This window comes from Pseudonaja textilis, chromosome 4 (assembly GCF_049901715.1).
Source record: "Pseudonaja textilis isolate UNSWEBS1 chromosome 4, rPseTex1.2, whole genome shotgun sequence".
Taxonomy (NCBI): Eukaryota; Metazoa; Chordata; class Lepidosauria; order Squamata; family Elapidae; genus Pseudonaja; species Pseudonaja textilis.
Window position 1 is genome coordinate 70,594,692 of NC_141993.1, and position 144,179 is coordinate 70,738,870.

The 144,179-nt window shown below is 36.6% G+C and overlaps 3 protein-coding genes across 3 annotated transcripts in view; 2 read left to right on the forward strand and 1 right to left on the reverse strand.

The window, feature by feature from the left end:
* Positions 1 to 2,377: 2,377 nt before the first annotated feature.
* VEPH1 (ventricular zone expressed PH domain containing 1) lies at positions 2,378 to 114,657 on the reverse strand. Its single transcript, XM_026705860.2, has 12 exons — positions 114,434 to 114,657; positions 101,044 to 101,259; positions 97,732 to 97,906; positions 80,685 to 80,851; positions 74,752 to 74,961; positions 60,390 to 60,610; positions 49,301 to 49,695; positions 27,664 to 27,803; positions 24,572 to 24,706; positions 17,647 to 17,764; positions 7,487 to 7,623; positions 2,378 to 3,507 (listed from the first exon to the last, which is right to left on the reverse strand). The coding sequence occupies exons 1-12, from the start codon at positions 114,569 to 114,571 to the stop codon at positions 3,271 to 3,273; spliced, it is 2,289 nt and encodes a 762-aa protein (XP_026561645.2). The 5' UTR covers positions 114,572 to 114,657; the 3' UTR covers positions 2,378 to 3,270.
* On the forward strand, positions 86,744 to 95,880 carry PTX3 (pentraxin 3). Its single transcript, XM_026705862.2, has 3 exons — positions 86,744 to 87,069; positions 87,385 to 87,912; positions 92,552 to 95,880. Exons 1-3 carry the CDS (start codon positions 86,937 to 86,939, stop codon positions 93,169 to 93,171), a joined length of 1,281 nt encoding a protein of 426 aa, XP_026561647.1. The 5' UTR covers positions 86,744 to 86,936; the 3' UTR covers positions 93,172 to 95,880.
* Positions 114,658 to 133,322: 18,665 nt separating the features above from the next.
* SLC66A1L (solute carrier family 66 member 1 like) overlaps positions 133,323 to 144,179 on the forward strand; it is a 15,508-nt gene continuing 4,651 nt past the window's right edge. Inside the window, exons 1-7 of the mRNA XM_026705686.2 lie at positions 133,323 to 133,472; positions 134,992 to 135,092; positions 138,814 to 139,139; positions 140,397 to 140,526; positions 140,725 to 140,815; positions 143,077 to 143,201; positions 143,699 to 143,794. Of these exons, the coding sequence (XP_026561471.1) occupies positions 138,958 to 139,139; positions 140,397 to 140,526; positions 140,725 to 140,815; positions 143,077 to 143,201; positions 143,699 to 143,794 (624 nt within the window). The 5' untranslated portion in view covers positions 133,323 to 133,472; positions 134,992 to 135,092; positions 138,814 to 138,957. The remainder of the gene's footprint in view (positions 133,473 to 134,991; positions 135,093 to 138,813; positions 139,140 to 140,396; positions 140,527 to 140,724; positions 140,816 to 143,076; positions 143,202 to 143,698; positions 143,795 to 144,179) is intronic.

The following is a 144,179-nucleotide window of genomic DNA, read 5'->3' on the forward strand; positions in this document are numbered from 1 at the left end:
TTGCTGCCCGGCTTCGAGTTCGAGGTCGCGCTGCATCTCCATAGTTAGTGTCGGCTTGCTTCATGCTATGGCTCGGAGGGTTTGGAGTGGGCAGTGGTGAGGTTGCAGGTATTCGTCTGTTAATGAGGCGGGTTTCCAAATGGCTGGGAGGCGGGAGGTGTCATCTCGTTTGTTCATGCTGTGTGGGCGTTTTTCTATTTCTATGGCTTCTCTGATTATTCTGCTGTTGAAGTGTTCGGTTTTGGCAATAGTTCTGGTATTTTTAAAGTTAATTTTATGTCCTGTGGCTTTGAGGTGTTGGACCAGGAAGAGGTCGTTTCTTCTTTTTGATTGAGTTCTTATGTTCTTCAATGCGTGCACTAATTCTTCTGTTAGTCTGTCCAATGTATGTGGCAGGGCAGGCAGTGCAGGGATTTCGTATACTCCTTGGTTTTCTAATTCGACTCTGTCTTTGGGGTTTCTTAGGATGGTGGATATTTTTCTGTTTGTGCAGAATGTTGTTTTAATATTGTGTTTTTGGAGGATCTTGCTGATTCTGTCTGTAGTGCCTTTTATATATGGGAGGAGGGCTTTGCCGTTTTCTTGTTCTCTGTCTTGGATTTTGGTTGGGGTTTCTTTTTGGATTAGGTGGGTAATCTTGTGTTTTTGGAATCCATTGGCTGTAAAATACGTTGGTGAGGGTGTGTAGTTCGGCTTTTTGGTGTTGTTCATCGGCTAAGCATTTTGTTCTGGAGATGAGTGTTTTGGCTACGGACTTGATCTGTGCTGGGTGGTGGTGTGAGAGTGCATGTAGATAGCGGTTTGTATGTGTTTTCTTTTGGTAGATGGTGTGTCCTAGGGAGCCATTGGATCTTTTGTATACCAAGACATCTAGGAAGGAAGTTGATTGTTGGTTTCTGTTTCCATAGTGAATTGTATCTTGGGGTGTAGGCTGTTGAGGTGTGTGAGGAACTTGTTTAGTTTTCTTTCTACCAAAAGAAAACACATACAAACCGCTATCTACATGCACTCTCACACCACCACCCAGCACAGATCAAGTCCGTAGCCAAAACACTCATCTCCAGAACAAAATGCTTAGCCGATGAACAACACCAAAAAGCCGAACTACACACCTCACCAACGTACTTACAGCCAATGGATTCCAAAAACACAAGATTACCCACCTAATCCAAAAAGAAACCCCAACCAAAATCCAAGACAGAGAACAAGAAAACGGCAAAGCCCTCCTCCCATATATAAAAGGCACTACAGACAGAATCAGCAAGATCCTCCAAAAACACAATATTAAAACAACATTCTGCACAAACAGAAAAATATCCACCATCCTAAGAAACCCCAAAGACAGAGTCGAATTAGAAAACCAAGGAGTATACGAAATCCCTGCACTGCCTGCCCTGCCACATACATTGGACAGACTAACAGAAGAATTAGTGCACGCATTGAAGAACATAAGAACTCAATCAAAAAGAAGAAACGACCTCTTCCTGGTCCAACACCTCAAAGCCACAGGACATAAAATTAACTTTAAAAATACCAGAACTATTGCCAAAACCGAACACTTCAACAGCAGAATAATCAGAGAAGCCATAGAAATAGAAAAACGCCCACACAGCATGAACAAACGAGATGACACCTCCCGCCTCCCAGCCATTTGGAAACCCGCCCTCATTAACAGACGAATACCTGCAACCTCACCACTGCCCACTCCAAACCCTCCGAGCCATACATGAAGCAAGCCGACACCAACTATGGAGATGCAGCGCGACCTCGAACTCGAAGCCGGGCAGCAAGAAATCCAGCCAATCAGAACACGGCCAACCCCAACCAATCAAAACACAGCCAGGCCCCCACCAATGAGAAGACACCCCACCCAATCAGAACACAGCCAAGCCCCCACCCATTCAAATCCCACCCCACTGACAGTTAGAAAGAAAAAAGCAGCTGCAACCTCACATCACTCTGAAAAGCAAGAGCCAAAGACAGAGGCCTGATGATGATGAATGAGACTTCATCGAAACGTTGCCTAGACACTTTGAATCTTACGCGGGAGAAAACCCGAACAAACAAAGATCCACATACAAATACCCGCGAGAACCTCAGAAAACAAATATATATATATATATATATATATATATATCTTAAGGAGGTTGATAATGAGCATTTATATAACACAATATGATCAGAACATGCTTGGTTGAAATGTTTCTCTAGACTGTGAAAAGTTTCTACAGATAAGGCCATCAATACTTTTTCTTCGACTGTTATCAGCTGATTTCTTTATCTAAATGCCACAGGAACTAGCTGCAGACATAACATTTCTGAGGTCATGCAGACTAACAAAGACCTGAATTCATAATTCATAAAGTCAAAGCTGATAAGATTTGTACCTATGTTTAATGAACATGAGGCTGTACATTCATTACTAATGGCAGCAATTTTTTCAACTCCTCTCTTCCTCCAGAAATGGTTGATTTGCAACTAGACAACTAGAATATAGCACATGGGAGCAGATTCAAGAAATCCTATGCTTCAGTTGTCATGTATGAATTACACTGATTTGAATGGATTCATATTTCTGTTAAGTGGCAGGTGGAATAACAAAAAGTATAAAATAGTCAAGTTTGATTTCTTTCATAATCTCAAACAAATATCTTTTTCTCTGTTGCACATGTACTCATGACTAGCATTAAATCACTGAACCTACAAGCTGAAAACTGTAGCCTATTATCTCAGAGTGGGGAAATTCTTTCAAACTTTGTCCCATCCAATGGTGGCCAGCCAACTGACTTGGTTTAGGGTTCAGTGAAAGTACTTTGCAATGGCAGGTTTAGATACTCAAAAAATGGGAGTTAGTCAGGACAAAATAGAACTGCTGTCATACCTGGAATTCATGTATGTGACTCCAAAGAAATGTGGTATAGGCATGCACTAAAAGTACAGCCAAGATGAATTGAAAGCAAATTGCTAATCAGTTCCTAAGTTGCTTCTCAATAACTGCAATTATTTAAATACTTATGTACACATCCTCCTTCTCTTCAACAGGGCCCAGCCCCTGAACAGGCATTTCTGGTTTTGATGGTCTCAGCTCTATGAACACACAGAACTAGTTTATGTGATATCCAAAGTTCATGAAGATGAAAAATCTTCAGTAGTGCCATTTCTCATTGCAAAACATATTACACTGCCCGTATAATATATTTTGCAATTCAAACATTGAGATACTCTATGTGGTTATCTATGAAAAAGAAAACAGAAGCAAATCTATAGATGTTACAAATATGTGGTTGCTTCTCTGCTTTCTCGTTCTTTAGCTTGTGCCACCGCCACATTAATGCACTGTAGCCACTCCTCAGCATTTTTTTCATCTCTGGCCTTGAAGACATACGACTTATTGTCCGTGAAGATTTCAAAGGCCCGAGGAAGACTGCGATCTCGGCGCTTTTTGGCTACCACTTTGACACTCTGGACTTTACTCAGTTCAATGGGACAATCATCTGGATCATCTTTCTGAAAGAGCAATGGAGAAAGAAACAAAGCTTTATTTCTCTTCAGAAAAATGCATTGTTAATTGTTATTGTTAATCCTCTTGTTCAGTCTAAGTGCTTTCATCCCAGCTTCACCTAGACAACAAGCCGAGTAGTTTAACAGCTATTCAGGTTCCGAGATATCCACAGCAAAAAATTATGCTAAAATAATGATTCATGTGCACTGTTGCCATTATTGAAATTCCACCGAAATGCACTTACTTCCTGATGTCTGATGCAAATATATACATTCCAGTATTTGCACCATGATGTTGTGGCCTGTTGGCTGCCGGCCCCTCCAGCAGCTGAATCAGAAGGTGGGAGTCAGGGCCACCATCAAGGCAATCTGAGCACTCCGAGGGGGAAGAGGGAATGGAGCTGTCAGGGATAGAGAGAGAGGGGCGGATACTGGGCCGTCCATCAGCTCTCAGATGAGAGTCAATAGCCCCCAGGTCTGGAGGTGGCTGATGAGGAAGAGGAGGAACAGATGGGTCCAGTGCCTGATGCATGGATGCGCAGAAGGCAGAGGAGAGGAGGGCAGTGAAAATCTATGGGCTGATCCTTAGGATGGAAGAGCCATCTTTGCTAGCATCTTAAGGTTCGTAGATCTGGGGATAAAAGGCAGGGGGTGGAGATGAATAGGTATGGTAGACAACTATTCATCTTCCTGTTGGACACACTTGTTAGCCTGCTGTGAGAGGGAGAGAGGCTTTTTCCCGGGGCTGCTGGCACTCCTACTAAAGGAATCATTTATTTAACTAGAGAGAGTTTGTCGTGTTTGGGAGCCCGGTCAGAACACATGACATCATGATGCACAATTAATCATTTGTCCCCTTCTCCCCATCTTATCCTCACTTTCTTCAGACAACTATGCTCCAAGATGCTGGTGTGAAAAAGAAAGAGCAATGTCATATTAAAAATTAGTTAACATTAGTTTCTGGCAAAACTCTTTAAACTTCTACATGAGCAAGAACAAAGAGAAACCAGTGTATTATTGAACTGAGACTGTTGTATAAAATTGAGATTGACCTTAATCCTTGAAATTTAACTGGGCTGACTTAGGGGTGGTCATTGCCTATCTTTGAAAGTAAAAATGCTCTCTGTGCAGCTTTGAGTTGCTAGAATAAAAAGTGCAGTTTAGCTCTAATGAATATATAAAATAGCGGTACTACAGCATAGGCTCAATTTACCATGTATGGAAAAATCTCTAAAACAATTTGTTTCACTGGAACTGTTTTTTTTTTTAGAAATTGGTGCTTACTAAGATATCAATATGTATGATTTTCCCCCTTGTTCAGTATTAGTGCACATGTTACAATACTCTTCTAAATGAAGCCAGAGATGTAGGATTTGACTAATTTTCCCACTAGGTTTTAAATACTTTTAATGCATGTGAAAGATGCCCATCTGATAATCTTGAACTAAGAAGTGTTCTGTTTGTTCTCATAGTCAGTCTGGCACAGAAACATATTCAGCTGGCTCTAATTCCAGCCCCCTGTAATGGGCTCATTGTCATTTAACACTGTTAAAATAAATAGCAACAACGCTAACAATGGCACTTAGACTTATATACTGCTTCACAGTGCTTTACAGCACTCTGTAAGTTGTTTACACAGTCAGCATATTGTCCTCAACAATCTGAGTCCTCGTTTTACAACCTCAAGGATGGAAAGCTGAATCAGCCTTGAACCAGTCAGGATCAAACTCCAGACTGTGGACAGAGTCAGCCTGCACCATTGCATTCTAACCATTGTGCCACCACAGCTCCATATTTTACCAAATAAATGTTGGTAGAGAGGCAAGCAGAGGAAAGATCTGAGACTCAAAGATCTAATTCACCAATGCTTTAATGCTCCTCACAATGAATTTTGTGTAAGACAGGCATGCTACTTTTTCCTCCTCTATGGCTTCTCCTGCTAATTTACCCATAGTTCTTATTCTTATACTAATCCAGCCAACTCTCCTTGTCAGTTATGCTTGCTAGTGCACAAACACACTATCTGGAACAAAAGCTGCAGTTTCAGAAAAACAATGTTATTTTAGCCCTGCCTGGTGTCTCATTAGCTTCTTTACGAGAGCACCACTGACAAGATTTCATTACACTGGTTACATCTTTTCCTTTAACCAGTGGTTGTATGAAAGAAAAGAAAGAGAGGAGAGAGGGAGGAGGGTATGAAAGTGGCAATTTTCCAAGTTTCAATTTAGACAGAATGTACACCCACCCACTCTGATTTCTATATCTACTGTTGTCCTTGTCCAGCCACCACCACTGGTCATCTGCTTCTCTGACCTTTGCCTATTCTTTCTCTTTTCCTCAATACAGCCATAGAAGATTGAGGACAAACTACTAGTGAGAGATCTCTTTCCTCATTTGCCACTCCTCTAGCTGAAGCTTTTTTTCCTTTATCTTTTATGTAAATTCATTCAGAAGACTCCCAACAACTTAAAATAGTGTACACATTAACCAGGTTAAGTAATATAAGCCAATGATATGTCAACTGTTCCTATTCCATCATACCAATGTGCCCAGGAGTTAGTTCAACCTTTCTTTCCATCAGGTCTTCAGGGCTCTTTAAAAACTTGGAGCAATTCTTCTATCTTGGGATTGCTATTCCAGAATAGGGAACCCATCATTGAGAAGACTCAACATCAGGGTCTATGAAGATGTTATTCTTTCAGTGGAAGGATTCTGTTTTTCCTTCCTTATCCAAATGGATGGGCAGATTCTACCTATTATCAATGATGTTGGAGATGTCCAGACCTTATGCCATGCAGGGCCTAAAATATAACAAAGGCACCTTAAATTGCAACCAGATGGTAACTGGCAGCCAATGGAGCTACCAAAATAGAGATATCATATAGGCAAAGCTAGGCATGTCCATAAGAACATGGGCTGTCACATGCTGAAGCAATTACCCTACAGAAGGTGAGAACAAATGATAATGGAACTTTTATGAGAGATGCTGCTTAGGAATATAACTAATATTCATTCTGCAAAAGTCAATATATTAAAGGGAATAGCTTCTGCATATAGCATTGTAGAGCAAAGCTCTCTCCTTTGAGAACTGTCACTTAAAAAAAAATGTCATGGATGCCATTACCAAAATGGCTGCTGCCGAGTGCACTCATTCACAAAATGATTGCCACAGTAGATATGTCCCAGTCTCTCAATATATAGAAAAACTAAACAGGAGAGGATGAAAGGCAAATCGTTCGATTCAAAACTAAAATATTAGAGCAAAATGGGTCTTAAATCTCAAAAGACAAAGCTGTTTTTGTGAACCCGCACTTTTAAACCCCAATAGAATCACAATACATGAAAAAGCTGATGAATGAATCCTAATCATGTTACCTGAATCAGAAACCATAGGAAAAACTGTTAAAATAATATATTTTATAATTTATAAATAAATTAACTATAATAAATAGTACAACTGCAGAAGATGTTGATGCACACATTTGGAAACAAGCTAACTTTTATGGCCTTAATATTCTAAACTCATAAATTCATATCTTTTTGATTAGGTGATACCAGCTGAATAGATGTCAGTATGCTACATAAACCTAACTAGTGGGATGCAAGCAACCATATATTGACTTGCAAGCTAGACTCTGGGTTAGAAATCTACCTTGGGTAGAAGATTGGGTTAAGATTGGGTTTTGCTTGTAACATTTTTCCTTAAATGTGCCAAAACTGAACAGTTCTGCCCTTACCATTCATGACAGAGCTACTGCTAAGAATGGTAACTCAGACTATCCTTACTCTTTTTGAAAAAGCAGTGTACATTTTTAAGGACCAATTGGATCCATAGCTATGAAACAATACTGATGGATGGATGGATTTCATTTAGGAATATTCTTATGTCCTAAATTTGTAGTGCATGCTAAAGAATCACACCATTTTGAGAGTTGGGGAATGCAGAAAATCTTTTAAAAGTGTGTTTTTTTTCTCTTCAACTTACAGATTTTCCTTTGTGAAAGAGAAGTTGATTGCCAGCAAGTGTAAAATAGCGAGTCTTCCATCTTTTTATGAATTTCCATCGGATTTGCTTTTCTTTCAACCTGCCTTCAATCAGTGGCTGGCCATCTTGATTCACAACTGTGGATATTTAAAAATATTACCGAATGGCTTATTTCATAAATAAGTTGTGTGTCCCCCGCCCCCATGGCATCTTTGTAAGATACAGACTCAATTTCCCCTTAATAAGCTGGAATCACAAAGAAATTGGTCCTTCTCCTAAAAAAAAGGCAAGTCAGGAGTATGTTTTCATCATTTTTTATAAAGTTTATGACAACTCTGGAGACAAGTTATAATAAATTCCTCTCTTGTTTACATTTACTGATTGCTATTCATCCCTCAATAGGGGAATAGAGAAGGAATTCTGAGAATTGATTTGGACATGTAGATATGTACATTTGCTTGATTTACTCTAGTATTTCTTTTTTCATTGAAAGGAAATAATTCTAAGAAATGAGTAAAATTCCTACTTTTATTTTCTTTACTTTGGGAAAAGCTGGCTGTTTCCAACCAATCTTGTGCAAGAATAGAAAGAGGAGGAGAGTTGCAGCAGGACATACTGTTGAATTTAGTCAGAGCTTTGAAAAGAGGTTCATTGTAATGAGATCCAAGTACATTTTTTTGAGTAATACTGTTCTACTGAGAATGCTAGTATATCACAGAGAACTGAGGAAGCCCCAGAGTTCCATTTTTTTTTTTTAACTTTCAGGGTACATAGATAAATACAAGGTTGTGTAGTGATGCCGACTTCAAAAGCTAGATAAGATGCCAGAAAATATGTGGCACTAATTAAAATAGAAAAGTTTAAAGGTCACAATACTATGAGTATTCCAAATATTTCTTTCTGAAGGAACTCCTATTTTCTTTGCAATTAAGCTGTCTAAACATGTAGAGTTTCATACAGTAACCTTATAACCTCTCTGTTGTAGAACTTCATTTCTTAAATGGAAACAGCCTTTTTTTTTGTTTTTTTAACAGGATTTCAGACATCAGGTGAAGCCTTTGGTTCAGAGCTATAAGCATGCCTCTTATCCGAAGTTACTGGCACTACATTTCATTACACAGATAAAAGCAAAAATGTTATGTTCATTCAGCAAAGTATTGTACTGTCGATAAGGATACAAAAGCTTTTGACTATACAAAAAGTTACACTTTAAACACATTATGTAAAAACAAACCAACTTAACAATGTCACTCATTCTGAATCCATCATGACAGTGAGTCTTAACGAAGCATCAAGATATTTTAGCTATGTCAGAATTTATTACTTATTTGGTGGCCAGGGCAATTTTTGTTACATGGAAAATTCCATACAGTAATGTCAAATAAGTACAAAGTTATTATATCTATATATACACATCCTTATCAAACTGCAACAGAAATTGCAATATCAGATCAACAAAATAAATAAATAAATCTTGAATCATACTTTACTCTGGAACATCATCCTACAATTTTCTTGGCAAAAGAAAATTGCACTTGGCCACAAGTTTAGTGGCAGTTTACTACTTCCAATAGTTTGTCAGAGTTTTTTTTTTAAAAAAATCCCAGCCTAACAGACAGTTCTAAGATTTCCCAGTAGCGTCTTATCCAAATAATAAACAGATTTAATTCTGTTTAGTTTTTAAGTACAATGAAGGCGGGCCAGGTTACATCCATGTCGTGGTCTCAGCAACAAACAGAAGTGCTGTCAGTGCTTGCTTTGGGATGTTTTTTCAACTTTCTAATTTAGTTTAGAGTACAGGGATGACCTGATGGACTCTATCCAGGTCCAGCACAGCTTTGCTGGATCAAGAACAGCCAGGCTTCCCAAACCTTGTTTGCTCAAGCAAGAGGAGTCTTTAAATAGCGTAGATTCTGGAGCGGCAGTCTTTACAAGTGCCAACATCTGACCTTGGAGATGACTGGGGCATGGACCATCGTAAGATTTAGCTAACTCTTTTTTGTTTTCTAAAATTTAATTTTGGAATCTGTAGATCCCATCTGCAAATGGGGTAATCAAAGTAATGCCTTTTCTTGCCAACCCTAGAAAAATTTCTGGTTATGTTTATTTCATACCAGTAGAAGATTTCCACCTGGGTAGAGATGGGAAGACCTGGAAAAAAACCTGGAAAATTAGGGGGATGGGGGTTGGGGGCAGGTTTTTTTCTGTTTTTTTCCTAGCCAGCTTTGGGGAAAAAAACCCAGAAAAAAACCTGTCCTCCCCATCCCCATCCCCATTTTTCTGGGCTTTTTTTTCCAGGCCTTCCCAGCTCTGCTCCTGGGTCAATTACAATTTGGAGGATATTTTAATTGAGGCTGTAACAAAAGCAGGGATGTCCACAAGCTGCACGTGCATAAAAAAAGCCAATATGTGATTGTAATTGTGCAATTGATGCCCCATTTCCAGGATGTACCTAAGAAAGGAGAGGGGCATCCATTCTTCAGTCACAGCTGCCATGTTGATTTTTTAAAAATCCCTTCCTCTTCTTGGATACCCATTAGCAGAAAGGAAGAATTAACCATACTCATGAACTGGAGTTCTCATTGTACTGGCCCTTTTAGCCATTATTTAGAAAAATGTACAGGTTTGTACATTGTCTGTACAAATGTACAGACTTAAAACAGTTCAAAATTTCAACGGCACTAAAAAAAAAAGTGACACGATCCTTTTCACCTTTACAACCATTGTGCCATCGCCGTGGTCACATGATCAAAAATCAGATGTTTGGCAACTGACTTGTATTTATGACAGTCGTAACACTCATATTTATGACCAGGATCTCTTATTGTGACTTTCTGACAAGCAAAATCATTGGGGAAGCCAGATTCACTTAACAATAGTGTTACTAACTTTAACAACTGCAGTGATTCATTTCACAACGGTGGCAAGAAAGGTGGAAAAATGGTAAAGGTGGATAAAAACTCACTTAACTGCTTTCTCACTTAGCCACAGAAATTTGGGGCTCAATTGCAGTTGTAAGTTGTAGTTCTATTGGGAATGTTAAATGCAATTACAAATTATGATCATGCCTCATTACTATTAAACAGCTTGAAATCAGAAATTTTAGATAAACTATAAGTCCCCCAAAAGTTCAGATTTACTTTTGATCTATCATCACTTCAATTGGTTTTCAAAATGCTTGGAGCCTCTTCTGTATGAACATAAACTGACTTTTTATATATATAAATGTTCTCTAAACTCATGTTTATGTGGAAATGATTAAGGAGAGTAAATGTTTAAATATTTGTCAAAGTTAGCAGTAAACATTTCCCCCCATATTACTTTTAGGGAATCTTTCTGCACTGTCATAAATGTCAGCAAAAATGGAAATAAATATAGTGACTTTTCATGTACCACACCCTTGCCAAAGGTCCTTCATTCATCCAATTTGGGTATATAAAGCATAGAAAATTAAGAATTTTATGATGAAAAGCGGACATGGCAGAATGTACTATACTATTTCAGACTGCAAATGAATGCACATTTGGGAAATTTTAAATGTTCTTCAACTGAAATCTATACAAACTGAAGCAAGCATATGAGGACAGAAATTTTTTTCATTTGCAAGGAGTATTAAAATTATGAAAAGCTTTCATAAATTCCATTTGTATTCTTAAAAGGTATCTTGATCAGTCACACCAATCTAAAATCTCCACAATAATATAATGTTATCTTTTATACTCTCAGCAATCATGGAAAAATCTGGCTTAAATGTTGAATAAGAACAACAAAATTGGATTTAACTACATACATATAAATGGGTATAAATTTAGCCTAAAATTGAGTTGCTCTCTACAAACATAAATCTGAAACAATAGACAGAATATAATGCATTGTATTTTAGTTTTAGAGGCCACTCTAGGCCAGCCTGAAATTATTTAATAACAATAAGCTTAAACTTGTATAACAGAATTATTGGTTTCCAAGCTAGTGTTTTAAAAAAATATGACACAAATTACTGGAGATATTGAAACATTCAAAACTTTTACAAATTATTTACATTTTAAATGGATAGAGTAGAAGTGAGTTCTACTTTACTCTTATAAGATTGGCCCCAAATGTTATTACGAGCTGCATGAACCATTGTATTTGTAATAGGGCTATCAGACCTACTAAAATGAAGACCAGATGATCAGAGTTGTTCACAATTTTAATTCTTTTTTTCATTTGTGGTTATCTGGACTTTTGTAGTTGAAATCTGAAAGGCCTAATTTGTACGGGAAGAAAATTATAGAGAACAGGGAATATCTTTCTGACCATCTTAAAATACCTTTTGTATCTTCTCCAAAAAGCAGGAGACATTGAGCATGGAGACCAGCGTTTCAAAAGGTGCCTGAAGAAATGATCAAGGAAACAGAATGTCCTGAAACATTTTTTAATCAGCTCTGTAATTCTTGACACCATTCCCATAAAGCCTCCAGCTTCACAATTTCACTCAACCAATTCTTTTCCTTTAAGCTTTTGTAAATTAGGTAGAATAGCATCTGTGGATTTATTGGAAGGTAGAACTAGCATTAATGAAAGCAATATCAGTTCTTGGCTGCCTGTGTTTTGATCCCATGACAGATATAACCATAAGGCTATTTCAGAAAATAGACTTGTAGAAAACTCTACCATGACTCATGAACTGCTGTCTACAGAACAAATGGATGAAAGATGGAAAAGAAATCTGTTATCCCTGCAAATACATTCTGCTGTTGTTATAGTGATTATTGACTCTTGGATCCATCATTCCTTTCTTTAGGCCTGATTGTAAAATAAAGATAAACTCTCCTTCAAGTTCATCCTGGCTCTTGTACTGTAGTTGTCCATGTAGTTTTCTTGGCAACAATATAGAAAGACCTTCTTTTTTGCTGCCTTCTGTTGCTTTTTTTAAAAAATTTCCCAGAACAGGTTATAGCCGTAACATTTCTGCATGGTCTTCCATCCAACACTAACTTCGTCCAACTTGCCTTTGCTTCTTGAAATCGATCAATGTTGTCACATCATAGCACATGCTTAATTTGAATTTACTGCAAATTAAAGCATTCTGTATGATGAGATTATGGAGGCCTTAATGCTGTTACAACTCGGTGATTTGAGGTTTCCGTATCTGACTAACTTAGAGAGCACCAAAGACTCCACAGTTCAACACTGATCTACATATATTCTCTTCTAATGATAAGATTACATAGGAAGGGATTTAAGGAAAAGCACTGGAATAAAAAGTTGCTGTTTAAAAAATTATAAATCATGGGTGGGCAGCCCACTGTTCAAAGCTATTTCAGCCCTGGAAAACACATTTTGTAGTTAAAAAAAATAGTAAAGTTTATTTGAATGAGCCTTGGCTCTTGCTCACTACCTATACATATCCACATAGGTTTTTGGCAAAAACATGGAAGCATTTTGCCTTCATCCAGGATGACCTGTTTCACCTCTCAATTTAGCACATGACCTTGATGTTTCTGATGGACTCCTCTCTTGATCTAAACCTGCTTAGATTGTTTTGTCCCCCTAGCTGAACTTTGGATTGAACTGTATAATTAATTTAGATAACATAGTTTTCACTTATTTACAGTTTATTTACTAAACACTTATACATTGATGGGTCCTTGATGTGCCAGTCTGAGCTTGGTTGTTTTCTTGCAGATGTTTCATTACCCAAACTAGGCAACATCATCAGTACTAGTCCAACAGTGATTATGTTACCTAGTTAGAATAATGAAACATCTGCAAGAAAACAACCAAGCTCAGAGCGCACCAAGAATTCCCTTGTTTCAACCCAGAGCTACAAATATTCTCCTTCATCAGTACCACTATATATAGGTTTAGGTAAAGAAAATGCTGAAATGTAAATTGTTGCAAGTTTCAACCCAAACTCACATTGGACAGAAATTACATTATAAGGTTCTCTAAAGTATTCCATGGTCAGTTATAGAGTTTTTTTTTCACAGTATTCATTAGAAAATCCTAATTAATTCTTTTAGAAATAGGGATGAGGGAAAAATGTAGGGATGGGAGGAAAAACAGAGAAGACACAGTGATCTTGTTAATCCTGATAAATAATGGAAATCTGTGTTTTTGATTGAGGAGAAGGATGTAAAAGGAATATGAATGGAATGTGTATATAATGCATAAATGAGTAAGTATGATATGAATGAGTCTATATGGTATGAATGGAATTGTATGTGTAAATGGCATTCGTGTATGTCCAAATTCTGTCTTCAGGGTATTTCATGATTAAACTGATGAAACAGGATGTAAGATTCTAGTGGTTTGTGTGTGCGTGTTTTTAAAAAACTTTCATTAAATAGATATCAAAATAAACTGTCACCAAAAATGGAATCTCATGTTCTCCCCTTCTTATTCTTGCTCTAATGTCCATAGCAAAAGATACATAACTAAATAGATAAGCTATTTTTTAAACAGATATAGCATAGCATTTTTGTACTTATAGAATGAGATATGTAATATAAACAAATAAAAGATACTTTGGTGGTGTAAGTTGAATAATAAACTATTAGATGAAGATCAAAGTCCTATCAGGCCCTTCCAGATGTCCTGGCTAGGAACAATGGGAATTGTAGTACAACATATCCAGAAAGAGTCATGCTGACGAATATACATGGTCTCTAAAATATATTTTAAGAGTGAGGATTGTAGTGATCTGCAAAAAATACGCTCTCCATATGAAGATGACTATTCAGAAAATAAATCTATTTCATTTTTGGCTATGACAGCAGGAAATGAGCAAAGAAAGCCGCTGATATAGTCTGTTTTCTTATGTCAAACATTTGATTCAGTATGTTCTACATTAGAGTGTTTGCTGCTCCCACTATCTCTCTTTGGTTACTTTTAAATAACAGAGAGAGACAGGAATTGATAAAACTATATACATTTAGATCTCTTAAATGGCTTTTTAAGCTGAACTTTGTTCCTAAGAACTATCAAAAGCAGTCACCACATGCTCTTTAGGAAATTCAGGATATTGACAACCTACTAAGAAGTTAAGAATCCACATCTGCAAAAGCAATATTCAGACTTTTATATACAATCAATATATTAAGATATTTAAACTAAAAAAAGAACCTATTGCTCATCAGTGACCATCCTTCTCCATTCATTTGTGCTTGCCTCCATGTGGGCATTCCTGCATCTTCATAGTAACCATCAGACTATCTAGAGCTGAATAGTTTTGGGAAAGATAGGGGAGACCACCATTTTATGGGCATGCACCCATGAAAGTAACAATAATTACCTTCACAGGGATGATTTTTCTGATCACATTTGAAGAACCAGAGTGACTGAGTAGAAGTTGCTCAATTACCAATAGAAGAGAATGTTTGTAACTCCAGGTTGAACTGTGGGATCCTGGGTGCTCTCTGATTTTGATGGTTTTCTTGCAGGTGTTTCATTACCAACATTGTCAGTGCTAAAAGGGAGTGGGCTGCTCTTATTTTTATAAGTAGTGGCTTGCCCTGTCAAGTGTTTGTGGAAATATTCCTGGAAATTTCTTGATTCCAAACCACACTGCTTTCTAGGACTGTTGATGTTATTTAGTATGATAATGAAACATCTACAAGAAAACCATAAAGGTCAGAGAACACCCAAGACCTCACAGTTAATATTTCCTATGAGCATGTACTGTATAAAACATAATATGTTGCTACCATGGGCTGCCAAAAGCGATTAGCTACAGAGCATTTCAAAAAAGCCAGTGTAAGTTGAATGGAAACCTAAATATGTAATGCATAGAAACAACAGGGAACACAAATAAAATTGGTGTAACTGTGAATATTGTAGGCAGTTATGTCAACAAACATTTCACTGATCAATGAAGTAGAACTTAATTAAGCATGTAGGACCAATACGTACCAACTTTCTACATGTATTTTTAGCTGAAGAGTAAAATATAAGGTGATAAAAAAATCTACAAGCATACATAAATTACAGCGAAGAGAAATAGAAGGAAACAGATTGAAAGTTAATTTGATTGTGCAGACTCTTAAGAGATTTACTACACATCTTGAAGAAAGGGCATTAGGATCAAAATATGCCATAATATTATAATGTTTGAACTTGTATTACCGTATTTCCCCATGTATAAGCCACCCCTTTTTTCCAAAATTTTCAAGCCCAAAAAGTGAGGGGGGTGGCATATACAAAGCAGGTACACTTTTTATACGTGAAAAAATGCATAAAATAATAAAGTAGGAATAAACTGGTTTTCCAGCAGTATGCTATACTTTTTGTAAAAATTGTACGTGATGATACGATTACGAGTGCGAGTCACGCGATAGAAATGCATACGCTAGGCATCGGCCTGAATGCTTCGTTCCTACTCTCGTTCCGATGCGTAGATTGCTAGCGTCGCCCGCACCGCTTCGAGCGCCATGACCGAAGTTGTAGATCTAGACGTCGAATTTTGTTTCTTTGTAAATTTTCTTTCTTCATAACTTGTTTCTCTAATAAAATATTTTTTTCAAAACTTCACAGTCCAAAAATTGGGGGTGGCTTATACAAAGGGGGTGCTTATACATGGGGAAATACGGTATATGTTTCAGAACAAAAGAATAACATCACTACTTTTACTGAAACTCTTATTATCTTCTTACTAATATCCATAATACATTCTTCTTGTTGGTGTGGTTATGATTTCAGTTTAATTTGCTTTGTTTAGACATTGCAAAAAACAACACTTTAACCAAATAATAACTCAGTCTAGAATCATACCATTAAACAGATGTGCTACTGTGGAAAATGAATAAATTTGTCTTTGGAAATGTTATAGAATCAGCTCTGAAGCAAAATTGAGCCAGTTGAAATACAATAAAAAAGCACTTCACGGATGCAAGGCTGTATGATGTTAGTGGGATTTTAAAAAAGTTTTCATCTCTGCATAATTGCTAATAGTCAGCATTAAAAAGTTGTCCAAACTCCTTAATTGCCAGCTGTTTCCATCCTGCTGAATAATTTCAATGGTTTCACATCTTCAGATAGCAAGTCATTTTAACTGTCAATTGTTTTATTTCTCATTACTCCATCTGTCCAAAACAGTGAATTGTTTCCAGCACAAACATACTGGCCCCAAACAATAATTAGTACAATTCCATTTTAAGACACAGAAATCAACGAAACTAATAGTTTTAAAAAACTACAGAACAAAAAAATGCTTGATTTGCTTGGCAAAATTTTATTAAGCTTATGCAAACAATTGCTAACTATCGATGTTAAAAAAAGTAAAATAGCAGCATCCAGAATGTTAAAATAAACACATCTTACATGTTTATTTAAAGGAAAAATACCAAGGGCATTTACTGAATTTCCTCCAGTGTGGTGGAATTGCCACAGCCATCAAATTTGTCAAATACGGAATCTCAAATTTTAGATTCTATTTTTGCATATGGCCATTATATTTTCACACTCTGTAAATCCTGAAACCTCATAATTATATTAGTATTCAATACAGAATTCTATTATATTGTATACTATGACAAAACTTCTCTCTATTTATTAGAATAATATTCTCCATCCTAATCTATTCTTGAGAAACTTTTCAAAAGTGGTTTTGAAGGCATTGAAAAGTTTGTGGGAGGAAGCGAAAGAGAATTGTGTTCTTCTGATTCTGCTTGTAGAAGCTCTTCTGTCATTATGAGAAGTGAATTAGGTGCAATCTCAAAATAATGAAACATCCTAATTTTTATGTTTCATTTACTCACTGCAAGGCATACCCTTTACTGATCTGCAAAATAACAAAACTTGTCAATAATTGAAATCTGCCATATGGAAATGGCCAAACTTCACTATTGAAATCACAGGTAAAAATACAACTTTAAAAGTGATCCGGCAGACTGAAAATATTAAGAGACTATCCAAAAAGATTTCATTTTAAATGTTAATTTAACTTAATTTATTCTTCCTTTTTTTCTGATGATGAGGATGACGATCTAACCTTGCTTAGGTCAAGTTACAGCCAAGGTTTCCAAGCAAGACAGAGGTAAACCTTAGCTACTATAGCAAACAAGCTCTCACTGTTAATAACTTAATTGCATGATTCAGATATTTTATGCAGAGCACCCTTTATTAGATTCTGAATCTGTGTTATTTATATCACTCAGTTCTTCTGCAGAAAAGTCTCTTACCTGTTGCCTTGTCAGGATTGTTACACATGAAACACTGCCAAGCTCCCACGTCTTCATTGTAACTGAATAAATCAAAGAACCTCACTTCTTCCAGATGTAATTGTACATGGTCCAGATCCTGAGCAATTTTTTTTTAATGGGGAAAATAAGAATGGATTTGACTGTTGTGAAACTGATTGCCTGCATACGTAAAGCAATAAAGTTGAATCCCTTATAGTGATTGGAATGTGAACTAAACATTTATAAGCACCAGATTCATCCTTTCATCCCTATATAATATTGAAACTCTTCTGGGTGATGTTTTGCAAACATCTTTAGTTTTAGCTAAAGAATTAAAGATGCAATAAGATCTTTTTATATTGAGATATATTATAATATAATCTTTGAACTAGCTGAGAATTTTGGCAGGTATCTTTTACTGTTTCAGGCAGGGGTCTTTTCATCCCAGACCCTGTTTGCAATTTTTCAGTTGTAGGTATGTACCATTTATATGGAAGCAAAGTGAGGTTTGTGTCCAAAAAGGCATTCTCTGGGCTTTGTGATTTTTTTTTTCTAATTCACCCTTTCTGTGGCATTTTTATAGTGGACTTATTGGCAAGTGATATTACTATTTCAGAGGAGTGCACATGCATGAGGGGGAGTAAAGGCAATATCATCCAGGATTCCAAAGCACCAGAGGACAGGACAAGAAATACTGGATGGAATCTAATCAAGGAGAGAAGCAACCTGGAATTAAGGAGGACTTCCTAACAGTGAGGACAATTAACTGGTGGGAAAGCTTGCCTTCAGAAGTTGTGGGTGATCCATCACTGGAGATTTTTGGTGAGCTTTTCCGGGTAGAAAGCGGCATTTGAATGCTGAAAGAATCCTCGCGCCTTAGTTTCATCGGGGTGGGGGTGGGGCGGCTTCCAACAAAACTAAGGCATGAGGATTCTTTAAGCGTGCATGGCAAGGCGAGCCGAGTGACCGTCCCGAAGCCGTCCCGAAGCCCATCGACACAGATACAAAGGAGGAGTTCAAGGTGGCGGGGAGAAGCAGGGGACGGCTGGCTGGCCGGTTGCTCGGCTCGCCTTGCCATGCATGCTGATGCTGGTACCAGGCCGCGGATGATTTTGTGATGCTGGTACCGAGCTGCGGCACAAAAAAGGTTGGGGACCACTGGTATAGGGTCTCCTCCTTGAGCAGGGGGTTGGACTAGAAGACCTTCAAGGTCTCTTCCAGCTCTGTTTTGTTCTGTTCTGCTCTGCTCTATTCTATGAATTTGTAGGCAGGAATTTCTGTGATCAGAGACATCTGCAGAATTGGAGTTTTTCATTAACAGGATAGAAACAGGATCAAGCACTGTGCAAGTTCTGCCCTTTTTGTATTTGTGTGATTACAAGCTGGGTGCAAAAGGGTGGAAATTCATTGCGATAGCATTATGTGGCTTTCCTTAGTTGCTTCCCTTGGTCCATCTTACTCTAATTCCACATTCCTTCTCTTAAGTTATGACTTCCTATTTGTTTCCCATGTTCTATGCATATTTAGTAGAATGTGGCATGAACATGTAACCATGCAACCTTAATAATGGTAGGAAAATGAGAAACACCATGGCTTCCCTCTGCTTCAAAGTAGCAAACATGGTGTAATCTTTGATAGCTGGTATCTGCTGGATACTGCTGGGCTTCAAGATTTAGTGACTGTGGTCCAGATAACAGATTTTCTGATAATTGACTGGCAGATGTGGCTGGCATCCTATGTTACCCTGAGGATGCAGACATAGTTGCTGGCAAAACATCAGGAAATCTGTTATCTAGATCACAGTCACTAAACCGTGAAGCCCAACACTGCTCAAAACTTCCATACTAAAAACAAGCTTAGCAAAGAGTGACACTAAAAACATTATGAAAACATAGAGATAGGCAAAATGATGGCAAGAGGTGTTAGTAAGTTAAGGCTTTGTTTGTACCCCTGTTTAGATTCTACACATATCCAAAGTGTCATGAATTCATAGCACTGCTTACGGCACAAGGTACTCAGTTTAGCCAAAGTAAATAGTAATTAAATAATAAAACAAGCAACCTTCCACAGCAAACTGTTTTTAGAGAGATTCTTCTTGTGCATCAGTCTAAAATGTTAATTATAGAGAAACTCTCACAAAAGCCCAGAGAAATTTGTTGCATTAATACATTAAGAAGCTGAAGAATACCATGACATCATAACGGTATGAATATCTGTACTGCAGGTTTTGTAGTTCTCCAAACTACTCAAAATTTCCGCTACTGGTTCTCCAGAACTGGTCAGAACCTGCTGAATACCACCTCTGCTCTGTAAACTCCTAAACTCTGTTTTTGTGCAAATCAACCATTCAGTTGTGATACATCATCTGAGGCTTTTCCAATCAAGTAACACATCCAACTTCAATCTGCTTAGTTCCACTGTATAAACAAAATTAAGAAACGGTGAAATGTTGGTTATTAGCTGGTGAGATTTTGAGGCTAATTTTGTATGCCTACTTCTGGGGTGAGTGATACGTTTGTTTAAAAGTAAATTCTCCAGTAGAAATGGTTAGGAGCACGGCCAATGGTTGAGCTTGTTTCTTTTTTCATCTTCCCTAGTATGTCTGCTTTTTCTCTATTCAATGCCTACCTTCTCCCCTCTCAGTCTCAGCTCCAAATCTTGCCCTTTTCCTTTCCGTGTCAGCAAGCCTTAACTGAACTTAACCCCAAGCCCACCATTTTCCCTTCCACCTCTTTGCATTTGGCGAGGCTGGAAGTGGAGGACCTGTACCTGAATGTCAGCAGAGCAGCTGGCCCTTGCAGTGGGCATGCCAGGAAGAAGTGGTGGTGGTGGGCATTCTCTTGCCCTTGCCCTGGATTTGTGCAGGGACTACCTGAGCATGCCATGCTTGCTTCACAGCTTGGCCAATGGAGCACACACATGCTCTGTTTCACTGCAGCCTTGAGGACTTCTAACTTGAGAAGGTTCAACCCCAAAGCAAGGCAAGGCCTACTGCAATTCACTTGTCCTTCTCTTGAATTATCCCACATTGAATTGTCCTGCAGTGAGTTGACCCATTTGATCTCAGTGAGTTGGTTATGTGAGTCAACTGCGGTAGGTTGTCCCGTTCCATATCTATTGTTAGATATTGAACTACATTGCAAAATCCTGGAAAGTGTATGTTTGGTTAAGCATCTATATGCTGGGTATTTTTAATATATCTGTCTGAATCAAAACTGGTAGATTCATCTAAAATTGTGAAGGAATAAATTTTTCTTCTGTCCCTGCATAGAAGACATGCAGGTGGACACTCTAGCATAGTAATTCACCATCTTGGCAGCTTGAAGATATGTGGCCTTCAACTCCCAGAATTCCCCAGCCGGCATGCCTCCTGTGGAATTGTGGAAGTTGAAATCCACATATCTTCAACATGCCAAGGTTGATAGACATTGCTCTAGGATATAATAGTGACTACATGTAAATGCCTGACAGTAATTTCTACAAAGCACAATACAATATAATCAAATATATTCATGGTCTCCAGCAAAGACTGACATTTACCAAGGTTGAGGAAACCATGCCAGATAGTGAAGGATAAGGTTTTCCTATTCCCTACTTCCTGAGTAATGATGACAAATGTTTAAAAGAGCTATTTCAATCAACTAGGGAAAAAAGGAAATATTTAAAACACTTTTTAAAAGAATTCCCAGTGAAGAGTTTTTAGCCATGTTCAGAATGCCAGGCATTTTAAAATTATTTGACTGATATAAAACATCTGGCTCTTCCTGATTAATTGTAGCAGAGTGATATAGTTGATGTACTTTATTATGTTAAAATTGGCCAGCTGTAAATTAAAACAACACCCACCCATTCCAATCAGATTTATTTAGCTTTTCCTTGCTGTTCATCAATTTACCTCTTCACGTTCACTTTCTGTTAGAAGTATTTTCTCAGGGAAAATAGTTTAAGCTAGATCTTTGACTGCAAAGGGATATTCTAGTCTTCAAACCAGTGGAGTCTGACAGATTTATGTTGCAGGGCAGTTTAACTGGTCCACTGCCAAAGGAGGCTATATGGCCTGTTAAAATGTGTTTACATCAGCAATTGAGGCTAATATGTTTCCAGCTTTACAAAGGAAGCAAAAGTAATGTGGTATGGAATAACTTCGTACTCACAGCAATAATAGTTATATGTAGATTGAAAATGTCAAACTAGTTCTATGCTTGCCCTCATGCTTGCAATGCATGCAGTCAAGCATGCTGATGGAATTCATATCTGGGAATGGATACAGATCTTGTTGGATATAATCCAGATGTGCTGCCACAGAGCTGAAAGTAAAACTGCAATTCTTCTCTTCATCATGCTGGGACTCAGCAGGATAGTTATCATAATTGTATGTGCAAACAACCAATGCCAATGCCCTTAATTTTTAGAATTAAATAAGTTTAAAGGCATAACCAGAAACTTACTTTCTTGGAAGTGAGTGCAAGTTTTCCAGATTGATCTTGCACCTTCCTTCTAGAAATTTACCTAATGCTATTAAGCAGAAAAATATTGTAGTTACTCCACCATTCTCTGATCTATTCCTTTTTCTTTCTTGGTAAGAAAATAAGAAAAGTAGCAACAATATATATATATATATATATTGTTGCTATATATATATATATATGTGTGTGTGTGTGTGTGTGTGTGTGTGTGTGTGTTTTCTTAAGTTTTCGTGGGCACTTATATGTATGACATTCAGCTTTGTTCGGGTATTTTCCCACGTCATTGTAGCTGTGCTTTTAAAGTTGTAGCAACATTTCGGCAGAATCTCATCTGCTTCTGTACAGAAGCCTGATGATGGCAGATGAGATTCTGCTGAAACGTTGCTACAGAGTGCCTTTCATTATCCTAACTAGGTAACATAATCAGTGCTAGTAAGAAATGGGGTTTGCTCTTACCTTATATTTTAGTGGCTTGCCCGTCAGTGTTAGTGGGGGATGATCTTAGAGGTTCTTTGATGGGCTGTTTACTGTTGGCTTGTTTGGCAGTTCCTTGATTGGGGTATTGTTTATTTAATTGTTGGTCTGATGTTAATCTTGGAGTTAATCTATACTCGTCTGGATATTGATTTCTGGTGAGACGGTATTTTAGTTTTTAGATTTCCTTTTTGGATTGTTGATAGTTTCTTTTGCACAATAGGTAGATGTTATTTATGTCTATGTGTTTATTGATGGCCAGTTTATCAGAGTACCAGGCTTCCAGGAATTCTCTAATGTTCTCTAGCTTTTTTTGCAAGATGAGTTTGCAAACAAATCTGATAAATAAATAAAATCAAGGAACCTTTAAAAAGTATTTGATGATTTGCTGTGGATTATCTTTGGTAATCAAAGCAGGAAATGATAAATTCCTTTATGAAGAGTCATCATTTGGGGTTTTCTACGTGACTGAAGTAGCATTTTTCTACTCTAAAAGTTTTCTAGATTTTTTTTAAGCAAGGCATCATTGAAGGATTGAGAAAGAATTCCTCATTGCTTGGTTTCAATTATGCAATTTGACGTTAGGGTTGCAAATATATTTTTTCTTGTTATAAAAATAAAAATTGTAGGCAGTCAAGGCTTACCTCAAATATGTTTTTGTTTTAAACAGATTCCATGCTGGAGATTCAATTGAACCCAATTAAAGATTAATAGATTTGACCAGAAATTCTTTGCTGACTTTGAAACAGTATTATTTACAATCTTTGAAAATGCAATTGCTTTGAAGCAGTAATCTTTTCAAAGGGCAAAGGTTGACACGACAGAGCCTGCGCAAATAATTGTACTCTGGAGTCCCTGCCATAACCCACAACTATGTGACTTTGCAAAAGGGAACTAAACAATTCATTATGATAGTTTCTCTGCTATTTGAAATGAGTTTCCTTCTTTCTCTTTGTAAATAAGAAAAAAGCTTATTTGCATTTTCCATTCATATATCAACAGCATGTGGAAGAGATTAGTGAGAAAACTCAGACATTTCTACAAACAAATGGCATAAATGGAAACATTGTAAAGATCAGAACCTGAATTCTTGTGTATTGCTTTGCCACTGCCCTCTAGAAATGAAAGACAATTAATGTTACCTATAGCAGATTGGTAGGATTTTCATAGACAGTATATTTCTGAATAAAGTTGCTGAATACCTACAATGGAAGAAGGAAATTAGCACTTCCTGAAGGTAGCAGGCAGATGGTTTCTGAATAAGGAAGATGGTTGAAATTTCATCCAACAGAGTATTCTTAAAAGAATTTGAAGAATTATAGGCCTGGGTCTATATTTTGACATAGATTTTGAAGACAACAAAGTCCATATTTTGGACAGAGATGGTCGTTGATTTGAAAGAGGGGTTAAAGAGATCATCTAGTCAAAATTGAAGAGCCCTCTTTAAACAGAGAGGGAAGGTATATGATATCATCTATTTCCAATCTACAACACAATCCTTTCAAGAGTTCCAAGAAGGCTCCACACCAATTTGAACCACTCAGATGACCCTGATGACAGAGATAAACCTCCAAGTGATCTTAAGGACCTGCTAGAATGCAAATGATGAGCTGTCTGCAAGGAGTATAAAGCTTTCCATTCCCCACCATCCAATCAGAGCTGAAGAAGTTTCTTAGATGAGAGGCAAAACGTCTTCAAAAAAACCCCAGAAAGTCCAGTTGCCTATTGAAAAAAGCACCTTTAGGACTATTATACATATAACAAAAATAAATGATATGGATTATCCTCTGTTACCATTTTCCATCATTTTCAGTTGACTGCTTCACATATCAAACATAAACATCACATTCAAAAGTCCAACTTTGATAATTTAACTGTTTTCATCTATATGCGGATTCAGAGATATGGTTGCGATTTTTCTTGCAGTAAATAAAAACAACACATACACACTCCACCCCTTTTGAAGGCTCATAAGAAAAAAATACCTTCTTAGGTGGAAATGTAGATTGCACCATTGCAGTTTCAAAACTATGTGTTCCCTTAAGCTGGGTTTTTCCCCACAAGGTCTTCAGGACTTGCAAATAATTATTCTGCATGGACAATGGTTCTGGGAACAAGCCCTAATGGACAAAAAGAAAAACAGTACTGATTGAGAAGTATATTTGTACTTCGGGATTCAATTGTGGGGGTCCCTTGGTGCTCTCTGAGATTGGTGGTTTTCTTGCAGAAAACTTTCATTATCAAACTAGGTAACAAACTGCAAGAAAACTACCAAGCTCAGAAAGCACCAAAGAGTTCATTTTAAAAAAAAAACCATTTTGGGCATTATTTTTCCATTTGCAAGCATCACACACTGTATCAGGTTAAATGCCTGTGCATCTCTAAATGAAGTTGAGCATTACAAGAAAACATTTCTTTGCAATTGATAATTAAATGAGTGTTCTAAAAATATTGGGTAAACTTAAGAAATATGCCACAGATTAGCATTAGGTAGTGTAGCCATGAAGGCCTTGGAAATAACATTAAAATCCTGTGATGATGTATAACCTCAGAATTGTGCAAGATATGGAATTTCCTGAGACACTCTATCGAAGTGAAAGCTGGGCTTTGAAAAAGCAGGATAGGAAATGTATTTTTGTTTTAAATTTTAATGTTGAAGCGGACACTTCAGAAGAACTTCAAGGTCCTTTCCAACTTTGTTATTCTGTTATACATCCTGGCCATCCAAGAAAACTAACAAAAGTGTAATCAAACAAATCAACCCAGAGTTGTCACTCAAGGCGCAAATGACCAGGCTAAAACTTTGGATCTAGCTGTCTGGAAAAGTTGAGAAGGGTGTGTAATTCTGGGAAAGTGAAAGGAGAGAAAAAGAGGTTGACAAGCAGAAAAAAGGATGGATTCAGTTACTGCACTGATGAGTGCTCTTTTATAAGATGTAAAAGGCCAGATTAAGGATAGATCATCGCGGAGAAAAATTATGTGGTCATTAAGAGTCAACAAAAAGTTGATGGTACATAATCAATAACCAATGGACAAACAATGATTTGGGCCTGATATTTCTAAACTATATATTTAACTATGTGAGATACTGATAGTAACCATGTTCAGAGTACTGAGGACAATATTTGGAGTGAGTGTGAGAGAGAATATCCAGAAATTTGTTCTCAAATGAAGCTGGTACTGTTTTGCTTCAATGATGGCATAGCTTCTTTGGGAGCTTATGTAATTATTAACATAAACTGAACTAACATACAGATATTTAGATGAATGGCTTACATAAGAACAAAACTATCAACATACTTTTGATGTTTAAATAAATTTAAAGATTTTCATGATTTTGACACATCCATCTTAGAGCATTGTGCAAGATAATGCAAATCATGGTGTAATTGTGGTCATACAATTTTATAGATTGTGTTAATAAAAGATCTTATCAATGCTATAAGCAACTTTTCAGTAAAACACAACCCAAGCATTTATCATATTGACTCATTTATACATTGAAATCTAATTCTCAGAGCCACAACCAAACTGATTCAACACAATTTTCTCTTTCCTATTTTTTGTTAAACTCAAACTTACGGTTAAATGGTATTTACAAATATCTCCATAGAATCTCCATAGGCAGTATTTACAAAGATTTGATACTATTAAAATGAGCAGAGACAAAAGTTTGGGACTGACTCCCTTCTTTCAAATGATAGCAGTCTCAGATAAAAAAAATCACTTATATCCAGCTGAAATATTATGCTTGACGTTAGAAAACAATTTTATTTTAGTTTTCCAGATTTATTTCCAATTATATATTTTCAAATTAAACTGATCAACAATATAAGGTGATACATGTTTGTTAATAGTAAAGTCCACTCCTAGATGGGTATGTACAACTCAACTAAATGAAAATTACTGACATCTTAATTTAACTGCCAGTCCATCATAAAATTGTGTGTGTGTGTATGTGTCTGTGTGATTACAGTATAAGAAAAATAATGAACTTCTAACATAAACCTTGGTTTGCCCAGGCTCTAGGATTCTATAGAATGATCAGCAAGCAAAAACATAACAGTAATCAGAGCAAAGAATCATTTGATGCATATATAGAGGCTTCCTCATGAACTAAGGAGAGAAGGATAATTACATTTAAAAAATGAAAATTATTATAGCATTCCCCAGTTCTCAGAATTTTCACCTAGCTCCATCAGCAGAAGGGGAAGCTCATTAAAAGGGAACAATTATGGACTAGAGTAAATGTTTGTGGCTGAATGGAAATAAATATTCTCTTTACATATAATTAAGTTTAATTTACTACACAAACACATTATTACCAGCAGAGACCAAAAAAATAATCAGGCTTACACACTAGTAAATTTGGAACACACCGTGAGTTTACTGAAAATGCAGAGGGGCAGTGGGGTAATAAGATTGACCAAAACAGTGTGATTATAATATCAAACCATATTCATTAGTATTGGAACTCATCATTGGAAAGTGACTCTTCCATACTGTGAATGGGACCTGAAGCTACTGTCAAAACCTGAAGCTGCTATTCTCTGTCAGAAACTCATGTTAAAAGGCTGCTACACAGAATACTCTAAACTTGTTTCTATTTCCTCATTTGAAAACTTATTTGGTAATTGGCAGCATTGGTGTTGAATAGCTTTACATCGTCAGCGAAGAGAACACAGTTGCTCTTAATATGATCACAGAGGTCATTTATGTAGAGTATGAAGAGAGCTGGTCCTTGAACACTGCCTTGGGGGACACCACTGTTGACAGGTACCGAATTTGATAGGATGCTCCCAATTTTGACCATTTGTTGTCTGTTTGACAGGAATGCTTCTATCCAGTTATGCAGAGATACCATAAGATTTTAGTTTTAGGAGTAGTTTGTTGTGTACCTGATAGAGAAACGTCTTTTACTGGCTAGATTGAACTCTCAACCTTTTGAGTGGGAGGTGAGTATCTTCAGAACAACATTGATTTATATCAATATATCTCAAGGGATTACCCCAACACAGATTTTAATTGACAGATACATTAATGATTATTATGATGTTTATATTCATATTGTACACACCTGTTGAAAAAGAAACATGATATGGATCCAAAGTTGAGGCTGGTGACTGATGAGAGTAAAACCGGATTTACTGTATAGGCAGTAGTGACTTTTCAGGGGACAGCTGAAGGACAACTTTGCTACACAACTTTTAACTGTATCTAGGAACAAATATACACATTATTAATATCAACAATAAATAAAGATGTACTATAAATCTGACTAAACATTACTATTTTAGAATTGCAGTTGGCTGCCTTTATATATAACTTCTGTATTTTACTGCAACATAACTTATAATAGAAAGGAACCAAAGAAAAATTGATCTAATCATAAATCAGTGGGTGATTTGCAGCATTTCTGGATCTCTTGTTTTTAAAAATAGTTATGGTCTAAATTATGAAGAACACTTCAGATAATCAGGAAGTGATTGTTGGATGAAATAACAATGGGGGTCACTCAGTTTTAATATTCAAAACAAATTCCTGACCTCAGAATGTTTTTAATTCTAAGGAAGTAGCATAACTCAAGGATCTCTAATCAAAAGGATAATTTCTTACAAGCTAGTCTAAGCCAACAAAGTAAATAAAGTTTTTTATGTACTTCCACTTTTTAATCTTCAGCCTCATTTATGGAGATGCAGTGTAAGTGGTACACAGCAGAAGAATATGGCATTATCAGATGTGGGATCCATCTTGTTGCTTGTAGAGTGCCTGGACTCTCCAGCAATCTGACAGTGATATTGCCATGTCCTCTTCACTGCCCTCTTCTTTCTACTAGATACTTTGCAAATGGAAAATTTCACTTGCAATAAAAATGAACGGCAACTTTTTTTATTCTCCTGTGTTTTGCTCCATTGGGTTATAAGGGGCATCTGACTTACCTTGTCTTTCAAAGTATACAGGTAGTCTTCGATTTGTTTAGTAACTGTTCGAAGTTAGAACAGTACTGTTTTCACATTTATGACTGTTACAGCATCCCTATGATTACATGCTCAAAATTCAGGTGCTTGGCAACTGACTCATATTTATGATGATTGAAGCATCCGGGGCCATGCAATCGTCTTTTGTGACCTTCTGACCAGCAAAGTCAATAGGGAAGTCAAATTCACTTAACAATTCTGTTACTAATTTAACAACCGCGGCGATTCATTTAACAACTATGGCAAGGAAAGTGGTAAAATGGGACAAAATTCACTTAACAAACACCTCACTTAGCAATAAAAATGTAGGGCTCAATTGGGGTCATAAGTTGAAGACCACCTGTAGTTTCTAAACATAATGGCCAGTCAGCAGAATTAAATGGGCCAAAATACCGAGCCACAATGCAAGGACTTTGCTACCACAGTGAGAAAATGAGATGTTTTCCATTTGCTTTTTTTTTTCTTTTTGGGGTGGGAAGAATTTATTTATTCAGCTATTCTCCCATCACAGTAGTTGTTCTATGCTGAGTGCCAGATAATATGTCTGAGGTTGATGGAACACAGCATGTTTTTTTAATTGCCATTGTGCCACAGAATACAACATCCAACTTCAACTATATTTTAAGACTACAGTTGTATGTGATAAGATAAGATCTGATCAGCATATTGCACTAAATTATAGATCTTACATTTCAATGGCTAGTGCCATCTTTATCCTTAGGAAATTTTGAATGATTCATTTCCCTTTTGACCAAATAAATTATATCATGGAAAGCTTAGCTTTTATTGTAGTTTTACCTAAACTGGGTTATTTCGAGGGGTGGGTTTCCAAAATTTCAGCAGTAGGCTCGCTGCCCAGTTGCTGGGTGGGCGTGGCCATGATGGGCGTGGCCAAGTTGGCCTCCTGCACCATGGTAAGAGGGCATTTTTGCCTTCCCTGGGCTCTGTAGGCTTTCCTCGAGCCTCGGGGGGGGGGGCGAAAACTGCCTCCCCTGGGTTCCAGAGGCCCTCTAGAGGCTGGAAATGGATGATATTCCCAGACTTCTGGAATTTCTGTGAGGCCCATTTTCCCCGCTTCCTGAACCTCCACACAGGCCCTTCACACTTAGCATCCAAAGTGTGGAGATTCTTGGGAGGGGTGGGCAGGGTGGGAAGGGCAGGGTGCGGTTGGAGGGTCAGCCAGGGGTGGGATTTGGCAGTTATACCAGCCATAACATTATCAACAGGTTCACCCAAACCCCGGCGAACCCATAGTAGCCCACCCCGGGTTATTTCCAGATATGTGATTTTAATTCCCAGAATTCTAAGCAGTAGCCATAGTAGCTGGGGGAATTCTGGGCAATGAAATCTGCATTTCTGGAAGGCTAGAAGAAGATTCCTTTAAAAGTTTTCCATCTGTTGCTTGTTAAAATATGTTAATATGGTCAGTTTATTTTCACATTTTTATTAAAGCTATATTACCACTTATTACTGGTTATAATTAACTGGTAGACTCTGTGAGTAAAAATATTTCTAAATTATACTAATTGAATTTACTTTTATGGTGTAAAATATGTTATTCAGTTCAAACATAATATACTGCCATTATTAGGAATTGAAGTTTAATTTGTGCATTTAGTAATGGTGGAATAAATCATTACTCACTGATAGGAAAAATCTATTTGAAATATATAAACAAAAGTCAGATGCTCATTACATGAAAGTGTACAGAGATACATAAAATAGGAATAATTATGTTTTTATGGTATGGGGCCTCATATTAATCAAAGTATTAATTAAATTATTAATAAAAAACCTTAATTGACCACATAAGAAGACTCAGAACCTATAAACCAGAATCGTTCACATTTAAATTAAACTTTAGAGAGGAATCTCAATATTATTGTTTCAGTAACAAACATAGCAAAAAAATTGTCATTTCTGTTTGTAGTGCTGTGTCCAGTACCAGCTGGCAGTACTATGAACATTATCACAGAATATTTTGGGATTAATAGAAGCCACATCTATTTGTTTAATAATAAGTGGAACATAATAAATAATGAAAGCTATATGGCTAGTGATGAGTCCTTATGATAAACCATATATTAAGCAGTAGGAAACATACACATAATAAAAGACCCATCATTCTCTGAAATATTTTTTAAAATCAACAACATATGGTAGGCTTATTTAATATCACTTTGAAATGTTGCAGGTTGTAGGGATATTGTTTGGGTCATGTGGACACTTGAATATTGAAAGAACATTCAATGTGAGAAAGAATATTCTATGGGGAAAAAGTGAGAAGGACAGGGAAGAGAATATAATATAAAATATCTCTTTTTAACACACTGTCAGTACTTTTATGCTGGTGCTACTATTGCTGACATATTAACTTATTTATTTCCCATGTGTTCAATTGTGCCTGCAGTCTTCCTCCATTTTAATTCTTTGGGGCTTGACCAGAATCTCTGCTCTACCTGTGTCCAGACTGCATTTAATATTTACTTTATATGTAATATTCAAAAGCACAATATTTTATCCTTAATAAAGAACAGGACTCAGATTTTTTTTAAAAAGGTTGAAGGATATACCATTCACATGAGAACAACAGTATTATATTTACACATATACACTGATTGATTTGATGCTGCTCGACTCCAAACCACTCTGGGAAGCTCACAATACATAAAAACAATATAAAAGCAACAGAACAGAGAGAAACAAACAATAAAACCAAACTCAGACAAAGAAAAGCAAAATTGCTGAAGCCAGAAAACCCCAAAACATTCCATCAACAACTAACAACCAGCTACTCCAGCCCAAGGCTTGGGAGAACAGACAGTTCTCTATGGTTCTTCAGAATGCCAACAAGACGGGGAAGATCAGGATTTCAGGAGGAATCTCATTCCAGAGAGCACGCACTGTGATAAGAGAAGGCAAACTTCCTGTGTCTTGATAGACAGCATTTTTATTCAAAGGATCCACACATGTGCCAACTTTATCAGTTTGCATTGCCTGGATAGATACCACAGGAGATAGGCAGTCCCTCAAATTGGATTCCATACCATGAAGGGCTTTATAGCAACAAGCGTCTTGAATCACACCTGGAAGCAAACTGGCAACTGTGCAGCTACTGGAACAAATATATCACATGGTCATAGCAAAGCATGTCCATAACTACCCACAGCACTGTATTCTGGATCAGTTGAAGCTTCCAAGGGTCCATGAAATGTACTTTGCAGTAGTAAAGCCATGAAGTGACAATTACATGAGTGACTGAGAGGCTTCCTAAGCTAGGAAAGGGTGCAGCTGAAGCATCAGATGAAACTGTGGCAAAGCTTTCCTGGACTTACCTGCCAACTCACTGAGCAGGAGTTGTGAGTTCAGGAAGGCCCCAGATTGCACACCTCCCTTGAAAGGGGAAATTCAAAGTCAAAGACAAAATAGTCTTGGAACCAGGTGGTCCCCAAACCCACAAGTGCTCATTTGCAAGACAGTTTTTACAGAGTATAGTCTGAGTAGCCAATATAAATGAAATGTAATTCTAACTTGCTGCAATTAGTATTTTTACTGTAGCATGCTGGGCCAATTGAATTTTTTATGTGCAATACTCTAGAAGGAGAATTTTGATTGCTTAGAACTAGTACCTTGGTCACCATTACAGTTTTTCTGAAGCTCAGAACTGACTCCTCTGCTAATACTATTCCCATAAAGTCCTATCAACAGTTGTCCTCACCAAAACATAATTACTTAGGTAACTGGTCAAAAATAATATCTCCCAAATTAGTATTTCGATAAGGATGGGGGTTCCCAAACATGCACATTTGTGTCAATACAAAATTATTATTGGAGATGATCTGATACGGAGATAACTTCACATATATTAAGTAACAGATTAGTATGGCTTCCACCCTAATGCCATTCAGGAAACTATTGTATTGCAACTTTCCCCCCCTTCTTTAAAATGGGGGTGGGCATGGCCAGCATGCAACACATTTGGCCCATGGGCTGCAAGTTTGATACCCCTGGTTTAGGGGAACAAATTAAAGTGGTGTCTTCAACTTTTAAAGGTTCTAAGTAAACTTAAGGACCCATTTTCCTGCTAACCTTGGCCTGACCAATTTGATCTTTTCACTATGAGCTCCAATCCTCCAGAATGACCTTCCATAAGAAATTAGATGGGGTTCTATTTTGAGTGTTTTCTGAAAAACATCTGAAAACAATGTTCTTCTGAAAGGGATTTGGATATAAGGCTGTGTTATATGCTGATGGTTACTGAATTACTGGCTCTTGTTGGAAATTTTATATTACTTTAGGTTTTTGGGTTAATTACGCTGATGTTTACGTTAAGAATTTGTGAGCTGCTGGGTTCTTTTAGTTTGCAGTGAGATATAAATACAACAATTAATATAATTTATTTAGAAAATTTATACATCCACTCATCTCATCAAAGCGACTCTTGTGGCATGAAAAAGATTTAAAAAGCCAAGAAATAGTTATACCAAAATACTTTTTAATCATTTCAAATTGTTTCTTAATCATTTCCCTTTTTATGCTACTTTTGTTTTAAAAAAATGCATCTTTACCACATTAAAATAAATGGCATTTAGAGTGATAAACTCCAATGGGAAATTGTTTAGAGGAGAGCAAATTCTTATGCATGCCCCATTGTCCCCACTAAAGAGCTTTGATTCAGGGTTAAATAATTTATTCTTTTTTTTATTAAAAAATCCTCTCTTTGCTCCTGGTCTCTAAATTTAGCTATTTGGATAGCATGTCAATTTTCTCCTTAATTGTGCTGATTTTTTTCGTTCTAAAATCCTATCTCAAAAGTCAACTTGCAGGTGTGCATCTGTGCCAGCCTGTGACTTTCTACAATATGGAAACAGAATTTGGGGTATGGAATTTAATATGAAATATAATAGAAAGCCAGGGAATTTTTTTTTGTTTGGTTGGTGTTTTAAAATTGGCACGGTGAAAATACAACAGCTCTTCAGAAATGCTGCTCTGTGTCTCTGTGAGTTTGTGGTTAGATGGAGCTAGTCAAATACCATCTGTCTTCAATCATGCTTTGGCTCATGCCATGCTTAAATTTATCAAAGGTTCCAGAAGCAAGCATTGCAGGGGAGCAGTGATCTTTTCCATCTATTCCATCATATGGTACTAATTATCTCACAGTACAGCACAAAACATAATACCAGACAATCGCAGCAGATCCAGGACACCACTGCCCTGAATTTTAAAGCGATTTAGGTCATGTGCTCAATATTTTGTTGTTTAATTTTTATCTTGTAGAATGAAGAAGCTTAAGACAAGTTTTAACAATCAAGGTCCTTTTCTCAATGTAATCACAACAGTGTGCACAATTATCTGTTTATACCATCCATGAAAAGTCCATGGCTGATACAAAATCTGGATGTTCCCATGTCTGAATGGGCTGTCATAACACTAAGGCAACTAATGGAAATTTGGTTTATGTTCCTCTGTTCAACCGTTTTCCAATTTTCATTTACATGTTCAACTGCCCCTCACCCATATGTGAACCAGCTTAAAGAAACATCACAAAATTGCTATTATATAATTGAGAAGTCTCTTAGGAAAGAAACTATGATGTGTAAATCACATATGTAGCAATAACTTTTCATTTGCTCTTTTTCATTTTTAAAGATTACTACAAATAGTCCTTGACTTACAGCAGTTCATTAGTGACTATTCAAAGTTACAACATCACTGCAAAAATGGACTTATGACCATTTTTCACATTTATAACCTTGCAGCATCCCCATTGTCATGTGATCAAAATTCAGGCACTTGGCAACTGACTCACTTTTATGATGATTATAATGTCCTAGGATCACGTGAACACCTTTTGCAACTTTCTGACAAATGAAGTCAATGGCTAGACCAGATTCACATAACAACTGTGTGACTAACAACTACAATGATTCACTTAACAACTGTGTCAAGAAAAGTCGTAAAATGGGGCAAAACATATTTAACCCCTATCTTGCTTAGCAATTGAACTTTTGACTGAACTTGGTTGTAAGTTGAGGACTACTGGTATACTGACAGATTCCCTAGATTTCCTCCAATTCGTTTAAATAATTGGAGTTTTTTCAACATAATCAATGTAACCAATATTTGCAATATTATGTACTAATATTGGAAAACAAATAATGTTCTATTAGATATGTTCAGAAAAAGAACAGGCTAGAAATTTAGCTAAGAGTACAATTAAACATATTTTTTAAAAATTGGGAAATCACAAAATATGCTATGTTGTGCAATATAAACACTTGAAAAAAGTAGAAATCACGTACTAAAAATAAAGATATTATTTTTGAAAGGCAATATTTTTCCAGCAATGTAGTTATAGTTCATTTCCAAGGACAGAATTGAACTGCAAGTTATAGTGCCCAGCTTTAGAATGTACAGTACACATTCTACAGAACTTTATTAGCTTTAGAATGTACAGCTTTAGAATGTATAGTACACATTCTACAGAACTTTATTTCCAATTTAACATGCATGGATTTGCAAATATACGTAAATAAATATCAGAGTACCGAACTGTTCTGGAATTTATTTTTCAAAATAAACAACATTTCACAAGAAACAAACTTTAGCCTTTGCCAATATAAATAAAAACAATTTCATTTTGTTGCAAAATAATTGAAAAAATTGCTTCTTGGCCTTTGAGCTAAGATCAAGTGTAGTAAAGCTGAAAAAAAAAATCTGTTACAGATTTTTAAAACAAGTTTGTGGTTCCTTTTCCTGACGTCATTCTATTTTCACCATAATTTCTTTTCCCTTCCTTACTTTTTTTTTCATATCCATTTCCTCCCAAAATGGCACTATTGGATAATTGTTTGTCCCATACTTAGGTATGGTATGTTCAGGGGGGCAGTACAATGGCTCAGTGGTTAAGACACTGGACTTGTCGGCTGGAAAGCCTGCAGTTCAGGTTTGAGACCCAAGCGTCATGTAAAGGGGTGAGCTCCCATTCCTTGCCCCAACTCCTGCCAACCTAGCAGTTTGAAAGCATGCAAGTGCAAGTAAATAAATAGGTACCACTTCAGTGGGAAGTAACAGTGCACTATGATGTCATACAGGCCACATCACTGCAGAAATATCTTTGGGCAGTGTTGGTTTAATGGTCTTGAATGGAGATGAGCATTGCCCACTAGAATTGGCAATGGATAGTGGAATAAAACCTTCTGTGTGTTGTCATTGTCATGGTCAATCTCTTCTTTATAACTTTATAGAAATAATTTCACTAGGACTGTCCGAAAATAACTGCTTCAGTCATTGTAAGCTCATGCTTGGGACATTAATGAAAAACCTTTAACCAACTCCTCTGATATCAGTCTCTCATCCAATTGCCTTTAATTTTTTTGAAATATCAAGCTTTCTTCAGTTACTCTTGTCAGTGGATTGTGTGTCCATTGTTTGGGATATATCTGAGCACTTTTTTGTTAGAATGATGGCGATTCCATTTTTTCTAGTCTTTTTCTTTCAGTGGAAGATTATGACCACAATTCCAGGCTCAATTCCAGTTGTAAGTCAAGGAGTATCTGTATCAACTCTTCTGCTTATATAAGTTTGTGTATTGGACATTTGGGATAAGAGGTTGGGAGGGGTCTACTTTCACAACAATGCTTTATGCAGCACTCCTGCTAAAGATAAAGACAGGAGTGGTCAGGTTTGGCACAATTTGACCATTGTGCCATGAATGCACCCACAAGCCTTCTTTAATCCACCTGTGCTCACACTACTCTGTGCAAGTCAGAGTTTCTAGAGATTCTAACTCTGCAAGCCAACTTCCCACCAGCTTGAAGGTACATGCAAGTATACTGGCATGCACTCATTATCGAAATTCATTTTTAGGAGCAAATATATCACGTTTCCACAATATTTCATAGTTATTGCCCCATTGCCCCAGCACTTTCAGAACTTGTGTATTACAATATAGCAATGTTATAACCAATGATGTACCAAGGGAGGAGGTGTGGGTGACAGTATGCCCTGGGTAAAATCAATAAAAGAAGGGTGATGCAAAAGATGTGAGGAAGCTAATGGTGGCTCTGGAGTCATGTCACTGATGCTTGTTGGAGGATCAGCTACTTAGTAATGATTGTGGGAATAGCAGCAAAGATGGAAAAATGTATGTCTTCACATTACTTTCAACTTTTAGTGACTGCCCTTCTGCAGCATTTAGCAAAAAGTGCTAAAAATGTATGATGCTACAATGGCCATAAATGCAAACCGGTTGCCAAGTGCCGAAAATGTGTTCACTTGACCACATGAGAAGAGTGTATATTTGTGATGTCTGTGTTTGTGTGCACATCCAGCTGTTGGAGCTTCAAATGCAGGTTATAAGTAGCTCTGCGGAGGTCCATTGTAACTTTGAATGGTCACTATGCCACCAGTCATTAAGCGAGGACTCATTCAATTCAATGTTTTGATTTATAGTGCTTCACCATGGTGGTCCTAAACGTTATTGTTAATGAAATATCAGCAAATTCTGTGAAATCTTTTTTTATTCACTTTAAAAAGTCAAGAGTCACAAATGCAATGCTCTGTCTACATTTTACATGCTCCACAACTGCTATCTTGACTTTTTTAAAGTCATAATCTGTTTGCCATTGTGGCAAACATACAATTTCTAGACTGCAAGAATCTGAACACTCAATAGATGGGAGTAAAGAGATTTTTTAAAAAACCCTAACCTTTTGCTACTATTTAGTGATTGTTTGAATTTTTCTTTATTTATGGTAATATTTTTTGAACAAACACTAGAAACCGAAGTTTAATTCTCAGAACAGAAATTGAGAAATTATAGCAGATCTCCTAAATGCCGAACTTGAGATCAAATGGATTAATGGAGTATCTCTGAATATCCTTATGCAATCGGCATGAGTGTTTATTTGTGAATATATAGTAAATGAGTCACATCAAGTTTTCTTACTCTGGAAACATTTTGTCTCAAGAGTCTTACGGAATTTTCAGGAAATGATGATGGTCAAATAAATTCTGCAACAATGATGCCATTAAAAAGCTATTATACTGGGAACCATAGTTGATTTTGGCAATGAAAAGGAATGAAGGTGCCTTCGTAAACTGTTCATTGAATGGGAAGGGATTCTGTGAATTTGCTCATGCTTCGCAGCTGACTTACTCTGCAAGATGTACCAGCATTACACGTACCTTCTTGCATCCATAACTAATGGCCTGATGTCAGCAAAAAGCATTATCTTTGAAATAGTTTACTCCATGATAAACAATACTTCTTAAAAGTGTATTTATAATTAAGTGGCTACTTTTCCTTAGGAATAGCAGCTGGGTTGTTTATTGGTTGGGGAGGTTGAAGGAAGCTGTATATCAGAGGTATATCAGACATACAAATCGGTGGATAGGATTAAGGTTAATCAGCTTCTGCTGGTGTATATAAAAATTAAAATGCGCATTCTCCCAAATAATAGTAATAGTAATTAGACAAAATGCCACTTCACAGTGCTTTATAGCATTCTCTGAGCAGTTTACAGAGTCATCCTATTGCCCCCAACAATCTGGGTCCTCATTTTACCGACTTTGGAAGGTCAGAAGGCTGAGTCAACCTTGATCTGGTCAAGATCAAACTCCTGGCTATGGGCAGAGTCAGCCTGCAACGCTGCATACTAATTACTTCTCCACCATGGCTCAATGATTATAATGGTCATAAAGAGGTATATTGCAACAAATGGGATTTTTCAGAATAGCAATAACAGTGTGACCCCATGGTTGACCTTGAATTAATTCATTTTCAAAATATTGGTTTTCCAGATTGATAAACTGAAATAACTTTTTTCGGAAAAGTACAATTTAATCAAATGTCTAGTTTTAGATTTATTTAGTACTTGGCCAGTAATATTTTCAGTGATCTTTAGAAGTAGGTAGGAAAAGGGAAAGAAGCACAATTAGCTTTTGTTCCCATTTAGGGGAATTTATAAAAAGTGAATTAAATTTGGAAATTTGATAATTTATGTTTCATGTTTCAATAGACAGATATCTACTATTTTTTTTTCTTTTAGTGTGTGATAAGTAATGTTTCTAATATGCTGTGGTACCATCTTCTTCATTTTCCAATATGTACGGATAATATGGAGACTCTGAAAGCCAGTTTGATCTAGTAGTTAAGGCACCAGGCAAGAAACTGGGAGACCTGAGTTCTAGTCTCTTCTTAGGCATGAAAGCTGACTGGGTGACTTTGGGCCAGACCAACTCACAGGGTTGTTGTTATGAGGAAAATTGGAGGAGGAAGGAATATTAGATATGTTTGCCATCTTTAGTTATTTATAAAATATAATGAAAGAAGGAATATAAATAAAAAGATAAATAAATAAGCAAGCGAGCATTACAAGAATATAATCCTGACAAAATGTGGCTATTTCCAAGGGAAACTATCCAACTTTCTAATTGTGCTCCTGGAAAAATAATATTTATAAAGGCATAACATTGTCACTGTGGGACATAAAGTGATATGGAACATTTATGGGAAATATTACTCTGTTTTGGATGATCAGTCATTTTACAGATGCAAAGGAATACGGAAAACATTGCAGCACTGTTATTAACTTGGAGCAGCTTAACTCTGCTGATTTAAGAGTAAACTTTTGTTGAATTTAAAACTAATTTTGAGTCACCTTAAAGCTTTTCTTGAAAGTTTATTTGGACATTCTGATCCATGTTTGTTAAAAGTTCTTGGAAGAATGTACTGAGATTCTTGTTTTTATAAAGTTGAAGGGGTAGATTAAACCAGTATTAATTATTTATGACTTTTAGAATAACAGGCTCAGATGTCCTGTTCTTTCAATGCAGTGACGAAAATTGTGACCACAGCTTTCTTTTAATCTAACAATGTAACAAATACAACAGAACATACTGGTGTGTGTGTGTGTGTGTGTGTGTGTGTGTGTGTATAGATAGATAGATAGATAGATAGATAGATAGATAGATAGATAGATAGATAGATAGATAGATAGATAGTACCCTAGGCATTATTTAGCAAGGTTTGCTCATGACTACTTGTGGCTGGAAATGCAGTTAAGGAGCTGGAACATTATTTGGGCTTAGTCATTGTGACATTTGGAGTTGAAAGACACAGGATTTTCAACAGGACTGTCATTGTTACATGTCAAGCATGTACCTCTTCTTAGCCCATATTTCCAATGTTTGGAATTTATCAATGCATCAAAAACAAGATACTTTTGTATTGGGGCATGTCAAAAAACCTGTATAATTCTGAAAATAAAATATCTGAGATCTTTGGCGTTCTCTGAACTTGGTGGTTTTCTTGTAGATGTTTCATTACCCAACTAGGTAATATCATCAGTGTTGAGTTCAGAGAATATCAAGGATCCCAGAATTCAACTCTGAGCTATGAATGTTATCTTCTATTGGTAAGGTAATATATGTTTCATTTGCAGTAGTGGATTGCAGAAAATGTGTTTTTTGACATTTGAAGTAGTCTTTTCATTGAGGGACAAGGAAGGGTGTTTTTGATTAATCCAATTAATTTTTCTGCATTTGTCCATGATGTAATTTATATTTTTGCATGTTAATATCTTATTAGTGTTAGTGTGAAAATTTTCAAGCAGTTATGATTTGCAATTCCAATGTATCACTTGTGGTGTTGGAGAATTCTTATGTGGTGGTAATTTTAGCCCTTGGCTAGACCAGTTTACTATATGATGCGCAGGTTTATCTTGTACTATGTTGCTATCCTGGATTAGCCGGGGCATTTTCTGATGATGCATTGAATCATAAGAATACAAGCAATGCCTCCAGTATTCAACCCTTGACCCATCTAGCCAAGCAGTGGGTCACCACTGAACGGTCATTTTTAATACTGGGGGGTGGAAAAAGAAAGATATTTGAGATTGCTGCCAGATTAAAGTTAGATCTGGTAATGCAATGTATTTATATCCGTCCATTAAAATATACAGTTACTCCACTCAGAGCCTGACCTACAAAATAATACTGAGAAAAGGGGTTCATCTTCTGATTCTTTACATCTCAGCAGTTTTCACACTCAGCTGCCAGTAAAAATGAAAACATCATTTTGGGATCCAGACATTCTTTTCCTTCCATTATATTTTCGTATTAGGCTACTGCAAGGAAAATATGTATGAAACCACTAATTAATAATCACTTTTTTTCTGCTGACATCCTGCCAACAAAGGATCCTTTGAAAAACCTAGAGGTGTACATTTTATGTATTTAAAATATTTATATAAAGTTGTTCAGAAGCTGGAGACATGTTGGAAAGTAGCTGTAGAGAGTCTTTCCTTCTGCTAGACTAAACCAACTCAGGATATCAAGATGGCAGATGGAACTGGATGCGTGTTGCACTGTTGCAGCATCCGAAAGGTGCTTTCGCAGGAGGCAACAGGACTTCCTTGATTTTTCTTTTCTTTTGAAGACATTTCGCTTCTTGTTTTTCAAAAGAAAAAACAAGGAAGTCCAATTGCCTCCTGAGAAAGCACCTTTGGGACAACCATGACCTGGATGACTGAGAATCTCTACAGACCACTGTTGCATTGTTTCTAGGAATGGCTGTGGAGTTGGGGAGGGGGGCTTCCCTAGATTTGCAGTGCTCTTACCTGGGATTCTGTGGTCTCTTAGCCTTGCCTAGCTCTTTTGCACTTGTGGAGCTTTGTGGGTTTGCTGACCAGTTCATGAAATGGCAATGATAGGAAGTGGTCAGAGTGATTGTGTGGCTGTGGCAAGCTGTAACTTCCTTAAAGGGACAAACAACAGCTGTGTAGCAAGTGAGTGGTGAGTGGACCACAGGCAAATAGACTGTCTTGGTAACTGGAGCCTTTCAGATAAGTGACCAGCAGCTGAACACCCAGAGCCCCTGTGAGTGGCCAGAGCAACTAAGAGGCATTTGGTGCCCTCCCTGAGGACCCAAAACACAGGCTAGTGGTTAGTGAGAAGCAAACAGTTGTGAATGGACAACACCACACCAGAGCTGGAACCTCCCAGGCAAGCAGCAGAAGACACAGGGGAGGGTGTGCGCAACATTCAGGTGGCAAAGGGTGGGCAGTCAAGTAGGCCCCAATTGGTGACTGGAACTTCCCAGAGAAGCAACTAGTCAAGCCACGCCAGCAGAGTCTTCCACACAAGCTGCCTGGTTAAGTGGTTGGAATTAGCCTGGGCAAACAATCGGACAAGTGACAAGTGGCCAGACAGACAGCTAGAGCAGGTAAGTGGCCAGAGCCTTGGTGAGAGGTGGATACAGCATGTGAGCATAAGTGACCCAAGTTAAATTTGATTTTGTTAGACCTGAGGAAGGTGTACAAGATCCTTAGGACTATAAATGCAATCACCTGTGAACTAGATACATGACCCTCCTCACTGGTCAGGGCCAACTAGGAGATTACATGTGGTGTGTGAGTCCTAACTATAGTTAATTCATCTTTGAGAGATGGGGTGTTCCTGGCGTTCTTTAAAGAGGCCATGGTGTGCCCTCTTCTGAAGAAGCCATTGCTAGATCCTACCATGCTGGACAATTTTCTTCAATCTCCTACATCCCCTTTTCAGGAAAAATGTTGAGAAAGAGATGGTACTAGAGCTCAGAGATGAAACAGATGAATCCTGGATCAAACAGATGGATTCCTTTCAGTCAGGTTTCAATCCCAGATGGGACAGAAACAGTATTTTGTATGATCCCTGGCAGGAGTAGGAGCATGGGGTGGTGAACTCATCTTTGCTCTTCTTGACCTCTCGGTGACTTTTGATATTATTTATCATGGTATCCTTTTGGGTCAGCTCCAAAAGTTGGGGAAGGGAGGAACAGTTTTGTACTGATTCACCTTCTTCCTCTTGGGCTGGTCCCTATCAATGTTGATAGAGAGGGAGAGATCCAGTCTTCAGCCCCTCATTTGTAGGGTACCGGCTCAGTGTTTTCTCCACTTTTTTTTAAACATCTACATGAAGCAGCTGGATCTTCCCTCACCATAGGATAAAGTATCATCAGTATGCAATTATGTGAAATTGTACATCTTCATCCTGTGTGTACAGAGTGATGCTGTGCGTGTTTTTCACACTGCTTGGAGACTATGGGGCTCTTGATGGGTAACAAAAGGCTTCAACTGGTAAAATGGTTATTGTAGGTAGGCGTATCCTCTATGTCTAGGGATTTACCATTTTTAGTCTTAGATGGGGTTGCACCATCCCAGATGGATCCAGTGCATAATTTGGGGGTCACGACTGATGTTTGAGGGAAAGGTGGCAGTCATGGCTAGAATGCCTTTGCTCCACTCCATGTTATGTGCCAAGTATGTCCTTTCCTGAATCAGGAGGCCCTTCTCTCAGTCATTCATGTCCTATTCATCTCCCATATGAATTACTGCAATGCACTCTATGTGAGGTTTTTTTGAAGAGTATCTGGAAGCTGTAGCTGGTACGGAATGAAGCTGTGTAAGCAATTTTGGTGTCCCAGGGACTGTCATACCTTTACTTTGTGAGCTGCATTGGGCACCAGTTTTTATCCAGGTCCAATTCAACGTGTTGGTTATAACCTTTAAAGCCCTTCATGGCATGGGACCAGGTTGCCCTTCATGGCATGGGACCTATCTTGTCTCAGTTTTATCAAACTACCCTACCCAGTCAGGCAGAGAAGGTACGTTAGGGACCCTGCCACATGGAAAATCTTCCAGAGGTGAGCTTGGCTCCTACCCACCTGGCATTCTGGATGGTGTGAGATACAGCTCTGCCAACTCAGAGAGTTGGGATTGAAGAGTGGCATGTAAGCCTGGAGGTAATTGGTGTCCTGAGGGTGCTTCTTCCATCATTTATTTCTGTTCTAGTTTCTTATTCTGTTTTAAATTCAGTTTTTAATTATGTATTTTTAATACGGTTTTATGTTTTCTTCTGCAAACCTCCCAGAATCACTTTGATAATGAGATGAGCAGTGTCTAAATTTGATAAATAAAAATAAATAAAATAAACATTCTCTAACCTGTTGTATACTAGGTATATTAGACCACAACAATTGTAGTTGTTCAGATATGGACTAAATCCAATTTTTATCCTATCCTTTGCCATGGAAGCCAGTGATTTGGGGCAGTGACTCTCTCTCAAATCTCCCAGGATTTTAATATTAAAATCTCCCAGAATTTTAATACTGGGGAAAATGAAAGGAGGGAGTGCAATGGAAAAGCAGGAAAATAAATAAAAAAGTAAATAAGTAAAATAATCTCCAGTTGGTATACCACAATGCTAGAGACCGTGAAAGTTGTAGATCAATTCACTTGGAGAGCACCAATCTTAGAAGTTTAATCTAAAGACCACTCATGTTTCTTTTGTGTTTCATATGGAGTCTCATCAAACCAGTCTTGCACATTTTTGAATAAAGTAAAAAGCTGGCACAGAGCTTTGCTGAACAAAGAGGCAAAAGTGGGATGATGCATGTTATGTCTTTGGAACTGGTTGGAGTCCCCAACCAGGTCCGCTGTTTGAGCGGGAGCACCAGCCGCTCCCATTGGCTGCTCCGTTTGACAGTCGGCTATAAAAGCTGGCTGTCGGGCAGAAACCAGCCCGTTGTCGCCAGCTAACCTGCTAGTTAGAAAGCAGATGCGGCAACCCTTTATTCCCTGTAATAAAGCCTGTTCATTGTTCACTCTGGCTCTTGCCTCTTCCTTCCATTGCTCTACAACACTGGCGACGAGGATGGGATGTGATCGAAGGCTAGCCAGACGTGTTTTTCAAAGAGCTGTGGTCACTGAAGAGCGAAGCCACGGGCGCTGAAGCAGCAGCCGCCAACGCTCACAAAGAGCGCGAAATTTTAATAAAAGCCTCCGTAGCCTTTTGAGCTGTAGTCACTGAAAGCGAAGCCACAGGCGCTGTAGCCGCAGCCGCCGGCGCTCACAAAGAGCGCGAAATTCAAAGAGCCTCCATAGCCTAGAGAGACAGTCACCGCCTACACTCTTCTAAGAGAGCGAATTTCAAAATTCGACTGAAGAAGACGAGCCCTGCATCTTCAAAATGAACGCTAATCCAGCATTCCCACCATTCAAGCCAACCGAGGAAACGTGGGACTCATACAAAAACCGTTTCAGCCATTTCCTTGATGCCATCGGTTTAGCAGATGCCGCTGAACACAGGAAGAAATCCTACTTCCTCAGTTATTGTGGGGCTGCAGTTTTTGACACTGCTACAGCACTAGTAAGCCCCTCGCGCTATCAGAAGCGTTCCGTGGGATGAACTCCAAGAAATCCTCTCCAACCACTACTCGCCAAAGCCATCTCAGATAGCCAGGAGATTCGCCTTCAGAATTAGGAAACAGGCAGAGGGTGAGTCAATCAACGAGTATATGGCAGCTCTGAGGACAGCTGCCTTGCAGTGTGGGTTCAAAGACTATCTAGAAGACATGTTATTGGACCAGATAGTCTGTGGGGTCAGGGACCTGAGGCTCCAAAGGCGGTTGCTAGCAAAAAGGACTTGAACCTAGCTCTTGCCATAGAGGAAGCCCAAGCTGCTGAGCTCTCTGCCCAATCAGCAGCTGAAATTCAAGGTACTCCGTTAAAGCCCAGCAGTTCCACCATCCATTCAGAGGAAGTGCTCAGTGATGAAGACCCCACAGACTCATCAGACATTAACCGTCTTAAGCAACAGAAGCCTTCACAGGTAGGAGGCGGGGCAGAGAAACAACCGCCCCAGACAACCTCCCATTTGCCTAACCTGCGGAGGCTCCCACTCGAGGGCATCCTGCAGGTTTAAGAACGCCATCTGCCTAAATTGCCAAAAGAAGGGTCACCTCGCTAGAGTCTGCCAAGCAGGCGTGCCTTGCCTCAGAGACCTCCACCACCTTCTAACTTCCAAAGGCAAGTGGAGGACTGCTATACCTGCTACCACGCTAACCATACTTCCCAGACTCCCAATAAAATTAAAATCTCTATTTCTTTAGAAGGTAAACCCTGCAGGATGGAGGTAGACACGGGATCGGCACTGTCAATCATCTCCTGGGATACCCTAAAGAAGATCTAGCCCAGACTGTCGAAGAAGCAGCTACAGAAATGCCACCTGACACTGCGGGACTACCAGGGCAAGAACATCCCTGTCCTCAGGAAAGGCAAGTTTTTAGTTCAATTCCAAGCCTTTAAAGGCCATTTGCCTTTAGTGGTTGTTAATGGTGCCCTCCCCAGTCTCTTGGGGCTGGATTGGTTCCCCTCCCTCGGCCTTAGTGTAACTGGGATCCATGCTGTCTCAACTTCTGACGTAGATGCACTATTTTCGGATTATTCTGATGTGTTTAGCAGCGAGCTGGGTTGCTATTCTGGCACCCCCATCTCCTTCTCTGTGGACCCCCAGGCAATTCCTCTGCGCCTTAAACCGCGCAGGGTACCTTTCGCCATCCGTCCCAAGTTAGACGCAGAACTAGATAAGCTACTAAAGCAAGGGGTGTTAGAACCAACTGATTTTGCCAAATGGGAAACCCACATAGTCACCCCACTCAAGAAAGATGGCAGTTTAAGAATCTGCGCAGACTATAAAACCACCCTCAACCATTACCTGCAGGTCAGCGCATACCCTGTCCCTGTTATTCAGCACCTGTTACACACCTTCGAACCCGGCACCATTTTCGCCAAGTTAGATATGTCCCAGGCATACCAACAGTTCCCTGTTGATGATCAGACAGCTGAATTACAAACCATAGTCACACATAGAGGGGCATTCAGGTGTAAACACCTCCAATTCGGCGTAAGCGTAGCCCGGGTATATTCCAATCACTCATGGAAAGGATTCTCCAGGGTCTCCCAGGGTTGTCCCTTATTTCGATGACATCTTAGTCTCAGCAATTGACAGACCTCAGCTCATGCAGAGGGTCAGGCGGTTCTAGAGAAGTTTAGGCAGCATGGCCTCAAACTTAAAAGGGAGAAGTGCGCCATCGCCACTAGGCAAGTGGACTTTCTGGGATATAGGATAGACGCCTCTGGCATCCACCCAATCGAATCCAAGGTAAAGGCCATCCATGAGGCACCCACACCTACTAACAAGACGGAGCTCCAAGCTTTTCTGGGGCTACTAAACTTTTACGCCTCATTCCTCCCGCACAAAGCATCTATCGCTGAGCCCTTACACAGGCTGTTAGACAAAGAATCCCCCTGGCACTGGGGACCCAAGGAAGACCATGCTTTCAAAGCAGTCAAATCTTTACTTACATCGGATGCAGTTTTAATTCAATTTGATCAACGACTCCCCCTGGTCCTAGCTGCTGATGCATCCCCTTTTGGGATTGGGGCTGTCCTAAGCCACAGACTTCCCAACGGTTCCGAGGCGCCAATTGCCTTTTTCTCTAGGACCTTCTCTACGGCAGAAAGGAACTACAGTCAAATAGATAAAGAGGCCCTGGCTGCGGTGGCTGCAGTTAAAAAGTTTCACGAATTTTTGTTCGGGCACCATTTTGAACTTGTAACTGACCATAAACCTCTCCTGGGACTCTTATCAGGGGATAAGCAAACCCCGCAGGTACTATCACCTAGGATGACCAGATGGACCTTGTTCCTGGCCGCTTACTCATTCAAGTTGGTGCATCGACCTGGCAAAACCTTGAGTCACGCCGATGCCCTTAGTCGCTGCCCCCTACCAGTCCCAGTCGAAGACCCAGCACCGGTTCACGCCATTTTTGAAGTTAATGAACTTAAATTACCAGTTACAGCTGAGGACATTGCTGCGCACTCAAAAAAAGACAAGATAATTGCCCAGGTTCTGGACTGGGTGGGAAGGGGGTGGCCGGAAACTCAAGGTACCATTGACTTTGCTCCTTTTAAAACCCATCAGCAGGAACTATCGAAGCTACAGGGATGCCTGTTGTGGGGTACAAGGGTAGTCATCCCAGCCACTCTTCGTGTACCCATCCTGAAGGTGCTTCACGAGGGCCACCCGGGCATCGTAAGGATGAAGGCCCTGGCCCGCAGCTACGTTTGGTGGCCCGGCATGGATGCCCAAATCGCCAGCTGGGTAAGCTCATGCCAACCTTGCCAAGAAACCAGGGCTGCCCCACCAGCTGCCACGCCCACCAGGTGGGAGAGCGCTAGTGCCCCTTGGTCCCACCTGCACATCGACCTGGCTGGACCGGTGCATGGCAGGACCTTCTTAGTGGTTGTGGACTCCTACTCCAAGTGGATAGACCTGGCCCTGCTACCCTTGACTACCACCCAAGTGATAGTTAAGGCTCTGACCTGCTTATTCGCTACCCATGGACTCCCTGACACACTGGTGTCTGACAATGGCCCGCAGTTCATGTCATGTGAGTTCAGTATGTACGTTGCTAACTTGGGCATCCGACACATCCTTACAGCTCCTTTTCACCCCGCTAGCAACGGGATGGCTGAGAGGGCAGTCAGGTCAGCCAAGGAGGCACTCGCCAGGTTTGGCCAGGAAAACTGGCACTCTAAACTGTCACGTTACCTTCTGAGCCAACATATGACGCCATGCACCACTACTAATAAATCCCTGCCGAACTCTTGATGGGGAGACGCCTTAGGACCACCCTGGACAGGTTGCACCCCCACTACTGCCCAGACGCCTTTAACGTCTGACAGTCTGGTCAGGGATTTTGTTCCACAGGACCTGGTGTACGCCAGGAATTATGCAGGGGATCCTTTGTGGGTACCTGGTCAAGTCGTATCGGTCACAGGTCCGAGATCCCTACAGGATCCTCCTGGAAGATGGACGCCTGTGGCGGAGACACGTGGACCAACTCAGAAGGCGATGGAGAGGTGCAACCGTTACCGGCCCAACTCAACCTTCCAGCACCAGGGGCTCCCTGCCGATGCCAATCTGCTCAGACGGAAGCTCCCTGCGGGACCCAGTCTACCCGTCGACCAGGAGAGTTTGCTGGAGGACCCGAGTTCCCGGCCAGAGTCACCGAACCAACAGCCCAGCGAACCTGTTTGCCAACCGGACCTACCGACTCGCCCAGGTCAGCCCGAACTGGGGGACTTACCGAACTCACAGAACACTACACCTGACCAAGCCCATTCCCCAACAACCTCCGAGGCGTTTCCCGGGGGCAAAGACTTGGCGCCAGCCAGCAGTTTACCCGGGTTGCGTCGTTCTGGTCGCCAGCGCAGACAACCGACTTACCTAAAGGACTACGCATGTCCCCAGCTGGGGGAAAGGAGTGTTATGTCTTTGGAACTGGTTGGAGTCCCCAACCAGGTCCGCTGTTTGAGCGGGAGCACCAGCCGCTCCCATTGGCTGGCTCCGTTTGACAGTCGGCTATAAAAGCCGGCTGTCGGGCAGAGCCAGCCCGTTGTCGCCAGCTAACCTGCTAGTTAGAAAGCAGATGCGGCAACCCTTTATTCCCTGTAATAAAGCCTGTTCGTTATTCACTCTGGCTCTTGCCTCTTCCTTCCATCACTCTACAACAATGCATTTTTTAAAAAAATTGCCAAGCCCTAGTTTAATGCACAAATGTCCCCAAGATATTCAGAATATTCCATTTGGAACATTCTAAGAAATTGATGGGAGACCTCAGAAATTAGGCAAATGTAACATGTCAATTGGCCCATAAGGCTAAGGACACTGAAGTGTGGAAATTACTTATTATCCTGAGATCAACATGTAAAAACATTTTTCAACAAGTTTGAAATGTTGATGCTTAGAGGGGGCTGGTTAGTGGCTTGGATGAATCTCTTAAGATACTTTAAAAAAAAATCACCAGGTTTGTTTTTCTTTTCTTTTTCAAAATTTGAGATCGCTTACCTTCTATAAGACATTCATCTGGGAATGGAATTTTCTTCCCCATCTCCATGACATATGCTTTCACTTTAGAGAGATTTTCTTTTAAGTAAAAGTAAAGCTTATCTTGATGCTCCATGGGATTCTTTACGATCTTTGGGCTCTCTTCGTGGCAGTTTTCTTTAACAGGTTCTGGCAGATTCTCTGGTTCTGAACATTTGATACCTGGGTGTGAAAGTGAGGTTTGTTCCAGCTGGGACTCTTCGGAGATTGTACTGGAAGGCAATTTGTCAGTTTCTTGGCTTAAATACAGATCAGTGAAAGAGATGCTGGCTGTAACATCTCCATTCTCCCGTTCTTCTTTGCTGTCTGCATGGATGTCCTTCATATGACCAGCATGCACTACTAAACTTTGGGACCTGTAGTGTAAACAAAGGAATGGACTAAAGATTTTGGAATGGAGGCAAAATAACCTAGGGACTCAATTCAGGTCTGTGGCCAAAATGGTTATTTCAGGGGAAAGAGCAGCCGCTTACTCTAAAGACTTACTTGTCCTATGCCCAGATATGGGGTTGTATTTTTAATACAAAGTAGACCAATTAAAATTGGACCCCACTTTGCCCTCCCTCTACAGCTTAAGTGCATATTATGCTTGATATATAAAGAATTATATTTCCACATGCTTTATATGCATAAGGGGCAAAGGCATATTTTACATGTCTGCAGTTGCCCTGTTGATGATGTTATTTCCATTGCATTGGTGAAGCTGCTCTGCTTTTTATACAAAGAAAGGACCCCCCCTTTTTTTAACCTGCCAGGAACTTTGCAATATAACAGAAAAAGTGAAACAGAGGTGAAAACAGCTGGAGGGATATGAAAAAGAGGAGGGAGGGATCTCCTGTAAAAACTAGAGATGTCAGAGTAATCAGTGGTAGTTTAGTTCAAACTACAGATTACCTGGGAACTGGGCTGGGATGTGCTTCACTTATTTTGTTTCTCCAAATGTATAACAAAGTAGGCAGAACATGTTCTTATATACAATAACTTTAAATTCTTTTATCAAATATTCATTCCTGTCAAACCATTGCATACTACCCACTATCAGAATTAACACACCCTAAATTGATTCAGTTTTTCCATCTTAAGTAATCGTCTATCCAAAGTACATCAATTCATTCATTTGTTTGAGTTTTATACTCCCCCTGTGCCCCGTGCGACTCTGCACATGCGTGTGTGACCCGCCACGACCCGCTCCTTGTGCATGCGCATGTGTCTCCCACGTGCACCCCACCCCCTGTGCATGCATGGCAGATATCCGACAATCAGCTGGCTGGAGGGAGGCACACATGCATGCACAGTGGATCTGTTCCTGGTGAAAGCTTCTGGCATGCATGCCATAGGTTCGCTATCACAGCAATATAACATTAGCCTTCATTCTATTTCTCAGCTAAATACTTGATATGATTGCCAAGTACACATATATTTATGTTTCCAACCAATATACTGCATCTCTACTGTTACTACACGAATTTCCTACACATTTCATCATAAATATAGTAAACAGCCAAGTGGGAATTGCAATTATTCACTCCATTTTCACTATCAAGTATACAGTAGCTGCAGTAGTCCTCAATTTACAATCGGTCATTTAACAATATTTCAAAATTACAAAAGTGTCAGAAATGGCATTTTACAGTCTGTAAAGCACTTTTGGACACCATAAAATATTGTGCATGCCCTTCAATGGTTACATGACCAGATTTCAGGTGCTTAGCAACCAACACATATTTTATGTTTGATTGCAGTGTTGCATGTTCACATAATTGTAATTTGCGAGGTTTTTTGCCTTTTACACTTATTTGGGAGAATGAATTTGCTTAATGACCATGTGATTAACTTAACAACCACATGGTTTGGACTTACAATTGTGTCATTTGCTTAACAACTGCAATAAAAAGGGTGGGGAAAATTGGGTCTGCTCACATGGGTGCCTCAACTTAGAAATGTAGTCACATATGACCAAAATTCCAGTCCCACTTGTAGTCATATGTTGAGGGCTTATGGTACCTGGTCTTTGATAGATTAATTTTCAGTTTCATGCTGCTCTTACATTATACAATCTATATGCCATTTGCCTCAAATCATTCATGTTCTCAGATCATAACACAGTATTATCTGCATACCAAAATACATAAACATTCATGTCCCAGAAAACACATCATGGATATTCTTTATATATTGATTTATAACCTAGACCATTCTAGGATCAGGGGCTCCTATTATGATCATTCATATCCTTATGACTTTCAGATTAGACTACTACAATGCATTCCACTTAGGGATCACCCCTTGAAGATCACTCGGAAACTTCAGCTGGTGCAGAATGAGGTGGCATGGGCAGTTAATTGCACTGGTTATTCTGCTTACGTGACATCATTGAACCATGAGCTGCATTGTCTTCTGGTGTGCTTCCAGGTACAATTCAAGGCACAATTCAAGGCAAATTCAAAGCCAAGAACTACCTTTAAAATCCTTCATGGCTTGGGACCGATTTATTTATGGAACTGTTTCTGTCCAATTGTTTCTGCTGAAAGTGCCAAAAGGACAGTTGTCTGACAGGCTCCAGGAGAAGAGCCTTACAATTAGCTGATTCTTAATCAATAGTATTTTTCTTCCTTTCTTTCTGTTTTTTTATGTTACGCATTCATATACATATCTTAATAAAATTTCCTGGACTCATAAAGACAAGTATTGTGGCTGGTCAGTTCTTATCATCACTGGATACAGTCATGCTCTAAGTTTGCACTTATTGGATTTTCTTTGACATGTGTGATTATATACCCAATTTTTAGACTTGATCAGTATACATGTGCTTTTTTTTTTTTAAAGAAAAAGAGAAGGAAAATTTTTCACCTGGGCTTCTTGTTCCTTTAAAACTTCAGTTTGAACACATCCACATTGGAAAAATAATTATTGTTATGATATTTAAAAGAAGTAATTTTTTTTTGTTTCTGAACATTCTCAAATCAACTTTTTCTGATTTTTTTGTTTCTTCAAATCCACATAGGGTTTTGTTTCCTCTCTATTTCTCTCTCTCTCTCTCCCCACTCTCACTCTCTCTCAATACTTTGGAACGTAAAATAGGTTAAACAAATAACTCAAAGCGATCTTATCCAGATCTGAGTTACTGACAAGAAGTCTGGATACAATTAAATGCCTGATGCCCACTGGTACTATGCAACTTGGCTGTTCATTGAAATGTTACTTTATACACACACATATAGACACACGAACATACAAAACCCGATCTGCATGCAAAAGTGTGAATAGTTATTATTAAACCAGGAATTTATTATATCTATTAAACCTCAAGTCTTCTTTAGAAACCAAGCAATTATACCTACATACTTGGCAATGTTTATTTTCTCTCCAAAGTTATAATTTTAACTTGAAGTATTTTATCCTTTTCATCCCCAATCATAATAGATTTTAATAGAGTTCCACTGTGAAGGAGATTCTGTTTCAAGCAATATTTTCTACTATTAAAGATTGGGGGAAATCTGCAGGATTAAGAGTTATGTTTTTGTAGGAAATAGAATTTTTTAAAAATAAAAATCTCTAAACCTCATAGACATATCAGCATGTCTAAATCTCACAGACATGCACTTCATTCCAAGTACATCTTTGGTCAAGTTCTTTCAAAGAATGATTAATTATTAGAAAAGTGAAAAAAATGATAATTTTTGCATTCTGCAATTGTTGACTATAATAATGTCCAAGTTATTTCCTAAACTTTATTATTTACTTTGCAAGTGGCTATCTTTTGCATACTATGATTTTCAGCAAAAGGAGTACACATTAATTAATATTTAAAAAATAAATAATATAATGTAATAGTAGCTTGAAACAACAGCTTGTTTAGCTCCAGATCTTATCTAGGTATTTCATGGCTGCATCTCTTTCGTTTAAAACAATCAGAAATGGCACTCTGAACAGTTAATACTAAATAACATTATGAGTGCAGTGGTTCTAATAGGCTGTGGCTTCTACACTCTCCATAAATATTAATTTGTTCCTGCCTCTGGAATGTCTAAAATGTGCCTGGAATCTCTGAAAATAGCTTCTGTTAATACTCCATCTTGTTGCAGCAAATTCCACAAATTAATTGTTTGAAATCTCAAAACTCTTCAGTGGCAACCTGTTTTGAAAAGCCCAGCATTCCTCAACTCAGCTCACTAGAAAGGAAAGGAAGTTGAGATATAGGCATTAAATCATCCCATTTGTCATATATAGAAAAACAAAACTAAATGGCTGACTGACAGAAATGCTTTTGAACCTTGGTAGGTGTGTTTGAAAACAGACACACAAATGTATGAATGTATGGAGATATATATGGAAATATATAGATTTATGATGGCAGTTATAGCCAGGAAGACCTTTGTGCAACTGTGGGTTACATGTAGTGTTCACTCAAGTCCTAGTCTTCTCCTGTCTTGACTACTGCAATATGTTCTACATGTGGCTACTGGCTGCCCTTGAAACATATCCAGAAACTTCAATTGGTTCAAAATACAGTGGTCCACATGGTTTTGTGTAGGCCTAGATGTGCACATGTCTCATGTTTCCTATGGGAACTGCACTGGCTGCTCATTTGCTTCTGGATCCAATTCAAGATGGGGGTTGTCATCTTCAAAGATCTAACATGGCTTGGAACCAGGTTATTTGAAGGACTTTCTTTTCCCAGTCACATCTTCTCGACCTATTAGAGTGGGGAGGCAGGGTGGGTCCTCTGTCCTAAGGAGATCCATTTAACTGGATCAAGAAGAAGAACCTATTCCATGGTAACTCCCTCCCTGCAGAACATCATCCCCATATAGATAAGATTGCCCACCCCCCAACTCTTTAATGGGGTTCTGAAGTTTTGCCAGTGGGTCTGGGAACCCCAGAGTGGAATGGAGCCCATCAGGAGGCTAATTTGATTGTTGTCACTAGGAGATGGGTTTTTAAAATTGTTTTTATATTTTGTTTTATATTTTATATTGGGCTTTTATCTTTGTCTTTGTAAGGGTTGAACAGCCATATAATTTTTATACATTTTTTAAAAAAGAAATATAAAGGAGTGAGACCCTGAAGAGAAAACCAGCAGATGGTTGGGTTGAAATTATCTGCACATAGACTGAACAAACATCTCACACTTTGTGTCCTCTGATATGCATTTGTTTTTACTTAATTTGCATTTCTGCCTTTAAAATCTCTTTAAAAGAAACCTTGGCACAAATGTTGTCCATTACCAGATCTTAGTTCTAGATGTAGTTATTGTAATAAACAAAAGCCTGAATGAAATCAAATACAAGTGTGCTGAATAAAGTTCCTAAATCACCTTAGAACAGAGAAGGAAATGTTTGTCACAACTGGCTGGTTTAAAGAGAACATTTTGTTTTACATTTGACTATATATTACACTGTTCTCTATGGCTTAACAATCAATAAAATATGGGACTTGGCTTGCACTCTGCTATTTGGCTAACATTATACGCATGGGATTCACAGCATATATGATTCTTTATTTTCTTGCCAAAAAATCCCTCATCCCTGGAGATATTCTTCAGGGGGTATAATAATATCTATGACTGGTCTATATCCATGGTGATCCTCTCAGCAACATGGTTTTCTTGGCAAGCTGTTTCCTGAAAACATGACTGCTCCATCAAGTCTGAAATGCTTTACTTAACTTTTCATACTTGCACAGCTGGGAGATATGTCTCATCTACTGACTGCTCTCATAAATGAAAAACTATTAAATTAATTACTGGTAAAAATTAAGACTGAATAGACTCCATTCCAAAGATTTCTGGCAAAGAGTATAATGAATGCAGTCTGCTCTGCCAAAACTGGGGCATTGTGGAATCTGGAATAGATTTCATAATCATCCCTGGGTATGCTCAGAGGACTTCACAAACATAAATTCGGAAAGGTGAGCCTGTATTTAATACTTCCATTCTGCATATGCAGGAGGAACATTCACACAGGATCTACATAAATTCACTTACTCCAAGGCTTAATATAATTGGGGTTTATTATATTGTATTTTGGGGGTATTTGTTCTTTAATGTTCTACCTCCCTAGCCATTTACTTTAAAGCAAAACATGGTTTTCTAAAAAAAATCCATGTGCAGTGATTTTAATACTTCTGGACAAGCTATGACTATTGAGCCAACATGCATAGTGAATTCAAATAGGAATCTTGCTAAGAAGGTAGAGGCACAATGCTCTAGTCCTGCAAAATATCTTGCATGGGATTATTTCATCATTGTGCATTTCCAACAGTTCAAATATTTCTTGATTTCTATGCTAATTAGCATACAAAGGACAAAGGAAGTAAAAATAAAAGGTGTAAGGACTGTAAGAGCCAAATTAGATATGTCAGATCAAGCTTCTCCTTTAAAAAAAATCATTTAACTATTAAGTAATGCAAACATGGAATGATAGCAATCAACACTGCATGCCTTTTTATTCTCAAGCATCAAGATATGGATGTTTCAGTAGATCAGCATTTTCTGTTTGTTGTTAAATTGACCATGCTTAATTTCTAAGATGAAATCATTATATATCCATGTTCATTTTCCTGAAGCTCTGCAAGCTGAATAACCTGCCTCATTGAAATAAATAGAGGACAGGGCGTTTTAGTGCTGAATGGTTTTAATTATAACATGGTTTTAATTACATCAGATATATAAAATTCCTAATGTCAAAGAATTCGGATCTACATTACTGTACAAAACTTCACTTCCTGTGGTACAAAAATATTCCTAAAGGAATAAAATCATTCTTGAAATGCATATATTCAAAGCATATTTCTTAACTCAAAATTCTGAATCTGATCAAAATCAGTCTACTTCAAGTGTAACAGGAAACCCTCCTGGAAGATACTTCTTTGGGGCTAAGAAACTCTCCATGTCTACGTCTAGTATGGTGAACTCGGTCATTTCCAAACTTAGAATAATTGTCACGGAGGATGGTTGAGAAGTGGTGGATTAATTCTGATTCATAATAGGTACTGCAATAATATGGCACCAGTTTCTACACCTAATGATGCAATACCAATACAGCCAGATGGTAGTTTCCATTTTCCATTTCTTCAGAAACCTCATTGCTATAGCTGGAGGAGATCATGTGGTAAGGGGGCTCGTTTCCATGAAGCTAAATTTGTTCAAGAAATCCTGAACCACATGCCCTGCCAGAAATTATTGTTCTACAATTCCTCTCCATTGATCAGTTTAGTTGGGCTTCTGGGATTCAAAGTTCATCAACATCTGAAAAACTATTCTGTTGAAGGATCCTTGTTCAGCCCTCTTCACCCACTTCCTAAACTACTTATTTCTATTAAAAGTGGGCATTTTTTCAGTCTGTTTTAATTTGAACTGTTCTCTTTTTGACTTTTTTTTTCCAAACGGTTATGTTCTGTCTTTATACTCCATACAAAATCTTTCAATTTCATCTTTTCAACAACAGTTATATGCATGTTTTCCTCATATGTAGGCTCTTTCACTTCACTGTACCACAAATATCATTTTCTCATACTTTCATTAAGACAGCTTCTCACATTTCTGTAGCACTCTGCAACATAATTCTTTTCATTCTGTTTCAAGCAGCTTTCCTCTCCTCTTCTCCACATTCATTTTTCATCCAATTTATTTGGAGATTAATCTACTTTCTAATATTTCTCATAGTTGCATTTTCTATTCCTGCAGTTGTTATACCTTTATTTTTCTGTTTTCAGTTATTTCCTCCTCTTCCAAATCCATTCAACCCCAAGATCCATTCTTGACATCCTGATTGATTATTAGCACTCTACACATACCTCCAAGTTGGTGAATGATGATTTACAAGACAGCCTCTTGTAGATTGTATACCCTATTTTGTATGGATTAATGCATGGCTTTAGTGACTTTGTTTGCAAGTTGTGGACTGCAGACTAAAATCTGTTAAATGCTGTCCTTATCATTAGAAGAAAGTGCTGTATGTTGAGCATATATGACTAAGGCTGGACATAAAGTCTATATCAGTGTTTTTCAAACATGGCAACATTAAGATGTATGGATTTCAACTGAGAAATTATGGATGTTGACATTTACACATTTTAAAGTTGCCAAGCTTGAAAAGCACTGGTATATGTCTTCTCTATATTATTATTTTTTTAATGTTGCCCAGAGTTCAAGTCCTAATAAATTCAAGGTAATCAAAATTCTAATTTTGACAAGATCACTTTATACTATTATCTTCTTGTATGAACACCCCACCAGATGTAAGGAAAGTGGTTAAACAGGTATTAGAAGTGCTTTTGAAATTATATGCATGAGTCTGAAATATACAATACATTTTTAAAAGTTCAATAAGCTGTAATAATTTAAAGGGTTGAATTTCTAAATATGATTTAACGTTGCTTTGGGGACTAAGTTCACCAAACTATTTATGAGGCTAAGCTGCATAGAGCTAACAGAACAGCTCTATGCTTAGTAACAGCTTAGTATCCTGCATTAATGATAATATACCTCAGTGTAAAGTAAAATAAGATATTTTCTGGGATTTTAAGGTATTAAATATTAAACAGGGGGCCTAGGGCTTGTTGCTATACTCATATCAATTTGAATAGATTTCTTCTGAGACTTACAACCCAAATATTCTCCCTTAGCTAAAGTCTGGTGGATTTAGTAAAATAAATCTGAAAAATATCTGCTTTTCTGATAGATAATGATATTAATAGTATTAATAATAAGCCAGTGCTGTTCCATTGATATTGTTAAACACATCATGCATCTTCAAACAATGCTTAAAAATTGAAATACTGTAAATATAATGGTAAATGATTTCAATATTCTTTGATCATATACATGGCCAACTATTGCTAATAGTTCATTCCAATGAATCAATAATTATTAAACAAGTCTACATAACACAAAAAACTATTGTTTTTCTACGTATCGTGATTGAAAAGAGAATTCCTATTATGTAAACAGGTCCTTAATTTAATTTTAAAACTTATTTTTAAGTATGATAATAAAATTGATTTCCTTATGCTGTAGCATCACATGGCTTTCTTTCCTTATCTTGCTTCTTTTTAGTAGCAATGATTCATATCAGGGACATTGAATGTTTATGTCAAGATAAAAAATTATTGATGGTGGAGTATATTTATGGGCGAAACCTTGCTTTTGGTCATTCATTCATACAGCAACACCTTGGTATTCAACTGCTTTGAAACTCATCCAATTTGGTACTCAACGCATTTTGATATGAAAATTTTGTATTTTACTCATCATTGGTTTAGTACTCAACACACAAGCTAGAACTTGTTAGTATTGGCTGCATTATGACTCATTACATTATTCCTTATAAGAAAATTTAGTTGTATACTCATTGTGCATCCTGGAACCAATTAATTATGAGTACCAAAGTACCACTCTAATATTACACTAGAAAATATTTAGATAAGCTGAGAAGGTAAAAACTGCCCTTCCAGCTAATTTCAAAATCACCGCTGTTGAAGTTTTGATCTCAAGAGATTTCATTATTTGCTATATTAGCATAAAAAAACTACTGAAATTTGCTATGAAGTAAATTTTAGAAATAAGCTCCACTTTTAGTTTAAATGACTTGTATTATATTAGGTGTATATGTACATATATAATCCTTATTTTTGCAAGTTTATGCCCACTTCTGTTTTATTCTTAATGTGGGCAAATTCATATAAGGAGTAATTTCTATAAATACTCTATATTTCACAATTAAAACCAATCAATATAACATGATCAAAACAGAACTTTTATTTTGATTGTTAATGAAGATGTAGCTATGAAATTCTGCAGAAAATTATGCACTTGTTCTGTTAAAGATTTTATTTCAAGATTCCAAATGAAAACTACTTGCATTACAGAATTTTCACCTACATTAAAAAATCTGGGAAAAACTATTTTAAAATTTAGTCTCTGGAACTTAAAATCTATACATGCTCAAACATGAGTAAATATTGTCTGATATGGAAAAATGTAGCAGTTAGACAAATGGTGTTTCAACTCTGACTGTTCAATAATGCACAGAAGTATGATCCAAGCACCTCTTTGGGAACCATTAAGGGACCTTTTAAGGTTCATGGAACTGCTTGAAAAGCCATTCCTGTTTGCTGCATAGTCATGCATAAACAAAGATTCTATTGTTACCACCAGAAAAAGTGGTTGAGGGCAAACACACATGCAGAGGCAATCACATGCCGTTTCTGAAGCAAACAAATGCAGCTGCAGATCACTTCAAAGAGAACGAAGTACCCTTTCAAAGGCTTTGCATAGTCCTAATGCAATTCTTAACTCTCCAGTACAAAATGTTGTGGATAAACAACTGTATTTTCATATACAAACGGAAGTGAGTGAATGTCCGCTTAATAATGCATATGCATATACAGTATATACAGTAGCATATATGACTATAGTGATGAACACAAATTCAGACATGCATTGGTCTAATTTTCAAAACTCTCTGTAAGAAATTGATTCTTTTTATTTTTCTTATATGTATCCATTTCATGTATTCATAACTATGTTTATACTTATACCTGTTATCTTATAATTGCTTGACAAAATAAAAAAAATAAAAAATAAAATAAAATAACTTTAGGTCTCTGCCATGAGATAGCTGTCCCTTTCTTGCAATTGGCTATTTGGAGGAGCTTGTTGAAAGGTTCTTGCAAGATTGTTCAGCTATCATTCACAGTCATCTTTCACCAAAGAATGGTATTGTCATCAACCTAGGATGCCTGTGTTCTACCAGCCTTTGAGACTGAGGCACGTGAAGCCATAAAAGAGGAAGGGGACACCTGCTTACCCAGTCAAATCAGCTGAATTAACTCTGGCAAGCAAACTGATGACAGATATGGCAATTGGATCACTCTCACATTTATACCACGAACACAAATTCTCACCAGCCTATGGTTGGCAACCAAATATTTTGGGCTAGTTTCTCTTGATAGTTGGACCAATATATTATATCTTTTAGCTTATCACAAATATTAAAATGCTACATCATAGGATCTTAAAATAAAAAGTTGAGAGGTTTGAATTTACCTGCATTCCAAACTTGTGTTGTTTTTCAGCTGTTGGATGAGATGTTTAGCTACAGCAGTGAAACTGTTACTCATACGATAAATATCTCTGCTTTGGATACCCAAGATGTTGGAGAAGATATCAGTGATGTATTTGATCTCCAACAAAATGATATGATGGAAAGAATGTTCCATGTTGGCCAGCTGATTAACCAAATAGATCAGACAAATCCGAGCTCGTTCCTATTTAGAAAAATAAATGGAGTTTAAAATAGATAATACTGTTAAAAAGTTGAGTTAGCATTGTTTGAGGAAAGAAGTGGGTGTGGAGAGAATCCAGACCTATTTTGCTAATTCTTTTCAGTTCACTTTTTTAAATGGTACGTTATTATGGACTTGTGCTAAATAAACATGCCATACAGAGGGGGAAACTTTTATCCAAGTACAGAAACATACATTTAGAACTTGTTTAAAATTTAAAAAATATACATGGTTTTCACTAGCTTCCCCCAATCTTTTCTTTATTGTACAGGAGCTAAATATAATGGAAAAAGTTGGAAAAAGATGAACTATAAAAGATGGATGTTGGGTTTCAGGAACAAATACAAATAATTGGAGAAAGGCAGATAATCTGGCCTGTACCAGGAAGGGTGGTGTAAGTAACAACTAGCATTTTGAACGTTACTCCTAATAGGAGTCAGTACAGCTCAAGAAGTAGTGGTGTTGCATGGATGTAGCAAGGTACCCCCACAACTACAGGTGCCATTGCATTCTTTGGGTATCCAAAGCAGATATATATGAGTAACAGTTTCACTGTTGTCGCTAAACATCTCACTCAACAGCTGAAAAACAACACAAGTTTGGAATGCAAGTAAATTGCATTTTAGACTAACTGCAGCTTTTGAGTGGTTTTCAAGGGTAGTCCCAAATAGATCACCTTGATATTTCATCACCTGCCAACAGATAGGTTTATAAGAAGTACGGCTTTTTTTAAAGGGACAAAATATGAGTGTAACAGTTACACGGTTTATATGTTTTCATGTAACAGCAGACTTTATAAAGTAGGCTAGATATCTTATTATGGATGTATGAAGCAAAAATTAAATGCTACTTCAAACGTTCAGTAGTGAATGAACATGTTGCAATGAAGATCAAGTCCTATAGAATCTGGATGTCAAATGCAGCTTACAAATAGAGATTTCTGCGAATACAAAACCGTGCCCCACATGCACACCCACAGCTGGAAGCTTCTCAATCCAACCTAGAAGTAAGGAGAACTTTCCGAACAGTGAGAACAATTAATCAATGAAATAGCTTGTTTCCTGAAGTTGTGGGTCCTCCATCATGGGAGATTTTTTTTTAAAAAAAATAGAACAACCTAGGCAGAACAACCGTGATGATATAAGGTCTCCTGCCTTAAGCAGAGGTTGGATTAGAATACCTCCAAGGTCTCTTCCAGGGGTGGGCTGCTGGGGGTTTGCAGGGGTTCGGGAGAGCTCCTAGCTAAGATTCTGTGCAGTTCAGAGAACCCCCAAATCCCACTCCTGGCTGGCTCTGCCCACCCCGCCCCTCCCCTCCCAGGAATTTCTACGCAGCCTGTTTTGGATGCAGAGGCTTGAGGCGGAGGCTTGGGGAGAATGAAAAACAGGTCTCCTGGAAGTTCAGGAAGGCTGAAAATGGGCCTGTTTCCAGCTTCCAAAGGGCCTCCAGAGCCTGGGGAGGCCATTTTCAGCCTCCTGGAGGCTCAAGGAAAACCTCTGGAGCCTGGTGAACAGTGGTGGTATGCTACCATTTTGGCCCTGTTCTGCCAAGCTGGTAGCGGCGATGAGCAGCGAGACCAAACTCGTTCTCTCCGCTGCTCTGCTGTTGGGCCCGCCCACCTGGGCTCCCATACTCACTTTTATCTTCTGCTTTTGAAGTGCATCTGCTTTGCACGGCACAGAAGAGTGCCACACAGCAGCTGCTGAAGCGACCGGGAGAGTTCAGGCTTGCAGGAGGTGAGTTGGAACACCTTTGCGCCTGTGCAAATGCCTTTGCACCTGTGCAAAGTGCATGTTTGGTGTGCATGTGCAGGCAAAGTATGTGCATACACACAAAGTGTGCCCACCAAGCAATGCCTACCGGTGGTAAAAGTTTTTGAATCCCACCACTGCCAGGGAAGTGGGAAAATGCCCCCCATCATGGTGCAGGAGGCCTACTAGGCCATGCCCACCATGGCCACACCCACCCAGCAACTGGGCAGAGAACCCTTTGCTAAAAATTTTGAAGCCCACCCCATGTCTCTTCCTTTCCTATGATCCAATGTTCTATTCCACTCAGCAACAAAAAATACTAATTAAGTGGGGAAAATATTTCTAGCATGAAAAGCTATTCCTATTCTGTTTTTTTTTTTTAAAGAATGATTGGAATAAGACACCAAATTAAAAATCTTTGTATTTAAATAATAGTTAACAAATATGAATCAAAGGAAAGACTTTATGTTCTCTCAGCTGCAAGTGGCAGATGATACCATCAGAGAGATCAGTAAGAAAATAAAAGTGTAATGAGAATTTTAGAAAAGTTATTTCCTATTTGTAATTGACCCATGTGGGAGGAAAAGTTTTCATCAGTGATTTTCCACTTTGATCCAGCCAGGAGAAATCAATAAGCATTGAAATTCTGCTGCTCATTTCCAGGTGTTAAAGAATAGTAATTGCACTTTTATAGGATATACAATTAATAAGCAAACTCAAACCTCCAAATTCCTCTCATCAACTTGAGAGTCTTCTCTTTAGCATAACAAGATTGAAAAATTCCTGTTAAAAATGATGTTTGGATTTTATCTAGTATTGTTATTGTAGGCTGATTTGGGGGGGATGGAAGAACATGTTTATATTCTTTATAGGAAGCAGATTTTCCATTTTCATGGTATTATAGTCACATTTGTTTACTGGCAAATGTGGTTAGCATAAAAACTAATTAAAATGTCTCATTTTGTTGCACTGTATAAAAATATTAGGAAACAACAGAAGAAAAAGAAGGGTAAACCTAAATTCAGTCTTGGGAAATTTATTGTCATTTCATTTGAAGGGTAAAACAATTGATTATAAATATGAGTGAAATAATCAGGGTGTTTTAAAGGCTGCTGATTTTTTACTTTAGAGAAGTTATTAAATGATCATTGCATTGTGTTAAAATTCCAGCACAATGATCCTTCCAACATTAAATAAAACTGTGCTTTTACCAAAATAACAGAAATGAAGCCAAAACTGCACAAAGGACCCCTTCTTTATTGCCTCTTTTTATTTGTCTTTTTAAAGGTGAGCCCAGAGTTAGAATGACTGAAGAGGCAACAAACAATGTCAGTTGCCAAGGCCACATACGTCTGATGAGAATTTCAAAGGATTCGGATGTGCATCTTTCCAACATACAACAGCTGCTTGGAACAGCAAAATGTCTTGGGCAAGTTCGAGGTCAGCTTACAAATAAGATTTAAATTATACTTCAACAGATATATTTAACTCTCTGGAGTAAATTTAGATTAAATTAGTGTTGTATTGTTCTGTTGAAGTTAATGGGACTGGAACTGTAGTTGCAGAAATACACCTAGAGGGCACCAGATTAGGGAATGTAATTTTTTGTGTGCAGTGATTTAAATGGGTTGAAGAATGGTTGATTAAATTTTGATCCAATTTTACTATCAATACAATATCAACAGTACTGGCATATTTGTTTGCTCAGTAGTACCAGCACAATTGGGCCCAAAATTTATGTTGCTAAGAGAAATTTGTTAAGTGATGTTTGCCACATTTTATGATTTTTCTTACCACATTTGTTAAGTGAATCATTGCAGTTATTAAGTTAGTAACACAATTGTTACGTGAATCCGGCTTTCCCATTGATTTTTGTCAGAAGGTTACAAAAGATGATCAAATGACCACAGGTTATTGCAAGCATCCAAATGTAAATAACACGACCATGAGGATGCTGCAAATGGTCACGTCCCTTTTTACTTACACTTCATATAAAAGAGCTCTTGGATATATATATATCCATGTCTTATTAAATAATGCATTTGATTGGGAAGTCATAAGTAGCCACTCTAACAGTATTTCTGTTCATCATTTAATAAGACATGGATCTGGATAAAATACTCATGAGCTAATTTATGCCTTAAAAAGCAAATTTAGAAACATTATCACTAAAATAAATATTTCTATCTCTCTGCAGTCAGAAAGATTGTGATTAGTAGAGTTTGCGTGCTATTGTACATTTTGAAATTTCAAAAATCCTATTCTTTTTTGAGTTCTGAAATTATTACATAATCCGCCAGTAGAGAGCACTCTAAATTGAGGAATGTCATTCAACAGCCAAGTAGAAAACAGTTATCTATAAAAGAAGATGCTCTGTCACCTTAATTAACATTTCTTCAATGTATAGTTCAGTTGTTAAATTGATTAGAAGTGAAAGGCTTATAAATATTTGTTTTATTTTCTGAATTTATTGGTATTGCGTGTGAGTATACTGCAAGCTGTTTTAAAATAATTTATTTGCAGGAAGGTTTCCAAATGAAGACATAGTTTAATTAAAAAATATCCATGGAAAAATATTTGCCACAAAAATGAAGACAGTCAGGCATGGTAGAGTTATTTCATGAACTGTAGACGTGGTTTAGTTTTCATGAATTAGTGGAATGAAAATGGTTTTTCATGAAAATGGTTATAATTTAAAGAGAATGCAGACCTCACTAATTCTTATAAACAAAACTTGAAAACCTTGTGGAATTGGCGCTTTCTACTAGAATTTTTGGATAAATCTTTGAAAATGATGGAAGAACATTTAACCCAAATCCCATTTCTTCTTCCAATTCTGATACAAGATCTGGTTTCCCAAGTGAATATGGCCCAACCATTCTTGAAGAACATTTCAGCTTGGATTAAAATTTTATATTATATATCAATGTCATTAAAGTAAAAATATCATACTATTTTAAAAAGCAGATTAGGCAGAATAGTTTATTGGTTGGTCTGAAGAAAGCTTGAGATCTGATTTATAGATTGTACAGTATTAAGCTGGTATTGACTCTTTGTGAGCACATTGACCTTCTCCAGAATGATCTATCCTTCAGATACTTGCCCCTATTACAAAAAGTAATGGAGTCCATCTACCTTGCTGTTAATTGTTTTTCCCCCCCTTTCCTTCCATATTTCCCACCATTATGGACTTCTCATGGGAGATGGTCTTCACAGAATATGTCCAGAATATAATAATTTGACCTTAGTTATTTGTGCTCCAGTAAGAATTCTGGATTGATTTTTTAAATGTGCATTAGTTAACTTTTGGGGCTATTTATGGGGTTCTTTCCAATATCAAAATTCAAAAACATCAATATTCTATCTATCCTGCTTCTTCAAAGTCCAGCTTTCACATTCATATAGTGTCATAGAGAAAACCATTGCCTGAATGATTTTTTGCCTTTGTAGGTATAGTTAGGTCATGGCACCTGAATAATTTTTCCCAGGCCTTCATTGCTACCTTACTAAATGCTAGTATATGGTCTTGCCTTTGGAAGTAAAGAGACACTGAAGCATATTGGTGCTACTTCAGGTAAATCTTCTGCTTTCAGAATGGGGAAACTCTCTCTCTGCCTTCTCCTCTCTCCAATAATCACAAGCAAATGGAACTCTGAAGAACACCTGGATCAGATCTCCTTTCTTCCCATTTTCTTCTTCTTTTGGGGGAGGAAAACAAGCAAGACGAACAGGGATGCTGGGAATCAGCCAACTGACAGTCATCTATTCCAAATAAAACTGCTGCCTAAGATTTGGGGGAAGCCAGACAGAATCCTTGGCTTGGGATCATACTGGCAAGTTATCATGATGGGAATGTAACCAAATGAAATACTGAATGCACTGGATTAGAAATAGTATCCTGCATGACGCAAACAGTTCATTATATCCAGAGCTATAGATTCTAGGCTTGAGAGACAGAATTTGCTATAGGGAAATTGGAGGGATATACTGCACAGATGGACACAAATAAATAATTAATCCATTGGTTGATTACTTCCATTTCCTACAATGAACAGGAGCCAATCTGGAATGTTGGAAAATAATAACTTTGACTTTTTAGGGATAAATTAATCAACTGTACAGGGAACTTACTCTCCCAATTTATGGGCTTTGATCCAGAATGTCCTTTGCACGAATGGACATTCTTTCTTTCTATGCATATGGTGTCTCAAATTTCTACAAGTATTATATCTAGTACCATTCCTGGAAGGAATTAAGGAATTAAGGGGATGCAGCAGGAGGGAGATGGAAGAAGCTCCACTGGGTCAATAGAAATCTAATGCACTTTTCCAAGTCATAGTTGCCAGGATTGGTACAATTAGAATCAATAAGGGATATTTCATTCCATGTTTAAAATACAATGGTGGATGTATTGCGATTACTTGGTAATGAAGCCTCTGAGAATCAGGTACTTATGCACTGGAAAAACACACTAATATTTGTGGATGATTATTTCAACTGTCAGTTGAATGTTAGCTCAAACAGATCTGATAATCATTTTAAAGGTAGTCAGTGGTAGTGGTTAAGGCACCAGACTAAAAACCAGAAAACCGTAAGCTCTGGTCTTACTTTAACTCAAAGCCTGCTGAGTACCCATAAGCAATGGTGCAATTCAGCTGGTGTAACAACTGGTTCGATGAGCGCGTGCTTCGTGCGCGTGCACAGCATTTAGAAAAGATAATTTTTAGCTATAATATTTACCTTCTGCTGCATTCCTGATGAGTAAAACAGCTGATGCACAGCAAACCGCTCTGCCACATGAATCAGCTGTGCTCAAAAACAAGGAAATAAAGCACAGGAAAAGGGCAGGGGCAGGTGGGCAGGGCCAAATGATCACTGGAACTACCAGTTCGCCCAAATTCATTTGAACCGGTAGAATCTTACCCCTGCACATAAGCCAGTCACTCTCTCAGGACTAGGAAGCAGGCAATGGCAAATCACTTCTGAAATCTTGCTAATAAAATTGCAGGGTCTTATCAAGACAATCACCAAGAATCTACACTGATTCAAGATCAAGGCACAGAAAGAAAGAAAGAAAGAAAGAAAGAAAGAAAGAAAGAAAGAAAGAAAGAAAGAAAGAAAGAAAGAAAGAAAGAAAGAAAGAAAGAAAGAAAGAAAGAAAGAAAGACCCAAAACAAAATACTTTAGAGAAAACAAGGAAGCTCAGAAAGTAGTAAAGAATAAATCTGTCAGTTTTAATTTCTTCTATATTCAAAATTTCAAATATTCACTTTCTTTTTCCTCTATACATGTGGGTACTGGGCATTTTGATCAGCAAAGAAACAAGTTGAATAATCTAAGCCAAATCTACCAAAAGAAGAACAAAAGCAGAAGAAAGAATAGATAGTAACACAGAAATGATAGAGCTATAAAAAACTTGGGAAGGGCATCTTCTCCAAGAAAGTGTTTTGTCTGTTGGTTTATTTGTCAAATTTATATGGCCACCCATTTTAACCAAACAACTTGGGGCAGCTAACAGTAACATAGATGTTATATAATATAACTCAAAAAATTACCAAGAAACCTCATTGTTTGTTTTATAAAAGACATAGATGAGACATTATTAAAGTGTTTCTAACAGTGTAATGGCAGAACATTTATACCAAGCTGTACAACACTTTGACCTCAATATCTAAGGAAGAAAGCCCTTCCAAGAAGCCAGGAGGACTAGATTCATCTTAGGAACAATGTTGTTCCACAGAGCGGACACCCTCACAGAGAAGGCATATCTTCTAGGTCCCATCAGTTAACATTGCTTCCCAGAAGGAACCCATAGCATACCCACCCTGCTGCACTTGGTAGGATGACCAAAAACCAGTAGAGATAGGTGGTCTCTCAAATAGCCATCCCCACATCATGTAGGCCCTTAAAGATAAAAAAAAAAACAAGCACCATCAGTTCTGACATCTGATAAGGAGAAAGTTTGGAAGAGGAGAGGATGAAATGAACATGGATGGATAAAATGGAAGGAGGGAGGAAGATTTCTTTTGATTCTGATCTATCTCTTCTTGACAGATTTTAAGAAGAAAGGGACAGAAAGGGAAGATAGCAAGAATGAAGCTCTCTTCTTAGTGCTGATAAGATTCTTCTGACAGATTAAGGACAATGGAATCGGATTTTTTTGTAATGGAGAAATTGCTTTGATGGCAGAAACATTTCCAGAGAATATTAATTAGCCAGAATAAATTCTAAAGCATTTGTAAATGACAGCAGTTTAAACAGGATAACTATTATGTAAAAGCTTAAACAGAAGACCACACAGGATATTCCAGGAAACAGTACGGCAGATAAAATGTGAACACTGAAATTCAATTGAGTTTTAGTTTATTTAAACTTGCAATCAGTTCAAACAATATTAATGCCATTAAAGACAAAGTTTTTCTACAGCTTCTTATGTCATATATGCACACAGTCCAGTATATAAACTACAGAAATACCATTCCACTAACCTCATCACTAAACAGCAGTTAAAACAAATAGGAGAAACCATCTTTCTTCCAGCCCTTTAGGAAAGTTTAAAAATCTCTGAAAACAAATTCAATACAAATTAAGTACACCTAAGCCCAGTGGTTAGCATGGTCTCATGCAAGATGTAGTTACTGTGTATTTATTAAAATGTGGCCTTTTCACAGTGTGGGGTTGCCCCTAAAGAAGTAGGTCCATGACTCTTCATGCAGGGCTTACAGAAGCTGTAATCAGGGAAACTTTGCCCAGCTATGGCCAGATCCAATCTTACTCAGAGTTTTAGGACTTTGGATTGATAAACCATGCCCTCATCATCACCCATCTGGACTACACAATACCTTTTGAAGACCACTCAGAAGCTTCAGTTGATCCAAAGTACAGAAGCCCAGTTGGTAGAGGGTACTTACTGACATGAATGAATTATCGCTGTGCTTTGGGGCCTGCCCTGGACCCTTATTAATCTCTAAATACAATTCAAAATGCTGATTTTGACTTTAAAAACCCTATACGCCAATGGTTCTTAAACTGCTTGACCCAATAATCCATTTTCCAGTCCCAAATAATGTCAATAGTCTCACAAAAAACCTTTCTGGATATTCAACTCAAAAACAAGCAATTACGAATTGCTCTATTATACCCAGGATATTCCCAAAACATATCCTTAGGGATAACAACCCCCAGTGAAGAACCACAACAGATGCTTTGGCATTGGGAGTACTTGCAGGACCATCTTCTCTGACCAATTTCAATATGCTCAACTCAAGATGGCCTAGGAGAACCTACTTTTGGTTACCATTAGGTGCCCAAGGTTGTAGGGTTCTGCTGCTTCTGCTGCTGCTGTACAATTTGAAATACTTCCATCCAGAAGTTTGATCACCCCCCCAAAATTATTCTATTATTTTCTATAATTAATTTAAATAATGAAACTATTTTGTAACTATTTCAGGGAATTGAAATGACATTATCAGTTATAATATGATTGATTAGTTTTGCATAATTAAGCTTAACTAATGGATGTTTATTCATAATAAGGACATTTTTAATAATTTTAATTAATTAATGTAAACTATCAAGAGTCTCCTTTAATTACAGAGGATACAAGTAAAATGAATGAATAAATGAATGAATGAATGAATATTTAACTATGCACACTCATTTTAAGCCTCATATGCATGGAAAGGCACTTTTATTAAAAGATCCTTCATTTTTCTGTGCTCTTAGATACTGGTTACTTCTTGCCATATTGTGGACCATATCTAATACAAAGCATAGTAACATTTTACTAAATTACTTTTGTTTAGTCCTAGGAAGTGGGCCTTCAAATTTGGAAGCAGGCCATTTATCAGAAAGCTGATAGCCTGTCTTCTAGCAATGATTACATTCTCATACAGTAAAGATTTATTACTTCATTGTTTACTTATTCATCTAGTAAGATTTATTATCACATGACAATCTGCAGATTAAGCCATTGCGGTTCATTCTACAGGATAATAAAATATTATCACTCAAAGTTATAGTTTTGCAGACAAAAAACAATATTCACAAATATTTCTAGAGATATAATCTTAATAACAAATGCATACATTAAGCTAGAATTAAGAAAACTTAATTAAAATGCCGCAGAATTAAAATGCTGCTTCTGCAAAGAAGCTGAAAAAACATCTAATTAGCTCTGCAAAATAGATCACAGAGACTAACTACAAGCCACAGCATGACAAAGTACAGTAGCAACAATGGTGCACCAGAATATCTGCGGGGGAGGGACCCTTTAGCCTGCAAGCAAAAATTGGTGAAACCACATAACAGACAAAGTAGTATAAAGTGAAAAGGCTACAGCAGTATGGGACTTTAGAATTCGAACAGACAAGAACCTGCCACACAACACCCCGAAATATAACAATTGTCGATATGAAAGGGGAAAAAAAAGTCTAGCTAGTTGGATGTTGCAGTATTTGGAGACAGCAAAATAGAAGAGAAAGAACTGGAGAAAACCACAAAGTACAAGGATCTGCAAATAAGAGTAGAAGGTTTGAGGCAAAAGAAAGCAAAGATAGTATCAATAATAATGAGTGTTTGGGGTATAATTCCAAAACATCTGGAGCAGCACTTGAACATCATTGGCATTAACAAAATCACCATCAGTCAACTGCAAAAGGGAGCCTTACTTGGAACAGGTTATGTCCTGCAACAATACTTTTAACACCATCAAACAACAACATCTCCCCTTTTCAGGTCCTTTATTGTTATTTATTTTATATATTTTATTTATTTTATCAAGCAATTATAAGATAACAGGTATAAGTATAAACATAGTTATGGATACATGAAATGGATACATATAAGAAAAATAAAAAAGAAACAATAAAAAAGAAACAATAGGACAGGGATGGTAGGCATGTTGTTGCGCTTGTGCACACTCCCAACAGACCTCTTAGGAAAGGAGTGAGGTCAATAGTAGACAGTCTAAGGTTAAAGTTTTTGGGGTTTGGGAAGAAACCACAGAGTCAGGTAGAGTATTCCAGACATTTACTACTTTGTTGCTGAAGTCGTATTTCCTACAATCAAGTTTGGTGCGGTTAACCTTGAGTTTGTATCTATTGTGTGCTCTTGTATTGTTATGGTTGAAACTGAAGTATTCATTGACAGGTAGGACATTGCAATGTATAATTTTATATACTATACTTAGATCGGACGGAAGGCGGTGTAGTTCTAGGTTTTCTAGGTCTAGAATTTCAAGTCTGGTGGCATAAGATATTCTGCAACAAGTAGAGGAGTGGAGAACTCTTCTTGTGAAATATTTCTGGACTTTCTCAACTGTGTTAATATCAGAAACGTAATGCGGGTTCCGGACTGATGAGATGTATTCAAGTATTGGTCTAGCAAATGTTTTGTATGCTCTCATTAGTAGTGTGATATTACCAGAGAAAAAGCTAAGTAGGATTAGATTAACAACTCTTAATGCCTTTTTGGCTATGTAGTTACAATGGGCTCTAGCACTTAGATCATTAGCGATGAGAACTCCAAGGTCCTTGACAGAGTTTGGATCATCAACAAGGTCTTGACTATTCAGCTTGTATTTTATTTTCTGGTTTTTTTTTGCCAATACGTAAGACAGAGCATTTATTTGTTGAGATTTGAAGTTGTCATTTGTTTGACCATTCTGATACATAGTCGAGGTCTTTTTGAAGGGTAGCAGTATTGTCTGTGGTGTTGAATACCTTTACATCGTCAGCACAGAGAACACAGTTGCTCTTAATATGATCACAGAGGTCATTTATGTAGAGTATGAAGAGAGTTGGTCCTAGAACACTGCGTTGGGGACACCACTGTTGACAGGTACAGAATTTGATAGGACACTCCCAATTTTGACCATTTGTTGTCTGTTTGACAGGAATGCTTCTATCCAGTTATGCAGCTGTCTAGAGATACCATAAGATTTTAGTTTTAGGAGTAGTTTGTCCTGTACCACTGAATCAAAGGCTTTACAGAAGTCTATGTAGATCGCGTCTATTGCTTTGCCCTGATCAAGTTGCGTAGTCCATATGTTTTTGCAGTGTAAGAGTTGCAGATTACAGGATAGTTTTTTTTCTGAAACCAAATTGTTTATTAGAGAGTAGGTTGTTTGTCTCTAAGTGGAGGATAATGGATTGGTTAATAATTGATTCCATGACTTTACAGGTGACGCAGCATAAGGAGATTGGTCTGTAATTTTCAACTAGGCTGGGGTTTCCCTTTTTGAAGATGTGGATGACTGTGGCTTGTAACCATAATAATATTGTTCCATGTTTCAGGAAAATAGAGTAACATATTATATATTATAATAAAAACTAACAAGAAACCAAAGCTTGGGGGCTTTGACAGAATTCCATTCACCCACTTTTGCCAGGCAGCTATGTGAGACCCTAGAACAGCATACTGTATGTTACATCTCTTCTCCACAAGCTGCATTGGTTGCCACTTGCCAGGTTCCTTTTTGGTCCAATTGGTGCTGTTTTTGACCTTTTAAGCCCTTCATCAGACAAGGCTGGGTTATTTGAGAGATCACTTTCTTCCAATTATAACTGTCATCCAGTGAAGTCCAGCAGAAGAGATACGCTGCCAGTCCTGTCTGTGAAACAATTTCATCTGGTGGGACACCATCCCCATCTTACATACACATACACCCTGTGTGAAATTGGCTCTATCCTTGACATCCTTCCAGAAATCATGGCTGTGTCATCAGGCCTCAGGATCTCAAGGAAATGGTGATTTCATGAGATGACTACATTGTTTTTAGAATCAATTCTCTCCATTATCTGTTATTAATAATATTGTTAAAGTCTTTTAATTACAGGTTTTTAAACATTTGGATTTTATGACTGCTTTTATTTTAAGCCCCATAGTCACTTTATTGTGAGATGAGAGTCTACATAAGTAAGATAGATGACAGACAGATAGATGATAGATGTATAAATTAGAGATTCACCCAGGCTTTTGTGGCCCTTGATATATTTATATTTTTGAAAAAGTAGTTATCACTTATACAAATAGTGAATGTTGCAATGAAGACAAGAACTCTGCATTTTGAAAAGGACTAGGAAGAACTATATCACATCTCATACAAGCACAGTATTTTGGATTGCTTGGAGTGCTTGGATTGTATGAAATCTGAAGCATTTTGTCCTAATAATTTTCAGAGCGTGCACAGCTCTCAGTGGTGTATTAACCATGAAGCAGACTAAGTACGTGCTTAGGGCATCAGGCCCAAAGGGAGCACCACAAAACTTTTATGTAGCCTAAGCTTGGCTTCGTTTGTACAAAGGAGGGGGACACCAAGATTTGTCAGTGCTTAGGGAACAAGTGGGCATTAATCCACCACTGACAGCTATAACAGCCTCTGTCATGATATGCTTTTCCAGTGAGCAAACTGCTGAGGCTAAAAAAACAAATTGCATATCAAATTATATACAAGACCCAGTTTATACACCCACACCACACTCAAACACACCTACATCCTAAACTTTATCATATAAACACATCCTAGAATAAATGATTTTGAAGCTGGAATATAGTCTTTAGTTATACCCATTGAACAAATAGAACATTTCTCGTGAACATTAAAATTTAAGGTGTGGCAACCGTTATCAAGAAAATTCAAGAAATTTTTTTTCATGATGTGATAGATGAACCCACTTTCTTGTTTGAATTTGCAATGTGGGGAAAAACTGTAGTAAATTGAGACGCATTTTTGGGAAATGCTTGCATTTAATAGGTTCCACTTGTTTTCTGGCTATAATCAAGTGTGGTTCCTTCTAGTTATTTAAGGAAGGACATTGTAATTCAGCTGCATGTAATTCTTGAGTGAAATCTCTACACAAGTGCAGTTTACAGCAACTAATATATCCAGAGGAAAATTAATATAAGCCTTGATGAACCTAACAGATTTAATATCTTTGTGAGAAACAAAATGCACTTAAACCAAGAATGATCTATTAGTAGTACAAAGTGCTTAGCATGCTATTGTATATAAAAAAGGGTATAAAACTCTTAAGGAAAATTCAAGAAAAGAATTGATTGCATTCTGTTTTGAGTGAAAGTGATCAGATTACACATATACAATATTTTAGTTACTTGGAGATTATATGAATTCCTTGAGAATTTAAACATGAAATAATCAGACATATAATGTATCAAGTGCAATAATATTTCTATTGTGCATTTTTATTAATGGTTTATCGTAGCACATTTTGTGGAAAATATGATGATACTATCATTTTTAGACCTTAATGTAAGTTATCTTTGATGGAGATCTCTTTTAAGGAATTATGACTATGGGCTAAGAACACAGTAGAATATAAAAGCCTTTTAAAAATAGAAAATAGTGCATACCTCATCAATTTGTCCAACAGCTCCAAAAATCTTTGCCATTTGCCCTATCAAATTAGGAAAAGTCTCCCCAGTTTCTTTCAGTACAGGCAGTAAATTGGCCAACAGTTCTGGTTCATAATCTGATATTTCTATGAATATGTCTAGAATGATGTCATTATAAAGAGGGTCTCTTAGATGATCAACTAGAGAAGAAATACATTCTTTGAGAACCTAAAAGAAAGGTGAAATATTAATTCCAGTCTGCTTTTTGTAAAAAAAAAAATCCATCTGCTTGAAATTCTTAAATAAGTCAATTCAACTTCAATTATTTTCAACATATGCTGACAGGATACTGCTAGAAGTTATACATTATTTGATTTAGCATTTCTTACTAAGGAAATTCTTAAAAAACTTCTACAGTATTTACAAGATTCTCCGCTTAGACCAGTGGTGGAATTCATTTTTTTTTACTACCAGTTCTGTGGACATGGTTTGTTGGGCGTAGCTGGGAAAGGGTACTGTAAAGTCTCCAGTCAGAAGTGGTATTTCCCGGTTCTCCAAACCACTCAAAATTTCCACTACCGGTTCTCCTGAACTGGTCAGAACCTGATGAACACCACCTCTGGCTTAGACTAATATTTTTTATTTATCTTTTTAAAAATTTCAGTTAAAGTGTCTGATGATAGATTATTGTGAAAAGGCAACAGAAATTCCCATTAGCCTCCCTATACAGCAGGGGTGTCAAACTAGCGGCCTGTGGGCCAGATGTGTCCAGATGCCTGTCCCAGCTCCATGAAGGGGAGAATGTTTAAATACATCATGGGATGGCAACGTGATGCTTCGAGTTTGACACCTGTGATATACAGGTAGTAGTCCTTGACTTAAAACAGTTAGTGACCATTTGATGTTACAACAGCACTGACAAAAGTCACTTATGACCATTCACACTTAACAACTGTTGCAGCATCCCCATAGTCACATGATCAAAATTCAGGCCTTTGGCAATTGACTCACATTTAGGACCATGGCAATGTCCTGGGGTCATGTGCAGAAGTGGTATTCAGCAGGTTCTGACCAGTTCTGGAGAACTGGTAGCGGAAATTTTGAGTAGTTCAGAGAACCGGCAAATACCACCCCTGACTGGCCCCACCCCCATCTATTCTCTGCCTCCTGAGTCCCAGCTGATGGGGTGAGTCTTCTTTTGTTGCCCTGCACAGGAGAATGGATCTGGAAAGCAGGTTAGTGGGGTAGGGAGGTAATGGGATTTTGCAGTATCCTTCCCCCAGGAGTGGGGAGGGAATGGAGCTTTTACAGTAACTTTCCCCTGCCACAGCCACCAAGCCATGCCCACCAAACTACCCCACAGCCACCAGCCACGCCCACAGAACTGGAAGTAAAAAATATTTGAATCCCACCACTGGTCATGTGATCACCTTTTGTGAACTGCTGGCAAGCAAAGTCAATTTGGAAACCAGATTTAACAATCATGTTATTAACTTAAGAACTTTAGAGAGTACTTAACGACTGTGGCAAGAAAAGTTGTAAAAGGGGGCAAAATTCACTTAACAAACTTAAGAACATAAATTTTGGGCTCAATTATGGTAGTAAGTTGAGGACTACCTGTATTGTACTGGAAAGTTACATATTTACAGCAGTTAGGATTTAGGTCATTGACAGTCTGATAATTTGTAATCACATCCCTGTAAATTAATTGAAATCAATCAAATCTAGGCTCATTGTTGCAATGCAGGAAAAAGGTGGTAATAGAGTCATGGGTATGATTTATGGAACTATGCTGAAAATCTATTGTGTGAATTCCCCATGTACTGGTTTTGCAATATCATGACTAAAACCTGAAATTATAATCTGCATGAGTCTGCAAAAAATTATCTGAACATGGTAGGAAACCAAGTTAATGAACATGCTTTACAAAAATCTAAATGTACAGGCTTAAATTTTCCACAAGACACAAACAATTTAAAAGAAAATACTGAATATCACAATAATAGTTTTGCTTGTAATTAGGACCAATTACATATGCATCACTAGACAGTGACATGTATTTATTCCATGTATAGTGTGATATGCCTAAATCAAGAAATCCATACGCACCACCCAGAATGAAAAATAAGATATTTAAGACAGAATTACGTTCATTTATACAAAACAGAAAAAGTAGACTCTTTAACCCATTATCTGACTCTGAAGCTTATTTTATCTTAATTTATAGTATATTATCTACCTAAACAATTATGGAAGATTTCAATTTATATTTTTCCCTTACAAGAAAGTCTAAATGCTCTTATTTTCCTTTATGGCCCAGTTTATAGATCATAAGGAATACAAATAAGTGTATCTTCATAAACTAAATTTATAGCAAGGCATTCTTTGGAAATGCTGCTCTTGCTCTGCCCTTATGATGGATTCTAAGACAATTTTTTTAAAAAATATTGTCTATTTTGAGACACTTGACAGTAGCATGCAAAATATTTATTCCAGCTGAGTTTCTGACATTAAAAAGTGAAGCCTGCTTTGAGTTCTCCATTACTTCCTGTACACATCCATGTAGTTGTCTCAATTATAATTAGAACTGTTTTGTTGGTGATTTGTTCTGAGCAATTTTCCAACTTCCCAATCTGGTCTGGAAATTTCCTGTTCAAAATGTAGCCAACCCAATCTTGCTTAGCTGCTGGTTGGCCAGATATATAGGACATTTTTTCCTATAGATTGCATTCTTTCTTGTGAGCAAGTGGCATTTGAACATCATATTCAATGGGCCTCTAGCTTGACCTGCATAATTTGTCCTATACTGATTCTCACTAATAGAAGGAAGGAAGGACTGCTGGCCTTATTTCGTTTAATGGCTTTCCTACCATAAACTAGAAATCAGATAGGTTTCCTAGATCAAACTGGTATTCAGGAGATTAAACTACTTCTGTTCATAACTTCATCAATCAACTACTTCTGTTCATAACTTCATCAATAACCAAATAACATTTTGGCTAGACTAAATCTATATATATCACACTTTGAATCCAGATTTTTGCCCTCTTAAGGCATTGAAAGCAGTATATATTGATATTATTTATTAATTACATTTTTATGCTGCTTATCTCCCCTGTAAAGCGACTCTGAGCTGTTTACAGAGTGTATTATTTGATTTCATGCTGTTCGCTGCTCTGTAATATAAGCTTCTGCTGAAAGGCAATAAGTTATATTAAGTCTGCTCAATTAGGTTTATGGATGACCAGATCTGACCCTTTCTCTCTTTTAAGGTCTTGAAATGCCAGGTCACAATTTGCAAAGGAAGTCTCAAAGACCCCCCAGTATCTTTAACAGAAGAATGGGTTATGCTGAAAGTTAAAGTATATGGCCTATACTTTAAACAAAGGCTAAAATGGGTTCTGTCAGAGTGGAATTATGGAAGAAATTATAGCCCCTCCATTGCTATATATTTTGTAAAAGTTCCTTTAACTGTAACGTATAAATTCCTAGGGCTCTTTTTTATTGTTTTCAAAGACTACTGAAATGTATATATCCTATAATCTGGTACTATTGTATTTTATAAGGTCTAATGTGAGGTAGCACAAACATTCTGCCTACACAACAGAACTGGCTGTACATGAAATGTTTGTACTATGTTATTCTTTTCTGCTTTTTTCTAAAATTACTTAATCATAAAACATCTTTATCTTTGTAAAGATACATATTGGGGGTTGTGGACAATGATGTCAGATCATTAGCCCAGGACTTATCTGAACCAGTCTAACTTTAAGAACCAAAGAAATACACCATTACAGGACATGATTCAACATAAGGGATGTGCTAACGTTGGAAGAACAATGTGCTCTTGTGATGCTTGTGAGATTACTTGCATTATTAGACTTGGAAATTCAGGGGTTAGAATAATCCTTATTTTGCAAGCTTTGGAGCCCTTCCCTGCTTACAGGCCAGGGAAATTCAGTGGCAAAGTGTCAATTACCATTGCAGCAATTTGCACTTATTTATGCAAGAGTTATAATAGGTTTATTAAGCCAAATGTATTGGGAAACCTCTTATCTTTGTGCAGTGAATATTATTTGAGGACAGGGTCATTCCGTTTTAACACTTTATTGTATACAATATTTTGAATGGAGAAACTATTTTTATATTTGTCAGAAAACTTGCATTAGTTTTGACTCAATAGCGTTAAGCTCATAGACCATATTCCTTTGAAATATTCTTAATTTTTAATATTAAAAAAATATATTTTGCTTTCTGATTGGAAGGCTTCTGGTTTTCTAATCCTGCAGGGCTATCAGTAGGCAGTGTTTTCATCACTTGATTATTCTCAGATGAATGAAACATTTTTTGCTTGAGATGACATTCGTTTTTCTTACTCAATACACTCTTACTATATGAATGTGGAGAGGACAGTCAAAACTGTACTTCCTATGTCCAATCCCTAATCCAATAAAAAAATGGAAATTCGTGAATGTACAAATGTACAAGCATTAGTCTTTTTTTCCACACCAGTTTCAAAAAAGCTAAGAGAGTTCAATATAGCATACATTAATGGAAGAATGATGATTGAAATAAAGGATAGGCCTTGATCTCCCATAAATTTATAGCATGTCATTGTGGTTAGGAATGATTCAACTTTTACTGGACATGGCATAATAAGTATTTTGCTGATGAACAATGAGTCAGAGTGTGTGATCGGATGCACCATAATCTTTTATGTATTATTATATTATTATTAGTTGCAAAATTGAAATTTTGCATTTAGGGTGTCCAATCTAAAACAAACTACATGAAAACGAGGCAGGATTATATCTGATTAGTACCTGGATGTGGAACCACTCCCAAAAATTTAAGATCTAAATATTAGATTGGGAAATGAAAGTTTTTTTGTTGAAATCATTAAAACAAGAAATTCGCTGGCTTCTATAGGTGGCTTTTAGACTTTGCAATACTGGAAATTGAAGCTTTGTCTTTCCCCATTTTGGCCCATTCCCAAAAATACCAATGTTAAATTAAGACACCTGATTAGAGATTAATAAGTGCAGCAATGAATAAAATCATTAAATAATAAATGCATAGTGAATTATTCACTAAACTAAAGTGAAACCCAAAGAGAGGATCCTCTATACTCCTGAGCACGGCTTAGGAATTCTGGGAGTTGGAGTCCACAGGTCATAAAGGGGGAATAGTTTCCCATCCCTGCTCTACATCAAGACAGATTCAGCCAACTGATTCAGCCTGTGCTGAACTTTCCTCTTTGGGGAGCTGATGTCTAACTGATTTTCAAACTCAGCAAATCTTAATGCAAAGTTCATTATTCTTGAAAAGTTATAGGTAGGAATTTTGGATCCTGGCCTAGTGAGAAGTTTAATTGTTCTGGGATGTATCAAAATTACAGGCTCCTTTGACTCAGAGTACTGCATCCAGTTTTGTTCACCACATTATAAAAAAGATGTTGAGACTCTAGAAAAAGTACAGATGATTAGGGGACTGGAAGCTAAAACATACAATGAACCGTTGCAGGAACTGGGCTTGGCTAGTCTAGTAAAGAGAAGGACCAGGGGAGACATGATAGCAGTCTTCCAATATTTGAGGGGCTGCCACAGAGAGGAGGGGGTCAAGCTATTTTCTAAAGCACCTGTAGGCCAGACAAGGAATAATGGATGGAAACTGAACAAGGAGAGATTTAACCTGGAAATAAGGAGAAACTTTCTGACAGTGAGAACAATCAACCAATGGAACAGCTCGCTTTCAGAAATTGTGGGAGCACCATCAGTTGAGACTTTCAAGAAGAGATTGGACTGCCATTTGTCAGAAATGGTATAGGGTCTCCCTCTTGGGTGGGGGGTTGGACTAGATGACCTACAAGGTCCCTTCCAACTCTGATTATCTGTTAGACTTAAGAGCCACATGTTTTGAGTTGATCAAATATGAAATGAACAAAAAATTACCTTGGGCTGTTTTTTCTTTGCAACAGTTAGCAAAAGTTGTAGAAGATGTTGCTGTTCAGATGGTTCCAGATGAGGCATCAGTCCTACCAATACTCTCAGGTGGTTGCTTAAAGGTTCTTGCTGCTTTTCATACAAAGAAGGCAATACACGGAGCAATGTAGAATTCCCTGTGAAGAATATGGGAACAAAGAGCTTATTCTATTTTCTCTGTCAACAAGGCTTTAATTCTGAATGGTCTCAAGCTGAAAAGATAAAGCAAAACAGAATCAAGATTTTATTACCCATGGTTTCTGGGAATGATGTCTGTGGGAACTGAATGTTTGCACCAAAACATATGGCAGAACAAGAGAAAAACAGAAATCAAATATTATTTAATATGGAATGTGACTAAGTAAGGCAATATGGCTTTGTATATAAACCAAAATTATTTTTTAAATGTTATTTAAATTGAGTATTAAGCAATATGGTTATACTAACTGTTAAATAACTATTTTAAAAACCCATTATAACTTACCTATTCTCTATCCCACTTCAGTTGCAATTTAAGTAGTCTATGTTACACTTAAGCAAGCTATGCTAAAGAGAAATCTGGAAGCAATATTTTATAACTATGCATTTAACACAAAGATACACTGAGAACAGCATAGGATACAATTGCTCAGATGCTGATAAAGTATGGGGGTGGGAGGTGGAGAGAATAAACAAGGCAAAATAGTTTTACAATTTTGGAAGAATGTTTGATAAAGTGTATTCACAAGCTGAAATGAAGCCAAATTCACAGAGAAATCTGTAACATGAAACATCATACAAGCCAGCTCTGGAATGACTGAAGTTCCATGCTGACAACATATGGAAAACATCTGCCTATCATGATATGACATGGTTTCATTCTCTAAATCTTCAAAACATACTGAAACTCTCTGTGGGCTTACTTTCTAGCAAAAAATATTCATGTTGGACTTCTGTACTTTCTATTATTTTAAACCAGGTACTCATCGACTATAGGATAGTAAAACTTCAGTCTTTTAAATAGAAACATCAGTTGTTACTGCACTTTCCCTCCTAAATTCCTGGAATGCCTCTTTCATCCCCCCCCCATATGCACACACACACACACACACATGCACACACATATTTACACCCACAAATATATATTTATACATACATACTATATCAGCATCTTGTAATAAATTTAGTTAATTCTAATGGCATCACTTTCTAATTAGCACTCCTGTCTGAGAATCATGCAGATACAACAGTTTCTCATCAAACAGATATGAACTAACAATACTTATTCACCATGTCTTTGACATAAAATACTTGTTACTTTAATCTTGGTCTTAAAAATGACCAAGTGGAATTCAAACCTGTCAGTAGATTCATTCACAGTTTTCCATTTATTTATTGTTGGGATCCCAAAATCTATTTCAAAAGAGAGATTTGTCCCTCACTGTCTTATCTTTATCTTAAGCTGCTTTTGCAATTATAAGCTGTAAAATAAGTTTGAAGGAGGTCGTCAACATTCAGAAGCATAATATTTCCTTCTTCTGGTATGAAAAGAGTCCTACTGGAAAAGGAGTATGGATTCTATATCATTCAGTAATGTTTCTTTTTAAGTTTATGCTGGTTCACAAATACTGACAGTACACATTGATCAAACTATGTCAGTTAAATATGACATAAGGACAGCAGAATGATATGCAAGAATTAATATGTCTCTGAATACTGATTGCTGGCAGAGTTGTAGAATGAATAATGGATAAGGGCATTATTTTCATGGCTTCATGATTTTCTTGGAACTATAGGGACAGATCCCAGTGGAAAACAGATGTTGGATTAAATGGGTCTTTGGTCTGATTCAGCAGGCTTTCCTTTATGATTATCATTCCTTATGATTGGTATTGAGATGCCTGTAACTTACATTATATTGCCATTATTTTAACACACTGTAATATTTTCTGTTTTGCATCACTTTAAAAATATTTACATATTTATTTGTAGATGCTTCAGATGGCCTGATGCAAAAGAGCCTGCTCAAGACTATATATAAAATATCAATAGTAATAATATATTCAGTGCAACGAACACATAACTAATAAAAGCCAGAAATAGCAAAAGTAAAACCAAATCCAAGCATTAAAGTAAACCATACAAACTAAAACAATTTTCTTTAAACAATTCTATAAAAATATACATTCTAAACCCACATCCTTTTCTTCCACATGCTTCTCTGCAATGACCTGGCATGATATCATCTAAGTATTTAGTCTAAGAATGTCTTGAGTCAGCAGAAGACGAGGCTGGATTGCCTCATATGCCTAAACAGGTATTTTCTGTATTAGAACAAGTCAGCTACACTGACCTTAGGCCAGATACAGAATTCTACTGATGAAGTTAAGATGAAGCTTCCAGACACATGGCAGAATTAAACACGCCTGTAGGTTAAGCTCTGAATAGAAGAATTTGGCTGCCAGGCCTTTAATAGATACATTCCTGCTGTAAATCTCCAGATAAGAAATCTTTTAAGTCAGACTAGAAAGGAACATACCAGAGATTAAGCTTTGACATTAAGCTTTGACATTAGCCTCCAGATTGCTTTTAAATTAATGATGCTTTTCATTCCTACTTCTAATAGAAAAGCAAAACCTGGAGTATCCAATCTTACAATGTCTACAGCATGTAAGCAGATGTCCACTCCTAGAACAAGAGATGCCTTTTTGTATGAAACTTCGGAAACAATTGGGTCCTTATGAATTAAAAGGTATGAAGTAAAAGTTGGCTAATGAATTATTCCAGAGGGAATTTTTTGGTGAAATGAGTTATGAATGAGGCACCCTCAGTCTGCTGGTTGAAGCTGGGTAGTTTCTATTGATGTTAGCATATAAAAGGTACTTTCATACAACCAAATTTTGCCATCTTGTTTATCCAGCACACCAACAGCATTGGTTTCAAATTCACACTTTGTATATTTTGGCACAATGATAATCAATTACTGGCTGGCAGGTCAACTTAGATATATTTTTGTAAAGTTGTCACATGTACAGTATTATTGATTTGTGAAAACATAAGACTAAAACTGGAAGGAACTTTATTTTGTAACATAAAATATGGGCTAAACCTTTTCAGGGAAGTGTTTAAACTTTTGAAATCATATTTTATTCTTTGGAATATGGTCAACTACTAGTCATGTGCTGTGTGATGCTAGCTTAAGAATACAAATGAGCAACATTTTGAATGATGAATCAAAACCAAAACAGAAATTGCATTAATCATGCCAATGTGTTTAACATGTGCAAATTCTCTTAGGTAACTAGCAGACATGGGCAGTCCTGAGTTAACTGGGAATAATTGGGGTAAGGAAAAGCAATTAATGTTAAGTAATTTTCCTCTCATCTACCCTAACAAAATTTGCTCCTCTGAAGGAACTATCTTCATTTCTACTCTTTAATCCAGGATTTACATAGATAAACGTGTGGCAGAACATACTATGAGTTCAAAGGAGTTGTGAGCTCAACCCATCTTTGGAATGCTGAGTTGAATGCACTCAGGATTTTTCATTCACATATTTTTCATCCACATGTCAAAAATAAGTCAGGAAAAGTGTTTCTGTAAATATGCATAGTAATCAAATGACATTATTTCACAGAGCACTGGATATATATACCAGTAAGAAATATGTTATATAATGACATACCAGCATTCTCAATTGTGAGCCACCCAGAGTTGTTTGCTGAAATGGGTGGCTATAGAAATCGAAGGAAGGAAGGAAGGAAGGAAGGAAGGAAGGAATGAATTCCCACTGGACCATTCTGTTACCAAAATAAGGTCATTTGAGTCTCACTTTTATTAAAACCCTATTTATTTATCAAATTCATATAGCTGCCCATTTTCCAGGGGGCTGTAGGCTAAAACATATGAACAATGGATGTAGGAATTGGGTATGTCTAGTCTAGTTAAAAAAAAAGGACTAGGGGCAAAATGATAGACGTGTTCCAATATTTGAGGGGCTGCCACAAAGACGAGGTCAACCTATTTTCCAAAGCACCAGAAGTCAAGATAAGAGGCAATGTTTGGAAATTAACCATGGAGAGAACCAATCTAGAATTAAGGAGAAATTTCCTGACAGTGAGGACAATAAACCAGGGAACAACTTACTTTCAGTTGTGAGTGCTCCATCACTAGAGGCTTTTAAAAAGAGACTGGACAGCCACTTGTCTGGAATTGTATATGGTATCCTGTTTGAGCAAGGGGTTGGTCTAGAAAATCTCCAAGGTCCCTTCCAACTAATTCTGTTCTGTTCATCTCACCACTTGGGGGAAGATTGGGGGGAGATTAATAGCCCCACAATAGGAAGGAGTATTAGTGTACCCATCATTGACTTTGATGCATTAACTCAATCACAGTCTAAGCATTTGTGATGGGCCAAAACTGTAACTCCCTTGGCTACTTGTTAAAAAGCAGTAACAGGATTATTTTATGGTAGGTACTCCTTTCCACACATACAGTATTTAATGTGGTTTACATGATTCTTCCCTTTATTTCACTGGGTGTTGTTTACAGCCACAGTTGGCACAGTGTTACCTACTTTGTTTTATCAAATATTGATTGGGCAAGAAAGAAGGATGAAACATGGAATCGCAGTTTTGAAAGGCAACATAAAGCATTTATCATATTCAGCTCTGAAGTCAGAAATGTAGATAGTAAAAGAAGAGGTAGTTAATTCCAGTTGATTATGTGATCCCATATTTCACATAATATTCTGATTCTTACATATTTTCCGGAAGAAAATTCTTTTAAAGCAGGGGTGCCCAAACCCAGGTCTGTGGACCGATACCAGTCTGCAGCCCATTGGAAACTGGGCCATCCAAATGGCAGGTGAGCATGTGAAGCTCCATTTGCGCATGTGAAACCATCCCCTCCCCTCACTGCCACTGCCACAACTGCTGGTCGAGGACTACATTAAATAATGTACATGTACATGTACATTAAATAATATTAGATAAGTGTAAGTAAGCATAAGCAGAACAAACTATGGCATTCAGTTCTATAGTGATGTCATGTTTATCCTTAAATATTTTTAATGGAGCAAACATTAGCTTGTTATATATTTAGAAATTCTGTTGGTTAAACTCCACTTTGACCAGGCGTAGTACCAATAAATACAAGTTTGGGAGCTAATTATATCCAGGATATGAATTAAAAATTATTACTCAAGCATTAGGGCATCTTCATTTGCATAGGGTACTTTCTAGAGTTATTCCAGGTCAATGTCTAAAAAACACTGTTCTGGGAGAATGGGAGATTGATCCAGTCAACTTTTCTAAGTTGTGTGTGTGTGTGTGTGTGTGTGTGTGTGTGTGTGTGTGCTACTTACCAGTGGTGTGGTTCAATTTTTTTAAATTACCGGTCCTGTGGGCATGGCTTGGTAGGCGTGGCAGGGGAAGGATACTGTAAAATTTCCAGTCAGATGGTATTAGCTGGTTCTCTAAACTACTCAAAATTTCTGCTACCGGTTCTCCAGAACTGGTCAGAACCTGCTGAATACCACCTCTGTTGCTTACCAAAGTTAAAAATGTAACATATTTTTCCTGTTCAAGGGATTAATTGCTATCAGATAATTTCTACTAGAGGGAAATGAGGGTTTGCAACTTTGCAACTTTTTACATCTTCTTTGTTCATCTCAACATTGTACATGCTTTAATAATCCAAATGATATTCCCAAACCAAGTTCTGCAGCAGTATATCCAATAACAATGACTACATTTTACAAATGAATGCAAACAATAATTGGAGTTTATGTACATTTCAGTTATAACCATAGAATCTCTTTAATTTTCCACCTTTCTGTAAATCAGCAAATGGACATTTTATTTGTCTTATTTTTCATTAAAATTCATGACATTAAAAAAAAAATCTAGCCTCCAAAGAGCCCTGCAATTTACAAGAACAGACTTTCCATCATTTCTCCCTTTTCACTCCTCACTAATCCACTCCCATTTCAGATTTAGCAAGGTTCAGGATTGTGCAATCTCCATGCCTCCCCCTTCCTTACAGTTCCCATCCAAAAAAATTAATAATAACCAGAAGCACTCCTCTTACAGCACCAGGACTAGAATTACTCATTCATTCAAGCTCAGGCATTCCCCCAGTATTATTTAAGGGCTTTCTCTCTAGGAATCATCTCTGCTCCAGTCTTGCAAGAGATTAAGACACTGAGAATTTTACAGAAGCAGTTGGAAATTCTATCCAAAAATGTTTCATTTTATGATTCTGTTTTTTGCTATCTGTTATTCTTCATTTACTCAGAACACAGATGAGTACGATGATCTCTTCTTCTTGAATTTTGATAATGAAATAGAAAGTGTAATTCCTGCAACAGAAGAAAGTAAGTATTTTGCCTTTCTTTCTTAGTCTTTAACTGCAAACGAATTGTTTTTGCATTAACAGCAGAATTAATACTCTTGTTTTTGCAAAATCTGCAGTTAGCAAACTTAAAAATAGCAATATTTCAGAATGTTCATTTAGCCAAGAAAGGAGACAGAAAAATTTCTCTGTTCTTATTTCTAACTTATGATCTTGCCTTCTTTTCTAGAGAAAGAAAGTGTGTAAATAGTCTTGGAAAACATCTTTCTTTAAATAGCTTTTTTTGTGAGAATAAAGTTCAAATGTAGAGTAATGTTTACTATGTGCTCTGTTTCAGCCATTTCATGTGATTGTCAGCGAGAACACACAGAATGGGACAAGCTCTTCATTATGCTTGAGAATTCCCAGATGAAGAAAAACATGCTGCTTGAGTCTCTGGATGAAATCCTTAAGGTGGAGCTGCAGATGCTGAGAACAGAAATACTGCAGTTTGTGGAAAACTTTGCTGGCACGTGCACCACATATCTTGAGAAAACAACCACTCAGATCTGGAGCCAAATGGACCAGATGATAACAAAGAGCAGAGCTTCTGGGCTGCTTCATGAGATCAAGCAAGAAAAGATTCTCCAAGAGATTCTGCAATTAAACCAAAATCTTTCCAACCGACTCAGCCAGCTCGAGCGTGCCTGGCAGTGGAGAGCTGACGAGAGTGATCAGCGGAGCCATTCATCAGAGGAAGGTAGAGTCAGCTACATAACTCATGGAAGCAATTTCATGTTGAAGTCACTGTGGCAAGAGCTGCAGGAAACAAAAGCTGAACTAAAAAAATCTCAGAAGAAGACCACGAAGCCTTCATTGCCAGCTGGTGAGTCAGATTCTTTTTCCAATGTTATCATTGTCTTACACATTAATTCCCAACCAGCCACATTAACCATAAGTTTGTTTAACAACCTTACCTGATGATTTGCTTATAGGGAAGGGGGCATTATTATTATAAATTTGGAGACAACTGGGTGGAAGCCTGTCCAATTTGTATTGTGTAGCACCCAAACAATATAAATTCACAGTATAATATGGAAGTCACTATGAGTATTCATTGCTTCAGCTGTGTTGCTGTAGCTTAAAATATGTTCATTGAATAATTACACTTGGCCAATAGAAGCTCTGAAAACATGTACAGATAACTCATTAGTAAAGCAATGATGAAGTTTTGCTAAGTCATTTGCAGTTATTCCCTTCCATTCTTATTTTTATTTTGCAGAGCCAGACACAACAATAATTCATTGACATTCCCAATCAATTCAGTTTTCTGGCTGTTTCTATGCTCTGTCTTCTAACATACCTGCTGATTCTTTCACTGCATTCCTTGGGGGCTACTTCTGAACACAATTTGACCTTGTGAGCTCACTCATTATGTCAACAGACTATTCATCAATTTAATTCTCACGCTTCAGGGCATAAACAGATCCTCCACAGGGGTTCAGGAAAGTGGAATAGCTTAGACTCTGTGAAGCACAACTGCACAACCATATATCACAAAGATTCCCTGAACCATTCCAGTTGCCTTTTAATACCCAATCTGAACATTCCATGATTTATGCTAAGATAAATAATGAAACTATTTATGTTAGATAACTTTGAAACATAGTCTCCTGCCCCATTTAAAGTCTAACTTGTTATTTTTAAGGCAGCTGTGTTCTTCATACCTAGATGTTCGTTGAGGCTGATTTTAAATAACTGTTGGTATAATATAGAAAGAATGACATAAGTCTCATGAAATTAACCACACAAAAGAAGAGTTTGCCACACTTACAAGAGGTTCTTGCTATTCTGTGACGTTCCATAGACTGATTAGTGATCTCTAAAGCAACAGCTGCCTATGTTTTTGAATCACTACTTTTATAAAAATGCAGTGGTGTTGAGCAATAAGCAGATGGTTAAATAACTCATGTTATGTATGAGTTGTCTGTTTATTAGTCCAAAACGTTTTGTAAGAATTACAAACAATCTAGAGGCCCTTTCAAATGTATGTGAAAGGACAAAAGTCTTATTTAGGCAAGTATCCTAAGTTTTGGTAGTAATTTCCATTAATTTACAACCATTCCAGAAAAATGTTACTTTAATTTGGACAAGAATATATATGTTGGGGGAAAGCATAACACAGATAATGCTCTAGTGCTCACATTGATTAATTTTCCAAAAGTAAAGTCACATAAAAAAGCTGTGCTTTAAAATACTATCACTATTTTACTGTTTTCTAAAAAGCCCATCTCTGTCTCTAAGGAGTTATAGAAATTCCTGAGGGATCCTGAGTGATTTTAATGTGGAGGATAGGGAATTACTAACAATATACTTCTTGATCAGCCATTTGTTTTGCTAAGATATCTAGAATTAATACATCAAATAATAACTATATATTAAATAATGTGTAATAACTATGGATTATAATTATATATTAAAACTAATCAAGGAGAAAACAAATCCAGAACTAAGAAGAAATTTCCTGACAAATGAGAGCAATTAATCAATGAAGTTGTGGGTACTCCAACACTGGAGGTTTTTAAGACGATGTTGGACAACAATTTGTCTGAAATAGTAGTCTCCTCCTTGAGCAGGGGGTTGGACTAAAAGACCTCCAGGTTGTGCAAAGATTTTGCTAAAGTACATTTTTAGCACTGTTTACTCTTGGGTGTTTCCTACAAAGTTTTGTGTTATGCCCTCAAAATTTCAAAATGGTATTAATAGGAAGTCCAGAGAATATCATCTTTGAATGTCTATTTCCCCCATCCTATTTTTCTTATATTTGCTTTTACCAGAAAAGTCCACCAGAGAGGTAAGACTGGAATAGTTGAACAATTTCTTTTGTTTGATAATGCTAGCAGCCATCAGGCTAAAAGTTATCTTGTTTTCTATGAGAAAGTCATGCCATAAGTAACCATCTGTCTTCCCTTCCCTTTACAACATTTCATAATAAAAAATTGTGTGGTGTGCTTTGTCATATTGTTGTAAGCTTCCCAACCCCACTTCACTTTGGCTACCGCCTGAGAGAGGGAATCTCACAATGGAATGATGTCACACATGTTTCCGATTACTAGTTGTTACAGAAGACAGGGAGGAGCATGACAAAAAGATTGCTTTTTTCTAAAATTTGGAGGAAAATCCATGGCGCAACTGAACTAAACTACGAAGTGCTAAGCCCAACATAACTCCACCAAATTTGCAGGACCTGTTCTTAATTTACCATGTTCTGGCCAATGATATCACTCAGTTCTATTTGTTTTGACAAGGGGGAGGACATTCACAATTTGATTAAGAACAAAAAGACTGACTTTATAAAAATATTCCACAGATCCCTCTGGAAATTTTTTTTTTCAAAAAACTTTTCAGCAACTGGCTTTGATTTCTCACATAGTTTGGATTTCTGCCAGGTTGATTCTTAAGGGTTTTTGTGATCACACTATTGTTGGTGACTTATAAAGCTGGTTTTCATTTTGTCTACCCTTGATAATAAAGTTAGAAATTTTGATAATTAAAAAGCCATGTCACTACACAGAGCTCTTTGCCCTTTGAAAGATGCATTCCTGCAGATTTTCATGACCTGTTGCCCCTATTCTCAGTGGTCAAAGCATTTTAACATTCTTAGAACTCAAAGCATATGACACCAGCACAGCATGAGAAAATAGAAAAAGTATACTAATTATTACAGCTGTGATTTCAATATTTGTTTTACTTCAAGTTCAAAGAATCTAAAATGTGATGTTTGTTAATTATTCATCATACTATATCTCAATTTCCTGTAATTGCTCTCTCATACATTTATTAAAATATTTGAAATTGTCAACTGAGTTCAAGTCCCTGCATAACCATGAAAGCCAGCTGGATGACATTGGGCCAGTCCTCCTATCGCAGCCCAACCCACCTCACAGGATTGTTGTGGGGAAAATAGGAGGAGGAAGGTGTGTTGGATATATTTTCTGCCTTGAGTTATTTGTAAAAACAATAAAGGTGGAAAATAAGTAAGTAAGCACAGAAAATATAACTATAACTCAATAAAATATCTGTTTCTTATCACTTCAAATGGTTTATCCTATAGGTCTTTACTTATTATTTTTGTATAGTCTTTTTGAACAAAAAGACAAAAAGGTTGATTACAACATGGAAAATTCATTCTGAGTTTTTAATCCATGAAAACATGTAACCTCTCACTTTAGGGTAGCATAAGATAAGTTTTTTTTAAGGAGAAAATGCTATAAAGTATTTTTTTCTGATGGTTAAAATAACTAACAATTTAGTGTAACACTCTGATAAACTTCAATACACATTTATAAACATACTCTATAAATTATTCTACTGATAAAGTTATTCTTCGTCATTTCAACATGCTGAATTTAAACAGATATAGAGGTGCATGTAGCCTACAGAAAACAATTAGATCACTTTCATTTGTGATTATAGATGCATTTAACTAATACTTAATTTATTGTAATAATCATAAAGTGGATTTTATAAATTTAAAAATATAAATGTAGAAACTGTTTTCCTTGATGTAATAAAAAAGTGTAAGAAATCCAATGGGTGAAAAGCTAATAGAAAAAAAAATATAATCCTTATTATGATAGTATATAATCAGAAAATAAATATATAAGTTTTGTGAGACTGTTTGCCAAATAGAAAGTCTAACAATGTTTATGTGATTTTTGAATTGGCCAAATGTTTACATATATTTGCATATCAAATATATTGGGTAAATATATTTGGGTAAAATGTTTCTGAGTGAAAATGAGAGACAAAAGGTTTCTCCACCACACCATACCACACCACGTAGCATGGAAATGGATCTCTAAAGAAATTATGAGAAGTAAATGAGGAAAACCTACTGGAATCCCCTGGAAATATGTTGAAAGAGATATCAGCAAGAGATTAGTTACATGTAAAAAAAAGTACATTATTTGAAATTATTTTCCAATTATTGCATCACAATATAAATTCTTGATGAACAGAGAATTATCTAATTCAGTATAAGATGGTCTTAGATTCTTAGTGTATTTGCTCCCTTCCCTTTTCAAGGTTGTGGCATATGTGGGCATTTTTGGGGGGTGGGGGTGTCCCTTTGAATCAGTGTTGACTCATGGCAACTGCATAGACTAATCCCTGCAGTTTACTTGGCAAAATTCCAAAAGTGGTTTGCCATTGCCTTCTTCCTAGGGCTGAGAAAAAGCGACTTGCCTAACTAAGATCATCCAACTGGCTTTATGCCCAAGGCAGAACTAGAACTCACAGTTGTCTTAACCACTATACCAAACAGTCTGTCTTAAAAGATATTACAAATAGTGAAAGAATATATTTGCTTAAAATCCAAAAGAGCCATTGCTACTCATAATACAGTTGCCTAATTAATTAACACAATGTAACTGATACTTAGAATTATATTACATTACGATTATTCCAGATATCCATGAGCCTTCAGTATATTTGATAAAAATTTCATTCTGTTGTTCTTACAGGTTGTGAAACAGTTATTTTATTCCCAATGCGTTCTAAAAAGATCTTCGTGAGTGTTCATCCAGGTGGTGAGATGGCACTCTTCTCCTTCACTGTCTGCACATGGGTTAAGGTAACTGAAGCATTGGACAAAACTATTGTATTCTCATATGGAACAAAGAACAATCCCTATGAAATTCAGCTTTATCTGAACTATGACTCTGTGGTTCTTGCTGTAAAAAGTAATTTCAACAAGATATTTGCCCCAAAGGTAATTTCTTCCGGAGAGTGGACTCACATCTGCAGTACTTGGGGTTCAGTCAATGGAACCATATCTTTATGGATAAATGGAAAGGTTGTGGTCACCTCTTCTGAAATATCTGAAGACCACATCATCCCAGATGGTGGAATTTTGCAGATTGGCCAGGAAAAGAATGGCTGCTGTGTTGGAGGTGGTTTCAATGAATCTTTAGCTTTTTCTGGAAAAATAACTGGCTTTAATATTTGGGACCGAATCCTCAGTGACAAAGAGATAATAAGACAATCTGGAGAAGATGCCTGTAATAATCGTGGCAACATTGTGGGCTGGGGAGTTACAGAGATTCTGCCTCATGGAGGAGCTCAGTATATTTTTAGTCCCTGAATGTATGTTCTTCAAAACTCTATATAAAATCAAACCAATAAACAGAACTTATAAAATCTGAATATATATACACATATATTTAGAATTGATCCATGATACAGTTTCCAAAGGAAAAACAGAGGTATAAAGAACACTCAGAAGCCAGTTATCTCTGCTTCACACAAGAAACTCTGAATGAGGCTTCATATGGCAAGAAACCTTTGGATGACTGCCATGGCTACTACCATAAGCCAATATCTCTGCTCTCCAGATTCCATAAAAAAGACCAGTGCTGCCATAAGTGGGAGATAGCTCTCCACAAATGGGTATAGCTGCTTTCAGAACAAGTACATGCTAAGCCAGTAAGATGAATTTTATCCACATGAAATCTCATTCGTAGAGAAATCATGTATGTAGGACATAAATTAAAATTGCTACCATATGAAAGCTAAAATATAGGCTCTTAAACATATTTTGCTAAGAGTCAGCATGTAAACATGCTGGTCTAGACTGCTATATAGATCCAACATTTTCTAAGCACATATCTTAATCATACCCCAAAACTATTTTTGAACATACTCTGAATTACATGATTAGCACCTATCATAGTGAGAAGGTTCAATAGTTATAATGACTTTGAAAATGTTGCTAACAGGAAGTTCTAGCTGGATTATCCTTGTTGATCAAATCTAAGGAGAGATGTGGAGCTATAAGTAATCCATAATGGAGTCGAAGGGAGTGGGGTTCTGCAGATCTAAGGAAAGTTAGAAAATGTCAAAATGAAATCTAGAAGAAAGCAGTAATAAATCATTTCTGGATTGTTGCCAAGAAAATTATAGGAGTATGGTTCAAATTGTTTAGGCAATTTTGGTTGCTAGACAATAAGATTAGAGGGGGAAACCTAACTATTGGAAAGAAAGGTGAATTTTCATTAGTAAATCTATAAATGAGGATATGGCGAAACCAACGTGACAAAAAAGTCTGGTCATTGTTGAAGTCAGAACTGAAAAATACGTTTTTCTTTTACAAAGACAAATAAAAGAATCTAATAAGTATGGATCAAACAAAACTTGAAACTATTAAAATGCAACTGGAATTGAAGCATCTAAATTAGATATTTTCTGAATCAATGAACATTGGTAGACTGCAACAGATCACCTGAGTTCAGATGATAATGTGATATATTATTCAGAGCATAAATTCATACAAAGTGATGGAAAAATGATGACACCCCAAAAGAATATCACTAAGTTTGTACTGGCTGTAACCAATAAACAATCGGTTCATGTTTATTAGAATTAGCATATATTCACTGAAAGAACATCATTGTTATACAAATGTATGCTGCTATTTGAAACGTAACAGTAGATATTAAGGAAATCTATAGTAATGTGCAAGAGGTGATAAATGTAACAGCAAAAAGACTGCAGTATATCTGGTGCATAGTTTGTTAAATACAATGATACAATAAATAGTTTAATATAGTTTTTGCAAAGATAATTCTTTGTTCATTGCCCATACCTGCTTCAAATAATATCTGGACATCACTAGATTGACAACATCATGATAAAATTTGTTATAATATAGGAAAAAGAATTACAATCCAATTAGTCAGATCCCTTCCAAGTGTATATTATAGAACACACTATGTCAAATTCATAGTGTCAAATCCATGGGATAAACATAAAAGTTTTTTTAGAAAAGGTGTGCCAGCAAGATTGGATTTAGAGATATACAGTCAGAATATAAAATCAAAACAGGGAACAAATCAATATGCTTAACTTTTGCAATAGAATATCTGAAGAATTATGGAACTAGATAAGAGACACTGTGAAAACTGAACTGGAACAAACTCTTCCCCAAATTTCAAGGCAGGAAAGTTTGAGTGGCTTTCAGATCAAACTACCATGATAGCTAGGGAGAGATGTACTATAGTTGAACACACTTTCAAGAAGAAAAGATAAGGAAAAATATCACAGTCAGTAGTAGAGGAAATTAACAAGGAAAAAGGAAAGCCTTTTAAAAGATGATCAGAAAAATAATTGCAATATATCGCAGCTGAAGTAGAGCTTTTCAAGAGAACTAACAGAAACAAATGAGATTACAGGGAAATGGAAAGATAGAAACTAATAATAGTATTACAGACTGGTAATACAGAATGGCACAAATATGAGTAGAGTATATTTCAAAAATGACTGTTCTAGAAATTAGTGAAGAGAGCCAATCAACCAGGTATCAAATGAAGAAGCAGTTGTATTTAAAATGCAGAAGAAGAGACAATTAAAGAGCTAAGAGCTCATGTCAACAATGAGCAAGAAACTACTGTAAGGATTGAGTACAATTTAAGCTTATATTAAATATTAAGACAAAGATATTGTCAATCAACAAGTGAAGAAGTGAAGATGACAGAAGCTGTGCTGTTTTATGGAACCCTCTTGTTTGTAGGTTTTTTTTTTAATGTGAATTTTGCAACTGAATTATTTAAATATTATGAAGCAATAACTTTTTTCTGCTTTTATTACTAGTATATACATCTTCATAAAATTAGTAACTTGTCCAAGGAAATTTTAACTGGAAGCCTACCTTGCATTCAGGATGACTGCAGTTTTCTGGTTTGAAATTAGTATCACTGTATGATATTGTAAAATAAACTGATTTTGTATTGACTTTATTGAAACTATTTTTTATAAAATTGAACTGTAAATAAAAAAATACTTTATCAGATTGACATTACATATCATTTTCTTTAGGGTGTTCAGAATCCAATGCAAGCACTAAGTCAGAATGTAAGAGTGGCCTTTTGTTTCATTTCTATAAAAATCATGTCTCTAAAAGCAGAACAATCTCAAAACAAATAGATACCAGAATCGGGAACACTAAAGTTTATGAAGGAGTTATATTAGCATTTTAGCATTTGTTGTATCAAAAATTATTCTTGAAAAACAATACGATAGTCTCCCCTTAAGCATGAAAGTTAGCTGTGTGTCTTTAGACCACTCTCTCTATGCCCAATCTACCACATAGGGTTCTTATTGTGGAGAAAAAAGAAGTGGAAGCACGAGGTATTTGCATTGCCTTGAGTTGAATAAAAAATAAATACCAGTTTAAAAATCAATCAAAGATATAAAAAGATAAATACTTATCTTATTGCACAATTCCCAAGATCTCCAAATTGAATGTATAAAGCATTCTACTGAAATAGGTTAGCAATTATATGATACAGGCAGCTCCAACACACTGGTGCCTCCACGTGTATTCAATTTCACTTCTCATAATATCTCAACCAGCATGACTATAGATAACAGACTCTCCGCAGTAATTCTTTTTTGTTTCTTTAGGATGAAAGTTTCAAAGTGAAATGCTGTGAGAATCCTTTGGGTTGACTATGTCAGGAAAAAGATTCCCCAGAAACACTAGAATTATACTTTATTGAGGTGGGCCACAATAACAGAATCTCTCAAGTCTGAATGCACTGTATTTTACCCAGTGGTGGGATTCAAATTTTTTTACTACCGGTTCTGTGGGTGTGGCTTGGCGGGTATGGCATGGCTTGGTGGGCACAGTAGGGGAAGGATACTATAAAATCCCCATTCCTTCCCCACCCCACTAACCTGCTTTCCAGCTCCGTTGTCCTGTGCAGGGCAATAAAAGAAGATCCAGTCGATCAGATGCGACTTGGAAGGCAGAGAATAGATGGGGGCAGGGCCAGTCCGGTTCTCTGAACTACTCAAAATTTCTGCTAGTGGTTCTCCAGAACTGGCCAGAGCCTGCTGAATACCACCTCTAACTTAAGCTGCCCACCCAATGCATCAGGCAGAATTCTGCCCAAATCCCTTCTGAATATTATCTTATTTCCTTAAGGACCTAAGGAACATTTTAGTCACCTTGGTTTTCATAACTTTTCTTGCTAATTCCCTTCAAGGTCATTTCCCTGATTCACTACAGATTCTTTTTTTTTTAATGCTGATAAGTACAGGTAGATTTTTACCACCTATATGTGCACCATAATCTATAGTTAAAGGTATAATAATTTAGTGTATGTATTAACAATTAAGTTTAAATGGATTAAAGTCAGAAAAATTAAGAAAACTCATTGGGAAGGACTCAGGTTAACTTTAGCTGTTTACATATTTATAAGTTTTCATAAGGAAAAAGATGATGATGATAAGATGATGATGATGATCTATCAGGTAGTAGGTTGAAATAATGTGAGATGGGCATTGTTACTAGTGAAAATTGAGTTTTACCTCCATCATCATCATTGGGGTGTAAATAAATTTTGACTGATTGTTTAAATCATGGTTTAATGAACAAGTATTCCTCACTTGTATTGTCCTTTAAATACTTCTAAGGAACATTCCAGTTATATAGAAAGTCATTATAACTGAACCACTTGATCCCATACAGATATCAAGAGCACTGATTGGCCCTCCTCCCCAAATGACATGTATTGTATATCATATAATGTTTGAAGTCACCCTCAACTTAAACAATTTTTTTAAAAAAGGTATGGAAATTCTTATGAAGTAGGGACATATACTGTAAATCAAACACAAAATGTATTGTATAGGTATTTCTTACCTTGCAGGATACTTTTTACAATACTTTCTGTATGTTCAGCAAGCAGCTCTGCTTTGCTAATTGCAGCAAGTGAGAGATAACTGGATAAATTCCTGCACAATTCTTTGTTACCTCTCTGGAGAAATTTAACTGCCACTGGGACAGCCAATGCTATAATGGGAGGGCGATTATAATTCTATTGGGAGGGAGAACAAAAATAGAGTTACAAATTATTGCACGTACACTCACTTTGGTGTTCTTATTATCACATCTGAAAATATTATAAGTTTTCATCAGATGTGTAGAAACAAGCTATTCTGAATTACCCTTACTACAATGAAATATAAACATAAAGATGTACTGTGGAATGTCATATTTTTCTATCTCTTTAATGATGAAACATACATTTTACATTTACGTAGGATAGTGAGATGAGTGGCATATAAATTTAATAAATAAATAAAATAAATGGTCTATCTTTAACTGTAAAAGTAAACAAGTGGGTCAAGATTTTTCATTTGACAAGGAGCCTAACAAAGGAGTTGACCACAATATACTTTAAGAAAGTAGGTTAAGGAAAGGAAGTGCTAGAAGAGAAAGATTCTTGAAGCAGCTCTCATCAGCATGTTAGAGAAGGGAATTGCGTTGTCTGTTCCATCCTCATTCCTTAATTTCCAGATTAAAAGAAATCTTTTGAGAAGATGTTTAAACAGCCCAATGAAAGACTGTTTATTAAAAAAAACCCAACTAGATCATCAATATTAATATTGATATTGTTAATAATATAATAATATTGATAATATTGTCTGGATTCACACAATACCCAAATCATAAATCATGATTAACAAGCCACACTGGCTGAGTTTGTACAACATGCTAAGATTAGACTACAAACAAAGCGAACTGTAGCCTAGCCTGATATGTGAAACCATCTTAAAGCTATTGGATTATTTTGCTCTTTCCTGGATTTTTGAGTTTCCTCTGACTTATTTTTTTAGTACACTTCCAACTGGTCATGAGTTTTCTATGTTCTACTTTAATATACCAACAATAACATTATAAATATAGATGACCTAACAAAATTGGGGTAAGTTTTTGATCACATATATTTTTATCAAGTATAATTCATTTGATGGTAGTTAATATATCTTCGTCAAGAGTCTTTAGAGTAAAATGAAGACAATGGAGTCTTGTTCTACTTATTAAAGAACTACTGCTTTGAAAATCAACATCTCTTTTGGACTAGATTTTAAAATTTGTTTAAAATGCGTATTTGGCCCTGATCCTAGAGTTCTGAAACTGAAATAAAAATAATTGAGCCTTGAAGAGTTTTATATGGCATTCCATTGATATGAACTAGGTTCTAATTATAATGACATTTCCTTTTCAATGAAAATAGATTAATATGATTTTAATATGATTAATATTAGTTTAAAACAAATAAACCTTTAGTATGACTTCTGAACTAACCAGCAGAGCCAAAAACAACAACCCCCAATTACTAATACAAACTTTAGTAATGACAGGTTTAAAATTAGCTAAGTTCGATCCTCAATTTAGACGGACAACTATTACTATGAATATAATGCCTGAAAAAAGACTTTCTAGTTAATACAAGTTCATATTTAATAAATAAACATGCATTATTTATTCTTTTTCATGTCTTATTGTCCAAAAGAACAAATAAATTATGCTGGGTTGTAATTATATTAACTTACTGCTAATATGTAGTAATACGTAGTGAAATTTGATCTTTCTTCAAATTATTTCAGTTTTGCAATCTTGAATGTATCAGTTGGTATAAAACTGTACATGACCTGGGGTATGGATTTTGCTTCCATTCTTATCATATAATAGAATTTATTTAGGGACTGTGATTGAATAATTTGACTCCAGAAACTTATCTTAATTGAAATATGGACTACCATCAAAACAGTGCCTCTCTGTTGAATATTCCACTTAAACCTTCAAAATGTGCAGTAAAATTTACTCTAAGGCTACTCGTCAAGCTATGTATTTATCTTTATGAAACATAAAGAGAACTATACAGAACCTAATGGTATGAATCATAGATAAAAATTCTTATGAATCATAGTTTGGAAGAATTGAGCATAGGGATGACATTTTCATTAATATAGTTCTGCTTGCCAATTTCTGAGTTTTCTAACACATTGCAGAACGCTAAATCTGAAATATATCGGACCACTTAAAATCAATATTATTATATTACAGTGTTTCTTGCCACAGTTGTTAAGTGGATCACTGCAGTTGATAAGTTAGTAACCTGGCTGTCAAATGTATCTGGCTTCCCCATTGACTTTGCAAAAGGGGATTGATCACATCACCCCAGGATGCTGCAGTGGTGATAAGTATGAACCAGTTGCCTAGCATCTGAATTTTGATCACCTGATCATGGGAATGCTGCAAAGGTTATAACTGTGAAAACAGTCATAACTCACTTTTTTCAGTGGCATTGTAACTTTGAATGGTCACTAAATGAACTGTTATAAGTCAAAGACTACCAGTATGCAGAATGTTTTTCAAATAGCAGGAAAGCCCATTGTTTTGGCTCTGAAGTTGACAAGGTGCTTAGGAACAGGCATGGATAGGAATTGGATCAGCTGCTTCTTTGCCCCAGGATTTCACAGTAGCCACACAATCTCAGAAAAATATGTATTTCAGTTGAGATAGTACCAATATTTGCTTCTTAACTCAACCCACACTTTTTTTCAGAAATCACCTGGCTAGACTATGAGGACAGAAAAAAAAATGCAGGATCTTTAAGGAGAAATCAAGAGGTATAATGTGTATTTTCACGTCTAAAACCCTTTTTTCAGCTTCAGACTATAGAGTAGAACACATTCTTTTATACTTTTCATGAAATCTGATCAAAGAAAGATTATTTTAGACATTCTTTCAAAAGAGAAGAACATTTTAGAGGATTTATCATGGATGGAGTATCCTTGAATTTATGTTGCTGTATGGTGGCCAGGTGGTCGATGTGAAGATCTTGCCTTTTTTGTGATTTCCCATGCTTCCTTTCTATTTCAAGGAAATATATCAAGAGGGAACCCATCCTCCTTTTTCAGCATATTTACTACTACTGTAGTAAATATGGTTATTATTGTAACCACAAAAGGAATATTGTCCATGATAAGTTGTTAAATAATTTATCAGGCCCTTGGTAACAATTGAATAAATCATCCACCCAACTTTTCTACTTACAAATTTTGGGGGATAATTTCTAAAGACTGTTTGTGTGCAATTCTATTACAAAAAAGAATTAATCAACATGCTCTCAAAAAGGTACATCATTAGGCAAAACATTCCTACCTGCAGAATGCAGCTCATAATATCAGAGGCAATTTTTGCATGTGGTGTGTCTTCATCTTTACAAAAAGGTTTCAGATTGTGCTCTAAACATGACTCCCAGAGATCAATAAGAGCTTTTCCATGCTTCTCGATGGATTCTGTTTCCCTGATGGCTGAGGTAATTCGAGTGATACAAATCTCCACAACTGCTTGGTCATTGTCATTCATCTGATAGTCCTGAGATAAAATATGATAGCAGTTGGAGACTTTCCTGGATATCTGTTCCAAAGTCCATACCAGGAGGAAAGTGTTTATTCACTTATACATTGTCTAGTATTTAGACTGGCAGGGAGGCTGGTTCATTGTGACTGAAAAGCACTTGGCTAGACTACACTAAAACCAAGATCTTAATTTGCATTCTTTAAAACATGTTAAAAAATTCAAACATTTGGTCATGGTTTTTCATAGCTCTGCCAAATCCAGCACACAATGAAACTCAGTAATCCAAAAGGCACGAAAATCATTGATACAACCAGAATATATCTACTTTACCAGAATAACATGAAATACATACCTTTTCTTTGGTGTTCAGTTGGGACCATGTAATTCCTTTACCTGTCTGGACAAGGCTGCCTCCAAACTTTTAAGGACAATATTTCAAGTGGCCCCTTGTATACTTAATATGGTTTTAAAGAGAGACAGAAAGCTCTAATCATGTATTATTGTCCACTAATTATAGGCTTTATTGAAACATTATGAATTTTCAAGAGTTGGCCATTCTTATAATGGGCCATGTTTGAGCAATTACTGCATTGAAATAACCTGTTCAACTGGATCAATTTGCTCTAACAGGGCTATGTTCCTAAGTAGCCCTGCCCCTTTGTTTACATTGGCAAAAAACTTAAATAACTCTTCCTAAACTCTGAAGTGCACTAACGTTAGCATGTTTTAGTGTCATCTCAACTGCTGTTGTTGAGGGTGAATATTTGTTTTTGTTTGTTTGTTTGTTTATTATAAAATTTATTGGCTGCCCATCTTATCAAAGGGTAAGTCTGGGCGGTTTACAATCATAAAAAATAAAAACTTTGCGGAGGTAAAAACATAAATAGGATACAACACACAGCCAAATATAGTAACCCAATTAAAAGACAGGAAGGTGGGAACAGGTTAGGAGGGAAGATGGGACCTGTGGTTAATCAGTCAACCATCTCCATTGTGATGCTCCTTTATTGGAGCCCCAAGCCACATCTTTAGGTACTTATGGAAGGTCAGGAGGGTTTATTTATCCTTTCCCGGTCTTTACATTAAATACTATGTTTTCTGTGTCAGAATCTTTAACAGAAAAATCTATTATGCTTCCTGCTTTTACCATTTTTCAAAGATCTTTCTTTTTTTCATTTAATTATTAAAATTATAATTTAATTTTTTTGAATTTTTATTCTAAAACTACCGTGAGAATTTTCCTAAAGGTTTAACAGCTAAATAAGCAAATTAATAATGTGTAAAGTTCATATCATTCTGGCTTTAGAAAAAGACAAGAAGCAAGGAATTTCAATAACAAAGTGAGTATCTTCATGTAATAAGCACCTCTAGCTGTTCCAATTTCAGGGATCAACCTTATAAGTAACTGTAATGTAATTCTTTCTCCCACTAGGAAACCAAGGAGGGACATTTGCTTAAATGTCCTGATTGTTACCCTTTATTGGAAGAAGTTTGCTGGAAGTTTTTTTTTTTGTTCTTTGAATCTTCCTGGAAACAGAACATACTGGGTGGAAGAAAAAAAAATAAAGCTCACAGATTACGAACTGTAAATTCTTTCAGGAGTCCATATAAATATCTAAGGGCAATAAGTAATTAGTACTTTAGAGATCTGATTTTATTTTGGATATGTTCAGTCTTGCTTGATTTCTGATGAAGCCATTTCCCCTAAGGCTAAATTCCATTTTGAATGGTACTATGCATGTTTCCTTCGCTTACATTTACCCTGTGGATGCTGGTTGTTTTTCTCCAGTCCTAACACACAACCATTTCTCCTGTTGTGCAGCTTATTAAATTAAATGTCAGTGTGTACCTCAATAGAGAAGGATGAAATCTAGTAATACACCTCAAAAGGCTGAAGTGTCTGCAGACTGACCAACACTTAAACAGTCTTTGTTAATTAAGAGAGAAAAAATGCATTTTTATTTTTTGATTTTGATCCTATGTATCTGGTTGAAAAAAAGACAAAAATTGTACCAAAATTCCAAATTATAGAAATCAGTAATTGCTGCACCACTCTGAGCTATCTTGATTGTTGAGATTCTTACAATATGCAGAATAAAGATAATCCTTGGTCGTGTGATAACATGGTTAGACCAGACAAGAAATTTGCACTGGTTTGCAATCAAGAATAAGACTTAATAGACAGCATTTCAGTAAAAACCCAGGAATTAGGCAACTTTCTAAAGACAGACTTATTTTGACTGTACTCCCTCTGCTGAGAATTACAATGGCTGGCATCTAATCCAATGTCACCCATAAAAATCCCACCCATAAAAAACTTCGCTCAAGACCAGACTTATCCATACTGCAAAGAATCCACTCCTGTGAACTCTGCGCAGAACTCAAAAACCATCTGGAAAAAGGACCCGTACATTGACTACCATGCTAATTGCATCAAAAGAAAGTCACACAATCCAAAACTCCGCATCCAACCCCAACCCATCCAATCCAACAACACTCAAAACTAGGCACACACGCCCCTATCTACCTCTATTTGAACCACAACTGGCCTTAAATGCAAGCTACTCAATGCAAGAAGCCTTGTGAATAAAATACCTGAATTTATCCTCTTACTAAATATAGCTAAATTTGACATCATATTTGTCTGTGAAACATAGCTCAACGCATCCCTCTCTGACTCATTACCACAGTAAGAGACTATCATGTTTACCGATCAGATCATGAAATTCATAGAGGAGGTGGTGTTGCAATCTTCTATAAAAAGTCCTTACATCTAAAAAACATCCAAGTTACCCAGGAGCTTGCTCTTCCTGAGACCATCATCTGTGAACTATCCTTAAATATCATATTTTGATTCTTACTCTGTTACAGAGCCCCTGATTATGACATCAAACATGGCAAAAAAGCTAAATACACTACTAACATGGGCAGCATCCTGTCCACACACTTTTATCTTTCTTGGTGACTTCAATCGGCCTCATATTAACTGGACCCTTAATGAATGTACAACTGAACCCACACATGCAACCTTCTACAATGCAGTAACAAATCTGGGACTAGAACAACTAGTAACCAACAACACTATACTTAACAATTGCCTTGATCTCATCTTCTGCAATAGTTTGAATTTAATTTACGGAATACAAACTAAAGAACCCTTTTCCAGCAGTGACCACAACATGATTGACTTTTTTCTCAACATATGTCCACACAAAAATCATCACAACAATGGAATCACCAATTATAACTTTAAAAAAGGCAACTATGATCTTATAAACAATGATCTCTTATCCCTTGATTGGCAATTTCTATTCACTGGATGCAATACTGTAGAAGACCATTACAACATATTTTTACTTGAAGTCAAAAGAGTCATCAAACTATATGTACTAATAACAACTCCCAAAACCAGAAAAAAACAAATTACCCATAACAATAAGGAAGCTTCAGTCCAAAAAGAAATCACTTTGGCGGAAAAACAAATCTGGTCATGTTGGCAACTTCAAAAGCCGATACAAAAAATTATGCCACCAGATAAAGACTGAATGCACCAATTATCACATGAAACAAGAGGAAAACCTTCTATGCACCAATTCCACCCACGTTTTCTGCAATTTTGTAAACAACAAACTAAAAGACTCAAGGTCCATCCCACCCCTGAAAGGACCTAATGGTAAAGACTGCAACGACCACACCATTAAAGCCAACCTCTTTAACATGTTCTTTGGCTCAATATTTGTAAACAGCAATGGATCATGCCCAGTATTTCCTAGTCAAACCACAGACAACTAAAATGATCTAATACATATTGATTTTACAGAAGACAATGTTGAAAAACACTACGCAATTTAAACCATCTCTATCTATTGGACCTGATGGAATATGTGCCTACATCTTAAAAAAGCTATCCACTGCCATAGCAGAACCTCTTAGCATAATCTTTGAAAAATCTTTCAGGACCAGCTCCTTGCCAAAACTATGGTCACAAGCCACGGTCATCCCCATCTTCAAAAAGGAAGACCCCAGCCTAGTTGAGAATTACAGACCAATCTCCTTATGCTGCGTCACCTGTAAAGGCATGGAATCAATTATTAACCAATCCATTATCCTCCACTTAGAGAAAAACAACCTACTCTCTAATAAACAATTTGGTTTCAGAAAAAAACTATCCTGTAATCTGCAACTCTTACACTGCAAAAACATATGGACTACACAACTTGATCAGGGCAAAGCAATAGACACAATCTACATAGATTTCTGTAAAGCCTTTGATTCAGTGGTACACAACAAACTACTCCTAAAACTAAAATCTTATGGTATCTCTAGACAGCTGCATAACTGGATAGAAGCATTCCTGTCAAACAGACAACAAATGGTCAAAATTGGGAGCGTCCTATCAAATTCTGTACCTGTCAACAGTGGTGTCCCCAGGGCAGCATTCTAAGACCAACTCTCTTCATACTCTACATAAATGACCTCTGTGATCATATTAAGAGCAACTGTGTTTTCTGTGCTGACGATGTAAAGGTATTCAACACCACAGACAATACTGCTACCCTTCAAAAAGACCTCGACTATGTATCAGAATGGTCAAACAAATGGCAACTTCAAATCTCAACAAATAAATGCTCTGTCTTACATATTGGCAAAAAAATAAATAAATCAGAAAATAAAAAACAAGCTGAATAGTCAAGATCTTGTTGATGATCCAAACTCTGTCAAGGACCTTTGAGATATTAACACAGTTGAGAAAGTCCAGAAATATTTCACAAGAAGAGTTCTCCACTCCTCTACTTGTTGCAGAATACCTTATGCCACCAGACTTGAAATTCTAGACCTAGAAAACCTCGAACTCTGCCACCTTCGGTCCGATCTAAGTATAGTATATAAAATCATACATTGCAATGTCCTATCTGCAAATGAATACTTCAGCTTCAATCATAACAATACAAGAACACACAATAGATACAAGCTCAAGGTTAATCGCACCAAACTTGATTGCAGGAAATATAACTTCAGCAACAGAGTGGTCGATGTCTGGAATCCTCTACCTGACTCTGTGGTTTCTTCCCCAAACCCCCAAAACTTTAACCTTAAACTTTCTACTATTGACCTCACTCCTTTCCAAAGAGGTCTGTAGGGGCATGCATAAGCGTACCAACGTGCCTACCATCCCTGTCCTATTGTTTCTTTTCTTTTTTTATTTTTCTTATATGTATCCATGTATTCATAACTGTGTTTTTACTTATACCTATTATCTTGTAAGCAATTGACAAACCAAATAAATAAATAAATAAATTAAATAAATGTTTAACAACACATCTTTTCAGAAACTCATTCTAACTGCTGCTAATATAAGGACTTGCTGGAACATGAGACATTTAATAATGAATATGTAGGTTTTTGATGGAACCAAGCTTCGGGTTAGCTAACTTTAGAGGTTAAAAATTGATGGACATGGACTCCATAGTATGACCTGATAGCTGTTGTACTCTAATTTGGTTCATTTGAGCACTACGTGTTTCTAATACAGAAATTTGAGATTATGTATATTAGTTTTCTAATGAACAAAAGGAACAAATCATACAAATTGTACTTATAGTTATCAATTACCACCAAGTGGTCTGGGAGGCTCCATTCTTGTTCCTATCTGGTTTGTTCACTCATGGGAATTGAGCTGCTGACCTCAGCAGTGGGCAGCCCAGCGTCTTACTATGTGAGCCACCGCAGCCTCCTCCTGGCATTCAGGCATCCCACAGATAAAGATAACACCATCTGGAAAAATTCCTTTCACAGAGGCAGCCAGCCTTCTCAGTGATTCCTGGCTAATATGTGCCATACACTAAACAAACAAACCAACCCGTGGTCTAATTTATGATGTTCTGTGGACCATTACAAAAGCTTTGTTGCGACAGGACCAAAGTACTTTATTGAAGAGATTTAATCTGGATCCTTGGCCATTTCTGGCAATAATCATGTACCATCTCAGTTCCAGAAATCTTTCCGTCCATTATGTTATAAGAAACAGGCTCTGAAACATATCTAGTTTAAAGGTTTTATCAGAAGGTTTGACACAGAATTTTACATGGTGTTGTGGGAGAGAAAAGTGAATGCTGTTAAACAATGAGAGACCTAGTGCCATTCTGAGAATGAAAGCAGTCCAGCTGGTCCTGATAGAACTGAAGCCCCACTTGTAAATATTATATAAACCACCCAAGCCTCCACACCCAAAAGTATTAAGTGTGGAGAACATTTTCCAACTGGATAGAAAATACTAGCAGCAATAAAGGAATGTGGCAACTGTTTGGCTCCAATAGCAGAGGAGTTTCCAATTTTATTGTGGCCTGACCTCACTAGCAATTTGGATCTAAAATTAATTAGAAGGACTGTCTATGACAGGAAGAAAAAGTATGTTTTATGACATTTTGTGTTCTCCATCATGACATCTTGTGTTGTCCTTCACTAGAGATCTTTAGACAGGGGAAGGATATCAGAGATATTCATGTGGATCCTGCATGGATGAGAGATGTGGATTGGATTACTTCTGAGGGCTCTTCCAACTATAAATTCTGTGTTGGACAACTGAAATTGAAAATAATGACCCAAGTAAATATAATAATTTGATTCCTTTGTCCTTCCTTTATGTGCTTGTACTTTTATAATTACTTGTTTTTATACAAAAAATAAGTTCAATTCAAAGACTGTACAGTAATTAAAGTTTTCTATTGCTGCACTAAAACATAATTTATCACTTGTCATTTATGATAAGCCTATGTAAATCAGATTGCTAAATCAGAATGAAAGGGACAGTCTCATCCAATGTTCAGTTTCCAAAATTGCTAGATTCTTACCAAAGGAATATTATGATTATTTATGAAAAATGTATTTACCAACCTAACTTGAGCTTAAATAATTTTTTAACACTAAAATATCTGGATATCTAAAAAGTGAAATACAACAGAATATTAATTGAACCCCTCTGTCTGTTTCCATTTGAAGGATTCTACCCTGGACTGCAATACAAACCAGTCCTTTAGAAAAGGACATCTTCTGCTAATGCAGAAGATGTGAGGATTTGTGAAAGAAGACAAATGAAACAAGGTAGCTCAAGGAAGAACTGAGGGATAACTGAACCCCCAAAGCTGTCTGAGGTGTATACAAGCAATGAAGAATGGTGTCACAACAGAAGGCACACCTCAAGAACATGAGGGGACACTAAGTACTAGTAGAAGCCCAGAATGGTAACAGTCTCTCCAGAAATTAAATCTGGAATGTTGGTAATCCAGAAAATTGGCCAGTGATAGCAGCCTCAAGAAGTAGGTCTTTAGAAATAATATCCAGTCCAGAGCTGTATTAATCTACTAGATTCTCCAACATTCCATCCAACAGCAAGCCCAAGCACCAGACCACACATTCCATCTTCAGTATGGTTGCAAGTGACTTTGGGAAAGGTTGGCTGGGAAAAGCAGCATAAATTTCATACTGTGAGATAGGTATGGAGGATTGCTGAAGAAATACAATAAGATCTTCAAATGTAAAAAAAAAAAAATGTAATTGTAGAAGTGTAATTAGATTACTGGGGTGATTTTAAAGACTTTAAGGCTTAGAAATATTATCTAATTACAAACAAGACTAAATCTTCAGTTGTTGGACAAATGCTGTATTTTGTAAAACATCTAGTAATAATAATAAAAAAAGAAAGCTGCTTATTGGATTTGCTTTGTCTCAGCCTGAGTCTGTCCCTATTCCCAAATCTCAGCAACAGTGCATCAATTCCTAAAAAGTGTGTCGCATCTGGAAGTGTTACCTAATCTAATCGTTTTCAGAACCACCTAAGTCAGCACCCACTGCAATTATCCTGAAGTAATGCATTATGTAATTTTGCTATAGAAAAAAGTATTTCCTTTAGTTGCTCTATGGGAGGGAGGGAGGACATTGTATCCAACTACAGCTGGCCTTAAATGCAAGCTACTTAATGCAAGAAGCCTTGTGAATAAAATACCTGAATTTCTCCTCTTACTAAATATGGCTAAATTTGACATCATATTTGTCTGTGAAACATGGCTCAACGCATCTCTCCCTGACTCCATTACCACAGTAAGAGACTATCATGATTACCGATCAGATCATGAAATTCGTAGAGGAGGTGGTGTTGCTATCTTCTATAAAAAGTCCCTACATCTAAAAAACATCCAAGTTACCCAGGAGCTTGCTCTTCCTGAAACCATCATCTGTGAACTATCCTTAAATATCATATTTTGATTCTTACTATGTTACAGAGCACCTGATTATGACACTGAACATGTAAACAAGCTTACCTTTCTTGGTGATTTCAATCTACCTCATATTAACTGGATCCTAAATGAATGTACAACTGAACCCATACATGCAACCTTCTACAATGCTGTTACAAATCTGGGACTGGAACAATTAGTAACCAGCAACACTAGACTTAACAACTGCCTCGATCTCATCTTCTGCAATAGTTTGAATTTAATTTACGGAATAAACTAAAGAACCCTTTTCCAACAGTGACCACAATATGATTGACTTTTGTCTCAACATACATCCACACAAAAATCATCACAATGATGTAATCCCCAATTATAACTTCAAAAAAGGCAACTATGATCTTATAAACAACGATCTCTCATCCCTTGATTGGCAATCTCTATTCACTGGACGCAATACTGTTGAAGACCATGACAAGATATTTTTACTTGAAGTCAAAAGAGTCATCAAACTATATGTACCAATAACAACTTCCCCTGCCCCTCAAAAAACAGATTATCCATAACAATAAGGAAGCTTCAATCCAAAAAGAGATCACTCTGTTGGAAAAACAAATCTGGTCACGTTGCCAACTTCAAAAGCCGATACAAAAAATTATGCCACCAGATAAAGACTGAATGCACCAATTATCACATGAAACAAGAGGAAAACCTTCTATGCACCAATTCCACCCACGTTTTCTGCAATTTTGTAAACAACAAACTAAAAGACTCAAGGTCCATCCCACCCCTGAAAGGACCTAATGGTAAAGACTGCAACGACCACACCATTAAAGCCAACCTCTTTAACACATTCTTTGGCTCAGTATTTGTAAACAGCAATGGATCATGCCCAGTATTTCCTAGTCGAACCACAGACAACTACAATGATCGAATACATATCGATTTTACAGAAGACAATGTTGAAAAATCACTACGCAATCTAAAACCATCCCTATCTATTGGACCGGATGGAATATGTGCCTACTTCTTATAAAAGCTATCCACTGCCATAGCAGAACCTCTAAGCATAATCTTTGAAAAATTTTTCAGGACCAGCTCCTTGCCAAAACTATGGTTACAAGCCACGGTCATCCCCATCTTCAAAAAGGGAGACCCCAGCCTAGTTGAAAATTACAGACCAATCTCCTTATGCTGAGTCACCTGTAAAGGCATGGAATCAATTATTAACCAATCCGTTATCCTCCACTTAGAGAAAAACAACCTACTCTCTAATAAACAATTTGGTTTCAGAAAAAAACTATCCTGTAATCTGCAACTCTTACACTGCAAAAACATATGGACAACATAACTCAATCAGGGCAAAATAATACATGCAATCTACATAGACTTCTGTAAAGCCTTTGATTCAGTGGTACATGACAAACTACTCCTAAAACTAAAATCTTATGGTATCTCTGGACAGCTGCATAACTGGATAGAAGCATTCCTGTCAAACAGACAACAAATGGTCAAAATTGGGAGTGTCCTATCAAATTCTGTACCTGTCAACAGTGGTGTCCCCAAGGCAGCATTCTAGGACCAACTCTCTTCATACTCTACATAAATGACCTCTGTGATCATATTAAGAGCAACTGCGTTCTCTTCGCTGATGATGTAAAGCTGTTCAATACCACAGACAATACTGCTACACTTCAAAAAGATCTTGAATATGTATCAGAATGGTCAAACAAATGGCAATTTCAAATCTCAACAAATAAATGCTCTGTCTTACATACTGGCAACAAAAATCAGAAAATAAAATACAAGCTGAATAGTCAAGACCTTGTTGATGATCCAAGCTGTGTAAAGGATCTTGGAATACTCATCTCTAATGATCTAAGTGATAGAGCCCACTGTAACTACATAGCTAAAAAGGCATTAAGAGTTGTTAACCTAATCCTACATAGCTTTTTCTCTGGTAATATCACACTACTAACTAGAGCATATAAAACATTTGCTAGACCAATACTCGAATACAGCTCATCAGTCTGGAACCCACAATACGTATCTGATATTAGCACACTTGAGAAAGTCCAGAAATATTTCACAAGAAGAGTTCTCCACTCCTCTACTCATTGTAGAATACCTTATGCCACCAGACTTGAAATTCTAGACCTAGAAAACCTTGAATTACGCTGTCTTCAGTCCGATCTAAGTATAATACATAAAATTATATATTGCAATGTCCTACCTGTCAATAAATACTTCAGCTTCAACCATAACAATACAAGAGCACACAATAGATACAAGCTCAAGGTTAACCATACCAAACTTGATTGCAGGAAATACGACTTCAGCAACAGAGTGGTCAATGTCTGGAATACTCTACCTGATTCTGTGGTTTTTTTCCCCAAACCCTCAAAACTTTAACGTTAGACTGTCTACTATTGACCTCACCACTTTCCTAAGAGGTCTATAGGGGGCATGCATAAGCACACCAACGTGCCTACCATCCCTGTCCTATTGTTTCTTTTATTTTTCTTATATATACTTATACTTATTATCTTGTAAGCGATTGACAAATCAAATCAAATAAATAAATACATAATATTTGATATTTAACTGCACCTTAACTGATTCATCATTGATCATAACTGATCATGCCCATTAGGAAACTAGATATATTAAGCTGGATATGGCATAACTCTATTCCAATTTGCTATGGGACTATGTAGATATAATTTAAAATCTTACTGCTGATTTTATCTTCTCTCATCATAAGGTCTTAGCATAGTATTTTGGAATTTAAGGGGCACATATGGTTTCTTTTTTTAATTCATTGATTATAAACAATTAAAACTTTACATGTAGTCCTTGCTTAGCAACTGGGTCATTTTATGACAGTTGAAAGTTATGACAGCCATGTAATAGGTGCTTGATGGCCCATAAAGCATCCACAATTGTCATAAGTGATCATGTCATACCGTCCAGAGTCATATGATTGCATGTTGGGTGGGTCAGCTTTACAAACTGTCACGGCATTTCAGTCATATCTTTGCAATTTGTGATATATTTTTTGCCAGTTTCCAGAATTTTTTTCAGTTTCCAATAAATACAACCAGTCACGTGAATGTTTTACCTAATGTCATGTCATTTCCTTAATGATCTCTCCATTTCTTAATGTGACAGTAGCATTTGCTTAACAACTGCCATGAAAAAGGCCAGAAAATTATTCCCAGTGACTGGGTGATTTACAACTGCAACAATTTATGATCATAATTCTAGGCTTAATTATTATAATAAGTCAAGGAGTACCTTTATCTAACCCAATATAGTAAGATTAATTAGTACAAGTTGTTTTTTGTTGGAGGAATATCAACAATTCTTGCTTATTTACAGGTAATAGTTTTACTTTTTCATAAATCCCTCTTCTCTTTCCCTTTTCCTCCCTGTCTTATTACTGACTTTGCTCTTATTCCCAAAGCTCGCTCTTCAAGTTTTCCTAGCTTTTCCCCACTTGCCTTAAAACAATGGCCCACTTACATTCCTTCCTTCTTCCCAAACCACACATTCTTATTAAAAACAGTGAGCCTTAATACTCATTGCTGTGTTTGTTTCTATGTTGGCAATATGAATGCTATCCTTTTAAAAATAATTATCAGTTGTGAGATATTGAAGAATGCATAGATTTACTATTAAATTTGCATTCGATTCTCACTTGTGAAAAACTACCGATATCCTTCACATTCTGAACATTTAAATCATTTTAAAATTTAAAGTTCTTTTAGGTCAGTTATGCATTATTGCTGCCCTCAAGTGGAAACTAATGGCAAATGTTTTCTCCACATTGTCTGATGTTCTATAATAATACTGAATTCAACAGTGGTATCAATGAGCTAAGGCAGAGACTTAGATGGATTTATTATTCTACACATATATTTCAAAGTTACCACAGGCTTTTTCCTGAAATTTGAAAGGGACTGTGGGGTGTATGTGCTTGCGTATGTATGTGCACCCACACATACGTGTGTACCCGAGTAGGGCATACTTTTGAAAGAAAAAAAATCAAAATAAGTAAAAAAAACAGGGATGCTTGGTAAATATTCTTGGAACATATATTCTCCTGTAAGCCTCTTGAGAAAATCAATAAATGCTCATCATGGGCATCATGTTAATATTCTTTAACACTGGCGAAGGAATACAGACTTTCTTGTTTTATTCTATTTCGATATGTATTGTTTTCAAGTCAGGTTGTAAGCCATTCAGTCAAAGATACAGATCCTGGGTGTATATGATTCATATTAGATAATTTTTGGCCAGTCTGCCAAATTGCTCAATAATAATAAATTCTAACATGCATAAATCTGATGATGGATGTAATTCATGTGTCATCTAGCAGATGCATATACTTTGGCAATATCCCTTTATCACAAGAAACACTAAGACATATTTAATATTTGAGTTTAAAGGCCAGATACCAAGTGTACTTTGTATGAAAAATATTTTTTCTAAAGCACTGAAATATTTTGTAAGATGCCCGATTTCTAAATTTTATTGCCATATTCTGCTATCCTTGCAATCATTCAATATTGCTTTTCTTTTCACTCTTTGCCTAAAAACAGGGAATTATTATTACATTGATGATTTTAATTTTAAAAAGGTTCTAAATAATAATAATAGCAATGATTGATTGATTTATTATTTATCAAATTTATTTGCTGCTTTTCTTACGGTTCGAGGTGACTCTGATTTAAACAACCAGGAAACATTTTCAAATAATTTTACTTCCTGCTGACTTTATTTTCAGGCAGACACACTGATGTGCTATGTTCCCAGTCATTCTGAAAAGAAATCATAACTGCTCCCACTTTACTGAGAGTGAGATCTGTAATCTGTTTTCAGTGAGCTTCTGTTGCTAAGTCTCATTTTTCTAAGGCATATTCTGCTTTTCAAAGAGTATGAAAGATTCTACTTACAGGAGATGAACTAATTAGTTTGATTTGCTCAAGAGCTTCAGATAGGCAGACTTCTATTTCAGAATCGTCCAGAGAAAAGAGCTCTCCAGCACGTGAAAGGTCTTTCTGTTCCAAAACAAGTCTTAGAAGATGATGCATACTTGATTCTGTCAATGAGACTGAACCAGATATGTGGGACTTCTTTCAGTTAAGGCTTGTGACACATAAATCCACAACACGTCAGGTATTCCTTTTCTATAAATGTTTCTTCAAATCTTGAGACCTTTTTGGCCATGAGCTGAGGAAAACAAAGGACCTCATTAACAATACATATTGAAATACTGGCTTGTAAACTATAGGCAGTCCTCAAATATACAATCATTCATTTATCAACTATTCCAAGTTACAATAGCACTGAAAAAAGTGACTTTTGACTGCTCCTCACATTTATGAATGTTACAGCATCCCCATGGTCATGTGATCAAAATGTGGCGTTTGGCAACCTCCTTGTATTTATGCCAGCAGGAACCTTGTAGGGTCATATGATCACTATTTGTGACCTTCCTGCTTGGCTTCCAATAAGCAAAGGGAATGGGGGATGCCAGATTTGCTAAATGATCATGTGATTCACTTAACTGCAATGATTCACTTAACAACCGTGGCACAAAAGATCATAAAATTGGGTGTGGCTCATTAATAATCACCTTACTTAGCAACTTACTTAGTTAGGAATTCTGTTCTCAATTGTGGCTGTAAGTTGAGGACTACCTGTGCTACCATACAATATTTTAATATTCCATTGCCAAACTCATTTGAAGGCATGCTTAGCTATATAATCTATAACTTTTGAAAGGGCACTTATAGTAAATTTTTGAGCAAAATAGAGTTTTCACTTTACTTCATAATTGAAATATTCACACCTGATTAAAAGTGGTTAACTTAGTGACAGCACTGATTTGAACAAAAGTGAGCGTAGTACAGTAGTAGTCCAAGAGACATCCCATGTGTTTTGAAGATATGTAAATTCCATTGGATTAAATCTGCAATGTGTAGCAAAATAACCCCCACTAATGACGACAGTCTAATGCAGGAGTGTCAAACTCACAGCCTGTGGGCCGGATGTGTCATGTGATGGCCATGCCCACCCCCAGTTTAGTTAAGGGGGGGTAGTTGCGACACATCACATGACAACAACAATGTGTCATCGCGAGTTTGGCACTAATGCATTCAGGTTTCATAGAAGAACATGAAATCAATACAACTCCAAAGTCTTTCTTGGGAAAGGAAAGAATTCTTATCAATTTCAGCAAAAACAGTTGGAGGTTTAAATCACCTTATTATGGCCTATTTTACTGAGACCAAAAGTCCACTTCATTAGATGTATGCAGTATTACACACACACACACACACACACACACACACACACACACACACACACACACACACAAAGAGAGGGGGGGGCAGGCAGGCAGGCAGACAGACAGACACTGTGGGTGAACATAGATATGACTTTAGAAAAGTTACATAGAGGCCTTTAACAAAAATAAGGCCTTAGTCCAGGAAAACAAGAAAGCATAAGAAATAAGCTTGTCTTCCCTTGTTCTCTCTGATATAAGACAGAAAGAAAGGGAAATACTGTGAGGTTGCAAGTTTGTGTTATTCTACCCTATATCCACAAAGTAGCCTATACTTTAGCTTATACTTTAGCCTAAAATAACAACAACCCTCAAAGGGCTGACATATATTCAGTGATGGGTAAGATAGGAACACAGGAAAATAAATAGGAGGATGCAATGAGTTTAATGGAACATAAAACAGTAGAGGTATTCTGTGGACTGGATTGAATTCCTGCAAAACTGTTTCTCACCATGTGGTATATGTATTTCAAAGTGATCAGCTCTCCAATTGTATCCGTGACCTGATGTACGTATAATGTGCACTAGAATTTCATTATCTCATATTTTACATTTGATTTGTGCCCACTTAGAAAGCGATAGATGCAATAAACTATATTGTATTGAGTATTCCATTGCTAATTAGCATATTTGCCTGTTCTCAGGAGGGTTAAAGTTTTGTAAAGATTTCTGTACTGTGCTCTTACCGCACAACAGTGGTAACCCAGGACAAGAATAACTATAATAACTTAGCTTATACTTCTTTTTCAAGCTCCTCAAGAAAGTTTATCTAAGAATAAAACTATTTTTTTTTTAATTCTATCCCCTCTTTGTATCTTCCTTTTTGTGCACAAGATAAATATTGTTCATAATTTACCATTATTTAAAAAAAGGGGAAAAAAAGCTTTTTTGGTAGACATGCTGTATAAAAAGATTCCACCATATATTCCCCATCAATGCCATAAGCTTACAGTAAGTAATCCTTGGGTTCCAGATGGCACATCAAGAGCCTTTTTCTGTGGATCCCATTAAAAATTTCCAAATTGTACTTCATCTGAGATATCAATTTGAAGTTTGACTGCAAAAGTGTGAAAATAAGTTGATTCGGTTTCTTTCATTAGTTTCACTTGCTGTTTGTACAAAAATATTTTAAATGCTCAGTAGTAAATTCTAGTAACTAGAAATGTCTTTACCAACAAGTTATCATTTACTTTGTCATAAATGGGCATCTGCCATACTTATCCCCACTTTTATACCAAACATCATCGACAAATGATTATACAACTTGCTTGGAACAAGCACAATTCTATAATAAATACAATACATATTAATAGATTAGTTTAAAGGTCACCAAAATCAGAAACTGTGCAATTTATATGGTATGAAAAAAAATACATTCAAAATAGAAGTGCTTTGTTTATATTGCCAAGCATCCTTTAGAAAATAATCTTGTGCAAATATAAACAAATTGCAAGCCTCTGTTTTACCTGATTATGACTCCACCGCATTCACATGAAGACTTTTTTCTTTTTTTTGTAGCTGCAAGAGGTTGCTTTTGAGACTCAGAACTGAGTGCAGCTTTGACTGTTGCATTAGTCTCGCAATTGAGGGCACAAGAAGTGGAAAGTTATAGAATCTACGTTTTAGGCAGTGAACCTGAAGCTCTTAATTACAGGGCCAAGTATAAAGAATTTGAGGAATGCAGACTAAAGTAGCCTAAAAATTACCAAGAGCTTGATCAGGTGACCAGAAAGAACTAAAAGCAGAGAAGCCTTATATCTGAATGAACGCCTTTGTTCCTGAAACAAAACTTTATAAAAGGCCTTCAACTTGAGCATTTTGTTTTTATGTGGATGAAAGAATGCTCTCTGTTGGTGAAAAACTATCCTCTCCTAGGCAGACACCCCAATGAGTTGTTATTGTTCTTTTAAAGAAACCAAATGAATGAAACTACTGTAGAGAAGGCCATGGTCTCCCCGCAAAAATAAATTTGCTAGGAATACAAAGCGTGCCTGAAATTACTCACCCTAACCCTAACCCTTATAAACATATATAAATAAGATCTTGAAATTAATAACATTAATAATAAATGTTCTGTATACTGTGAAACCATTCTGTATGTTTTAGATAAATATACATTTGTGTATGTGTGTGCTAGTTGGATAAGAAGAAGCAGGAACCTAAAGCAAAAAAGGGAGGACATTCAAAAGCAAAACCTAGAATTTGTTTTTTGTTATGACTATGGTGCTAGATATGATCTATTGTGTTTCATTTTTTCTAGCCTGATTTCCCTGTAGCTATATGTCACTCGCTACATGGCTTTTCAACTAGAAAAAGGAAACTGATAAAGTAAAAATGATCTATCATGGCCATTATGATAGGTTGCAGGCCGTGAAAAGGATAAAGCCCTTTGCATGCAAATCTACATTCCAAATTTTAATTATTTGCTTTTATTTTATTTTTATTTTGTTCATCTGTCTATTATAACTTCAGAGCAGAGAGAACATTATTACATATACCAGTTTCATTCTTCCAGAAACGTTTTGCCCAAGGTAATAAGACGGGGGGTTTGCTGTTACAGCAACAAAAATGTGTCTGCACTAGGCTGTTTCATAGGAAGTCAGAGGTGAACATTCCAGAATTATAATGCATATCCAAATGTGGTTTATTCAAACTTCTCCCTAATACTTAACTTATACCAATCTTTGCAACAAAAATAACTTCTCTTATTAACTGAACAAGAATTTTATCTGCCTTTATGACATCATAATCTTTTTTTTTAATGCATTCTTTAACTTTGCTGGTTTGTTGAACTTTCTTTGCCTTAAGGAGAGAATATATTCACCTTATCTGTCTTAGATCTTGAAGGAAGCTTTTGTTCTACATATCTGCATAGGACAACTTCCTGTAAAGCTGTATCAGAGAACGGAGTGGCTTCCTCACCACTGTGGCAGTCAGAATTAAAGTTCCAAATCACAGTAAGGAATGATGAACTCCACCTCATTCTTGCTGTCTGGTGTTCAACATATAGCTCTGCAGTCCTAAGTACCCAATTTTACTTAGGCTTTCCAAATTAATTCTTACTTGAGTTCTCTCTGATAAAATTATAAGTCATGGATTGGGGAATCCTACTTTGTGTAGATTATGTTACTCAAGACACAGATGTCAAACATACAGTTTTATATATTTTCTGAGAGCAGAATGTCACCAGAATGTATGATCTGCCTAATTCATCAAAAGAAAGACTGCCAGTCTGCTGTAAGAAGGCATTCCCTGATTGATTTCCTTATGCCTATTATTAGTGCCATTTAGAAGATAATACACTTGGCATCATGTGATGACTAAAATAGTAACTAATAATTCCCATGCTGGAGATTATTATTACAGTATGTAAACATACAACTTCTTGGCTCCAAGGACACAAAGCACAATATCTGGATATTTGTAGCAGTAATCAAGAAGCCCCAAGTAAAGGCAATAAAGCTCATGCAATTTTCTTACTGATAGCAGGTAATCAACTATCATGTAAGGCTTCATTCTTGTCTACAATAAAGATTCTCATCTAGGACAGATATGTCTGTGAGTCTTCTACAGATGTAGCTGAAGAAAAAGGTTAACCTGTAAACTCTTACAAATCTGTGATTCATTATTGAATCCTAGTCATGCAAAAACAAAAACCTTTAGTTATATCTTGGCCTAAACCATGGGTGGGATTCTACCAGTTCACACCTATTTGCTAGAACCAGGTGTTAACATTCTAAGTAGTTCAGAGAACCGGTTGTTAGAAGAAATAACTGGCCTAATCCTGTAAGGAAGGCAGGAAGGAAACATTCTGGTGTTGCTTACAGAAACTGCCTCTCCGGTAACCCCTATTACATTCTTGGCAGGACTAGACTTCCTGTCTCAGGAACGTCTCTGGAGTTTTTTTCCCCTCCTTTGCTGGTACTTTGCTTGCGTGCAGTGACCATTCAAAGTTACAATGGCACTGTAAAAGTGACTTATGACCATTTTTCACACATACAACTGTTGCAGCATCCCCATAATCTTGAGAGGCCAGGCAAGGAGATGCGTGCCTCAATTTGAGTGATATTGAGTTGACCACATCCAGCCAATAACATGACCACCAAGCCATGTCCACCCACTCACATGACCACCAAGCCATGCCCATAGAAACGTTTGTTAAAAAATTTGAATCCCACCCCTGGTCTAAACTCTCTTAAAAATTCTGTAAAAGAATATCAAACTACCGATGAAAGACACTTCATCGTAAATTAAAGAGAAGAGTAAAGCAACAACTTAAAGAATTTTAGAATAATGGCAAGAAAACTGGATTAGAATTTAATTTAAGAATGTTTTGAATGGATTAAGGGGAGAAATGTTTTTGTTATAAAGTGCTTTAGAAATAAATAATCTTTGTGGAATGCAGATTGCTTAGTATTTCAGTGATTCTTAAAATGTATAAGCTTTTATGGAAACTAGAAATGAAAGTAGAACAAGTTAAAGAGCATATGATAAAATGGTCCAATAATTTTGGTTAAAATATATAGATGGATCAATGAGAGAAGGTGTGGTGATAATATCTAACTCACATTTTTCCATCTTATCAAGTAGTAGGTTGTGGTCTACTTTATCAAATGCCTTACTGAAGTCAAAGTAAATTATATCTACACCATTTTTCTGGTCTGCTAACAACACAAAGAATGCAATAAGACTTAATGCTATTGTTGCTAAAACAAAACTACGTCCTAAAAATCAAAAATGTTACTACTTCTAGTTTGAACTGTCTGACTAAATCCATCGGGATCACTGAACTTGGTCTTGCATTTTTGTTAGCTACATAAATCAGATCATTTATGTAGCTAACCAATTAAAAGTGCCATATGCCTAGTTTTTTTCCCCCCCATGCAGTTACTCTACTTAAGATACTAAAATACTAAAATCAAAATGTGAACCAACTTAATACCAACTGTCTGGATTTAAATAAAAATGAAGACTCTTGTGGTACCTTAGACTTAAAGTTACATTACTGTAGCTCCGTAAGAGCAGTTTGACAACTAAATAACAAGTGTACATATGAGGATAGGTCTGAAGAAATGGTAAAAGAATCACAAGTGTTAAATTTTGCAATACTTTTTCATGTTGCGTATCATTCAATATTTATTCTTCTATTTAAAAATAAGATGATGCACCACATGTTGCAGTCCTAACAATATATCTTCATATAGATCACAGATCTTTGGGCTTACATCTGACAAACCTCATATAGATTAGTGATGAAATTCTTCAATCCTGTAACCAGAGTAATAGAATGCATATGATGATACTACCTCTTACAGTTTATGTTTGCTCATGAGAAACTATGAGGATGATCCAGATCTCTAGACAGCCTTGCATTCCAGAAAAGCTTTAATACTGAAGATGTTGAGAGTTTGACTCAAAAGAGTACAACAATTGACTCTGCCCATCAAAGTTTACTTTGAGTTCAGTTTTATAGCAGTCTCTCTGTTCTGTTGTTCATAGCCAGCTGGGCATCTACTGCAGAAACTTCATTATAAGACCATTCAATTTTTGTTCTCCTAAACCAAAGTTGTCCCTGAATTAAAAATGTCATGTTTCAATACTTTGGACAGGAAAGTGGTGAAAGATAACTATAGCATCCTGAAGCCCTGAAGGAAAATTCAGCACAATTTATCTCTACTTAAATGAAATATCAGAACCTACTTTTATAGTGTTTCAGTAATTTACTGCTTACAGACACCACCTATAAAAACATAATAGCATCCTTAATACAGCAAGTTCACATTTAAGTATCCATAGCACATCCCATTTTATGAAAACTCTCCAGTCTCCATTACTACCGTTAGATTTTCTGCTGCCTCAGAGATCACCTTATGGGTTTTGACATGCAGCCATTTGAAGCCAAACATCTCCTATGTCAGGCCCACAATTAATTATTCATTCTTGAAAAAGCAGAAAGAAATGCATGTTGGTTTACAGTTGTTCATTACCTCACAGAAAAGGGGGAAGGAAGGTTTAATAATTCAAGACAAAATGGTCAGCCTTTGGAGAAATTCTGAAAAAAAAACCATTACAACTGTCAGAGACTCTGAGCCTACTTCCTTCCTCTGGTATGTGAGGCTGCTGATTGTATGTTCTGCCTTGTCAAACTAACCATATAGTCTATTCAATTATTCTGGCGTTGTCATGTGGAATCAACCAAATAAATACTCTCTCCCACATTTCTCCTTTATTTAAAAATCAGATTGCAAAACTTGTACCTGAAATGTATCAAGCATCAAAGTTGATTTGCAAGTATGAATTAACATGGTTGGAATGTGTAGGGATGCTGTTAGGAGTTTTATTTTCCTTCTTCTAAAAGGAGATGAGAGGTTCTCCATTCAGTTAATGAATAAACCTTTAACCATAACAAAGGTCATTTAGAGGTTTATATAAGTCACAGAGCTTGTTATTAGAAATAGCAAAACAAGTTAAAATAGCTAATACAAATATGCGAGGCTAAAAGAAAAGGAAGGCACAGAACCCACAAAACTACTGCTTGAAATTGTGCCAAATCTGCATTTCAAAATAGAAACTGGTCTGGAAATCTTACATTCTTAAATATGATAAAGTCTATTGTCACAATGGCCCTGACTCCAAAAGAAAATAATCTTGAGACTCAATCGGTCAAAGACATGAGAAAATTAACAAAGAACATTAGAAGCACAATAAGTAGGGGCTTTTTCTTTGAAGAGGTCCACATCATATGTACCTGACACATTCTCAAATCTTTGTATGGGCTTTCTAAAATCCTGTTTTACTGCTTCATATTAACTTGGCCCACACAATAAGTTTATATACTTACTGTGTGATCAAAGAATGCATTTCATTATAAAGTTTAGATAAATTAACCTAAACCTTATAAAATCAGTGGACCAAGCTATCATTATCAACGTAAATCTAAATGATTTCAGTGGGACTAAAGCAGGACTACCCAGTTTGGGTAGTGGTAATTGTCAAACTCAATTTCATTGAGGGCCACATCAGGGTTCTTTTGACCTTGGGGGGCCAGGGTGGGTGTGGCCAAGCTTGACATCACTTGTGAGGGGCGCCTGTGGTGGCCCTAGTAGTCTGCCAGCAAAAACAGGCTCCTGAGCTCTGTCTTGGCTGCAATGGCTACCTGCAACCCTCTGCCAGCAAAAACTGAGCTTGGGAGTGCTGCCCATGGCCCTCGCAACCTCCATTTTTGGCTTCAATGGCCTCCTACAACCCTCTACCAGTGAAAATGGAGCTTGAGAGGGCTGCATGCAGCCCCTCCCAAGTGCCATTTTCCCTGGTAGAGACACCATGGGCTGGTCCTTTGCTATTTTTAGAGTGGCCCTGTGAGCCGGATTTAAGCACCCTGTGGGCCGAATCTGGCCCCTGGGCCTTGAGTTTGACACCCCTGTGGTAAAGCATCAGACTATTAGGACACTGTGAATTCTAGCCCTGTCTTAGGCACAGTGGGTGACCTTGAGCCAATCACTTCCTCTCAGCCTTAGGAAGGTAAGGTAAAGGCAAACCACTTCTGAAAAAACTTGCAAAGAAAACTTGTTTAGGCAGTCTCTTCAAATTGAACATGATTGAATGGAGGGCGGGGAGGACATGACTTATTCTCATTCCACCCTATTGGATGTGTCAACATGCTGTACTAGGAAATAACATTTAAATTTTGTATGATGGGTGAACTTAACCACTGTTTTGTTTTGTTTTTTTAAAAAAATGCTTAGTATTGAGTAAAAACAATTCATTCTTATGTATTGTTTTGGTTGGAAAGGGAAGTTAGTGACTCCAAAGGCAGTGGGAAAAGGTTTCTTCCCAAAATTGAAATTAATTGATTAACATAAAATACTTAAAAATACTTGAGAGAAGATATAATTTTTGTAAGGTGGACATATTAAACTTGTTAATTTCCCTAGGGTGATTGATACCTGTTAGGAATTGCTAGTCACCTAACAGTTGGGTTGGAAATATATAAACCGGGATAGACGTTTAATACTGTCTCTTTAAGAGAATGCTAAAATTGTAATTGGGTGTGGTTCCTCAAATGGCCATAAGATGGAGCCAGAAACCTGGGTTGTTAGTACTGCAGTTGCTAGTTGCTAGTTGGTCGATGTTCTGATGTTCACTGTTTTTGGTTCCCTATTGACTGTTGCTGATCGTCGTTCTTCTTAGATTGCTGTGAGTCTGTTACTGAACTGCTTATGATAGTGAACTTTGTTATTTGGATTATCCCTGGACTGAATACTGACTGCTTTAACCATATATGACTTGGACTGCTTGTTGGACTTTGCTTAACCGTTTACTGGAAGTAAAACCTACATTTTACTATTCAGTGTTATCTGTGTGCTGGTCGTGTGTTATTCAACACCACTTTCACTACATCTCCCTGTGTGCACTCATTTTCCTAATGGGGAATTAGCTCAACAGTACCCACTTATCCTATATATAGGAAATAATCTCTTAGCCCCATTTCTTAATTATTTGCTTCTATTTTTTAGATAATAAAATACTGCTTAGCAGGCAACCAAGATTTCTATAGGGTAAGCTATATGTTCAACTATATATTAATTCTTAAGCATGCTATCAAAATTGGTTGAATAAGTTAATAGGACAGGAAAGGCTAACGCAGAGTATTAAAGTTCACATTCTATGGATGGAAGATCCCAGTTTCTATGACTCACATCTTTGAAAGAAGCTTGTAGAAATGCTGAGGAACGTCTGAACTAGACTAATGAGTTTATCATAAAGAATCTTTACAATTTATCAATGAGAGTAAATGTACATTCATACCAGAATTTGTTCAAATAGGGGGAAAAAGTCTTTCAATACAATCCATATTTACTCAGAAGAATATTTCAGATAATTTACAATTACTTTAAGTGCATTAAAAATGCAAATGAAAGTAAAAATTATAAATAAGACCTTGCTGGCAAATAATACCCAGGTTAATTTTATTTTGGCATTTTAAATTTAAACCTAAAGTTTTGAGTAGAAAATTCCCAGGTAAAAGTGACAAATCCAGTAATAAGATCAATATTTTTACCGAACAGTTTTTGCCTATACTATTTCAGAAGGTGGTTACAATTTAAAAATAATTAAATGAATAAAAATGCTCCCTGGACACAGTAATCTAAGATTAACAACATTGTTTATCAGATTTTTTTAAAGTGTTTATTGAGTGGTTGTTCCTTAGTTTTTCTCTTTATCTAACAGGATCTAAGGCAGGAAATAACATGTATTTATAATAAATACTAAATAAAACATTAAAATATGACATGTCCCCTATAATTTTAAAATATTGTTCCCACCTGCAATCTGAAATCAGAAGTCTATCAGATGACTCCATGGAGATTGTACATCAAATTCTGAATTAGTCAGGAATATGAGGCAAAACAGCATTCAGTGTGCCCGTAACATCAAATTATATCAAGCAGTTAAAACTATAAGCATAGCATTACAAATGTTGCTAACAGATAGACTGAAAGCATGGCTACTCAACTGTCTTCTGGTTGGAAGATCAAGTTACATATGAAATTATCTACCTGCACAGAGAGTAAATTGAGCTGTATGGCCAAGAGAAACACCCTTTATCTTGCTTGTGTTGCTTGTGGATTGTGTTACCAATCCAGAGAGTTTTGTTAATTGAACTGCATACTTGATCTTCTGAGCACTCTTGTGCTAACTGAGCCAAACTGCATTTTTGATTACTGAATTCTTTAGTGCTGCTTAGAAGGAACTGGATGTTTGCAGAAGCTGAACTTTTGTGTCATTTGATATATCTGCTTTCGTACCAGAATGTTTGACTAGTTCTGTTGCATTCTTCACAAAATGTTGCTTTCTTTTCTTAATATATGTAAAAAAAAACTTTAGCAATTATATTATGACTACCTGCTTTGAACAAACATTTACAAGTACTCTTAAGGTTAGTAGTAAAATTTATCTGAGTATTAAGAGAATGCTATTTCTGCTGTACAACTGATTTATTGATTTGTGGGCTAGGCAATCTAGATCAGTGGTTCTCAACTTTTTCTTCACCACTGATCTCTTTTAAATACCTTTTGTGGCCATGGATCACTAAGACTTAAGACTTAAACCATAACATTTCTTCAAACCTTTATGGACCCTCTGTGATGACATTGTGGCACCCAGGTTCCATGGCAGTGGTGGGATTCATTTTTTTTTTTACTACCGGTTTTGTGTGGGTAGGGGAAGGATACTGTAAAATCTCCAGTCAGAAGTGGTACTTGCTTGTTCTCCGAACTATTCAAAATTTCTGCTACCCATTCTCCAGAACTGTTCAGAACTTGTTGAATACCACCTCTGGTCCATGGACCACAGGTTGAGAACCACTGATCTAGATAGCTAATGAAATCTTCAAGTTCTTTATAATGGCTTCAGTCCTCAGCATCCTCAATTTAAATGAGCAAGCAAAAACTTTTGGAAAAATTAGTTTTAGGATAGACAAATAAACAGTTTGATCTAATAGACTTATTTCTTACATTTTTATGGTTAAAAAATTGAAGAGGAATACACTGTAAAAAAAGCAGATCCTGAAAATTAATGCTCAAGACAAAAACTCAAAGGTGACATTGAAAAAAACCAAAGCATATACATTGTTAAAATGCCTAAACTGAATAACATTAACAACTTTTGGGTGATATGAATTCAAATTCTAGAAGCCAATAGCATCATCAAGAGTTTGAGATTTTTTTTTAAATTCAAGAAGACTGATAATAGAAAACAATTGTTTTAGGAAAACTGATGAATTTTAATGAATGCTGGAAAGAAAAAAATTGCTGGAATACATATGAATATTTTGAAATAAAATCACACACAATGTGTGTATTAAGTTTTGTAATAAAATTAAAAGGACAAAAATGAAGATGTAACTATTTTCTATGGGTATACCATGTCTTCACATGGAATTGGAATGTTCTCCTCCCTAAATGCAGCTCAGAAGCAGAGAAATAAAAGAAAATGCAAGAAAAAGAGGTAGCTGCTACTACAGGTATGTTAATGACACTTAAGATTACCACTTCAGAATATTCTGTAGAATTTCTACAGCATATCTAAAATTTTGTAAGATATTATTTGCACAATATCTCAGATGGGGGTAACCATTAACAAGCAGTTTAATATGACAATCTGTAACTCGGGAGTAGATTGTATGTTTTGCATGCTTATATAGATAGTCCTTGATTTGCAACAGTTCTTTTAGTAACCATTCAAAGTTATAACGGTGAATTAGACTGTTTTTCACACTTATAACCAGTGCGAATGTCCCTAGAGTCATGTGATCAAAATTCAGACATTTGGCAATTAACTCATATTTATGATGGTTGCATTGTCTCATTGTCTTTTGCAAAGTCAGTGGGGAAGCCAGATTCACTTTACAACCCTATGGCTGACTTAACAATTGCAGTGATTCGCTTAACAACTGTGGCAAGGCAGGTCACAAAATTGGGCAAAACTCACTTAACAACTGTCTCAATTAGCAGTGCAAATTTTGGACTCAATTGTAGTCTAACTGTCATAAATAAATACTACCTGTTATCCTAGTTCGAACCTTAACATCATGGTTAAAAGGTTCTGCTAGAAAATGGAATATGTCATTTGGAGCAGATTGTAAATCATAGTAAATCAAGGTAAACTGCACCAAATTTGATTGCAGGAAATACGACTTCAGCAATGGAGTGGTCAATGTCTGGAATACTCTACCTACCGACTCTGTGGTTTCTTCCCCAAACCCCCAAAACTTTAACCTTAGACTGTCTACTATTGACCTCAGAGGTCTGTAGGGGGCGTGCATAGGTGCACCAACGTGCCTACCGTCCCTGTCCTATTGTTTCTTTTTATTTTTCTTATATGTATCCATTTCATATATTCATAACTATGTTTATACTTATACCTGTTATCTTATAATCACTTGACAAAAATAAATAAATAAAATAAATAGTGTAAAACTAGATTGAGAAAAAAATCTGACATTATAGAAAGTATCTCAATGTAATGAGTAGAGAAACAAACATCTGCTCAAAAACATATACTCTTGTAGAACAAAATCTACCCAAGAAACAAGGTACCCAATAAGCAATACCAACTGCAGATATTTAGATCTTAGCCATATTTGCCCCTTGCTATCTTAAAATTGTCCCTTGCCATCTTAACCTTATCTCATTACTCTCCTATTTGATAAAAACATTGTTAGTTCACTATTATTCTCTGAAATTGCCATTTTTTTTTAAATGATACAAAACTTCTTGTACAGAAATAAAGCAGACTAAATTTCCACTATATTGTAGAGAATCAATTTTTCTCATAAAGTTAAAAAAATAAACCAATAATCTCTATTACATAAACCAAAGAAATGGTTCCTCATATTCACAATATAACTTTCTGGCATTGTCCCTGAGGTCTGAATTTATCAAGTGCCCAAGTTTACACATTGCATAAAAACAGAAAACAGAAAATTGAGCATTGTCCTTTCAGGCCCAGCTCAGTAGTAAAAGCGATTGAATTTTGCTGTCAAGTACATTAGGGAGAAAGATCACAAAACAGAGATAAATCAGATTAACACTTTAAAAGATAAATGGTATTTCAGCCAAATTTAATTTTACTTTTGAAATGTGCAAACTCATCAAAAGCCTTTACTGTACATCAAATACATGATACTGCACTCTGAAATTCATTACGGGACCTTCATAAACTTTCTTCAATCAAGTTAATAATGTCTCCACCCAATTCCATTGCAAACCGTGTAGACATTAGTTCTCTTGATCTAAGAAATGGATTGAAAATCCAGTCCAACTAGAAGTCTATGAAGATTCTTAGTCATCCAGGTCATGGTTGTCCCAAAGGTGCTTTTCAAGAGGCAACTGGATTTTCCGGTTTTTCTTTGAAGACGTTTCGCTCAAAAGGGCCATCTATGTCAAAATTGAACAGCCATAAACTCTCTCAGCAGACAGGGAGAGATACAACTTCATCTATCTCCACTCTATAACACAGTCCTTTCACCAGTTCCAAGAAGGCTCCACACCCATTTGCTTTGGTTACTCAGGTGACCCTGACGATGAAGATAAACCTTCGGATGGCCTTGCTTAAAAGTATGCAAATGACCAGCTGTCTGCAAGGAATATAAATCTTTCAATTCCCCAACAGCCAGTCAGAGCTGAAGAAGCTTTTTGGATGAGAAGTGAAACATCTTCAAAGAAAAATCGGAAAGTCCTGTTGCCTCTTGAAAAAAGAACCTTTGGTCCAACTGGAAGCCAAAGTATATTGCCTTCTTACCCTTTTTGTTTTCTGTTAGTTGTTTCCCTCCGCCTTCTCTTCACTTTTGAGACCACTTCTACTGATAATCACTTAGGGTGAGGCAGGCTAGATGATTACATGATGGAAATATTTATCCATTGCACTTCCCATTATGACTCTATTGTAAACCACAGTTCCAGATTAAAAGAGAATGTGCTTTGGAGTATTTCTTGGTAGGGCTATTTCCTTTCTGCCTTGTTCATGTGTTTTGCAAAGAAATCTGGTTGGCAACTGTGGGATGCTGAATGCTGAGTGATCTAGATTGAGCAATGGCTGAAGTGCTCTTCTGTGCATAAGATTAAAAATAAATCAGATGCATTTTAAAAATAATGGTACATAAAACCAAGAGAACTTTGAAACTTATTTTTAAAGAATGTATGAATATTTCCTATTTATGTGCTGAAGGAATTATTTAGAGATCTAATACAGTGAATTGAATTTGGCTGCCCTTTTCTTCAGCATAAAAATGGTTACAGAGATAATATTGTGTGTCCTTACTCATTTAATATTCCAATCACAACTGCAGATAGTTTTACAATTAAAATATTTTTAATATTTTTAAGAGAGAAAATAATTGTGTGTATTAGTTATATATGTACAATTCATTTTTCTTTCTAGACTCATGTGATTGTTTTATCTAACTTAGTCACTGAATTTTATTTGCATTTAACACTTAGTAGTAAGGCTATTGTTCTGGCCTTACTACTACTATCAACCTTCCTCTTGATGTATCTACGGTATGTATCTCTCCATGAGAAAGCAAAAATAGTTCCTTATTCTACCGAAAGGCCTTCTTCTTTTCTATTTCAGAGAACAAAAAAAAAAAAAAATGAAAAAGTTAGGAAATTTTTCTTCTTATGGCAGTAATTTTTCTTGGGGCATTAAAAATATTTCCTAGAATTAATGTTAACAATAATCTAGTCAATACTGAGTGTGCTATTTTGATGAATTTTAATGTAAAAAGTAACAACCAGGGTGTTGCACACATTATGGCTCCAGATGTTTAGAGAAACATATCACACAATTCAGAGTAGATATAAGTGGTTTTTTTTTGCATATCCTCTTTCTCTCTCCCACACCTTTTCACTCACAAGGTGGCACTCACAATCTAGCTCTCTGCATCTATTGTACTTGTTAACAATACATATGAAGCTTCAGAATATGAATTTTGACCATTAAAATAGGGGCCCAGATCATTGTGAAAGAATCATTTTATTCTAATAAGAAGTGCCATACTAAGCAAGATTCAGATCCTTATTTTTGTTCTTGAAAATTGTTATGGTTTGGGTTGGCTATAGCAATAACTATAGTGTTTAGAGTTATGTACCACTCCGTAGCATTCTCTGAGCTGTCAGCATTTTGCTTCCAAACATCTGGTTCCTCATTTTACCGACTTCAGAAGAATTGAAAGCTGAAACAACCTTAAGCCGGTCAGGATCAAACTCCTGGCTATGAGCAGAGTTAGTCTGCAAATACTGCATTCTTCTTTTTTTTGGGGGGGGTATTTTAATATTTTTATTGTTTTTGTATCGCAAACTCCATTTCTATATTGAACAGTGTGCAAATACTGCATTCTAACTACTGCATCACCACGGATTCTTTCCCATTCTGTATCTTTCCCATTTTTCACTCTTCATTTAAGCTTGGTGCAGCTATCACTCAAATTCTAAAGATTGGTATTGCATCTTAAAGCTGCTGGCGGGAAAAGATGTGAATGTTTTTGCCACAAGAATTCCCAGGAAGTTCTGGCAATGAGTTCCAGGAATTGTAGGCTTATGTAAGACTGAAGTTTGGTTTAAAAGGTTCTATTTTGGGTGGGTGGGCAGCTACTTTAGACTTGTTCAAAGTTTCTATAAAAATCATATTGAAAATAAATGATGTTGATGATGATGATGATAATGATTATTATTATTATTATAAACCTAGATGTTGTTATAAGATGTTATTATCACAGTCATGCATTTCACTAGATTGTTGGGGTTTTCTCAGCAGAAAATGTGGAAATGATGTATTGATTGAAAACCCTGCATTGATCAGATTTAGACTGCTAAAAGATTAGGAGCAGATAAACACAGGCTTCATTTATAAGCAATATATTGTACTATTTTCAGACAATCAAACTTCCTTAGTAAGAACTAGGAGCAAGTTTACCGATATACATATCATGATTGTGTTTATTTTTAAAAATGAAGTACAATACGCCATTTCAAGAAAAGATGTGGCTTCTTTGAAGAAGAAAAATGTGTGAGAGAAAATTCTTTAGCATTCCAGAAAGAAAAATGTTTTAACAAAGGAAGGTACAGCACATGTGCTCAAGCCCACTCTGAGATATCTTTCTGCTTTTTTCAAGATTGTGAGCATTTATTCATGCAATTACAATAAGTAAAACCTGACTGAATTATATGTAATGATCTTGACTCTTTTTGTCATGCGGAAGCTTGGAAAAATAAATTTTTTATGAATATCAGCAAGATTTGATAGCTTATTTCAGGATGTGAAGCATTTTTCAAATTATTTTGAAGTATGTATAGTAATAATTGCTTTGTTACATCACAGAAAATACTGTTTACTATAATCTATAAGCAGCCAAAGACTATGAAAATTTTACCATCCCTTATTTTCTGTACCAGCATCTTGTATATGGAAGTGTATCTCAATATGATTGTATCACTTAATATTTTAACTGATCATCACTGCTAGAGCCATTGTTCCATGAATGTTAAGATCATTTCAATTATCAATCTAAGCAAATGGTCAATGTCGCTGGTAGACTAAATGGAGAGGTACACATAACAATTGCTGCCATTAGTCTTGCGAAGTTACAAGTAAAAAAAAGTAGTGTAGAAAGTAGTGTAAAGTTCAGTTAATCAAGGAAAGAAAAATAGTAGTTAAAAATAGTTGTTAAAAAGAGATAGTCTAATTTATCAATGTAGCAATAACTATATTTATTGTATGCTATCTGTACTCACCTTTAGTGAGATGTCGATTAGATAAAATTTGAGAAATAAATAAATAAAGTAATAAATAAACAAACAAATAGTTATTAAATAAAGTAATAAGGACATGATGATGGCCACCTTCATGAGACTGAAGTCTTGCCCCTTTTTGCTTGCATTATGCGGTAGGATTTTGATCCCATGCTTGTAGCTGCCATCTTGATCACTCTCCTCAGACCTCCTTATTTTTTCTACAATTCCATAATGTTTAACTGGTACTCTTAAAAACGCAGACATATATTCATTTGGTCTTACTGGTGGGAGATAATTCCTGATAGTCCTAACATTTAGAAGCAATGCTTTTAAAAAAAGATCATTACTTTTTTTTGGTGCTGAATCTAATACAATACAGGCTGAGTTGCATGTTATCCTATAAAAGGAGGGTGTGGGGAGAGAGATTTGTATGTGCCTAGTCCACCACCCAAGGTAACTGATAGGGATGCTTTATGTTCTAAAAAAACAAAACACCAAAGGCAAAGCAGTATCTCATTTCCTTGGTCACGAGCAGCCTTTTTATGCAAGGTATTTTATCATGAGGAAAAGAATAGGGGCAGGATGAAAATAGGCATTGAAACCATAATGAATTGTCAGGAAGCTTCTTTGATTTATACCCCATCTTTTTATTTTATAAAATACTCCAGGGGTTGTGTGTGAGAACCACATTTTAAACAAATTCAGGCTTAAATTGAGATGTGGTGTGGGGGGAAGGAAATAAAATAATAATGTAGAGATTTTCAATTTAACTGTATTGAATGTGAAGGATGTATGTTTGTGTTTTATTTTTATAGTTATAATGTAGATTGAAGATGGCATTTAATTTCGTTGTACGAGATGCAATGACAATAAAGTAATTAAATAAATGTTTTTGTAGGATGTCCCACCCAACAGAGCAGCGTCGAGACAAGGCAAACGTTGACTGGGATACCTGGAACTTTCGGCTCTTAACACTCACATTCACACACACACACACACACACACACACACACACACACACACACACACACACACACAAACCAAGCATACACACAAACACACACTCGAAACTATTCTCCCTTCCTGGAGGATCACCTACGAAAAGGCGGCTGGCGGGCAGCAGAGGGAGCTGCAAACCCTCAGCCTCCTTTCTCTCTTCCTCCGTTGTGGCCAAAGGAAGGAAACGGCCGCTCGGCGCTCGGGGGGCCGCGGGGATGCGCTTCGCCGCCCCGCTGCTTTTGTTGGGCGACTGGAAGAAAGAGAGGAGGTTTGGACCACGGGGGACGCGGGCAAGACGGTAGAAGAAATCAGCCAGCGGGACCGAAGAGAAGACCGGTTTGGAAAACCAGGGTAACCTGTTCCCACTCGAGATAACGGAGCCAGCCCTTGGGAAGCTTCTCCCGGGTCAGATAAGAACCATCCCTGACCTCTCCAAAAGCTGACCCAAAAGCCTTGAGCCAACCATCTGCCTGGTTCTTACAAGCGTTTCATCAGCCTAGCTTGGTTTAAGGATGGTTTTTAAGCCATCATTCTTCAACCTGGTGGCTTTTGGGTATTTTGGACTCCAGTTCCCATAGTTCCTATCCATTAAGGATGAAGGCTAGGCTAGGGTGAGAGTTATGAGAATTGAAGGCCAACACACCCTGAAGACACCTGATGGGAGGAGAGATAGAGCATGAAATAGAAACATGAAATTTGGCATCTTTTTTATTGTTGCTCTAAGAGAATACATACATACATTAGAACCCAACACTTCTGGAGGGCACCAAGCTGAAGAGGGAGAGGAGAATTTAGTTGTAGCTCTTCCTTTGACATATTCAGAATAATTTGTCAGTGTTAGATGGCTGGTGAATATGCAGAATTTCATCTATCGGTGCATCAATCCTGTTCTTAAACTCATAGGCACCATTTCAAAGATCAAATATTTATGTGAAGCTCCAAATTTGAGATAACAGGCATTTTCCGCTTCCACCGGTTCTTTCTTGCTTTCCATGGGTGTTTGAAAAAGGCTGGAACTGGAATTGATGAGACTTACCCTTTTTAGCAACTGTCACATTATCTAAAATTAATTACCTGTACAATGACAAGAAAATGAAGTAGTGGAAGGTGGGCCAGTTTCTCTATTAATCTGTGATTACTGTATGATATTAGCTCCTGTGCAGGCTCCCTGTTGTCAAAGTGTGATTGTGAAGTATGTTCACACATGGCATTACATCATAATGTGGCTGATGTAGGTTTGGCATAATGTTTTATAAATATTATTCACTGTGGTTTGTAAAACCCAAATTATGGTGTAAAACAATGTCTGAACCAGATAATTCTGTTTGCATATGTGTATCTGGTGAGAGATGGCTAGTTCTTTTCTGTTAATTACATTGTTGGAAATTGTTTACTTTGGAGATTATTTTTGAATATTGCCTGAAATATGAGCCATTGTTTTTAATCTCCAAAGGTTAAGGTGTAGAATTGGTTTAAAAGCATCTGCCAACCTTGGCTATGAGCACACCTGACAGGTTTTCTATGAAAACTTTGTGATAGTAAGATCATTGCTTGACAATTGCTGGTATGGCCTAATTAGCAACATAGGAGCAGAATAACAGGAATCTAAGGAGATATTATCAAGGCAGAAAGCCAAAGGCCAGATTTTCAGCCTCATAAGAATTGTAGGCTTACCTGTATAAACTCTTTTGCTTGCTTTCTCTAATACTGTTTATAGCTAAGCTTTATAGATGTCCAGTTAAATTTCAAAAATAAGGTATAAGTATTGCTGAATAAATTTGGGCATCCTCCTACAAGAATATGAGGAAAATAAGATATCATAATCAAAATATTTGTTTGACTGAAGCAAATTGTTTTGTTTTTCTTAAAGGATACAAGATGTTAATTTCTACCAATATTCACTGCCAGTTTGATGTTCACTATGTTGTTAGAATTGTCTCAGAGGCTTCTCAGGAACATGCAGGCCCTGAGGTAATGAAGTGTATTCTACTTTAATAATGCATTGCATTGATTTTTTTTCCTTACTGCATTACTGTTTTAGTTTTACAGCTGTTTATTTTGATTTTTTTTCTGATTTCACATCCTTTGTCTCCATTTCAAACTGTAAAAAAAGTGATAAAATAAACTCTTTTTTAAAAAAGCTGCTTGTCAGAGTTCCTAAGATGTCGGAACTAAGACAATGAACTTAAAGAAAAGTATTAATTTTAGAGTACGGTCCCTACTAAACTTCAAAGGCTTTGATTCTGAATTTGTATGTGAAGATTTCAGTGCAATACAAATTAATTAAATTAACAATACGACTTTGAATAATAAAGGTGGCTTAGATAAGTTTAGTTAAATAGCAAAAAATAAATAGTTAAATAGCAAACAATAAAACGTACCATATGTTGGTATGGCTTTCAAATTCCTTTTTTTTTCAACATAGGGGAAAAAGTAATCTCTTTCTATTAGTATAGTAGATCATCAATAATCTATGACATAATTGAACCATATACTTTGATGTACATACAGATGTAAAATTCCCTGAGTTTCTACAGATTTTAAAAAGAAAAATAAATAATTTAAAGAAAAAAGTTTTTCTGTTATTTAAATTTCCAAAACTAAAATAAAATTTAATTTCAAATCTGTGTAAAGCAGAATTTTCCAATATCTATTCCAATATGGGATAAAAACTGAACCAATTTGAAGGTGATTAATTACATCTGGTAATCTCTCCATTCTAGTAAAAACAGATATATTCCAAAAACAAAATTTCATCTTCAGTAAATCAAATCAAGGAAAGACTGGGGAGACCTCTGTCCAGTCTGGCCTCAGCTGTCCAAAGTCTCTCGGTGATTCTAGATATTCTTTTTCAAGCCAAATTATCTCACAGAGGTGGTATTGTAAGGAAAGTCCTATCTTTTACAAATAACAGGTACTATCTAAAATTGGAGGTGCAAAAGATCCCAGTTTTTCTGCAATCAGTCCATCTCACTGTTTCTCAAATATCCCATATTTCTCTCTGTATTTCCCAATTATTAACTGGGACAAAGTAGTAGTGCTATTTTAGCATAAGAATCAAACTTTTGCTGATGCAGTTTCATGCTCAGGTTCAAATGTTTTACTAAATGTTGAATATTGGATAATAGATTGAGTAATTCATGCCCTTATATTTTCGGGATATGTACTTTGCTAATTAGCACTAGGCAAGCAGAAGAGAGCAGATGTGTGATATCGTATTTTATAAAATTGTGAAAATAATGGAATCTTTTACAAAGCTTATGTGGATGATTCAGGAGCTATCTGTACATGTTCATCCATTTTACTCAAAACAAATCCACTGCCTCAGAGGGACCCTGGAGAGGGAAGAGCACTTGGCTCTGATCACCCTTAGATCTGTTTGGATGATTGCCTAGTGAGAGCAGGAGAGTGTTTGGATAGGCCAGGGTATCTGCTGAGTGCTGTAGGCAGAAGCTGTTCTGAGTAGGTACCCCTTGGCGGGGCTGATCAGTAGGATCCTAGGGATGAGGAAGAAAAATTAGGGGTGTGTGTTCTTTGCCTGTATTATAACTTTGTTCTGCAAGCTGCAGTGGCTTCCAGGTTTTTTTTTTTCCACATGTAAGTCAAGGAGTTGATTATTACCTACAAAACCCTACATGACATGGAGTCATAGTATTTGAAGGACCATCTTACTCCTATCATTTCTACACATCCCCCTTGACTGGGCAGGAGGGTCAGATCAGAATCATTATTGTAATCTTTTCTCTGGTTTCATAATACTGAACATACAAATGAAATTTGGAAAGTGTCAGTACAAGATATATTTCATTGCTTTAATGTTTCAATTTTAGGAAGTTTCATTCAATCCTTTAATTTTCAATAAAAATTAGTTACATAGGATGTATATTAACATAATATGGAGAGTTGCTTTTAAAATCCCTTAGCTACTTTTATTTATACTTTAGGTAAAATATATGACAACAAAATGGGATATAAGAACTAGGCTTTTAAGCCATATTAATCATTCTAACTATATAACCAAGTGGGACCTAATATATTTTTAAAACCCAGAATATAAACATATGTTAAATAAAGGATTTTAATTTTTCATTCTAGTGCATAATGGTTCCTAAATATTTCTGCATTATTTTTCCTTGAATTAAACATTTTTCTGTGTATCAAAAATAAGTTTTTGCATTAAAAATAAAGTTATATAAATAATATAAAGAGCTTTGTAATACCTTAAAGACAAAAAAGAGCTAAACAAAATTATTTTAGAGTTATTTATTATTTTAAAGGTGGGGTTTTTTTTGCAGAGTAACTACCTATCTGGAAATTATTCCAAAACAACTTTACAAATGCCATTCTACAAATGATAATATTTTTTTAAAAATAAGATACTTTATCTGAATACAATATGTATAAAGGATACAACTCTTTGTGGTTTTGCATGAAATAAACAAGGGTCGTACAAGAAACAGCACTGCATTTATGTTGAAAACTGCTTTGCTGTGTTGAGCCTTGTGCTGTTTTATATTGGAAGATCTTAGTTGGAAACAAGAATTGGAGGAAGTAAGAAGTTACAAACTCTTTCAGGAAAATAGCAATTTTCTTCCTTCGCTCTGCCCCCTTCCAAATGCCATTAACATTTGGATAATGGTCAAAAGGATGCAACATGATACGCATACAGAACAAATGTAGCAAATTAAACTCAGGAAAACTGTGGCAAATCTGTTTAAAAAGCTAGTCATTTGATTCCATCATTTAAATGTTTTAATAATACGTATCCATTCTTATAATGTAAAAATGCCAAATAGTGTAAAAAATAAAAATGTATGTGACAATTATTTTTCTTTTCTTATGTTATATCTATTTGCTAATATTCCTGTTTTTCAAAAAAAATTCTCTTCCCATCCATATGAGTGGTATACAGTATGTCTTCCTCAGTCTCGGATTTCTCCCTGAGGCCCAGGAGTTTGAGGGTTCTACACAATTATTTAGCTGTTCCTAGCACTGCACCCTTCTGGACAGAGGGCTCTGATGTTGTTCCTGGGTTCTGTTAGAACTACATTTCCAATTTGGTATCACAACCCAAATGATCCTACCATCACTGGGACCTCCTTGGCCTTTACTTTCCACATCCTCTCTAGTTCGTCTTTCAGGCCCTGGTACTTCTCCAGCTTTTCACCATTGCTGTCTTCTGGCTCTTGCCTACAACCATGATGTCTGTTTGATTGGTTTCCGTGTGTGTGTGTGTGTGTGTGTGTGTGTGTGTGTGTGTGTACAGAAGCCTGATGATGGCAGATGAGATTCTGCCGAAACGTTGCTACAACTTTAAAAGCACAACTAGGACTGGTTCTATGCAGAGAGGTATTTCCGCAGACTGGAGGGTGTGTGGTTTTGTGTACTGCCTGCATTCTGTTTCCACGGCCCAGTTTCTGTCACGATGCGGCCATGGACTGGGGATTGGGAACCTCTGCTTTATGAGCTTTAAACTCCTTTTAAACATTTGTGTTGTACTTAAAAATAAACAATAACTGTACAAAAATATCTAACTTCAATCTGTAAACATGTTTAGGCACTGTGGGTTAATGTCTACCAAATTTTCCTTGCTTTGACTTTGCCTTTCATATGTGTCCAAATAGAATAATTTGGATCTGTCTTTTTAAATTGATGTATTCATGGTGGGTATGTTATTTTGTTTGAATTGCAGGCCCATCTGTGAGGTTGGAGGCAAATTATCCATCTCTGTGTGAGAGCTTGGACAAGGGCAAGAACGTATTCAAAATTGATAAAAGGATTTGTATGGGATTCAAAGCAGAGCCAAATTTGAAGTAATATCTCTGAACCTGAATAGATGGCTTTTCAGCTTCATCCCCCTGCTTTAAATATTTCTCCAGTAGAAGCTAAGAAACTGTGTCTGAATGGAACACCCTGGATTTGGTATCTTCTTGAAGAATGTGTCAGGAATGCATGGGAATACTGGAGCATTCTGCTGGGACTGATCTCTGTTGCCTGCTTTCTGTTTGCTGCACTGCCGTGAGTTTAAACCTTTAAGTATTTTTCAGCTTCATCATGAGCAATCTTGCCTGAGGCTTTACTCAGAAATTGCCAGTCTGGTTTATTCTTTGATGGATTTCTGTTCCTTTCTACATATTATAAATAGATAACCCAGAGCAGCATGTTTCTTCTGTTTAAGGTATTCTGTGATGCTTGATAAACTAGTTGGCTATATCCTATTGGGGCAGTATCTTGAAAACACCAATCTATGTCATCTGAAGCTCCTTCCTACAAGAGCAGTGACTGCTTTATCTTGGAGGAAAAATGAATATACAACTTTTTCTTTGAAAAATCAAGAAATAACCATTCATGGCATATGTGGGATGCATTATCCTATATTCCCTGGGGCTCTTTCTGGACTCAGTTCCATGTTAAGCTTATGTGTGTTTTGAGGAAAAAACCTCCACTACAGGACGAGCCAGAATAATCAATAGTACAATGTTTTCTCAGTCGTGAAATCCTAGTCAATAATCCCTTGACCTCCATTCTTTGCTCATAGACAGCCATTATGATGTAGTGGTTAAGGGGGTAGACTAGCAATGGGGAGACCCAAGTTCTAGTCCTTCCTTGGTGATGGAAGCCAACTGGTGACCTTGGAGCCAGTCACTATCTCTCAGACCTAAACAGCATAATACATTGATACCTTTGCTATATGAAGGAAGTGGATTTTGCCATGAAACAAGGCATATGCCAAGAGGAACAAATTCATTCCTTGCTTGTACAGTATGGATACAGGTAGTCCTCAATATATGACCGTTGGAATTGGAACCTCTGTCACTAAGCAATACAGTCATTAACTGAATAGCACCTGATTATACAGCCCTTTTTTGCACAGTTGTTAAATCACTGCGGTTATTCAGCTAGCTGTCAAGTGCTCAAATTTTGATTATGTGACATTGTGATGGTCATAAGTGGGAAGACCAGTCATAAGTCAGTTTTTTCAGTGCCGTAAGTCTGAATGGTTCTTAAATGAATGGTCATAAGTCAAGGACTTACCTGTATTACTACTTGTCTTCAGAGATTAATTAATAATTTGTGAGAGAAGATTTTTCTTGTACTCTGAAAATAATTGCAGCCAATATTATATGGTTCTATTTCGTTCTATTTCAGAGAGTTCATTTCTTTACTTCTGTATACTATCCTTATCTTTGCTTTTATCTGAGTTGATTCTCATGCATTTTATGAGCACTGAGTAGCTGGATAATTCCATTGTTATTGTTACTGTTTTTTCCCCAGTCAACTCTATGTAGCCTACCAGAATGGAAAAGTGGAGCAAGCACTTTCTTTGAGTTTTCTGCTGTGCTGGCTTGCAGGAGACCTCACCAATTTTATTGGGTGCTATTTGACAGATCAACTTCCGATACAGGTAAATTTTGCTAGAGTTTTAGTTTTATATACTTGACAATGGCTATTATATATAAATATGCACTTTTGTTCTTTTTCTTGAATCCTCTCTAAAAGAAAAAAACAAGAGTGAGTGAGCAAAACTTTTGATATGTATAGTATTATATATTTTATAAATTGATATGTTAACTTAGGATTGATTCTTTTTACTTTTTTCCAGACTGTAACTGCAATTTTTTATATTAACATGGACATAATTGTGATTTCTCAGTTTTTCTACTATAAGTTAAAAAATCAGAAGATAACAAAATGTAAGTATCTTCATTTGAGATCTTTGTAGTAGTAGGTAATGTCTTCAATATTTATATGTGACATTTAAAATTGCCCAAACTATGCAAATTTAAATGGCATGATGGAGTTACAGGATAAGATTAAAATTGTTGCATTTAGAATTCTGTGATTTTACAATAGCATACATGAAACATCAGCAGAAAAACATGTCGACAAGATCAAGATGAAGCTAAAAGCCTGAATAACTGATCACAAACCTTGTTGCTGAAGGATATTTTGCTGTTGTTGGCAAGTTACAGCATGAATTTGTCCCATTGTTCACAGCAGAGGTGTCAAACTCGTGGCGTCACAGCAGCATCATGTGATGTAGCAGGACTTTTTTCCCCTTCACTAAACCGGGCAGGCCAGCACATGACGCATCCAGCCATGGGTTACGAGTTTGTCACCCCTGGTTCACAGTAACAGATGTATATACATACAAAAAGGAAATATAAAATACATCACATTCCACTAGTGCAATACATTTAACATCATTTGTGATCTTACTTCATTTTGATGGCATAAGGGCAGTTCGTGTCTCCCATAAAGATATAAGAGTGAGGTGTAATCCTCAAATGCCCCTCTGGCACATTGATTGTTCTGAAAGCGGGTGTGTTTTTATCCCCTCTTTTTTAAACATACATATATATATATATATATATATATATATATATATATATATATATATATATATATATATATATCAATTCAGTGTGACCTTTTTCATAACCTAGACTTCTAAACTATCAAGGTACAAAATCCCTATAGTCTTCCATGCTGAGGAAATTGCTATAATTTCACAAATCCCATATAGGGTTGAAAAGAACAATGATAGAAATATCATGGTACTGCAGACAAAATCAACAGGTTGTAAATTTTGAGAAATCTAAAATTCTGGCCTTTTCTAGAGCCACTCAACTATCATGGATGTCATAAAGCATATTTCATTTAAATACTTTGCAGTGGTTTTCCATTCTAAAGGCACCTGGAATGAGCACCAGAATTAAGCAATGTAGCTAATGTTTAGATCTTCAATTACTAGAAAGTACCTTTTCTAGGTAAGGAGAGACCAATTAGTCCTGCAGCATTCACACTTTTTGAGGCCAGTTCATTGGCCTAAATGTTTTTACAGTGCATAAGTGGAAATGTAGGCAAAGAAGGATGCACTAGAATCGGTGCAAACAAAATTCTTGAAATCAATCCTTGATGCCCCCAATAGAACAGCAAACACCCAGTTAAGGCTTAAGATAGGAATGCCCATAATCCAGGTTAAGGGCATGAAAGAAGTGGATGAATTAATTGCTGAAAATCATATTCTTTCCAACTGAGCTGGAAAATTAATGAATAATTTTGCTTCATCCTGGAAATAGGTTGCCGAGCAGAGGCTGGCATTGTGCACGTTTTTCAGATATGACCAAGCAAAGGATAAAGTATATGAAGAAGCTAAAGTTAATAGGTTGCCCCAATATGACAGAAATTGGGTACAACAAAGAGGTGTGGGAAGAAGCAAAATACTTATAAAATCTTAACTTTTTCTGGGTTGAGGAGAACATTTTTCCTAGCCAGGCATAATATAATCTGCATTGGTGCTAGGCAGGTATTTCAAAACCCCATTAACCAAGCATACCTGCCCATTCGATTACAATGAATTCAACCTATTTTTCATGTATTATTACATTATAAATTCTATAGGGAGTTCAGGTTTTTTAAAATTCTTCCTCCAATATTTAAGTTCCAAGGAAGGCCAGATAATTTGTATCTGAATCATCTGGAAGATTCACAATCTTTGATTACTTGGTCAGTAGCCACAGTGAAAATAAAGCAAAACTGGTCTCTGGGATAACCACTTTTATTTTACTTTTATTTCACTTTTAGGTGACGTGCTTTAATTTCATATATTGCAGTATTTTAGATTTACATCTGCAGAATTAATTAACATATAATTATAATAGCTTACCTTATATCTTTTCAACCTCCTTGTTATGTTGGTATTTTATTTCATCCACTCAATTTTACTTTTGTATATTTTAAAATCTTAGTAGACATTGACCAAATAAACACAACTGGTACTACATAGGATTATTGCAAAATTTATGTTGCAAGGTCATTGATGGCAAAACAATTGAGTCAATATAAAAATCCCATGTTGCTCACTTGTATTAGAATAGTACCATTTACATTGCAAACAGTTTTTTTAACAATCAAATATTTTGTTAGCCCTATTTTTCATTTGTCTTTCAAGGTGGAATGAATACGAAATATTCTTGTATAGCCTGGGTCCTGATATGCTTATTACTCTGTTTAATCTTACCTACTCAGCTGTTGATGAGAAATAACATCCAGAATACTATTTTGGGATCCAATGAGGTAAATCCTTGTTTAAATTACTGTCAAATTTCCATGTAGATATATTAGGCAAGCTAACCTTGACTGATTTCCCAAAATGAAAGCAGAAACAAAACCCTACACAGAAATGGAGCTAGTTGATACGCAGATGGGATATCCCATGACTGTAAGCTACAATGGAAGTTAAAAAAAAACATTCTGGAAGAAGAAAGCATCAAACCCCTTTAATATTTTGCAAAGAAAACCATGTAGATATATCTATATAGTTTTCAGAAGATGAACTCTACCTGAGGGAGTCCTTATCTTAATATTTGTAAACTATACAATATTTCTAAAGATTGTAACAAACTCAAATTATAAAGAAAATATCTACTATCCCCAATATTTAGAAGACTCAGTTTTCAATTTTGACAAGGATTTCCATGTTCACTGTTTTAGTACATGGCATGCTATTCACAAGCTGTTTTAGAATTGCCTTCTGCAAATGTAAATATTTTTCTATTTTTTAAACTCTTCAGAAGTCTCACGGCATGGCTGAAATATCAGGCTTTGTTTGTGGCTATTTATCGTGTGTGTTTTACTTGGGATCTAGAATTTCTCAGCTCCATAAAAATGTAAGTTTATTAGTTCTGAAGATAATGTGCCTACCTATAACATTCATCAAGAAAATGAATGATCAATTACAATCTCACTTCTAAAATCACAATAGAATATGTCACACATATCAACTAGAAAATACATATCCAAAATTATGACTTCATCCATTTGCAGTTGAAATATGATACTCTTAAAAGTTGTGAAAATGGTCAGTAAACAAAGCAATTAGCATTGAAATATTGGTTGAATTATGTGTAAAATAAGCTGAATTTTCTAAATGCTTATGGTTTTAACTGGGGGCTTCTATTGCATTTAGATTCTGTTTATTGAGAACAAGGCTAGATTTACTTTATTAAGAAGAAACAGGACTGGAATAATTAATTTCTTCAGTATCCAAAAAAA

What these genes read in the sequence shown, in the direction of transcription:
- PTX3 (XM_026705862.2), top strand. Translation starts at nt 86,937, where the DNA reads ATGTTTCATTTTATGATTCTGTTTTTTGCTATCTGTTATTCTTCATTT. An exon ending in AATTCCTGCAACAGAAGAAA is followed by an intron (nt 87,070 to 87,384) that starts GTAAGTATTTTG and finishes GCTCTGTTTCAG; the next exon opens with CCATTTCATGTGATTGTCAG. An exon ending in GAAGCCTTCATTGCCAGCTG is followed by an intron (nt 87,913 to 92,551) that starts GTGAGTCAGATT and finishes TTGTTCTTACAG; the next exon opens with GTTGTGAAACAGTTATTTTA.
- VEPH1 (XM_026705860.2), bottom strand. Translation starts at nt 114,571, where the DNA reads ATGCATCATCTTCTAAGACTTGTTTTGGAACAGAAAGACCTTTCACGT. An exon ending in TTATGAGCTGCATTCTGCAG is followed by an intron (nt 97,907 to 101,043) that starts GTAGGAATGTTT and finishes CCCTCCCAATAG; the next exon opens with AATTATAATCGCCCTCCCAT. An exon ending in TCATGTTTCTTTTTCAACAG is followed by an intron (nt 24,707 to 27,663) that starts GTGTGTACAATA and finishes TTTGTCCATTAG; the next exon opens with GGCTTGTTCCCAGAACCATT.